This window comes from Coenobita brevimanus, chromosome 33 (genome assembly GCF_032717465.1).
Source record: "Coenobita brevimanus isolate Jiangsu-jjx chromosome 33, ASM3271746v2, whole genome shotgun sequence".
In the NCBI taxonomy this organism is placed as follows: Eukaryota; Metazoa; Arthropoda; class Malacostraca; order Decapoda; family Coenobitidae; genus Coenobita; species Coenobita brevimanus.
Genome location: NC_136986.1, coordinates 44,879,311 through 45,023,489, shown reverse-complemented (window position 1 = coordinate 45,023,489; position 144,179 = coordinate 44,879,311). Strand labels below are relative to the sequence as shown.

Here is a 144,179-nt window from a genome sequence, read left to right as displayed (position 1 = left end):
GCGTATGAGTAAGTAAGGCCTCCCCAACAGGCAGGGCATGGCCGAGGGTCGAGGACTGGCCGAGGTGGTGGCGGTGTCGGCAAGGGCCACTCTGGGGGCGCCAAGATCCACCAGTGCCCCTACTGTCCCTATACCACCATTAGGAGTACCCACCTCACGCGCCACATTTGTACCCACACTGGAGAGAAGCCGTACTCGTGCCCTCACTGCCCCTTCCGCGCGGCTCAGATGGACAGCCTCAAAACCCATATCCGGACTCACACTGGGGAGAAACCCTTTGCTTGCAACTACTGCCCCTATCGCTCCACCCAGAAAGTCCACCTCCAGAGTCACATTAGGAATAGACACAGCTGGCTACTGGAGGCCACAGCCATCACTAAATAGCTTATTTAATAGAAATACCTGGGCTTTTTAGGCACAAATACAGGTTGGTCCATAAATTGCACCCTCCTGTCTTGTGTGTTATGGGGACAGCTCAGTTTGCTGGTGTGAGGAGCTTCATGAAATTACTTAACCATTCAGTCATAGAACAAAGAATCACACACCATAAAAACTGGAAAAGGTTATGGGAAGTAGAAATGCTTCTGGGTAGACACGGGTAACACTGACTGAACTGTGGCCATGAGACACATGGATTGAGATGTGTAAACTATGGACCTGCCTGTATATATGAGCTTTTGGTGTAGTGATGGTCCTTACATCTGACTCCTTAGGGACACATCCTCAGGTTTGCGGTAGATATTAGCCCAGAACAGTGGCAGCTTCTCTCACTCATTCTTTCACCCATCGGACAGATTCATACAGCTTAGACCTGTGTGGAGAGGATGGAGAATGAGAGACTGGCTAGGAGTGATTGTGAGGGAGAGATAGAAGGGGGAGGCCAGTGATGGAGTAGAGAGGTTTATGCAAGAAAGGGGTGAGTTGGAAAGAGGGGAGCCTAATGGTGGCGAACAAGTTAATATGGAGGCGCTTTGTTTGTGGCCACCCTTTCTGGGATTAAAGCGTCTGGCCATAGATAGGTAAATAGACAGATAGATAGGAGAGTCCACTTAATGAATGGTTAAAGGAGGTAATTTCAAAGCCCTGCTGTTTTAAAAATCTCTCATTCTGATAACTTTGTCTGGAGATGGCAAGAACACAAAAGCTGTCATTTTTGTGAAGGGATAAGTATCTAGAGGATAAATTTCCAAATCTGTGTTTAATTTGGTTCTTATTCCCAGTTTAGGTATTGTCCATTTAGCAGAAACTATGGCAGGCTGGTTAGATAAGAGTTGGGGCTGGAATATCAAGATGGCAGAGCAATATAGTACAAGTGTTTTGTTGGTTTTAGGCTTAATACTCACATCCTCAAGGTTGGAATGATGATGATGATGGTGGTGGTGGAGGGTGATGTTAAGGTGGTGATGATGGATGACCCAATGTTAACCCATCCTTTGGTGGTAATGGAGTTGGGATGGTGATGATGATGATGACACAAGTGGTGATGATGTTGGTGGTGGATGGCCAAGTACTCACCCAATCCTGAAGTGTTAAAAGAGTTGGATGGCAATGATGATAATGATACTGGCTCAACGCTCTGATAAAAACAGCCAGCTAAGGAAAGTATGGGTATTAGTGTAGTATGTGAATCAACTGTGACACTTCCAGACTTATTCCCTGAGTCACAAACAGACATGTGTTCTGTTCCCTGTCATACTCAGACTAAAAATAATAATAATAATAATAACTGCCAGATCTTCAAAATATGGGTATTAGTGTAGTGTATTAATCAGCTAAGGACTTCTAGATTTTTTCCATATACAGTATTAGCATATGATCAATTTCTTGTGGCTGTGATGTTGGGAGGGTGAGTGGATATGAGTTGGAGGGAGGGCAGTCTGATTTGGGGGGCAGGGTGACAGGGAGGCGATTTGTTCCTGGCCACCTCCTCCAGAATTAAAACGTCTGGTCATAGATCGATAGAACTGTGATTATTATTCGTAGGAGGGACAGAGAGATTGGTAATGTAGGATTGGCTGTAATTGTTTATACTAGGAAAGGAAAGTGCAAAATCTTCTCATATTCCGTGTTAGGTTCAGAGGGAAAACAATACCAGGAAAGAATAGATAGCAGTTTTTTTCTGTAGGAAGGACAGGGAAGGAAGAAAACAGAATCTTGTCCATATCTCTCGGCAGGTTATAGTAATGTAAGGGAATTAATTGTACTTTGTTTTGATCCCAAGGCTTGTGTTTTCATTGGTAAAGCTCCCTAACACCTGTTCCTTACTGATTTAATTTTGGATGGGGGGGGTTAGTGTCCATTTGTATGCTATTTATGCAGAGTTGGGTGATACTGGCAGGATTTATGTAACACAGAAGAGGACAGTAAGGAGTAAAACGGAAAATAAATCAAGTAAGACATCTGCAACTTCCAAAGCTGTAATAAAATGAATGAACTTTTATACAGGGAGGAGGGTTGGTTTTACTTTCATTTCCTTAGCTTTATAGTTTCAATAAAGTCCTGGTTTTTTCTTTTTATCAAGTCATGAGCTGACTACATAGGACAATTGTAGTACTGTACCTGATGATGGCCTGAGGTGGGCTGAAAATTCAAATTGATTATGTTTACAAGAGTATTTACCACATTCATTTTATTACTGCTTTGGATAATAAATCGCTTAGGAAAAGATGTTAGGGAGCTACCTCTACTGATGAGAATGCAGGTCCAAGTGACTCAGATACAAGGACTCTCGCTGTGCTACATAGATTCTATATAAAGAGAACAAATTATAGCAAATATATAAATATATATATATATATAAATTTTATTATATTATCAAAGGCAGATGGAAGGGAAAATATATACGCTTGGTTCTAATGCAAAATGGGATGTGTGATAGCTAAATATATATATATAATAAAGAGTATATAAAATTTAGATGTACTATCAAGTTAAAGCAAATTCTTAAAATACACTGTGGTATAATGACCTTGTATTTCATTAAACCTCCTGACTCTTGGTGTATAATAACATCTTCTTTGTAATTAATTTGTCGTCAATTTATTTTATACAGCATTGGAAGACCTGTGATAGTGAAAGGGTTAATCAAGGCCGTATCTAAACCCTTCAGTTTGAAAAACCTCGCAAAAGCTGAATAAAATTTTCTGAATAGCAAAAAAAAACTACGTTTAGTACGCTGACTCCTGTATATCATTTTACTCATACTTCGTGATGATTTTACTCAGTTTATGGGACAGTTTTTGCAGCAAACAAGATATAGTGATTGTTTCTATCCCGTTCACTCTGAGGGGCCTATCCTTGAGCGAATAAAATCATCTCATATCCTGAATGTCAGTCACTCTTGAAGTGCAGGGGTTGGGTAGAATATGATAGATTGTAGGCAGTGGCATAATTTCATGGCCTTTAAATTCTTCTCAGCTCATCTTTCTTGCCAGTTTATGTCTATGTATTTTGGGTGTTTATTCTGCTATATGGTATTTGGTAAATTTGGCTGGTAACGGAGGGAAATAAACAGCACACAAGAGACTATTAAGGTGTAAAGTGTAAGGTCTTCACTAGGGCATGGTGTAAGAAAGTTTTTGTAAGTCCATGAGTTGCTTTGTGTTGTCAAGTTGATAAAGGCATTTCTGGAACATACAAATAATAAATGGAAAAATTAGCTTGATATTCCCTCACATACATTATAAAAAAAAAAAATAAAAAAAAAAAAGGAATATTGCACTATCCTTTTTTTTTTTTTTTTTTTTTTTTTCATGCTCTACTTTTTCCAAGGAAATTTTCTATTAAAAAAAAAAAAAAAAAAAAATCATTGGACAAGTTGCGAGAGTGTGTGTGGATTACATTGCTGTTCTTTGATAGTGTTTTATTGATTAATAAATGCCTGCTTTTGGGGTATTGTGCTGTTAATGTGTGCTTGTGTGTGTGTGTTGTGGTGTGAGGCTAAGTGAGATGAGTGATAGTAAGGGTTGGCATCATCATCCCATACAGGTGGGTGTGAACATGGCGTGGCAGGGTTGTGGATCCGAGGGCGGCGGCGTGGATAAGCTCCTATACTGCCCCCACTGCACCTACACCACAGTCCTGCCTTCCCACCTCAGGGACCATGTTGCCACACACACCCCTGACAAGCCATACTCCTGCCCCGTCTGTCCATACCGCGCCAAACTCAAGCACCACCTCAAGAAGCACATTCGTGTCCACACTGGGGAGAAGCCCTACGCCTGCCCCTACTGCACCTATCGAGCCAAGCAGACGGCCCATCTCGCCTCTCACATCAATGTGTGGCACAGGAACGCTGCGGACTCCGCACACCATGACCCCAAAAAACACTGAGTACACACCTGCCCTTCGTTGGTGTAAGTGACCGACACACAGGATACAACGAATATCCTCTTCCACACAGCACAACTCGGCGACACTCACACTGAGGAATTACATCATGTGTCATGGAGGAAAAACATTATGTTGCACTATCACAACTCAGTAGTTTGAACAGAATATCATTGTTATTGACCTGCTGCACTTGTTAGTTGACAGTGAACTGCATTTGGTCATTGGCTGGAGTAAATGTTATTGCTAGTTCAGCACTATGTTATTTTGTGCTCTTTGTAGCAACTGAGTCCTGATTTGCCCCCAAAATCTTGTGTACAAATGAATGAACTCAGCGCATCCTGGTGGTAAACAGTTATATTTAGCTATACAGACCTCTTCATTAATAATAAGTTGTTTTACTGTCCACAGTAATGTAAATTGTATTGTAAGTGTTGAAATATAAGTTGTATTCTAAAAACTGAAAGAGTAATTTACTCCCTTGGAACATTTCCTTCCATATTTATATCAGAGATTTAGATTCAGTGATTCTGTGATTTAGATTTGTATTTTTCATGGCTTTTTTTTATGTGTAGTTTTGTAGATATTTGACAGCAGAGGAAAGTAGTTAATGTCAGGACCAACTTGCTAGCCCTGGGCCCCTACGCTTCTCATGGGGCAACATAGGATTGGATGATGGATGGGCGGATGGATGGAAGGTAGTTCAGTTCCGTGTTAAAGATCTGGTCTGTGAAGAATGATTGGTTAGGGCAGGCACTGCAGTGTATAGATGGTGAAATCTAATACAGCATCTCTGTAATATTGTGGTACCGAATGATGGCTTGCTGGTTTGTGGGGAAGAAAAGACTTTGGTTATTTCTTCTCTGCATTTAGATGGGGGCACTCACCATCCACTCACTTGATGTAGTGCTGCTCAGGTGCATGCCCTTTCCTCTCTTCCTTCTTTCCTTCTTCCTCTTTTGTCTTTCTTTCCTTCATTCTCTCCTCTTCCTTCTGTTTACGGGTGTCTCTACACCGAGTGACAACCCAATTGGTTTCCTGCACACCAGGAAACCATTTACTATGCTGGGTAGTAACCATATAACCAAATTAGGGCACCTGGGGTTTAGTGGGTAATTAAAGCACTCCAGTTGGATTGAGCTGGTGGAGATTTATATCCAAGGGGTGGTTGAGGTTTGTTGCCCATGTAGGCTAATGCCACTCAGGGATGAGTGAGGCTGGTCTCTCTCATCTTAAATGTCAGGACCAACTTGCCTAGCCCCAGGCTCCTACGCTTGTCATGGGGCAACACTGGATTAGATGATGAATGAGTGAAATGCATTAAAAAAAAAAAAAAATGGTTCTTTATGTGTGGCACTGCAACAAATGTCATTTATGTTGATCCTTTGAATGTGAGTCTTGTCCTGGTAACATTAAGACACCAGGTTGTTTGTCATTCTGAATGAAGTCTATTGTTAAATGAAACTTACCTTGGCAACAAGATACTCTGAACAGTAAGACATCCTGTTCATAAATGTTAGAGTACAGTACAGGAAGGGAAGCAAGTATTAATATTAAATGTGGCAGCCTTGAGTAGTCTCTGTGGTGTATGTGAAGGGGTGGAACATGAACATACTTAATATGATGGAAAGTTGTTCTAGGCTTATATTACCAACAATAAAACGCTCTGTTTGTTATTGAAAGTATAAAGCGCAGTAAGGCAAGCGAGTATTTTTCTGATATTAAAAGCAACGTCCATAACAGGTGTTTGTGGTGTTTTGGAATGAGTATAACACCAGTTTAAGTTAATGAGATGGCAAGTTCTAAGCATATCATGGCAACAATAAGATTCCCTGTTTGTTATTTAAGTTAGATACAGTACAGTAAGGCAAGCGGGTATTTCCTGATATTGAATGCGACATCCTCAACAGGTGTTTGTGGTGTATGGGAGTGGTGTTAGTGGTGCGAGTGGTGCCGGTGCCGGTGCTGGTGCTAGGTCGGTCCCTCTTCCCGCCGGAAAGACGCACCGCTGCCCCTACTGCTCCTACACCACCCACGTTGCCACCAGCCTCACCAGACATTTACGAACACACACGGGGGAGAAGCCCTTTGCCTGTCCAATCTGCCCCTACAGTACCATTCAGAAGATTAATTTACAGAGGCACATACGGATTCACACTGGGGAGAAACCCTTCGAATGTCCTCACTGCCATTATCGTACGAACCAGAAAAATCACCTCAAGAGACACATGTGGTCCCATCACAGCTGTTAGCGGCAGTTTAGACCCCGCAGATGATGGTGTAAATATTTTCAAAGACCTGTGTGTAACTGTGCCTCAAGAGGGTATGGCTTGTACAGTTGAAGCAGTAGAGAAGATGTATGAGTCTTCAGATGATTGCACAAACCCAGAGAACCACCTCAAGACATCATCCCATCGCAGCTGTTAGTAGGAATGATAACCATGCAGATGACAGTGTAAATAGTAATAGCAAAGACTGCTTGCTGTCATTATTGCACAAACCAGAGGAATCATCTTGAGACATGTCATTCCATTACAGCTATTAGTGGGAGTGCTGACCTGTTTATGTTTGTGTAAATATTTTCAAAGACCTGTGTGTACCTACTCCTCAAGCAGAGTGGTTATGATACGTATAACTGAAGCAGTAGCGAGGATATTTGTTCCTGAAATTATCACACAAACCAAAAGATACATCTCAAGAGACTTTACATGGTCACATCACAACTGTTAGTGAGAATGTCTACCCGGTGGGAGTGCCAGGCATTGCCTAAGTTTGACCTCCAAGATGTGACTTGAGGTATACCGATTGTGTAATGCCGCCAGGAAAAGAAGGCTGGTTATTTACCATTAAAGTTAGTGCACTGTGGTAGCCTATATTTGGGCCGTGCACCTCAGTGGGGGTAATGCTGTATGGGATTGGCAGCAACCATTACCATGTTTACCTACACCTTAAGCAGTGAACTCATGGCATCTATAGTTCATGGAGTAGAGGTGATGTTTGTTCTTTGGATTTGTTTTAACTAGAATAAATTAATCAACGGTACAACGTGTTCATGTGTAACAAAGGCTGTCTCTGTTGTTGGCACTGCTGTCTTGTCAGGTGTTTATTCTGTATAATGTACATATTTGTGGAGAAAAAGAAAAAGTGAAATATCTATGGACATTACAAGTAAGCAGTGTAGTCATGTGTGCTAGCAGAGATCTTCATGACTTCTTTGCATATTGGTGGTGGTGTGCTGTGGGGAGTGAGGTAGTGTCACTTGGATTTGGCGATGTTTGATGATTCAGTGCTTAAGGAGTTTGATTATGTTGCCTAAGAAAGCTTAAACCATTGTATATCTAAATCGATAAGGCATAACTACAGTGTCATGTTTGCTGTGGGCAGTTGTGTGGCTTTAAGTAAGTGTGAGGGTGGTGAATTATTGATGATATTTGTCAGCTTCTTGAGGACACCTGCTTTTGAAGTTAGAAGACATAGCTGTAGTGTTTGCCCTGGAAAGCTGGGCGTGTTTTCAGGAAATATAATAATAAAAAAACGTGGTTGGGGAAAAAAGTCAAGATGATGAATAAGATTAAGAAGGGGGTGTATATTTTGAGTTGTGTTGGGTATTTTCAGTAATGTGGGCAAAAGAGGCCTGTTTTTATGCTCAGAAATACAAAGAGAAATGTATGTTATGAAGTTTATTGATTGTTGTTTTTGACATTTGCCAACTGAGCTGGATGTTTGTTAAAGAAATCCAATAAGTCTGAAGAAGAAGCTGGCAATTATTGTGTTAGTTTTGTGTTGCACATGATGTTTGTCAAGATCTTCTGGTGTGTTGTAAGGAAATTTTTTAAGACTTAAGAAGGGGAGAGGTGAGTTGCAGGGAGGGGAGCCTGATGTTGTAGACAATTTGTTTGTGGATGCCCTCTCTGGGGTTAAGGTGTCTGGCTGTAGATAGATAATTAGATATTATATTATGACGTGTGTTGGGTGTTTTCTATGACGTTTGCTAAGCTGGCCGGGTGTGCCCACAGGTGGGAGTCAACATTGGGGGTCGTGTCTGCGTGGCCAAGCTGCATCTCTGCCCCCTCTGTACCTACAAAACCTCAAATTATGCCCACCTGACGGACCACATGCGGGCACACACGGGGGAGAAGCCGTTTTCCTGCCCGCACTGCCCCTACCGTGCCGCACAAAAGACGAACCTCAAGACACACATGAGAACTCACACTGGGGAGAAGCCATACTTTTGCTTACACTGCCAGTACCGTGCCACCACAAAGAGCGCCCTCAATAGGCACTTATTTACCCAACACAAACAACTGCCACCATCACCATCACAGATGTTCCATCCACAGACTCACACATAACTTATTCTCTCATAAGATGGGTGCTGGAGAGGGACACCTTTATATGGTGGCACTGGTATTACCAGGTAGTGGTGCTGTCAAGTTACACAAACATCCCTCAGTCCCCTCTTGATCCCTCTCAAAGAGGATGGTCGACCATAGAAGGGCAGCTTCAGTCTGCTATCTACTGGGTTCACATTCACCTGAGCCTGGGGCTACAACTACTGTTATAAAATGTTACATTCATAGACACATTATATACTTAAATTTTTCACACACACACACACACACACACACACACACACACACACACACACACACACACACACACACACACACACACACGGCCTCCTCACTCATGTGGAAACTGGTACTTACTTAGTGCACACATGAAACAAACATCACACATACATAAAAATTATATTTACTTCCTCATATGGACCCATGAAGCTCATTATTATATTCACTCTAGGAAACTACTTAATGGTTACAGTTATAGACTTTGTATACCAAAATTAAGAGAGAGAATGGAACACACACTTTTTACCTCTGTGAATAGTTCAAACTTATTGCCTATGGGCAATCTGTGTATCCAAATGAACACACTCATCTAATGAACTTTCAAAAGAGAACAGAATGCTGCTCTTCAGCTCCATGAACAGTTCTCACATGTTTGTATTGTCTGTGGGTCACCTGTGTATCCAACTGAACATTAATATTAGACTTTAACTTAAACACACACCTCAACTTAAACACACACCTCAGTGCTGTATTGACAGATATCACATCAGTATGATATTCTGTTATTTAATTCTTATACTGTCCAGATAATTTAATTCAGTTTTGGAGAGGATTTTCACACTGGAGGGGTTAGATACAGGCATAGTCTTCATTAATCCCGTCACTCTTTAAGATGCTTTCCAAAGCTTAGTTGAGTCATCTGAAAGCAGACAGAGTAACCTGAATGAAGATGTTAAAAGAGGAGCGTTAGCTTGACTTCCAAAGATATCTGGGAGTTGTAGGTGGATTAAGATATGGATGATGTGCTTTTTAGTTTACAAAAGGCATCTCATTCTGAAGGGGTTAGTAAAGCCATATCTCATACCTACCTCCTCCAGTAAAAAAAATGTATTCTAAGCTGAAAAAAAATGAGATGGCATGAATAAAATGAAAAGGAAATCCCCAGACTCAGAGCATTAATGTTCGTCATATTTATCAACAACAAAAGAAATTTGAAGCATTATATTGAGAAGGCATAGAACGCAACATCACACGCCAGTTGTCCAAAGTGATGTGATGTGAAATTCAAATTCTGATTTTGTAATTGATGAAATGTGGACATACTGGAGCATTTTATTATTTTTTATTTTTATTTATTTTTTAAGTTTACATTGTGGAATACATATAATTGAGCTTTTTAACATTTTTATCACTTGTTTTAAGCTTTAAGTTAATACTCATGTTGTGATCTGTTGGTTTTTACTGGTCAGGGTGAAATGTCGGGCCAGAATTTAGAGAGAGAGAGAGTGTCTCTATGTGAAATACGGGACACCAATTTGGATAATGTGCGAAGTGGTGGAGAATTGAGTGAAAATTTTGTGTAGTTTTGGTTCATGTAATCATTGTTATTGAAGTGTGTGGCAGAAGGACATGTCTGGACTAACATTACTGAAGTGTGATAATGAGATTTAAACTTTATGAGATGTAGTGAAAGTTTGGAGTGTCAGTTAATAGTAGGAGAAATGTGATGTGGAAAAATTATAGCAATTGATGTGTGTTGGCAGTGGTGTGTGGTGCAGGGCATGGTACAGCTGGGTGTGTGTGGTGCAAGGGAGTATAGCAGTTGGTGTGGGGTGCAGCAGAAGGTACAGCATTGGAGTGTAGTTTGATAGTGGTTACAGTAGTTGCTACCATGTTTTTCTCCTCATAAGATGCATTTCATTTCCCTTAAAAACCCCTCATGTGTCTCTTAACAGATGTGATGAGTTATGACAGGGGTTAGTTAAGGCTCAGTTCAAAGCAGCCTTCATTACTCATTTGCCAGTCACAAGTAGTTTCTGTAATATGAAAAATTTGCTTTAGTATGCAGTGTTGATTTATTTTGAAAAATAATGTGCACTTGAGTTGTTACTTAGTAGCTTTAAGAAAAACTTTCCTTTCCATATTAGGAGCAGCATCTTAAAGATGAAAAATATGGTATGTGGTTTGTGGGGTGGGGGAGTACAGTAGTATACATGAGGTGTGTAGAGAAGAACATTATGGTATTGTGGTGTGTGCTGGCTTGTAACGGGTGGTCCGGGCTCCCCCACAGGTAAGCCCGGGATGGGTGGGCGCGGTGAGCCAGCAGGGAGGGGCGGTCCCGTCCTGGCCCGCCCCACTGCACCGCTGCCCGGCTTGCCCCTACCTCACCGACAAACGGGGTAACCTGGTGACACATTTACGCACTCACTCGGGAGAGAAACCGTTCTCGTGTTCCTACTGTGCCTACTCGGCCAGCACCAAGGAGAGTTTGAAGAGGCACGTTCGGACTCACACTGGGGAGAAGCCGTACAGCTGCCCTCACTGCCCGTACCGATGTGCGGTTATTTGTAACCTCAAGAGTCACACCAGAACTCATCATCCCGAGAAATTATAATACCTCATACCACGAGATTTTTATTTATCTAGTTTTCAAAGTGTCAAAATATACTTCAGTACAAATGTGAGCACAGTATGAAGGATTTTCCTTAGACAGTGCTGCAGAATATTGCATTTCTTAACTGTTCTTATTTACCACAATGTTATTTCTGAATTGAAGTGTACCAAAATGTTGCTGTGCATATGTTTAAAAATAAGGTCTTATTTTTTTAGTAATGAGTTTAATTAACACATACATACAGTGTTTTCTGGAAAAAAATGTAATGGAAGGCAAAATGGAAACATTTTATGTATAAAAGAAAAAAAATATTGGTTTATAAATAAAATTGTAATGTTTCTGTGCAGTTTTTTTTTTTTTTTTTACCATAACCTTTCTTATGTGGCTTGACAGTATTTCATAAAGTAGGGAAACTTCTCTTTTATTATATAGTATTGTTCTTCACTGGTTTGTTTGCACCTGATGGAAACATGCCTCTCTCACAACCTAAACACTAAGTCATGGTTGTGTGACATTGGATAAGCCATAGTTATGAGGTATAGGTGGTTCCTTGGTTACTGTTCAGATTTACTCACCACTTGGCTATCACCTGACCTGAAAGGGCTTAGGGATCTACATAAGGTTACAACAAAATTGCAGATACCTTAGTTGTCACAGTTACACAAGTAGCTGAATATTTAGTACAATGAAACAAACTACTGCAACAGCACATGCATCTCACATGGAATGGCGTGCTGGAGTCCTGGGTTGACATTGAAGGTTCTTCAGTTCTTGTGTTGCTGCTTTCTTTTCTTATTCAGCACTCTTCTTTAGGTGTACTTGTTCTTTGGACGGCTGTTTTATCTTTGTTGATTTCCAGTACTGTACTGTGTTGGAAGCATTTCTTGGGTGAACTACCAGGAGCACTGCACTGTGCAAGTATACTTGCTTGTATGTGTGAAGTACAGTACTACATGTGCTGGTAGCCATCAATGTGTAAAAAAAAAAAAAAAGCTGACAGACAGTGAGTGTAGTGAAGATGACAGCCAGTGACTGTAGGGCTGAGCTGTGACAGAGACATGCACTGTTTAGCCATGTGGGAGTGTTGATACTAAGTAGAGCATTGCCAACAGGTGGGGGTGTTGTGCGGCAGCAGCAAGAGTGGTTGGCGTGAGGGCGTGGGAGGCAGAGGCGGGGCTAGAGCCACCACCAAGTTGTACCACTGTCCGTATTGCCCGTACACCACAAACAAGAGCACCAATCTTGCCACCCACATATGTGTTCACACTGGTGAGAGGCCCTACGCCTGCCCTCACTGTCCTCGCCGCTTTGCACAGAAAGGCAACCTGCAGTCGCACGTGTACACTCACACGGGCGAGAAGCCCTTTGCCTGCATGTTCTGTCCCTACCGATCCACACAGAAGAGCAACCTCAAGAGTCACATACTCGCACATCATGCCGTCAATGAGAAGCCATCTTAATGTAACCAGTTCTATGGTATATAGCATTGTCCCAACTTTAGTGCTTCACTAGAGTGCAGTACAGTACAGTACAGTGTACCACTACTCTGTACTGAAAGATAGCGTGACATGTTTTGGCGTTAGTAATGTGAAAGACACGTACGTATACTTTTTTCTCAGGGTTAATAATGGCTTGATATTTACTCATTATGCATTGGTACTAAAGTTTGTTTTGTGCTGATACACAGTCCTGTGGAGAGATTACTGCAACAGTCAAGCAAATCTTCTACTCATTTCTGTTTCCTTGTGGAGAGATGGTGGAGGAGGATGCTATATAAGACTGGGGATTTATATTCAGATATGAAAGAACTTAAATTATTTTTGAGTTTAATGAAATGTCTTACAACTCAGTCTATATGAAGCCTGGAGAACAACAAATACAACATTTTCGTGCACTTGAAACATATGGCATGCTGCATTTCGTATACTGTATTCAGCTTTGTATTCAGATTTTTGGCATGGTAACTAAACTAACTTTGAGAACCATACAAAAAGAGTAACAGCTCCAAAGTACCGTACCCTCTTGGACTGGATTTTGGGTGTGTCTCCAACGTCACATGAGCTACGAGCTGAAAACCATCGCAGATATTTCCAGTGTGACTGTTATTTGTATAGTGAGTGTTATATTGTGAAAATAAAATTGCAAGTATTATACATGTTGTCATTTAGTCCTTTTGCTGCCACTTATAAACTTTTGGTGTCACTATGATTATTCCCAGATGATTTTATTTACCCTAGAAACCCTGCAACAGCCAGAGTAAAACCTACCTATCATGACCCATATGTGTGTATATTACAAGCTGTGCATTTCATTGTGTCCTACTACTGTGCAGAGAGCTTTATTTATCTTAGGAAAACTTACCCCAGCATAAAAGCTAAACAGTGAAATGAAGCAAGGGTTGTATGTATGGCAGTGTTTTAGCTGATGGAAATTTTAAGCAGATGCAGAGGAGTGCCATTAACCTGTTCAGACAAGTGATGTCCTTCATATTTTATTCTTGCTGTCTCCTGCTCAGGAAAGGGAGGGGGGGGGAAACCAAGGATGAGATGGAGGGATGAGGTGGAGAGATTTATGAGTGAGGTTGGTGCGCATTGGGACATCCTGATAGTGGAGGGCAGAATGACGTGGAAGCGATTTATTTGTGGTACACCATTTAAGATTAAGATGTCTAGCTGTTGATAAATATTACCCTCTGAGTATTGTGAAGTCTGACTACGTTCTTGCTTCTACTTGATTTTATTCAGTTAAGGAGACTTCTTGTTGTGAAGGGATTAATGGAGTGTATCTAACCTGTTCAATACTAGCCATTTCACCTGCTGAATAAAATTATCTGATGGTAGAAAGAATAATACATATAAAACATCATTTTACTCTGAATGCTTTTATTCTAGCTTTAATCCTTAGCTGAAATGCACTACAATTGTGTTTCTCCTGAATATATTTAAAAAAAAAATCTTGTCATATTGTATCATCATCATTACCATCATCATCATCATCACCATTGTCATCATCATCATCATCATTGTCATTGTCATCATGTTAGTTTGGGAGTTTAAGCTGCAGCTTGTTCCTGTCATAATATAGATCAGTAGCCAAGTCTGTGATAGTGCTGGGAGAACTGACCAGTGCAAGGTCCATTCTAATCAGCTATAGATCTCTTCCAAATTATTTTACTATATTTTCCCTTCCAACTGGTACAGTATTGTACATTGAGGGAGTGGGGTGAGGGGTTGGGAAATCAAGTTCTTAGGTAGTGGTGGAGTTTTAGTAGGCAGTTATAGGTCATAGTTGTGTGTCAGAATATCATAACTTTTTGCATGCACATCATACAGTAAATTGGGGGGGAACTGACAAGTCAGCTTATCATGCAGCAATGGGTCTTTATTAGGCAGTTATCGGTCAGGGTTGTATTCCAAAATATCACAACGTTTTCCCAACAACTGGTGCTCTACACTGGGGAGACCTGGCAGATAAGCTGTATAGGTTGCATATGAAATTGAATCAGGTAATTTTGCTGTAGCTTACTGTGGACTTCATTAAAAACAAAAAAAAAGGCAACTTATAGCTTTGACTTAGTTTATGTTGAAGTGAGGTGGTTGCCGTGCGTGTGAGTAATGGGCGTCCCCCACAGGTGGGTGTGGGTGTGCGAGAGGCGGCGCAGCCAGTGTGGGGTGGCCTCCTGCCGCAGGAACGTGGCCCCACTCTCAAGATCCACCGCTGCCACTTCTGTTACTACATCGCCTCCACCTCCACCAATTTGATGAATCACATCCGCTCACATACAGGAGAGAAGCCCTTTGCGTGTCCGCACTGCCCATTCAGAGCCACTCAGAAAGAGAACCTAAAGGCACACATTCGGACTCACACTGGGGAGAAGCCATTTGCCTGTCATCTGTGCTCATATCGTTCGGCTCAGAAGAGCAATCTTAATGCACACATATTGACTCACAAGAAGAAAATATAAGGTAAACATGACACAGTTTGATGCATCATGCAAGCAAATTAGTGAATGGATAATTTTATAATGGAAGAGATTTTTCAGCTAAATAGCAACAGTACTGCACTGATGATTTTTTTCCCGGTTAATAAGTGGGTTTCGTTGACTGTGAAATCCATCATAGTGTTTGTTATTTTGTACATAATAGTGAAACAGGTGAAATGTGCCATGAAATGAACTCTTTATTGTATTCATATGAGGGTACATCAGGAACCTTAGACTGTCATGTATACAACATTACACACTTTACCAGAACCAAGAAATGAACTTTCAGGTGTGCAATTGCAGTACTCCCTTCTTTGTTTGATTGGTGAACTGCATTGTTGGTCTTGTCAGTGGAAGTTGGGTTGTCTTTGGAGAGTGTCTTAAATGCAGCTTGGGAAGAGATAAGGGAATTGTCCAGAAGAGTAAGCAGATTAGGTCGTTAAGTGACAAGGGAATCGTGGAGAAAGTATATTTTTCCAATACATGTTGTATTTGTGCTAAGTTGGACTTCTCAGTAAGCTGGCCTCCTCTGCAGGTGGGGATGACCAGCGATAGTCAAGTGACAAACAAGAGAGGAGCCAGGGGTGGCTAGGTCGTTAAGTGTAGAATAAAACTTTTGTATTTGTGCTAAGATGCTTTGCTTGGACTCCTCAGTAAGCTGGCCTCCTCTACAGGTGAAGGTGAACGGTGATGGTCAAGTGACAGACGAGGGAGGAGCCAAAGGGGCGGTGAAGGAAGTCGGCGGAGGAGGAGGAGGAGGATGCTCCAAGACACTCTACTGCCCACACTGTTCTTACGCCAACACCGTCCCCTCCCGTATGATCGACCACGTGCGCGCTCATGTCGGGGAGAGACCTTTCCTCTGTCCGCACTGCACGTACTCAACCTCAAAAAAAGATCACCTGAGGAGACACGTGCTGACTCACACGGGGGAGAAACCCTATGCTTGTAACCTCTGCTCTTACCGTTCTAACCGCAAGGACACGCTCAAGGGTCATATCTGGACACATCATTCCTCCTAGCTCCCTACCTCTTTCACACTCCAGATTGTTCTCACGCGTAGCTCTGCACTAGGTGGTAGCATGTAGCCTTTTTATGTCGCTGTAATATTAGTTGGTACCAGAGTTAACTTACTTTATGGATATACAGTAATTACCTCTACAAGATTAAGTAATTGTTCTTTGTTTCTTGATTCGCAAATTTTCGGATAAAATGCAAGTTCATATTTCCTCATAGATCAGTAAGGTGCACTAGGATATAAGTTAATTTGTGTTTATTTTGAAGTGTGAGTACACAAGTTATGTACTGCAGTTAAGTAATAAAATAAGCATTAATTAAATACTCAGACTTTAATTTAAAAGTCCTGATATCGGTGTAGCTCGGTGCAAAGTTGTTGATGTGCCTGGAAGTGTAGTGCAGGCAGGGACCAAGTTCGCTTACTATTCTACTGCATCAACTTCTCACCTGGGCATGTCCTCAGTTTCCTTCGTACGCACCATATCAGAGAGATTCATCTGTGGACTTAGAAACATACTGTTGATCTCTTAGCTTAGGAATATTAGCCAGCAGAGGAAAATGAGAAGCAGCAGAGGAGAAATATATTAAGCCTCTCTTAGGTTGGAAATATTAGCCAGCGTAGAAAAGAGAGAAGTAGCAGGGGAGAAACACTAGGCCAGAGAAATATACCAAGCCTCTCTCAGCATGAAAATATTAGCCATCAGAGAAAAGTGAAAAGTAGAAGAGGTGATGTGTTAGGCCAGAAAACTATGCCAAGCCTCTCTCAGCATGGAAATATTAGCCTGCAGAGGAAATAAGTAGAAGAGGTGAAATATCAGGCAAACTCATGTCCCCAGCTGCATGGGACACACATGATGGAAGTGGTGGATGCCTTCACTTTTTGATGCTGGTAATTATGCCTACTGTAGCCGGTTTGTTTTCATTTGATTGAACTGGGCCACTACCACAGCTTATATACTAAATTGTCGTGGTTACATGAAATTCAGTGAGTGTTAGCAGCGAGGTAAGAATGAGTCTCCTCGGCTGTTAGTAAAATGAGCCTCCAGTCTGACAAAACTGAATAGATATTTGAGTTCTTTGCTTTTTATTTGTAATGACTGACAGGGAAACACAGGTAACATTGTTTAGTGAAGCAGAAAGTGGATATGCTGTTGTTTAAGTGCTCCAAGCAAATTACTTATTTTGGAAAGTTGCATTCCTTATACATCTGTCACAAAAGGTAACTTGTTTAGCCTTACGAGAAACATGTATTAATCTATCTACTTTTTACATCGCTTTTCACCTTCTATCTTGTACTGTACCTTCTCTCTTCACCTCTGCCTCTAAGTACTTGTGGGAAGAAGCTCGTGGTGATACAGGCAATGTTTCAGTGAGTTCTTTGCTGTTTATTTATATATGAGAAGCATTGTACCCTACATTTGGTCATTATAGTCGTACAGTACCAAGCCTGAAGACATAATGTTGTCACTTTTTTAAGGTTAGAGAACACTAGACTCCAAGGCTGTTGATGATTCATACTATGTATTAAGGAGCAGGTGTTTATTTAAGCTCAGGATTCCTTGCATAACGTTTCTTTTCTAGTGAGTGATGTCGTTACTGATATCTTTTCTGGTAAATTTCTTAAGTATGAAATAGTATTTTATTATCATGTTAAGATGATAAATTTAATCACACTTGGCATGTTATCATAGAATTAGATCCATGTGGTATTAAATTGTTGCATTGGCAATGTATTTGCTGCCAAGCTACTGCTGCCTAGATATAGCTAAATAGTGCAGCTGGCGAGGGCTGGCTGCCTCCCTGAGTAACCCTAGTAAGCCGGGCGTCGTCCACAGGTGGGGGTGGAGTGGGCCTGGCGGAGAGAGGACGGAGGGGGTGTCCACACGGGTGCCACCACCAGTAAGATGCACCAGTGCCCCTACTGCCAATACTCTACACACATTAGCACCAACATTACCAAGCATGTCCGGACTCACACTGGGGAGAAGCCCTATGCTTGTCCGCATTGTTCATACAGGTGTTCCGCTCGGGAGAATCTAAAGACACACATTAGAACTCACACGGGCGAGAAGCCATTTGCCTGCCCCTACTGTCCTTACCGATCTTCCCGGTCTTATTCTCTGCGAAACCACATGTTGACTCACCAGACACAGAAAATGTAGTGGGGATTTGCCAGTGTGTGAAGCCAGGATTCCCAGGGCTGGCGTAAATTAATGTCAGGCCCATTTCACTGGGCATGCTACTGGTAGTTCACTCTCGTTTGTGATTTATCTTTCCCTTCTTCTTGGACCCTACCTCACTTCATCCTTTAGGCGGGAAAGAAAGGTCAAGATGATGATGATGACAGTGATGATTTAAAGCTATAGATCATTATACATGGATGTGAAGCAGTATTTCATAGGGATCAGTAAAGGCATGGAGCATAGAATATCTCATCATCAACCACGATATTTTCTGTGGTATCAAGCACTTGTATATTTTGTATAAAGCAATTTCTCTTGACTGAGTACAGTACCTAATTCTTCAGTACACTGCAGTGTATGATAAAGTTAGTACAGTACTCTAGTGTAAATACTTTAGAGTTTAAATTAGTCATGTTTTACTGTACGTACTTTTAAGCCTTAGAAGATAATGTTCATGTACAGTTATAAACTTCAGCGAGTCTGGTTCATTTCAGTCAAGCATTATTTCTTCATTGCATCCTTCAGTCAACACAAATTTTATGATGTTCGTTGTTTATGTTTAGTGTTTAGCTGAGGTTAACATTACCTTTCTGTATATATCAAGATGAAAATAAAGACTTTAAAATGTTGATTGTTTCTCTTTTTAGTTCTCTTTTTAGTTTTTAGCTGTGATTAGCATTTGCTTTCTTTATACATCAAGATAATAATAAAGTCAGTGCACTTGTGAAGTGAGTTTGCTTTCTTTCCTGCCAGTATGTCCCAGATTGCAATAAAACTAGTAAATTATTGGAATTGTTTTGTGCAGGCAATCTGTTATACAGAAGGAATGTGTTTCAATATATTACAGTTTAATTGGTACTGTAAATCAGGGAAACTTGTAAACCAGCTTAAAGATATCAATGAAACTTTAACAAGCAACTTTATAACTTAGTATGGATATGAAAAAAATGTCAGAAATCCATGAAGGAGGAGAGGAGAGAGTAAAGAGTATTTCCAGTTTATGTATATTATCCTGAATATCTGATTGGGTTGGGAATAGAAGAGAACTGACAAATGTGCTCGTTAGTGATCCAAAGTCATTTACTAGAAGAGCCTGTTATGTGTTCATGCATAGTGTGGAGAAAGGTGTTGTTCAATACTGTAGCTCTCTGTGTTCACCCTGCATGGTTGAACCTCCTAAGAATGAGTAAATAAAGAGATTCAGCTGTGTGGAAAAATGGAGGGTGAGGAACTGACTAGCAGTGTATGAGCGTGTGGTGCCTGAGAAGGGAAGGAGAGAAGGACAAAGCAAGGTAGAGAGTTAAGATGCTAGAGTATGGAGGGGAGGGTGGTGTGTTATAGGATTAAGGGTTGTTGCTGATTAGGAACAAAAATGCCTAGTTGTCTGGTTTTCATGGCCACCCTTCTCTGGATGTCTTGGGCAATCCATTGTTAAATTATTTTCCCTGTACCTGCATTAATATCTGTATGCTCTAGCCTCACTTAGTAAAAATGAGGTATGGGGTTGGGCAGTAGACAGACAAACAGATAGTTAGATGAACTTGCATAAGAAATACAACAAATGCTTTTCAAAAGGTACATTCATAATCTTTGAACTAACTTAACTGCAGCAGGTGTTTTATGATCTCAATGTGAAAATTGGTTGTTCCATTAAATAGCAAAGTAGTTCACTGGAGCAGTGTGTGATACATTGATTTATTGTGGGGGTATGAGTGGGTTTGGTGCTGATAGTATTTGATGTGGTGGTGCATGTGTGTGTGTGTGTGTGTGTGTGTGTGTGTGTGTGTGTGTGTGTGTGTGTCTGTGTCTGTGTGTGTGTCTGTGTGTGTTGGGGGGAAGGCAGTGGTGCTTTGTGCTGTGTATGGTAATGGTGTGGTGTGTGTGTTGTGTGATGATGATGGTATAGTGTGGTGTGTGTTATGTTGTATGTGTCCTTTTTGTTTAATGATGCTGGTGTTGTGTTATGACGTGTGGTGCCCCCGTGTGTCCCTCAGTAAGCTCAGCCTCCCCAACAGGTGAGAGTGGTGGACAGTGGCGGGCAGTGGAGTGGGGAGGCGGGCACGAGGCGGGACATGAAGGCAGCCATCCCGCCCCTAAGGCTGCACCAGTGCCCCTACTGTCAGTACACGACCGGAGTTCTCACGCACATGAAGAGACATGTGCGCACTCACACCGGAGAGAAGCCTTTTGCGTGTACTTTCTGTCCATATACATCTGGCACGAAGGAGAATCTCAAAAAGCATATTCGGACTCACACTGGGGAGAAACCGTACTGCTGCCCTCACTGCCCGTACCGATCCTCTCGTACAGACTCACTCAAAGCTCACCTCTTCCTTCACCAGTCTCAAACTTAAGGCGGTTTACCATGTGGCATAGGAGGCTTCATAACACTCTTCCTTAGCAATGTATTTTGTATATTACACCCTAACTTTCTCTCATATGTTATAAATATTGTTTTGATATTGCCACAGCAACATTGGTTAACATACAAGAGGACAGCAAGATGTAGTAGACAAAATAAATTGCTTAGGAAGAAGTGCTAGAAAGCCTCTGATCCCATTTAGAATATGACAAGTTAACTTCATATTTAGAACCAAACTTTGCTTTTACTTTGACCCAAAATATAAATTCACTTAGTTTAATCACAGTACCAAGCAAATGAGTCTAGCTTTTTACTACAATAATGGCAGATGTTTATGTCCATACTCCAATGGCTCACTGTGAATGCAGTTTGCATATATAAGGCAAAGTGTACATTGTGTATGATCTCATTAAATATATATGATTTTTACTCTCTTCATTCACCTTGTGCAACACTTGATGCCAGTCAGTATGGAATTTAATCACAGTTAAGATTTGTGTTTCATGTGGGATCTAAGGATGATGATACTGATAGTTAAATAGAAACCAGTGCCAGTGAGATTCCACCCTACTGTTTCAAAGACTACACCAGGATGTCTGTTGTGGTGAAATGTTAAACCTGAGTATATAAGAACCAACACATCATTTTGTCAGATGAAATTAAAATATGATTGGAGAGTATAGAGGTGAATGTGTCATATCCTCAGCAAATATTGTTACTATGATGGTGCTTTTTCCTTTCATTCTTGAATTACTGTATCCGTAATTAAAGACTGGAGATCTGTACCTGTGTCTTTACGTACTCCAAGTAAGTATCAAATTATCACCTGAATGTTGGCATCACAAGAAACTGTATATGTAAACTACCTTTGTGTTAAAAGCTGTATGAGTAAAGTACCATTATGTTATACTGTAAACTAGTATTTAGGAGGCAGTGGTGTGAGTGGGTGGAGATCTAAGAGAGTTGGGCCTCCTCTGCAGGTGGGGCCGGACAGTGGGATGCAGTGGCTGGGTGGAGTGGGGGTGAGGAGAGGCCGTAAGCCATCGCTGGTCACGGGCAAGATGCACCAATGTCCCTTCTGTCAATATTCCAGCAGCGTCATAACAAACGTCAATCGCCACATACGGACGCACACGGGGGAAAAGCCTTTTGCGTGCCCCCACTGCTCCTACACGTGCACGCAAAAGGAGAACCTAAAGACACACATTCGGACTCACACTGGCGAGAAGCCATATGCGTGTCCATATTGCCCGTATCGATCGTCTCGCATAGACTCGCTAAAGAATCACATGTATCAACACCAGTCATAAGTTCAGGTATAGTCAGTCTTCAGTATAAACCAGGGGTGTGTTCAAAATCACAACTTTTTTCATACAGGTAGTACCATACAGTCAGCTTGTACTGTTCAGCCATGTTGGTGTCTCATGGATGTGATTCTTTAGCAACCTCAGTATCATCAGGAGCTACGGGATGATGCCATTTTTATTTTTATTTAATGTTTGGTTGTGTTGTGTATCTCTTTTAAGCTGATTGACATCAGTTTTGGTTAATTCTTGCTGCCACCACAGCTGTACTTGATTTAGGAAAGGCTCTCTTAACTGCATGGATTTACTGTGTCTAACCCCCTCTGTTCAAAAAGTCTGTTCCAAGCTGAAAAGAATTGGCAGATGGCTGTGGGAGGAGGATGGAAAATGAGAGATTGCAGAAGAGTGTATGTGCATGAGGTGAAAGGTTGGGGGGGAAAACCGAGAAGAAGTATATGAGAAACGGGAGAGTGAGTTGGAGAGAGAGAGAGAGAGAGCAGCCTGATGCCAGAAGACATGATGACATGGAGGTAATTTTGTGTGTAGTCAGCCTTTCTGGGATTAAAGCGTCTGATGCTAGATAGATAGGTATGTTGATAGATAAAGAGATAGGTAGATGGGGATGGTAAGACTAGGATGAAAAAGGCATGTCCAGGCTGAGTAGATTAATACAGTATTTCATGTGTCAAATGATGTTTTTTTTTGTAAGATGGTTTGTTGTCACTTCATGTATATTGTGTCATCGAGTCATCTGTTCCACTATTGGTTTGAGAGAAAAACTTTAGTACTGCCATTTTTGAGAAGCACTTGTATTTGCAGTGGATATGTAAGCCCTAAAATTCAGTACTTTTTTTTTTTTTTTTTTTACACTACGGCCTTGCTAGTTTCAAATGGTTTATTCAGCTTAGGGGAGACTTTTCAAACTAGAGGAGTTAGGGACAGAGGGTTTGAATGGACATCATCAGCTTGGATTTGCCACCATGTTGAAGGAGATTTATATAAGTACTGAAATCATGAGGAACACAAACTCTGACACAATTTCTGTTTTTATTACGTCATAATTTGATAATATGTTTAAGAGTTGGACCAGAGCTTTAAGCACAAGTTTTATGCCGAACATACAATATTGTTAAATTCGTACATGGATGAATTTCAGCAAGAATTGTTTATCTAATGGCAAATGCTTAAATGGCAATGTGTGTACTTCATACATTTGGGGAACAGTCTATGATGAAAGTAATTGGTTCTCAAGAAATAATTTTGTCATTCATGTGCAGTCCTGTGGTAGCTTTCATTTTGGTTCAGCAGAGCAGGTGATGTGTTGCTCCTCACTCACTGTTTTCTCCCTGATTTCAAATATCTTCGGCAAACTGTAGTTCTCTTAAGTGTTTCTCTCGATCATGCCAATTGCCATGATGAAAGATTTCAGGTTTGATGATGTCTCGTGAAAACCCTCTATTGTCTCCATTATTTTTCACAGCAGGGGCTGACTCCCAGCCTGAATATGTTGTGTGAAGGTGGCAAGAACAAAATACAGACCCTAAGCAAAATGCAAAAGCACACAAAATAAACAGGCAAACACACACACATATAGAAAAATACAGATGCACAAATATACACAAAACAAACACACTCCTACACAAATAGACACATTTATATACATATGCCATTGGATTTAATGGAATAACTGGTCAGCAGATAAAAGAAGAGCATATTCATTGTTATGATTCCGCAGTGCTGTGTTAAGTTGTACAGTCTATCAGTATGTTTTTTTGTCGTCTTATTACAAAGTATTGTATTTTATGACTTTTAATACATCATAAAGATAATTTTGTATTCTTAACCTAAAGCGCATAGCATGTGTAGTTCAATAATTGTAACAACTGAAGTACAATGAGAAAGATAGTCACACGTAATTGGCTACATCTGATTTTTAAATTTGTCATCATCATCACCACCATCATCCGAACCTCCTTTCCCACCCTAAGGCAGGGTAAGGAGTAGCAATGTCCAGACAGTTTAATTTGTATCAAGAATATAATGTAGGTGGTGGGGTGAGGGTACAATGGGCAAACCTCGCTGTACTACTGTTTGATCTATGACTGACGTTTAACTATCAGGCCTGATTTGCACCCATTTTCTCGTAACAGTGAGATACTGTACTTTCTGTTAAAAATCATCGAGGTGTATCTTAATATCCAAGTGTTAAAGCTGTGGCATCACAGTCTTAAAAAGAGGGATACATTATCTGTTACTTTATATACTTTGTCTGTTGTTGGATTTTGAAGGTAGTTGTTGATTATGATGATTTGTCATATCATATTTATGAATACAACACAAATAAAAAATGGTAATTGAATATCAGATTATGTATTGCAGAGCAACTTGCAGTTAAATGAAAGTGTAGGGGATAGATGCCTTAGAAAAACATTACTATACATTACTGTAATTTCTTATGCATTTTAAATTGGCTAGAGCCATGTTTTGTTGCAAGTGTTATTGTGTATTAGAATTGTTAATGCTGATGTAATGGAGAGAGTGCAAGATGTCAGCTAAAGTGAGCTGGGCCTCCCACAGGTGGGTGCGACGGTCAGTCTTGAGTGGCCTGGCGGCAGAGGTCACCGCTCGGCCTGGCCTTCTACCACCAGCCCCGGCACCACCCACCAGTGCCCCTACTGCCTTTACGCCACCACCGCGCTAAATAACCTCAAGAGACACATGAGCGTTCATACAGGAGAAAAGCCGTTCGCTTGTCCTCACTGCTCATACCGTTGCTCCAGGAAGGGCAATCTCGAGACGCACATTCGGACCCACACGGGAGAGAAGCCGTACTCGTGCCCTCACTGCTCGTACCGCTCCTCTCGGATGTTCTCTCTCAAGAGCCACATGGCCTTCCATCACCCTGATCGCAGGAATACAACCTCACACACCCTCTCCTAGTCCAACACAGCACATAGCAAGACTACTAATAGCTGGGGTTATACTTGTTTAGGGTACACATTAACCAGCTTGATAGTAGATTGCATATAGCACATGAAGACTGTATAGTTATGTACTGGAGGGCTCTTTATATATTCTGTGCAATAGTAAATGGTATAAAAGATGTGAAAGATTAATTAAAATATTTTACCATGTGTAAATGAATATGACAAAAAATTTTGGTTCCCTGCAGCAAAAGATAAGTAAATAACAAGAACTGTAAGATAGTATGATAAGGAAGATGATACTGTTTTTATATTAAAGAATTTACTGAAAGAATTATCTTATATGCATTTGATTTTGTACAGAATAAGCAAACAAGTTTTATGAACGTGATACAGTATTGTTAAACATGTTATTTGTGGCAGCAAGCATGGTTACTGTAGTGGTGCGGGACTGGAGTGGGTGTTGTTATAACCGTGAGTAAGCCAGACGTCCTCAACAGGTGTGGGGTGGCAGAAGAGGAGAGGCAGGAGGAGGTGTGTTGGGGTCTAGCTGGTACCGTGCACCCGCCACCTCCACCGCCACTGCATCACACGGCACCAGCAGTGGCGGAGGGAAGCTCCATTATTGCCCGTACTGCGATTACTTCTCCAATGTCACCACCAACCTGCGCAACCACCTACTGACTCACACTGGGGAGAAGCCATACTCCTGCCCACTGTGTTCGTTTTCCTTCTCCACTAAAGATCGTCTCAAGAGCCACATTCGGACTCACACTGGGGAGAAACCCTTTGCGTGTACCGTGTGTTCTTACCGCTCATCACGGAAGGACTGCCTCAAAAATCACATGTTGACTCACCAGGTCCACAACAACTCATAGTTTGGGTCATTTTCATTAGTATCACTTATTGTTTCCTACTGTGATATGGTTGACTTTTTTGTGATGAAGAATAACATGTATGCTTCCTATATGTTGAACAGTACCATTTTCATACATCAAACTGTATGGTATTATTGCATTATGAGCACTACACCTCCCATCACTTCCGTGTTGCTGAATATTTCCTACCAGTAACTTGAAGTGTAATTCATCTTGCTTCAGAACAAGAGACATCCTGTAAACCAGCCAGTATTGCAGGTAATAATATGAAGTCATCCTCTGAACAACGGTTACAACAGGTACAGGCAGCCTCCTAGTTGTATATATCATGGATGTGTTACAAAATATCACGACTTTTTTCATACAACTAGTACTGTAAATCAAGGAAACTGGCAGATCAGCTCATGACAGAGAGTGGAGATTTATTTGACACCATTTCTGTAAATTGCTAAGGACTTGCCATGGTTGGTTGGTTTCGCCTGATGAAACTGGGCCACTGTCTTGAATACTAAGTCGTGTGGTTGCATGAAATTCAGTGAGCCATAGTTGTCATGCAGGAATGAGTCCCCTTATTGACCAGTGAGAAACAGTCCACTCTGGTATCATTTGGCCATCATCCAAGCTGTAAAGGGTTAGGGATCTTTTTTGTGAGGTTAGAGTAAGTGTATTATAGCAAAAAAGGGACATAAAGATCCAGTGTATAATGAGGACTTCATGTATCTTATTCAGAACCATAATTCCTCTTAACTGTCAGTAATAAGAGGTTTGATCACTACTGTATTATTCAGTTTAATAAATGTTTGTGAAGATGGTGATGTGTTTATTCTTCTGCAGTAATGTAGGTGGGATTATGGTAACTGCCATGACGATGATGATGATGGTGAACTAAAACATATGGAAGTTAACCAGAAACAAGGATCAGAGTTCAATGGAGTTTGGAAAATAATTTCTAGTCCTATCATACTTTCGTCCTTGTGAGAACTAGTCAGCTGAATTGTTGGCTTATTTTGTGAAGCATTCTTCCTGGAAAAACTTATACAACCGTTTTTGGCTCTGAGAAAAGTTTTTAGAGGCATGTGTTTGTGTATGTCACTTGCTATGGTAGTAAATCTATGCATAACCTGATGGAAGTTGCACTTGTCATACATTCATTTGTTTATACAGTAGTGGTTTTGCAGTGACAGATGTAAGCCATGCATTCCCGACAGATGCTGGAGGACGGATCTCTGGGAGGGCAGAGGACAGACCTGTTTCAGCCCCATAAGTGCCCCTTCTGCTCATACACTACCTACGTGGCCACCTCCCTCAGGGTCCATGTCTGCACCCACCACCGTGAGAAGCGTTTCAAGTGCGACGTGTGCTCATTTTTGCTCACCACCAAAGCCAGTCTCCAAAAGCACATTCGGACTCACACTGGGGAGAAGCCATTCCCGTGTACCATGTGCTCGTACCGCGCGGCCAGGAAGGACACGTTGAACACCCACATGTTAACGCACCGATAGTAGCGCAGATTACGTTATGCTTGAGGTAAAAGATGAGGTGGCATCTGTTCATTGTTGACTTAACAGCTGTTTGTAGACAGTATAACAGAACTGTTATGTTAAATTTGCAAGGTATTGGGAGTTGTTTGGTTGCACATTGGTGTAAGTGAATTAATTTATAGTTTATGGAATGCAGTAATCCTCAGTGGCCTGTTTTTGTTTATGGTACTTTGATAGTTTTTTGTAAAGGGTGAAAATGCAGATTGTTATATTTACAAGATGAACAACTGGATAATGCTGAATATGGGCAAGAATTTGTAAAAAAAGAGAGATGTGCCTCTATCCTGAACTGTCTTGTTTAATACAACATCTGACAGTTTAAGAGACTGGACAGGATTGTTGCAGGAAGAGGTACTGTTGTGTAGCTTTGAAAGAATCCAAGGTAATATTCTTGTATTTGATTGAGCTATTTGGATTTCAGCGTGTGCTGGTCTAAAAATCCGGTTGATGGCGAAATTAGTTTATTCTTCCTGCTACTTGATGATCTTGTTTGGATTGGGAAAAAGCTTCTGGTACTGAAGGGCTTCATTAAGGCTATTTTTAACTGCTCCAGTTGGAAAAGTTCCATCCTATGTTGAATAGAATAATCAGGAGACAACATAGAATAAAATGAAAAAGACGTCCATGGGCTGAAAGGGTAAATGTCTGACATGGCTGTATTGTAGGGTTTGTTGAGAATGTTGTGCGTGTGAGTAAGCTGGGCATTCCCAACAGATGGGGCTGGACAGTGCTGGCCTGAGGATTGACCCGAGGTTCGACCCAAGACCGGTTTTCCCCGACATGAGAGTGACTTCCATCTACAAGCTGCACCAGTGTAAATATTGCTCGTACAGCACCAAGTTCACCACCAGTCTCAAGAAACACATGCGGACTCACACGGGGGAGAAACCATTCTCCTGCCTCTACTGCTCGTTTTCCTCCGCCACCAAAGATCGACTCACAACTCATATAAGGACTCACACAGGGGAAAAGCCGTATGCGTGCTCGCTCTGTCCCCATCGCTCGTCTCGCAAAGATGCTCTCAAAACGCACATGTTGACTCATCAGCCTTAAGATTACATTGATGAAACAGTCTTGGTGTTCACTTACCTTTAAGTGGGTCAGTTCTAGGCATGTGAGGCAATTATACAGACAGTTTTCTTAATTTTTCATAAAATACCTAATTTTTCCTTTTCAACATTTTCATTATGGCAGTGTTTTGTACACTCACATTTTTGTCTGGGATATTCATTAAGGCAGTTACTCATGCACCATTAATTCATAATCAGTTTCCATGCAGTCGTCTGCCACCGCCTCACATGTGTGGAATTACCTGATACTCTGATGTAAGCTGAAATTATTGAAAATGTACTTTGTGAACAGCACTTTGGGCAATAAAGGGATATAAGCAAAAGCTTATTTCAGTATCATCCTGACTGGGTGTAGGGTAAGTGAAATGTCAGTGACGAATTGTGTTTGCTACTCGTATTAGTCAGTCTGGTATTGAATGTCTTGTAAGGAAACAGCATAAGCACACCACAGCTGACACATAATTATTAGGCAACAGCACATTATAGTTAATTAGTTTAGTTTAGGCAGTGATGTGCTGGCTAACCATAATCAAAAGGTACAGACTGATGGGGGCAAGCGAACAGTGGTGCAGGATACAGACGCACAACATAGGTAGGCAGCTGCTGCACAGGGAAAGTTCTTTACTATATTGAACGTTTTAGGAGTCAGTATGAATGACTTATTTGACTTTCAACAGTTCAGAGTGACAAAATATTCTAGCTCCTGATTCTTCAGATACAGTAGTGTTATGAGCATGTTGATGAAAGTTTAGTTATATGGTTTGCTGTGTTATGAAAAGCCGATAAAACTAAAACAGTTTTATGATGCTGCGTGTTTGTGTATCCGTTCCCTAACTTTTGATTAAGATGGGACATCCTCTACAGGTGAGAGTGAACACAGACGATCTCAGGACCTGGCGGAGAGGGGCAGCGGGGGCGGGAAAGACCTTCTCTCCGTCTGGCAAGGTGTTGAGGTGTCCCTACTGTACTTACACCACCTCTGTAAACACGAACATGAAAAAGCATGCACGGACTCACACGGGGGAGAAACCGTTTGCTTGCCCTTACTGCCCCTTCCGAGCCTCACAGACAGAAAATCTGAAGAGGCACATTCGGACTCACACTGGGGAGAAACCCTATGCGTGCAGCTATTGTTCATACCGATCCACAGAGAAGAGCAGCCTAAAGCACCACATATGGGTTCACCACACGCAAAATAACCCAGGCACTGGTTCAAACATCAGGTTCTCACAGTTCTGAAGGAAGCGCAGAATGCAAAAGTAAGGTGAACAGTAACAGGAAGAGAAGGAGGAGGAGGAGGAGGAGGAGAAGGAGATGGGAGAGGAGGGGGAGGAGGAGAAGCGAGAGGAAGAGCAGGAGGAACAGGAATGTAAGGAGGAGCAGGGGAAAGAAGTACTATGGAAATGGTGCATAGTAAAAGCTAAGGCAGGTTCTGACAGTTCTAAGGAAGGCAGTGAATGAAGAAATAAAGTGATCAGCAAGAGAAGGAGGAGGAGGAAAAGGAGAAAAAAAAGTATTGTGGATAAGGTGCAAAGAAAAAGCTTTGGTAATATGTCTGTGCTGGATGGCAGAATGGGATAGAATGACGAACTGATGAGCTGCTGTTGTGTTTGAATAAGTCTGCGTAATGCTTGTGTTGTTGTCATTGTGGAAGAGTTACTGGCACTCCTTTAAATAAGGGATGTGTGCCTGAATATCACAGCTTTTTCCATTGAAGGGATGCAGTACAGTTGACAGACCACCTGTGCCGGCAGACCTGGAACTTAGATGAGCTCTTTGTAATTTACCATTTACTTAGCAAAAGTGGCTGGATTTTGCTCTCAGAACAAAAACACATGCATAGTACCTGTCTAAAGTGCTATACAGTACAGTACTTTAGAATATCCAGTACAGGGAACTTTCTTGAGGATGAGCAGCACTGTACTGAATATGACAGTATACATAATTTGAAATACTGTACGTGATCATTGCTGTAGTTATGGCACACCAGATTACTGAGGATTGAGTTGCATTCTTTGAACCAGAAATGTATTGCTTACACCTACTTACTTGAGTGTGCTGAGTTATAGTGATGGTGGTATGGGTTATGTTATGAACTGAACACCATGTGATGTCTTCCATACACCAGCATATGAGTGTTGTGTATCACCTGTTTTGTGGAAGTCATTAAATCACACTATTCACACAAAAGGTTTTATATTTATTGACCTACAGAGTGTGCAGTTATGCCAGTAAGCTGTGGCTGACCAGCTGCTGAGTGTGATGAACTTTGGAATTGAATTTTTGTCAGCTTAGGATATTCTTTAGCACCTTTTCCTTACCATTTTGCTTCTGAATGTGTTACACTATTGTTCTCATTTGTGATATCAGTGTAAACTGTTTCCAAAAGCATCAGTCACATACAAGAGAATAAAGTAGTAGCACTAGTAATAGTAATAGCCCGGGGTTCATCTGAAATGTGAACCTGGTGGACTGCACACTGTAGTTGCACTCATTCCGCAGTCTTTCATCCCTCCTTGGAGGATAAGGAGGGAGTTGGGGGACAATTGTAAACCAGGCAGTGGAGCCACCCAGGTATATTAGTGCTGCCATGTGAACGCATTGTAATACTGAAAATAAAACACTGAGGAAAAGGTGCCAGAAAGCCTTCCAACCTCACCTGAATATAATGCATGATATGTCAGATTTGTATTCTCGTTGGTAAGAGGCTCCTCAGCACTTTCTTCCTTTGTTATTTATTTTGTGTATTATGCCAAAATATTCTTGTGTGTGCTATTTATATCACTTTAGTTTTGGCATGAGTTGCATAAATAATATGAACAAGAATAGATAATTAATGTATCATATGGTGAAATAAGCTGGTAGGGAAGAAATGCTAGAAGCTGCCTAAGTTCACATGACTATGGCCTTTAATGTTAGAGGATGTCTACATGGCGGACCTTCCCTACAGGTGGGGTCGGACACTGAGACCCCCGTGTTGTGGCGCGGCACCGTGGCGGGGGAGCGGGACCCCACCCCACGTCCCAAGACCCACCAGTGCCCCTACTGTCCCTACTCCACCTCATTCACCACACACCTTCAGAACCACGTCAGGACTCACACTGGGGAGAAGCCATTCCAGTGTCCATACTGTGCTGTCCGATTCACGCAAAAGGGCAGCCTGCGTTCTCACCTCTGGACTCACACGGGCGAGAAACCACATGCTTGCCCTCACTGCCCAGAAAGCTTTACCAGAAAATGCTTTCTTAATGCACATATTCAGTCTTATCACATGTAAACAGTGTTCCAGTAAATTTTGTAAACTATGTACAGATTGCTTTCAAGTTTCATGCATATCATACCTTATCCACAAGCATAATAAAATAATTAACATCATGCTTTTTTTATGCGTAAATCACTTATAAAATCTGTCACTACTGCTTTTGCAGATTAAAAAAAGCTTTAATCCTTTCTGTACATTGATGTCTTTATTGTTTTACTCTTGCCGTCTTCTGACAGATTTATTCTGACCAGGAGAGACTTTTCATACAGGAAGGTCAGATACAGCCTTCTTTAAGCCCCTCACTGTGAGAAGTCTCTCTTGGGTCGAATTAAATTGTCCATCAATGGCAAGAATAAATCACAAGATGTCATTGTCGTGAAAGAGAGTGACATCTTGTGTATATTTCACTCGACTTTGTATTCACAAATGTACAAACATTTACTTGTACCTTTACATGAAATAAAGAGTTACAAAGCTAAGCATGATACATAATAGCACTTATATTGTGACACAGTTGTGATGGGAACAGCGCAGGATCATTCTATGGTGGGTAGTTGGGATAAAAACTTCATCTTTATTTTATTTTTTTTATTATACACATACTAACATCATTACAGTATTTCTTAATATGGAAAATATTAATTTACCTTGTGTTGTATCCATAATTATCATTTACAAATATAACTTCCTCAGTTAACACAGTGAATGTTAATTACACAATGAACATTGATTTTGTGCTTATTCTTAATGAGGTCAAGGTCATCTATGGATAATCCTTTATATGATGAGACCTTATTATTGTTTACTCTTGTTGCCTCCAGATGACTTAATTCAACTTATGAAGGTCCTGTACAAGTGCAGGGTTACATATGGCTAAATCTAACCCCTTCAGTATCAAGCTTCTCCTTTGTTAAGATAACATATTTGAAGTATTGAAACTGTAACCATTGTGCACAGGTTGGGAGACAGGTGGATCACAAGTAATTATAGTTGCATATGGTTAGGAAAATGTCATGTAATCTTATGACTTTGTTTTAATACTCACATCTTAACTATTTCATCAGTTTACCAGTCCAGTTATGGATGAAATAAAGGCTTCTTACTGTATAAGAAATAAAGGATGATAATAATAATAGTTTGTATGGATGTGACCACAAGATGCAGTAAAAGTAAGCCGGGCACTTCTCTACAGGGTGATGTGGAGGCTGGTGGCTGGAGCGGTGGTGGTGTAGTGGGGGTGGGGGTGGGGGCTGCTTCCCGTGCTGCACCCACCCGACACAAGAGTCATCAGTGCCAATACTGTCCCTACTCCACCAATTTTACCACTAACCTCCTAAACCACGAGCGGACTCACACTGGGGAGAAGCCGTTCAGCTGCCCACACTGCTCCCTCAGCTTTGCCCAGAGAGGGAGTCTTCGTTCCCACATCTTGACTCACACGGGCGAGAGACCATTTGCCTGCGAGTATTGTGCTTATCGGGCCTCTAGGAGATCTACATTAAGAGCTCATGTGTATGCCCAACACTATTCATCATGAAGGTTTTATTTATTGATTCGGAAAAAATACATTAACATTCAGATGGAAGATTTATACTCGTATTGAAATCATGATTGCTGTTTTTTTCCCCTGTCTGAGCAAATTCAAGGCACTCTGAAATTAAGTCATATTAACACTCAGTTTTGTGCAGTACAGAATCTTTCCAATATGATTTTTATTTATTTGTTTATTTTTTAAATATTAAATTGAGGTGGGCAGGTGTGTTACATAAATATAAACCTGTCTTTCAGAACAAAATGATAAAAGACACCCCTTAAAATTCTGTAAGCTAGGACACCCAGTAATTTTATACACTATGTGCAGCTTGTGCAGTGATGCCATAATGGATGTTGTAAGCAAGGCAACACACATATCCTGCAGACTGGCAGTGCAGGACTCCTACTCGGTACAGAGTGAAGTTAAAATGTCAGCCAAACTATGAACTGAAGTGTAGTGATTGAGGTGCTGTATTATTGCTCTGTACTGCAAGGGAACGTCATGAAAAGCATAGAATCTGGCTTGTGCCTCCATATTTACACCTTCAGTTACCGGTACTCCGAGAAATATTATCTTGTTTGTTTCTGTATGTAACACTCACAGGAACATTCTGTCTGGAGTGTGACGGTGCTCTTACACTATTTAGTGTATGTTATGCAATGTTTTATAAACAATAAAATTCATAAACTATTTGCACTTTTTAAATTCAATATGTTTATGTTCCTAAAAATGATATAGTGATACAATATGTGCTGTGTCTTAACATGTACAGTACTCGAGAAGTACTTTATCGTAGTTCTCTCTGTGCATCTTTTATCTAATAGTAAATTGAGAATATTTAGATCTCTTTGTGAGTATAGTATCAGATCTTAGCTTCATTTCAATCACTTTCTGATTTTATCATTACCATCATCATCTGTGCTTCATCTTGGCCACACTGTAATTGAGCTAAACTGATACCCACTTACACACACAACATGGAACTTACCTTTTGTACGTCAGAGGGGCACGGTCGGGAACTTAAGATAAAGCGTTGAGTTGGATATTATTTGACAGATGCTTTGTTTAATTCCCTTCATGCTGTTTTACATAATGGTTTAGTTGTCAACAAATGCTGATTGATGTGATGCTTGTGTTTCATGCTGATTTAAATTATGAAGAGGGTACTGGAGGTTTTCATGCATGTAATAGCACCAAGGACAGAGGTTGATTATCTATTTTATAATGTTCAGAATTGTGGTAACCCAGCCTTGAGCCCTCAGATGGGTTAATATGGTTCTTATAGTTCCTGTTACCACTTTATTACGCACTTGGAAACCTGTGTAAATCCTTACATCTGTTATACTGTATTTAAGTAGTGCAGTAAGTTATGTACATGAGCACAGTACAGTAATAGTCTATTAGCAAGGCACAGTTCTTCGTTGAAACACATTTGAACAATCACCAGTATAAGTCCTGAAACACATCATTTAAATATCCTGGAACTGTCATCACTTTCAGCGAAACTATACTTCACTGTTCATCTGGACAAGTAGGTCATCAGGTGTTTATTTGTGATTTTATTTATGTCTCTTAAGTTCACTGATGTTTTCTACTTTAAACACTGATTTTATTGGAAGTCTTTAGTTATTGTTAATTTATGTTGAGGTAATATATAAGAGAAAGGGTCTTTAGTAATTGTTAAGTTGTGGTAAGATGGGCATTCTTTATGGGAAATTGAAGTGCAATAGTGTTTCCTCCTTTAGTCATTGATTTGTTGTTAGTCATTTAGTTACTGTTAATTTAATATCAGTAAGGTGGGTGTCCATGACAAGCAGTGTGCCTCTTTTAATAATTAATTTATTAGCATAATATTTTAGTTGTTGTTAATTTAAGTTGTAATGTGACTCTTATTAAGGTGGGCATTAAATACAGTAGTGCTTCCTTTAGTCTTTTAGTTACTGTTAATTTAAGTTTTGGTAATGTGCCTCTTAGTAAGGTGGGCGTCCTCTACAGATGGGGCAGGATAAGAGAGTCGGTGGAAGCGGCCCGGGGGCATCATTGGGGGGGAAGCTGGTCAACCCCAACAAGCCTCACCACTGTCCCTACTGTACCTACGTCACTTCCAATTATGCCCACCTCATGCGCCACGTACGCACTCACACTGGCGAGAAGCCCTATGCCTGCCCTTACTGCCCTTTCCGAGCAGCCCAGAAGGATAACCTAAAGAGACACATTCGCACCCACACGGGTGAGAAGCCGTATACGTGCGAATATTGCCACTACACCTTCGCCGAGAAGAGCGGCTTGAAGAGTCACTTGCGGAGTCATCATAGCTAAGGTATTTTTTTTTACACATTATGGTTTCATTAGATAAGTTGCTGTTTGTTTATTTCAGTACCACAGTATTTTTTTCTTAATAAAAAAGGATTACTGTACTGAATCATGTTTTCATATTGTAAAGCATTCTTCATATACCTGAGCAAAGAAATTTGACATTATTGTACCATAAATATACTGAACATTTGTATAAATGCAAAATGACCTTCCAGTTGTAATACAGATCTATAAATATTACTGCAAGTCTGTGTGTATGACACAACACAAAACCTACTTCAGTAATAGCTTAGTATGATCCAGATTTTTCAGCAAATGCTTCCACTTGAATGACAACTTACAATTTGTAGGCAAAGGTGCACTACAGCATTTGATGTACCTGTATATAAACTCATGAATTAAAGGATGATACTGTGTTGAGTCACATTAGGATGATAGCTTATATTTTTCTTTGGTCTTGGGGTCAGATTTAACAAATACTTTAGCTTCTCCTTGTGGGGATACAGTATAAAGCAATTTGTCTCAGTTTAAAACCATAACATTGCATCATTACAAGAACAAGCTGAAGGATGAGCTAGTGATAAGCTTGTGAGGTTATGAGATGTATATGATATGAAGTGTGAGATATGTAGTATGCTAGATATGGCAAGGTGTGGTGAGGTTGTGGTTCATAAGAATGTGAAGTGAGATAAAGATGTAATATGTGAAGATGTGAAGTACTGTAAGGTAGTGGTAAGGGAGGATGGGCAGTTAAAACAAGTACATGGTTATGTGTATGGATGCAAAGAATGTTAGTGTGTTGTGCAGCACAGTGAAGAGATGATAATTATGTATTAGGATGTGAAATATACTAGTGATATATAAGGATGTGATGTATGTTAGTGTATAGTGAAATGCAGTAAGGTAAGATACTTTACTTATGTGTAAGAAGGTGAAATACGGTATTGATATGTAAGGCTGTCAAGTACATTAGTGTGTTGTGAAATGCAGTGAAGTAGAACCCCTGAGTAAGCTCGACGTCGTCCACAGATGAGCCTGGAGGGTGACGGTCGGAGGGGGTTGGCGGGGGGTGAGCGGAGCCACGGCGGCCGAGTCCACCGCTGCTCCTGCTGCTCCTACTCCACCGTCGTCAAATCCAACCTGATCCGCCACGCTCGGATTCACACCGGGGAGAGGCCGTTCGCTTGCTCCCACTGTGCCTACACCACCACCATCAAGGACAACCTCAAGCGGCACGTCCTGACTCACACTGGGGAGAAACCCTTCGCCTGTCCCTACTGTCCGTATCGCTCGATTCAGAAGGTCCACCTCACCTCCCACCTGCGGACACACTACAACCATGCCAGCGACGCCCAGCCTAGCCTCAGACACTGATATAACCCCCTCTAGTTTGGTTTAGTCTAGACGAGCTTCATGATAGCCTTAGGAATAATTTGATTATTTATGTTAATGTTAGCTAGAGTCATTACTTTCTGACTCTTCTGCCAGAAAAGAGTTAATGGTATAAACAGTTTAGTTATCTGTATATAAAGTGGGTTGAAAGGATATCTTTCTATGTAAGGCATTAAGTTATTATTTACATAGTACTTTACATAGTCATTAACTATACTGAAGTTTATTGATTACTGGCCTAGTTCAAAGGGTCATGTTCTGAGTGGCTTTAGAGATTTTGTAGCATCTCCTCCTCACTGATTTAGTTTGTCTATTGAACCTAAATATTCACTTTTATGTCTCTAATACAAACTGTCATTACAGGGATATAACATATGAGGGAATATTCAGACATAGTAGACAAAATATATCACTTGGGAAGAGGTGCTTTAAGGCCTCCTATGGCACTTAAAACAATGGCCCAAAATGACCTGCATGCATCACACTCCTTCAGTCCGCCAAATGCTTCACCACACGTAACTCTCAGACCGGGAAGAAAACAAACAACCCCTTCAATCCAATGATGTATATTGATCTATTCTTGCTCCCACCAGGTGATTATATTCAACTTAGGGGAGACCTCTAGTAGTGAAGAAGTAAAATGAAGCCTATGTATAACCTCTCCAGTTTCAAAAGTCTCTCCTAATTTGACGAGAATTGCCAGGAAGTAGCAAAAATACACTGATAAACATGACACAGGATTCATGGGGTCAATTCCAAACATAGAATATCCAGAACTCACCAGTGTTGGCTCGAGGGAAGGAAAGGCACTGTTTTGACCGCCTGCACAGTAGTCGTGATGATGGTGTCAACTTTGGGACCACAAATAGATCTGTAAAATCACAATTCACTCACAGTCACTCCCATCGTACAATCACTCACTAAATTCATTCAGCCATTGTACCCCAAAATGACCAGACTTTATGCTGGTAGTGGTTCAGATGTATTTTTTGGTTGGTTTTGGAACTTTTACATCCCATTCATTGATATTTTGAAGGCAGTGCTTTTTGTTCTTATGTTGGTACACAAAAGACCATGTTTTCAGTTAGTTTGTTTTTTAAGTTGTTGTCTGATATTTCATGAAGTTATATCAGGGAAAATCCTAACATGTATGCAAATATAATATGAGTGTTTTAATCCACTGCATTGAGTTTTGCAGAATTGTCGTACATAAATGACCCGTTTCTTTTCAGTTCATCTTTGTTTAATGTATACATTTAGGACATCTGTTGATTGGTTATGTTAAAGGTGTTCATCCAGTATAGCAGATTTGTCATATATGAATGGTCCTTCATACTTTCATATTTCATTGTATTTTTGCATTATTTAGTTGTTTACTTTGGGAATTCTGATGAGTGGTGATGTCAAAAGTTCCTCATCCAACATAGCAATCACAACACCACAGTATTGGTCAGCCTCACAGCCATACTCACATCCCAACCTGCCACACACACAAGTCTGCTCCTTGAACGATAATAAAACCTTGAGCAACAAAATATTCGGGGTCTCTTTAGCCTTGTCCTCAGTGCTTGTCGTGCAATCATGACTCATACAGTGCTTGAAGGTTGAACTGCTTTAGTATGATGACACGTTATTGTTACTACTACAGTGTGATATAAGTAATGCTATCTTATTAGGTATTAGTAAGAGTACCAAGGAAAGATTGGGTTATACTGTACTACTTAACTCAAAAGCAAGAGAATGGTAAGATCACATTTGTTTTTGGTAATGCACTGCAGTGATATGTTCGTCATTGTACCATTAGGGGCAAAGGTTTGTCTAATATTTCACCTTATTTTCTTGTCACCACGTCTGTTGGCTAATATTCCTAAGCTGAGAGAGAGAGACACTTAGTATGTTTCTCTGCCTTCTTAGTTATCCTCTTTGCTATGATGCATCAGGGAAGAATGTGATGGACATGTTCTAAGTGTGCAGTAGGTGCAGTGGAATTGTTGGCAAAATTTTGTCCCTGACTGTACATCCATATAGTTTCCAGTTTGAGATATGGTGATGATAATGATGTTTTGTGTATGATTTATGTTAATGGTGGATGTGTGATTGTTTGTGTGTGCTGCGGTCCTGCTACAGCCTGGGTATCCCTCTACAGGTGTCGTCGATGTGCGGGCGTTTGGTTGCGGCGGGCGGTGGCGCCGTGAGGGTATCAATGGGTCGTTCCACCAGCAACAGGCAGACCAAAACCTATCAGTGTCCCCATTGTGACCGCACCACCCACAAAATCAATGCCATGACGCACCACATCCGCTCCCACACTGGCGAACGCCCTTTCGCCTGTCCCTACTGCCCCTTCCGCTCCGCCCAGAAGGCCAACCTTAACACCCACATCCGCATCCACACGGGAGAGCGACCCTTTGCGTGCAACCACTGCTCGTTTCGGGCCGTGCAAAAGATCCACTTGAAGAATCATATTGCCAAGCATCACGCTCACGTTAATACATTAACATAACATGTGTTGCCTGATGTTTTCATGTGACAAAGAAACAGTTCATTCATACTGTATGTTGTGATGAAAAAGAATTTTTTTTTTCATGAATATGAAGTTTTTTTGTGTGTGTGTGATAAAAAACATTGCCATTGCTTTTCTTTCTGTGCATATGAAACAGTTTCTTGTTTCCTAGAAGAGAACACTACTCTCGCATAAATATATTGAGTTGCCTGCTTTTAACATACAAAAAATATTGCTCCAAGACATTATTGTAGCAGAGATTAAGAGTAACAGAATGAACAGGTTGCTCTTACTTGTTTAACTGGTAGTTTGTTAACTATCAATTATTCAGCAGTTATAAAAAGGGGAGAGGAGTGTGTAGGTAACAGATGCACTCGTGGTGTGTGTGAGGCTGTGAGGACCTGAGGCAGTGAGACATATTTGATGCTTTTCACTGCCTTGGGTCAGTAGGCTACCTTATACTGATTTCAGCTGTTGGTGAGGGATGCCTTCAAGTGGTTGCACTGATGTGACCAGTTGCTGGAGCTGCCCAGTTACCCAAATGTCTCTCAGTCCCCTTCCTATCATCTGACAGGAGGATGGTGGACAGAAGAGCAGCATTGGCCAGCAGTCGACTGGGTTCATGTTCAGAGCAGCTTGGGGTTGCAACTACTACTACAACTACCACTACTCCTACTGCTACTACTACTACTACTACTGCTACTATTACTACTACTACAGTACCACTAAATTGCCTTAACACTTTCACCAGTCACATATCACACTTCACCACTTTTCATACATGTTGCCAATTTTGATGCCATATTTAATTGCTGATTTTGTGACTATGACTCTGCGTAACTTACACTGTTGAGCTGCACAGCTTCCTCGTGTTATCCATTAAAAATGGTAATATTTGCCTCCTTATTGCTCCTATTGAATTGCTTGAGGCTTTGTTTTCACATGCAGTCTTGTTGTCATGTTATACAGGTACTTCTCATATAATAAATAATGATTGCAGTTTTGCCTTTTTATTTCATATGTTCAACAGTGGTTAATGGTTTAAAGAAGCACATATGTATAATTTAAAAAAAAATCTTGTTTTAAGTCTGAATATTTATGGAGTAACTTATACATACAACCATCTACCCATCCATCATCCAGTCTTATGTTGTCCTGTCCAAAGTGTAGGAATCCACACTGTAAATAATATTGCCATTCTCATCATTATTTGGTCGTAGGTAAGAAGTTAAGTTGAGGTTTGAGTTGAATAGTTCACATTTACTTGTACAAGGTTTATGGAGCAAATGGATGAATATATAGTAATAACTCTTGGTGGTCCTTGTGTTGTGCATGATATATATGAGTGATTGTGCCTGAGATAACTTGAGACAAACCCTGTGCCTGCATGCTGTAATGGAGAGGCTAAGAGCGGCTGGCGTGTCCACAGATGCTGGTCGGAGGTGTGTCTATGTCCGGGCGGCCGAGCTCCCTCCAGCGGCAGAGGCAGCTGACAGAGGTTGAGGCCGGGTGTGTGAGTGTGTCGGGGGGCTACAAGCTTCACCAGTGCCCTCTATGTCCCTACTCCACGCCCAACGGTAACCATATGCAGTATCATATGCGCTCGCACACAGGAGAAAAGCCGTACTCCTGCTGCTACTGTTCCTACCGAGCCGCACAGAAGACCCACCTCAAGACCCACATGAGGACTCACACTGGGGAGAAGCCTTATGCCTGTGATAAGTGTGATTTCCGGGCTGCACAGACGGGCAACCTGCGAAAACATTTGGCAAAGCATCACTCCTCACAATAGCAGTGATAATTCAAAGGTATAGGGAAGAGCAGTGTCGTTACTTAGATGATCCAACTGTAAAGTAGTGTAATGCTGTACAAAAATCTAGCTGAAAATTGATAGTCTGTGGCTGAGACATTTCCTGGTATTTTTTCCATGTTAAAAAAAAAAAAAGGCTAGTATAATTAGGCCTATGGCAGATGTGCATCATATTCTTGGTGACTGTGAAAGAACTTTGTCGGGTACCTAAGCAAGAGAGTTTAAGCTTTAACTCAGAGACTCAAGATGACTCCTGTTGCTAAATCATCTCAACTTTCTTGCAGGTGGACCCACGATATGCATCAGTGATTCAGAGTGGGTCGGGTCTGGGTTCGTGGGTGACGGCTGGCGGTGCATCACTGCAGCTCCCCACACGCCTGCCCCGCCATCTGGTCTGCCACTTCTGCCCGTACTCCACTGTATTCAGAACTAACTTCCAGAACCACCTCAGGAAGCACACAGGGGAGAAGCCGTTCGTGTGTCCGCACTGCCGCTACTCCTCCGCACAGAAGAGCAACCTCAGGCGACATGTCAGGGGATGTTCAGCCAGGCTACAGGCACACTCGTGAATGCTTGATATGTTTGGTTGGCTGAGGGATCATTGGAAGAAATATGCCCACAAAATGAAATTGTGTTTATTTCAATATTTGGGTGTAATTCTTTCATTTGAGTCCTTCATGGCACTCAGGTGATGTTCAGCCAAACTTCAGGGGTACTCATGAATGTTTGATGTTTTTGGTTAGCTGAGGGAGCATTGGAAGAATCAGGTGTATGTAGTGCATTTGTGTTTATTTCAGTATTTTGGTTACCTGTCAACTTTTGAAGTGTTTGGTTAGCTGATGGGGCATTGGTAATATTCCACCTACATGACAGAATTATTTTTTTTCCTGGTGTGGAACATTCATGAATGCTGGAAGTGTGGTCATCTGAGATGACATTGGAAGAATTATATGTAAAGCATTTATTAAGACTGTGTTTATGTAATAGTGTGGGACACTCCTGGATGTTTGAAATGTTTTACTTGAGAGGGCATTGGAAGAATTGCATATTAAAATTTTGTGTTTATTTCAAGATTTATAGCACTCCTGAATGCTTAAAATGTTTTGTTTGCTGAGAGGACATTGAAAGACTTATACCTACCTACTGAAATTTGCTTATCACTTGAACTAGGCTTGGCACTGTGAAACAAGGACAGGTTGAGGGAACATTACAGCCAACATTTTGACATGGATTTAATTTTGAGGGAATACTGAAGCAAACTGGGTACAAGTCCACTCAGAGGAGAGGACTGGTCACTTTTATATGAAATGTATGGAAAGAAGAGCCAAGGTCCCTATGCTCCTGCTAATACAATAAAGGACTGGATGGTGGATTGATTGGAACGTTGTTAGGGTATGATTTACTGTGCCATCAAACTAGTCTGGTTTTCTTTGTTCTTGTTTTAATGAACGGGGCATCAATGGGCATCAGTGCTAAGCCTGAAATATATATACAGTATATTTTAGTAGAGTTTGTGATATGTACAGGTTATAATAATGGTGTGTTTCAGTATACAAATCATGATACAGTATTGAAAGCTGGTCAGATGAGATACTGTACTGCACTGATACAGTTAATGCTGACATCAGGGACAATGTTAATCTTACAGTAATGCCAGTAGAGTGATTTTTTTTTTTTTTTTTTACTGTTCATTATTCAGGAAATTAAGTTGAGTATACCACAGTACCGTCAAGTTTTTAACCCCTTCTGTTCAATGATGTATTTTTTCCCTTGCTGCTGCCAAAGGATTTTACTTAGCGTAGGAGAGCATGTGGAGTTACACAGAGAGACAGACAAGTGAGGGAGTGTTGTGGTGTTTTTGTGTGATTGTACTGGAAAGCATTAGAAGTACTCTGAGATAGCTTGACCATGTAGACAGAATGGAAATTGAGAGATTGAATAGAAGAGTGTATGCAAGTAAGGTGAAAGAGGGAGACTTGTAGGGAGAGACCAGTAATGAGATGGAGGGATGGGGTGAATGCATGTGAGAGAGGAGGGAGTTGAGGTGGAGAAAGTGCAACCAGATGGTGAAGGACAGGGTGGTATGGAGGCAATTTATTTGCATCCAGCCCTTCCAGGATTAAGGTGTCTGACTATGGACAGAAAATGGAGTTGTCTTCTGACAATAAAGGTGATAAAGAAGACAATACTGTACCCCTCCATTTTAAAGAGTCTTTTCTAAGCTGAATAAAAGCCTCTGGTAGTAACAAGAATGAAGAAAAAAATATGTCATCAGGGTGCAGGAGTTAATTATTATTACTTGAGAATGTATATCTTTAATGATCATGTTTATTTAGTTCTTTTTTTTTTTACAAGTTCTTGTAATTCTGGGTTTTGTTTTTTGTATACAGAGAAGTGAAAAATACAAACTTCTAAAATATTTAAAGCCACTAGCATTCTCACTGTCATAACTGATGAGAATTCATATTAATATTAGTTAATTGTTTCATTGTTAGAAATGCACATTATGATTAAACATTATTATTATGTTATGTTATTATTTTTATGGCTATTCCATACAAAATAAAGGCTTTTCAGGTATTGTGTGTATTTTGTATTTGAGCTTCAGAGCGGCAGAACCACAGCTTTTCATTGAATGGCTGGCTGTTGTAATGTAAATGGACCCAAGAATGATATGAAGGACTCATTAGGTTGGACTGTGGATGCATTTATGAAAGCTCTGTTCTAGGTAGGTTGGTGTTATGCTACATGTATATAAGAAGTTGCAGTTCTTGAGGTGGTTATTCCTTACCCATTAAGATGTGAAGTATAACATATGGAGGAGTGTGTGACATGGGTCTGGCAGTCCTTTTTTAATATGACAGGTGTAGGATTGACTCTGGTAATTATGAAGCTACATGTGGAAGATGTGTCTATGAGATGGAGTCAGGATTCCAGGGGCTTGAATGGTGAGTGATAGTGTGTGGCCTGTTTCACTGGGCATGCTGTGAATTTGTTTTCCCACAGTCATTTTTTTTCTTTGCTTTCCATTACCCTGCTGCTGCCTTGAATATGGTACTTATATACAGTACTGTTAGGTTTAATAGTAGGTTCTGTGCTACATTTTTTTCCATAGACTTGAACTAAGACTGCAATAAATATGGAATATAATTCAATAAGTAATTTAGATTTTTCTTTCCACAGTTTTGCTTGAGGCCATCATGGATTAAGACTGACGACGACACGCTGGGTGAGGGGGTGCGGCCATTCACATGTAACTACTGCAGCTACACCTCCCTCAAAAAGTACAACATCAGCCGCCACCTCCTGACTCACACTGGGGAGAAACCGTTCCACTGTCCCCACTGCCCCTTCAGGGCTGCTCGTAAAATTAACATAGACAAACACATACTGAGGGCACACCCACCAAAAAAGATTGTGATTAATAGGTGACATAAATATAACTACAGTGATTTGCTCTTGACTCTCTAGTGCCGTTACATATACACTGGTTCATCAGAGCAAGCAATCTACCCACCTCAGTGCTTATAAAGGCATAAACAAATGTACTGGAGGCTTACATGTAAAAAAAAATGTGATTAGCTGGTGCACTTAATATAATGGATTGATCTTGAGCAGCTACATATACAGTACATAGGTTCATCAGAACAGCCAATCTACTCTCCTCACTGCTCCTTTACGACTGCTTGCAAAATTAATGTACAGATACCCTTGCTGGAGATTCACACATTGTAAAAGGTTGTGATCAGTAGGTGACATCAAGACCGTGATTTATTCTTGACCTCACACTATAGAGCAGCAATGTACAGACTTCCTTTTTTAACCTCTTCAGTCCAATGGCATGTTATATAAAGTTTTTTATTTTTGTTACTGTTATAGTCAGTCTATTTTCATTTGAGGGAATATGGCTGCTTCCAAAACCTGAATACTGAGATGTGGTTGCATGGAGTTATGAGGTAGGAATGAGTCTTCTTGGTTACTGATCAAATTAGCCCTCCAGTGTGCTAGAACGTGCCATCAGATGAGTGGAAAGGAGTCAGGGATCTTTGTCAGATTAAAACAAACCAGCTGTAGATAAGTTTACTCAGCCTATGACGGATCTCTAGTTGTCAATCTATCTCTATTTGTTGCCAGATGCTTTAATCCCATAAGAGGTGGCCACAAACAAATCACCTCCATGTCACTCAGTCCTTTCCCTTTTGGCTGCCCTCTTCCTCCAACTCACACACCCCCTCCCTCATATCTTTCCATGCCATCCCTCCATCTCATCTATGGTCTCCTCCTTCTCATCCCTCTGGTAGTGAAAAGATTAATTCTGGCTACTGTATTTCAAACTTCTCCCATCTGAAAACCCAATCACGCTGAATAAAAGCCTCCCCCAAAAGAAAAACAGTAATAAAGCTGCCATTGGAGTTAAGAGGTTAAATATTCATTCATTCATTCATTGCCAGACGCCACGTATCCCAAATGGGGTGGCCAAGAGCTAAGAGTTAATTGTTTTACAGGGAGGGGCGCTAATCCTCCACCAACCCCACTTGACACATAGGGAGAAGAACACTATGTAATGTTCCATCTGTCCTTATTACTGTACTTTATCCTCAGTGATGGACAAGGAACACAGGGATGTTAATAAACAGCACTCCATTACAACCCTGCCTGATGTTATCTTTTGTGTTGTGGGGATGGCCTGGTCTGCTGGTGTGGGCATGGATGTGGCAGTGGGAGTAAGATGTAAATAAATGATACAAGATAGACATTGGGAAACCTAACCAAACCATCCCCATATCACTGGAGAATGCACCTAGCAGAGTGGAAGAAGAATGTTGTCACCCTATCATTTATATTTTTTGTTATTAAGGAATTACACTGGTTAAGCTGATGGAAGTTATATTAAGATTTATAGCCACATACAGTTACAATTTCCTGATTCTATTTTCTACTCTCATTACAGTACAGGTATTTTGTTTATATGGCATGAATGAACACAAAAATAAAGGAACTTCCCAAGTAATTTTTATTTTTTTGTTTAATCCTCCTGGCATGGACATAAACAAACAGGTTGGTGGGGGATGTGGTGGGAATAAATGACTGTGAGGAAATTCAGAATATTGTCTTTTTTGTTTTATGTTCTCCACCAGCTACAATATTATTCTGAATGGGGAAGGGGAGACTTGTTAAAATGGAGGACAGCCTTTATTAACTCCACAACGACCAAGTGGATCCTCTAATGTGGAAAAATTAGTCTAGCAGCAGTAAGGGTAAACTGCAAAAGATGGCATTGTATTGAAATGTTAAGATGGCTTGAAAATCAGAACCGCAGCCTTCATTCTTTCGTTATAAAGAGGAAAGTAACACCGCGATACATCTACACACCAAACTGAATTGGTTGGCATTGCACTGGTACCGTTTTCAATAAGACTTGGCACTGAAAACGCAAAATTTAAAGCGTTAGGTATCGTTCTTCATTTATACCTAAGGAATCGGAAACTATATTTCACTATGCTATAATTAATAAGGAAGCTTCTCATAGTGATCTAACATTACTCTTGTCACAAGCCCATGAAGTAAATTGAAGGCATTCCCCTCAATCCCCTCTACCATTACTTTTTTCCATATGCTTCATCACAACCAAGAAATTTATTTAAGCTTAGTACAAGCCAGTGATAAAGCAGCCTTGGGATCATAAGCAAATACTACTTCAGCGAAGACAAAATGAAACTGAAAGTGAAGAGGTGAGAGGAAGCCACTCAACCATGTTTGCGAATTCGCTTAACAGGATGTGTAGTAACAACGTTCTTGCTTGATATTTGATGAACTTGCTGGTTTAGCATGTCTTTTCAAGCATGAATTAGGCTATTTATCATGTTTTATTGCTTATTGTCAAACTATTTGGTGAGTTTTTAGTGAATTTTGGCTTATAATTGGGATATATTAAGAAGTACGAGCAATCGGACAATAAGAAGCAGAGACGCCATGTTTGCTTTGTGGTGTGATGGGAGGGGGATGCTGGCTCCCACAGTTTTGTAGCTAAACCAACCACAAATGTAAGTGAAATCACCGCTTATTTATTTTCAGACGTACCTAGTCACCCAGTGGTAGTTTTGAGGGCAGGTAGAATATTAGGGAAGGGGAAATAAAGGTGTAAGTGAGGTGAAAACTTAGGGTGGCAGTGGCGTCGGGTGTGACTGCGACTGCGCGGAATTGCTCAGTTCCCGCGTCATAAGCCATTTTGACGTTATTGACACTTGTGATGCCCTCTTGCTGCCCCTGTGGTGGGCGTGGGGGTGTGTGGTGGGTGTGGGCGTAGGGACGGGGGTGTGGTGGATGTAGGGGGTGACAAGGCGGGGTGGGGTGGGGATGAAGGGATGGGTGGCGTGGGGTGGCTTGGGTTGGTGGAGTGTCTTTGTTGTCGCCGCTCCTTCTCATCCCGCCTCACATTGACACTCCATCATCCCCTCTCACTCTGCCCTCTTGTTTATTATACCTTATTTTATTATGTCGTTCTTCAACCCAGTATTTACCCAGGGAAGGGGGGAAAAATGAGGGGGGAAGAATTAGGGCAGGGTGACAAAGACCCACCCGTTTCCCTGTTTAGCCCATCACCTTCATTGGAAAGCAGTCCATTTTTAAGTATGATAATTTTAACATATCCCAGAATAATCAACTATTATAAAAATTGGGCAGTGTTGGTAAGATCATTGGCTGTAACAGGGAAACCATAACCATAAGTAGAACTGTATGTTGTAGTGGAGGCCCTGATGCAGGCCCAGAAGATGATCAGAGAGAGAGAGTACAGGGCCAAGGAGAAGGTTTTGGGGTTGACCTTCCAACTGACCCAGCTGACCCTCAACAATGGCAAGCTGACCAAGAAGCTGGTGAGAGGGAGGGAGAGAATGAGAGGTGAATGGATTTGTGCCTTTATCCAGCCATATCCAATCCATCCTTAGTGAATCCAACTTAGTCTCTCATAAATTAAATGATTGGTAGTCCAGTCTAACCAATGCAGTGATGATGATGTTGAATAGTATCATTTAAATGAATTTGTTGAATTGCTGAGGTGGGAAAAACAGTGGTATGCTAATATTGTGAACAGCTTAAGTATCTTTGACCATTTGCATTTCAGACAGCACCATGGCGAGTGGTTTGCTATCACTCAAGTGGAACAACCACCGCAGTACCTTCTTCCACGTCCTCTCCACTATACGGAGCAAGGTCAGTACTGTATATATTTTGTAGCGTGCTTAATATAATAATTAATTCAGGCTCCAGTCACACACACACTGGCATTAGGTGGAACAGCACACTACTGCTGGTTTGACCCTGAGGGGGATAACAGTGACAGCTGGTGATGGTATAATGATATAGGTTAGGTCAATTTTGTTTTACTAATAATGAAACTACACAATTTTTTATATTAGCATGGTGAAAAAACAGACAGGTGTGGTATAGGCCAGGTCAATTTTGTTTTATTAATAATGAAGCCACACAGTTTTTTATATTCGTGTATGAAATAAACAATGTGTATGTAGCGCTCCAGTAAGGGAACACACCAAGAAAACCCCACTCAGTAACAGTGCCACAAACAATTCATGTGTTGTACTGTATATAAAGTAGTATAACTGATAGTGTGTTAGGACGGTACTAATAATAGGTTTTATTTTCAGGAATCCTATTGTGATGTGACTATAGCCTGTGATGGAAAGTTCTACCCAGTCCACAAACTGGTGTTATCAACATGTAGTGATTACTTTGAACAAATGTTTGAAAGGACAAACTGTAAGCATCCTATTATAGTGTTAAAAGACATTAGAAGTCAAGAACTGGAAGCTTTATTGAATTATATGTATGTAGGTGAAGTTAATGTTCTTCAGAACGAATTGGCCGGTCTTATTAAGGCGGCCGAATGCCTTATGATCAAAGGCCTAGCAGTACCTGATGAAGCTCCTTCAAAAGATGTTAAAGAAAATAAAAGAAGTCATATTAGTAGAGAAGATAGTCCCGTGTCCAAGAGGAGAAAAACCCGCGAGGAGGATGCGCGTCACCACTCGCCGCAGAACCAGCACATCCACCGCGAGCCCCGAGAGCACCCGGCGGCCCCCCAGCCCTCCCAAAGACAGTCCACCAGTGCCTCATTACCCACCCCCTCGGCGGCGGCCAGAGTCGCGCCACCCGCCATCTCCCCGGCACCCTCCGGCGGCAGTGCATCTGAGTCCGTGTCGGAGGAGTGTAGTCAACCCCAGACGGAGGGCAGCGAGCCCCCCGGCGTACCCAATGCACAAGAGTCATTACACCGTACTAGTGAGCAGACATCTAGTCAGTCCCAGCAGCAGCCAGTACCTGAGGTGAGTCATCCACACCACACTGTAGCCATGTGCTTTGAGTATTTTACTCTAGGTAGTCCCATGAGGTCTTGTATTTTATTCTATCTTCAGACATTTGTATTTAGCTTCAAAGACATGTTTTCCAGTTAGAGGTGTTAGGTATTTCCCCCATTTGCCTCCTCACTAAAAGAAGTAGCCAGTGTTCGTGAAAATTGTGTGGAGGTAATGACACTGAATCATTTAATCTTGTCATCAGGTGCAAAGAGTTACCAGCGGCACAGCAGGCTTCACAGTACCTCTCCCTTAGCAGTTTATTTTCATTTTACACCTTCACATTCTCTTTCATACAGTTCATATTGTTTTATTATCAGCATTCTTTGCATTAATGAAAAGAATAGGATTTTTAAGGTGTAATGTGAATGAATTACTAAGAAGTTTTATCAAATCTCCAGTGCCACATAGAATACCACTGCAAATCCTGAAAGCTAATCATTAGGCTGCCATCTCTCCAGCTCACACCACCCCCCATTCAAGACAAGCAGAACCACTAATAAACACTTCTACACAGTATCGTGATGAAAATTACGATGTACAGTAGTTTTCTAAGTGCACTTCTGATTGATAATATAAAGTGTGTAAGTGTGGATGGTAAAGCCAGTAAGGTTAATTCAGGTTTGTGGGGTTTGAATGGTGAGTGAGTGAGTGTGTAGCTCCTTTAATTTGGCAGACTTCTGCTAAAGTCAAACCAGAATATGAAGAGCTCTGGGGTGGAGAGGGGGATTAAGTACAGCTCTGCCACATCTTTACCAAAACAAAACCACCCGGTTTCCAACGTTTTCTATAATATTTTGAATGGGATAACTCCACCAAAAATATGCTACCGTACTTTTGTTACTTTTAGTCTTTTTGCTTCCATTAAGGCTATTATCGACCATTATAGTATAAAAATACAAGCTATGGCGGATGGTAGGTGAGTGGCCGTGACTGACCCAATCACGTGGATCACCGGAAATGTGGCGGTGTGGTCTAAACAACGCTGTCACATGTTGTATAGAGTCATTGTTTATATTCTTATAAAGAAAATAAATTACTATGAATTTTTTTTTATAATATATGTAGGGTATTTCAAGCTAATATGAAGTTGTTAATATCTTTACATTCGACAATATAAAGTTGAAGGTTTAAATGTTTGGCATATGTGCTTTTCTTACCTGCCCCACCTCAGAGCTCATCATTTTCTGGTTTTACTATAGTTCTCCATTTATCAGTTTTTCTTACTGTTTGGAACCTGCCTCACCCTGTCCTTCAATGGGAAAAGAGGTCTGGATGATGATTGATATAGTACCAATGATTTACGATTGAACACTGTCATCTCTCTGTTACAGGTTATTTTAGATGAGCCTGGAGTCAAAGCAGAACCCCAAGAACTGGAGGAGGAGGTGACGGAGACAAAAGAAATCTTTGAGCAGCAACATTTTGAGGGCATGGGCGAGGGTGACTCCCAGAGTAATCAGGGAGGAGGACCCGGCTTTGACCCGCAGTTGCTCAGCTCACAACCCCAGTCCATGGAAGATCTGGTTGCGCAGGCCATACCAGGGTCATCAGGGCTACAAGGGGTACGTTGCTCTCGTTATATTGTGGCGAGAGGGACTAGAGGGTGGGGGAATGTCAAAACTTAGGGTCATGTTTTGGATAAGAGGCTTTGTTATGTTTCTTTAGTAGTTTGTTTTGCATGACAACATTCACTTTTGTAATTATTTTAATGTTAGCAGTATCAGTAGCATAAAAGAGAATATTGAGATTTAATGCACAGAATAATTTGCCAAGGAAGAGGTCTCCAAAGCTGCTTGTAGTATTACATAGGGAGGCAGTAATGAATTGAGCCTTGGAATGTCATGTTTTATTCATGGCATCTAGTGATTCTGGTCAGCTTAGGATAAACTTTCTGGTTAATGCTATTGATTGATGTATATATCCATTGGTAGGGACAGATATGCAGATATATATACCAGAACTCATAAAAATTGTTGTCAGAGGTTTGAGTGGCTGTACAGGATTGCTGTTTCAGTGGAGAAGGTGGATTGTAATAATAGTTTTGTGTCCGGCAGAACTCTGTTTCCTTGTGGGAGGGTGATGGGAGCTTTCCTATGGAAGGCTTCACCAGCGACAGCTCCCGCCAGCCACAGATGGTGAGTGTTCCCTACACATTCAGTTCTGAGGCATCAGGTGGCTTGGCACTATCATGGCACAGTGTCCTGATATCATATCTTTACAATAACATTAAGTATTGATATATTTCCCAGCAACACATTCATGTATTGAACTAGGGTGTGATGGATAGTAGAGAAAGGGTTTCTAATTATCATTGGATGAATAGTAGGTAGTAGATGGATGGCCACCATGGACCCTGGAATGTACTTTCATGAGTGAAGTGTGGCAGAAAGCTTGGGAACCACCTACAGTCATCACTCATAGGCAGGAAACATTCAGCCACAAGTACAGTCACTCAGTAATCCTTCTTCTAGATGACTACAGGATATAGTCCAAGCAGAGACTTACATGTTACAAATCTTAATTGCATATCTCAAATTTCAATTTTTCCAACAGCTTCCATCAACTGTCATGAAGGTAATTAGCTAGTTTGGGCACTTAGTTTAGCTTCCAGTCCGGAGAAAACAGTTGTGTCATGGCCAGTCCCAGTGAAAGGATTCCTGAACAAAAAGCATGACATTGTTAGATTAGAATACAAGACAGCCATTTTTGAATCTGAATAAGACTCAGTCATGAAAGAATAGCATACCTAAAACTGGTTGAATTAGTTCTGGAAGCAGCTAATCATATATTACCATTAGAAATGTAGAGTGCTGAGGCTAGAATACCAATCAGGAGCACATACCAGCAAGGTTAATTAACTGACCTACACACCTGATGGCTTTACATGATAGGAAAACTTTTAGCCACCCTTTGAGGGATTGGAACCTGCACTTAACACATGACCATTGTTGCCACTGTCACTTTTACGTCCCCAGTAGTTTATGTTCGTTTGTGATTAAAGGTAAATTTTTCATTTAGAAAGGATTGAAGTTGAGATTAGGTGATGAATTATGTTGAAGTAGTAGCCTCAATGAAGTTATCATTGCCTGGACTGCTCAGCTCTAAGCTGATTTCAGCCTGTGTAGAGGATGTAATTCCATCCCAAGCAGCAGTGCAGCTATTCAGGGTAGTGTAATTCCATCCATAACAGGAGCATAGGTATTTAAGATTGGGTTTTACATGGCAGAATGAAATTTCTCTTGGCTGAGTAAAAGTTTCATGCTGTTGTGAATAGATGACTTAGGTTATGGACTGCAGTCAGTGTTAAGACTCAGAGGAAACTCAGGGAGTATGTCTGCTCTTAATTATATCTTTCACCTTTTGCTTCTCCCTAGCCTTCCTCCCTGCCGTAGTGTCCTCCTCCTACTTGTAACTGTGATCCTTTCTCTACCTTCCTCTTTTCTAACAGTGTCCTTCATATTATTTTGCTTCTCATTATCCTTCCACTCAGCCTTATTCTCCTCCCTGTTTTTGCAACCAAAAACTTTTCTGCACCTGCCTTTCTCATTGTCTTCCATACATTCCACTACCTTTTTTTACCTCATCCTCCATTTAAAGATTGAGCAGACATAATGGCAGAAGGGAAGTTCTAGTATTAGCTAAAACATAAAGGAAATGGCTTGGAGGTGTTTAGAATATACAGTAGTATCTAGGTGAGGCCTTTCCACTTAAATATTAAGGCTAGGAGAGTTAGGAGCCATTATACAGTAGGCCTAAATGGTTTGTTTTCACCTGGTGGAACTAGGCCACTCCCACAGCTTGAATACTTAGTCATGGTTGCTTGTAATTTAGTGAACCTTGGGTATGAGTTACTAATGAGTTTTCCTTTGTTACTAATCAAATTAACCCTCGAGTGTGATAACACTTGGCCATCAACTGAACCGAAAGAGGGGGTTAGAGATCTCAGTATCAGAGTAGGACCACTGTGCTGCGGTTTATCATGTCACCGTCACCAGCCAGGGTGGTTAAAGCAATGCAGGAATGTGTTGTGGACTTATAATTTACATACATCTGTGCCTCAACCCTGTGACGATGATGTGGCTCGCCTGATGCACACCCCACACTTTCACTGTGGCCACCAGAAATAACCCTGATATGTTTTTCAGTGCTAAACAAGTTATTTTGATTGTGAATTGTGCCCAGATACTCTTGTGTCACTGCTTCATTGTGTAATTTAATAAAGTGAGGGAAGGTGTGAGTAAAGTATCATCACAGGGTAAAAGTGCCATAATGAAGCCATTTGTTGCCTCAGGTTAATGTTTCCATGTGCAGGACAAGATAACATGCCATGCTTTGTTATTTATTAGGTTGACATGTGAGAACTCTTGCTGTGGTTCATGTTGCATTTTGTGGGTTTTAAAGGAAATCTGGTTCTTAGTGTGAAGCTCTGTTGACTGAGGTTAGTTTGATTTGATTCACTTGAAGCTGTTGAATATTGTCTTGGAGTTTTGCCTCCATCGCAGGACACCAGACTGATGAGAGCAACACCAGCTTGTCTGGTCAAGAGTGTATACTGTGTTCATTTTGGGCTTTTATAATTTATTCTTGCCTTTTTTTAACAATTTGAATGAACTTTGAGGACCCGCTTGCAGTGAAAGGATGAGAAATGATCTCTTTCCAACTTCACTGTAAAGATCTCACTGGCTGTAAATGTAAAAATGAAATACGTCACGGTCTTGTCCTGGAGGGGTTAATGCCTTGCCTGGGAGATCCTTCATAAGCAGACTGTAAATACGCTGGCAACTAGAGTGAAGTAAATACTGTATGATGCCTGTCTTGGGCGAGAGATTGATATTTATGTGATGGCAGCCAGACCCTGTAAATATGACACCTGTCTTAGTGGAGGGAATGGTGTATTGAAACAGCTTCAGAAAATTTCATGTTTAATTTGTTGCACAGCCTAAAAAATTATTCTTAGTTCTGCAACAATTGTGAGTTTGTCTACTGCAAATATTTAGTTTTATATATTGTCTTGCTCTGCCAGAAAATGCTACAATTGAGAACAGGCACAGCTGTGAAGTTGAGGAGGTTGAGTTCAGTAACTGAATGATTATAGAACTAAGAAGATGAAGTTTGCAGGGGGATTTGCAAGTGACTGAGCTGCATTGGTGCTTGTGAAATAACTTGTGGGGTGAAATCAGGAATCTAAGGCTGTACTGTTCATTGTTACTGATTTATGAAGTCGAAAATGGTGAGGTGAAAAAGAACTTTATCCTTTCTCTGTGTACAATATATCCCCTCACATTTTATCCACTGTGTTGAGTGAATAAATATTTGGCCCAGTTCGCCAGCCACTTGTTTATAACTTCTGTTTCTTGGGTTCCTTTTCTGGCTCATGCTTAGCTCTTTGAAATAATGGAAAATTGGGTTACTAGTAGTGGTGTGGTAGTGGTAGTTGCAACCCCAGGCTCATCTGGATGTGAACATGGTTGACTTCAGGCTGAAGTTGCAGTTTTCACAGAGTCCACTGCCTCCTTTTTGGGGAATAGGGAGGTGATTGAAGGTCGTTTGTGTAACCAGGCAGCTCCAGTGCCGAATTTGGGTCAGAATGATGGTGATGGCTTTGTGCTGTTTTGATTGTCTGTCTGGTGTATGTGAAGAACTATCACTTAAAACAGTATCCTTACTGTGACCTGACTTGTTTTGACACAATGGACGATGAAATATGGAATACTGACACTGTTGGAGTTGCTCTGCTTGTTGTTGAATCCTGCGTTCACGGAAGGATATTTTTTTGAACGATAGTACATCAGTAATGGAGACTTTAAAAAAAAAAAAAAAAATCTGATGGCTTTGCCTGTAAGGTGGAGCCAGTATTTCAAGGGTTAGGTGAAAAATTATGTGGCTGTATCACTGTGCTTTCACCTTCATTGTGTCTGGATCCTGTCTCACTCAGTCTCTTAGGCAGGAATTAGAGTTGGAATCTGTCCATCTATCTATTGCCTGATGCCATACTCCCGTTAGGGGTGGCCATTTGACTCTTGAGTTATTTGTTTTACAGGAAGGGGCACTAACCCTCCACCAACCCACTTGATGACACGTAGGGGGAATAATGTTGATAATTAACCTTTTCAATCCAGTGATGTATTTTTTCTTGTTCCTGCTGCCACCAGACAGTTTTATTCAGCTTAAAGATAGACTTACAATAGTTAAAGGGTTAATGAAGGCTCTATCTGACTTCCATTTCTGAATTACAATAGTTAAAGGGTTAATGAAGGCTCTATCTGACTTCCATTTCTGAAATTTTATCCTGTGGTTTATGAAGGCATCTTGAGATAGCAAGAATGAAATAAATTATCATTGGATTGAGTGAGTTGGTGATTATGATGATGGTGATGGTGGGCATGATGTTGGTGAGATGGTGATGATAGATGGTGGTGGTGGTGATGATGATGATGGTAGTGGTGGTGGTTATGATGATTGATGGTGGTGGTTAAGATGATGATGGTGATTAGGATGGATAATCGATGATGGAGGTGGTTATGATGATGTGTTTGTTGTCATTGCTGTTTATCAGTGAACTAAAGCAAGAGAGATTCCAAGGTAGACCAAGATAAGTAAATATATATATACCTGCACATGGAAGCACCAAATATTATGTAGCTGTAAGGATTTTGTCAGCAGTGTGCATACGTTAACATTAATAATTGCCTAATAGTTTGCATAGATGAAAAGTCAGTAAGTTAAAATTGGGACAGATATACAAACAAGTGTGTACATTCCTGACAATTGTGTTTAAAAGTGAGCCAGCTAAATGTAGTGATGTAATTGTTAGTCAAAATGTATGTTAGTTTTGTGTTGAAGAACTTAGTGGAATTTGTGTCAACTCACTGATTGGATTGGTTTAGTTGTAATTTGGATGTGGATTCTCTTCAGATGGAAAAAAGGAATTTGAGATTAGTGAGAATTAAATTAAAGGTTAATTCAAAGCCGCATTATCAAAACTGTAATTTTTTTTCATAGTCATGTGGTACTAAGATAAGCTTTAATGTATGTCATAGAGTGAAGGAGTTGAAAGAGCTAAAGTAACATACAGTAGTTGATGTGAAATTAGAGAGGCTGTGGCAATTAACATACAACCTTACTGACATTACTGGAACCACAGCATTTTATTTATCATGTAACTCAAAGTTTTGCCATTTAAAGGCATTTACGTGTCAGAAATACCCTACATTGGTTCACCTTCACTTGCAAAATATCTTGCTTTCAGTACAGTGGCCCTGTTACTGTAGTGTGCATCACCAAGAATTGATTGAAAATTGAAAAACACTAAATTCAGTTAAATTTAAAGTAGGATCTGTTGATTTAAACTGAGTAGCACTGATTTTTCTGCATCCTTTAAAGTGCCAAGTACTATTAAGAGTGCTAAGTTTTCATGAAGATTTAAGTAGAGCCACGATTTGTTGGTTCGTAAACTGAAAAGTATTAGAGTTTCATTAATTTGCGCATCAAATTTGTTTTCTGCAATTCGCGAAGCATTAATTCGTGTTAAGTACGGTTTAGGATAAGCCAGGGAACAGGACATGACAAAGTACCATACAGTCAGACTTTGTAGGTGTTACTATTGGTATGTGCATTAATCCAGTCCAATCAGTGAGTGTGAGTGTGCATGTGTCCAGCTGGAGAGTCCCCATCAAAGGTAAGTCGTTGGCCACAGACACACTCCGTCCCCTAGCTGGCTCGCTTTGCCCTACACCAGTCATCAGAAGTGTCCTGAAATAATTAAGTCACTTATTGAACTTGGCTCATAATTAAGCGGCTCTGGAGAATTCATAACAGCTCTTACTTAAGCATTTATTTTGAGCATTATACAGTAAAAGTCCTGTAATTTGAATGGCAGGGAACTGAGGGCCTTTCGGACTATTTAACAGCTCTTACTTAAGCATTTATTTTGAGCATTAGACAGTAAAAGTCCTGTAATTTGAATCGCAGGGAACCGAGGGCCTTTCGGACTATTGGTTAAAGACTATTGGGAGGGCCCTGTGAAGACATTAGAAATATGTACATGATCATTAAATAAACACTTAAAATGATATGGGTTATTGTTTTACTCACCAGAGATGCATAGAAGCGTAGATGAATAGGTGCAGGCAGGTACATCCAAATCCAAGGGCAAATCCAACCCAGATAAATCCTTAGAAAAAAAAACAATATTAGAAAAATTTTGCCTTGACAAATATGGGTGATTTTCGGATTATTGGTGGCCGGATTGGAGGACTTTTACTGTATCTCTGAATCTTCGTGGTATTGATGCAGACCATATCAGTATTTAAACTACATAATTATCCTAGAAGGGTATTTTAAGATGTAATATACGAAATAGATTGCTAAGAGGTGCTTGGAAGGTTTTTATACCACCTTGAAGAAAACCCACATACCCAAGGCCCTTTCATAACTAGGTGGCATAGGAAGCTTTGGAGCACATTTTTTTGGCATTTATTTAGCATATTACACCTTGACAGTTTCTCCTGTGATATTATTTAGTTTCAGCATTGACATACTTTGCATTAATAACATACAAGAGGATATAGAGGCATAATGTATGAAATAAACCACTGAGGAACAGATGTAAGGCAATTTCCAGAGCCACTTAGCACATGAGCCATATTTTCCACTTCATGAGAATTATAATATTGGGTGATTTGTAATTTCTTAAAAGGGGTTTTGAATTCCGAGTCTTAGTCCTAAAAGGGGACTGATTCGTTGTCATATTAATAGTAGTAATAATTCAGTACACTTCTGTATTTTATGTTTTTTTATTTTGAGATACTGTATGTATTTTATGGCAAGTTTTAAGGAAAATGCTACATTTTTTTAAAGGCAATATGCAAATTTTTTTTTTAAAGGAAACATTAATACTCTAACAGTATGAAACTAACTGAAGGAAACTGTTGAATTGTATAAACTGTATAATATTATATGCTTAACACTGGAAAAAAAATTAGGTTTGTTCTGTACAGTATTATTTATTAAGGATAGCAAGGTTACATTACATATACGTTACTCGATATTGTTTGTAACAAAAGGATTTTATTACACTTGGAATGGATTCTTCAACTTGGATACAAAGAAGTGTAATTATATATAACATGAATATGAAGTGAAAAGGTTGTGATCGTAAGCCCAGACAAGTTATACAATAGTGCACATGATTCTGCCAAGTTGATGTTAAGTTGATGCTCAGTGTTGTGGGTCAGGAAGCCAGGGTGGAGGTATAGTGAAGTGGTGAGGTGGAAGGTGCGGAGGTGAGCTATGATGCTGAGAGGCTTCTTCTCTTCTAGGGGCGTGGCCGAGAGTCAGAGGAAGTCGGAGCCACGCCCCCTTGGCCTGAGTGGCCTGGGCCAGGGCCGGGGCTGGGTCATGTGTGCCCTTTCTGTGGCAAGGCCTTCATCAAGAAATTCAATCTGGTGACACATGTGCGCATCCACACTGGCGAGAGGCCCTTTCACTGCCCCTACTGTCCGTACCGGGCCAACCATTGCTCCCATCTCAAGTCCCATATCAAACGGCACCATGTAGAGAAAGGACAGCAGGCATAACACCTCAGCAAGATAGACTTTTGGCCACTGAAGAAGATATATAAATATTAGGTCTAACTACTCAGCTGAACAGAAACTTGTCTACTGAAGAAGAAAATCAAATATAAGGTCTACCAACTCTATGACAGAAAAGCTCCTAAAGAAGAAACATAAATATTAAGCCTAAAGGTAGAAACTCAGCAAGATAGAACCGTGGCTGAAGAAGAAATTTTATCTTGAAAAGTATGATTAGGCAAGAACTAATGACACTAGAGAAACATATAAAAGTAAAGTTGGGGACGTGACTAATGCAAGAGGGTGGTGGTGTATTGTACTGGCAAAGAAAATTACTGGTAACTGGGAAGCATAATTAGGCATGTAGCTAATGAAAGGGCAGTACTGTAATACGCTCTGCAGTACTTGAGAGGAATCTTAAATATTGGAAAGTAACCGGTGCTTGGCTGTTGGAAGAGAGAAGTAACGTGCTCTGCTAGAGAAGAAAAATCTTGGAGATTAAAACTGGGAGTATGGCAAATGGTGGAGAAATTTGTATCCTGGAAGTGTATTTGGGTGTGGGGTTATTGGAAGAGGGTGGCAATATAGTCTACTAGGGAAGAAAAACCAAGAAATGTAGTCTTGGAAGGAGTAATTAGGTGCGCTGCTTATGGTCGAGAGTGGTAACATGCTCTACTGAAGAAGAAATTTAGTCTTGAAAATTATAACTTGGTGCGTGGCTGGTGGAGGAGAAATTTATATGTTGGAAAATATAGTTGGGGTGCGTGGATGTTGGAAGGTGGTGGTAACGTGCCTTGTCTCATTCTAGGCGTACCACGATGGCGGTGTGGGTGGCAGTAGGGTACCACCACCAGCCCCAAGTGATGGTGGCAAGTTCCTGAGGCTCACATGTCCTTATTGTGGCCACGTCAGTCGAGACAGCTACGACCTCAAGAAACACATTCGGACTCACACTGGGGAGAAACCGTACAGCTGCCCTCACTGTGACTACCGAGCCACCACCAGTAGTAGCATCAAATCCCACCTCGACCGACACCATTGGAACCGACGTTAGCTTGTCTTAACCACGCCTTAATACACCATTAACACCTCCAATCTGCGGATGTATTTTTAGTTCTATGCGTGTCACCTCCAGGTCACATTATATAACTTGGGGCAGATCTCTTGTTTTCTCTGGGTTAATGAAGGCTTTATCTAACCCTCCAGTTTTAAGGCTGTCCAAGTGTAGTAAAGGTGTCAGGAGGTGGCAAAACTAAAATAAAGATATGTTTGGGGATTGAGGGGGTTATGCTACAGTGATGATCTTTATTTCGTGCCACCACCGGGCAGTTTTATTTGGCTTTGGAGAGATGTCTAGTGGTGGAGGAGTGAAAAGAGAAGCCATTAAGTCCTTCACTGCAGGTCTACCCCAGCCTGTTTGAACTTACCTGGTGGTGGCAAGTACAGAATGAGTAAGCTGTGTTGGGTGGGAGGGAGATGCAGAAGGAAGCTTGTATCACAGACTAATGAGGTATGTTGGGTGGAAAAGAGACACAGGAGAAAGCTTGTACCCCTGATTAAGGTATGTCGGGTGGGAGGGAGACACAGAAGAAAGCTTGTATCTCAGACTAAAGTACAGTACGTTGGGTGGAAAGGAGACTCGGGAGAAAGCTTGTATCCCAGAGTAAGATATATTGGGTGGAAAGGAGATGCAGGAAAAAGCTTGTATCACAGACTGAGATATGTTGGGTGGGAGGGAGACTTGGGAGAAAGCTTGTATCACAGACTGAGATGTGTTGGATGGGAGGGAGACTCTGGAGAATGCTTGAAGTCTTTAATTTCCCTAACATTTCCGGCTACACAAAACCTGTAATGTTAAAGAGATGAGAAGAATCCCAGCTCTGTCCTTCATCTCCCTCCCACTTAACTTATCCATTCATCACAGTGAATGAGAAGGTCCCCCTGGTAAAGCAGAGTTATTCCCATAAATGTAATGAGGTCTGTTATGTCATTCTCAGGATCTCCATTGGGTTTATTCGGCATAGGAGGTACCTGCTGAACTGATAAGGGTGTAATAATGGCCTTCATTAACCCTCTAAGTTTGATGAAATTTTTCACTTTATTCTAGCTGTCATCAGATAATTTTATTCTGTTTAATGTTTCTTATGACATATCTAAATAATTATCAGAGCAATTTCTGTCTTTGTTATGTATAAAAAAAAAACCGTAGTCCCCGAAAAGGGACCGTGGGAGCTAATGAGTCAACCCATGAATGCCCAGATTAAAAAAAAATGAAATAAAATATCCTCGTTAACAAGTTATTTTTATTGCATCTAATACATTCTGACATTTAAAGCTAAAAAATTATCATTATTAGTCAATTTATGATGCAACAAAAAAAATTGGTCCTTTTTTTAGGACCACGGGCACCTGAAAGAGTATACATGGAGGCATAAAACAGTAGAATTTTTCATCCAAAATAGAATACCTTTCTTTTATAACATTTTCAGTCCTCAAGGGAAACTAATTTATCCCTTTCTCATAATAATAGTATGAATGAATTTATACAAATCAAAACCTACATGCTTTTATTGACATTGTTATGCAGAATATTTCACATTATCACCCATCTAGAATGTCCTTCCTGTCATTAATTTGATATGCCATACTCGCCTACATTCTCCCGTATGAAGTCCAACGTTGCATTTTACACACTGCTTGCTCGCTTTTTTCTTACATTGTGCACATTTTCTTTGCTTTCCCTCACTTGCTCTCTCTCAAGGTGGTGTCCTTCAGTATCATAGCTTACATCAGGAAGTACTCTCCCGCGCACCTTCTTCATTCGTCCTGCATGCTTTGGCGTTGATGATGAGGAAATGTGTAGGTAATACCTGGCAATGGAATGCTTGAACTCCAAAAGTGGTGTTTGAGTAGCTGGCAGGAGAGTGCTGATTATCCAGGTATTCACTGCAGCAGTGTCAATGCAGTTTGTGAACAAGTTGAAGCACCACTTTTTGCCTCTGACACCAGTGTGGTACATGTGGATCAACCAGTCAAGGTGGTCAACCTCTCCCATGTAGTTGTTATATTTGGCAATGAGATTTGGCTGCTGTGATATATAGTACCTTTTTCTCCTTGTTGCACCAGCATTTAGCAGAACAAATTAGAGTTATGGACTGATGATTACTACCAATCGTAAACATGCTGTTGTCATGCCAGTTTACAAATAGAACCTCATTTCTCTCATCAAATCTGTAATCATACACATCACGTAATCTTTCATATATCTGTCCTTGTGTAGTGGGCACTTAGCAGTACTATTGGCATGTGTTGTTCCAGTGTCTCGGATACCTAGATCTTTCATGTAAGCTAGCAGCTTTTAACTGGTGAAGAAGTTATCCATGTAAACTTCATGATCACTGTGAATATCCAAGTGCTGAATCATATCCAGAACAACCTTACCCCCAAGGGTTTCCTCGAATGTGCATTCTCTCTTCTTGTTCTCCATGCCTTGGTAACGATTCATTTGATAGCAGTATCTGTACTTCCACAGCACAAAATCCACTGTTTGAAACCAAAACGAATTGGGTTACCTCGTAGAAATTGCTTCAGGCCATGCTTTCCATAATACCTCACAATTTGCTTGTCAGTTCTGTTGAAAATATTCCAAATGCTTTGAATTTCTCATTTAGGTACTCTATTACTGGCCCCAGTTTGAATGCTTTGTCTTTCTTGTTCTGTGAGGCATTCTCATTACTGTAATTGCAAAATCTCTTGATTTCTGTAAACCTGTTTCTTGGCTTGGTATACCCTACAATAGCTGTATCTACATCTTCATCCATACACCAGTAATGCTGTTCACTTGGTAACTTGTGATAGCCAGAAAATAGTAATATTCCCAAGTTCCTCAGGCAGTAAGATGTAAGGCTAAATCTGTGTTCATTTTTTTTTTAGCTGAATATAGCTCTGGCTTATCAGCTGTCATTTCCAGTAATTCTTCAGCAACAAAAAGTTCAAACAGCTGTACATTACCATTACTCTTCTCAGTTTCAGCTTCAGTTCCCCCCTTCTCTCTGCTGCTTGCTCCATTTGTAGGATTTTTGAGTTGATGGCAAGTTGGATCTTGTTTCTTCCCTGTAACGCTATGATTTTTTTATGTTTTGACTTTTTTGGAGGTGTTGCTCGCTCAGTATCTGAAGCTTCTCCATTAGTGTTTTCCTCATACTTATGCAGTTCAACTGTACCACTAACATCTGGTGGTAAGAAGGAAGGATCTGTGTAATCGTCGTCTATGGTGTCATCTATGCCTTCTTCATCAGTTAGTTCATCAACACTTGGAGGAACTTGTGTTGTTTCAGTTGTATCTGTTTTATCAGGTACTGGCTGTTCTTCAGTATGATTTATTGCACCTCAAGGAGTGGAATGATTTAACAGAAAAGCCCAGTGTTGTGTCCCCCGATGATCTGCAAAGAAATGAGCAATCCTTGATTTGCTTGAATTCATGATAGTAAACCCACTGATATTGTCAAAACACACCTTGTTTCGAAATAAGAAATAAAATACAACTTTCTGTGGCACGGGAAATAGAGACTGCTATAACAATATTTCTCCATCATGTTGTCGTCGTAGAAAATGGATGTATGAGAGGTCAGGTGCCTATTGTCCATTTCCTTAGCCAAAGTTTGTGCTTAAAATGCATATTGCAGTTACACTTACGTTAAGCAACACACACTAAAGAAAAAGGTGTGTATGTTTCAAACTGATCAAGTTGCAATTTCTATGACTGTGTGAACTTCAAACTTGAGTTAAATATTTTTTCTGTTTACCTCCCAGACATAGTTTTTTGTGTTTATATTTCTGAAAGAAGAGGTGCAGGGCTTTTTTATATATATATATATATATATATATATATATATATATATATATATATATATAAGGGCTGTGGAAGATAATGGGTTAAGTTGAATAAATTTGTGTGATGTTAGCAAGAGCTCTTGTAAATTGGATATAATTGCTTAACAAAAATAATAAGCGAAGTTATTGTTAAAATGAAGTGAGGAACTTAAGTTCAGTTTTTTACACTTCTCTGTCATGTTTGGAAAATAAGTATGCATGTAGATGGTGTAGATGTTGGGACACTGGTAGTAGCCACCCAGCCCCACTGACTGGGTTTACAGACATCCCTGAACATTCTCCCTGTCCCCTGGAAGGAGGACAGTGGTTAGGGCAACTTCAGCTCACAGGCCACTTGCTTCACATTCAAGTGAACTAGGGATTACAGTTAATATAGTATTTTTAGCAGTCCCTCCAGAGCCAGAACACACTTTATCTTACTAAAATGTGTGGATGTTATAAGAAAATTCGGATGAGATGTAATAAGAAAATTCGGAGGAGATGGCTCGTTCATAGTCTTTCTCATGTTCTTATGTCTGTTTTTTACTTTCTGTAAAGTACATTTTATATATAGATAGATAGATATAGATTTATTTATTTATATTTCTTTTACTGTACTGTAACTATACTTTGAACACACTTTTATTTATGACAATAAAAAGTGGAAAGTTACAGTAGGGCAGCTGGCTCCATGTAAGCATTGCCTGCAGTTCTTAAATCACATTGGTTGATAGCCTCATTTGTTGTGATCATTTTATTCTTGCTGCTATGGTTTACTATTTGTTAGTGTGGATGTGCCGGAAGGAGTTAGAAGTACCATGAGATGCTTTGGCCAAGTGGAGAGTATGGAGAGTGAGAGAGTGATTAAGAGGGTGTATGTGAGTTAGTGGAGGGGGAAGAGGAGACTGAGGATGGGATGGAGAGGTACCATGTGTAAATGAGGATGATGTGAATTTGAGGAAGGACAGCATGATGGAGGAGAATGGTCACATGGAGGCCATTTTTTGCATGTCACCCCCTCATGGAGTAATTTCTTGGCTGTATAGATAGATGTTTGGACTCACTAAATATATCAACCCTTCATCCATCAGAGATTCACCGTGATGGAATAAAATTGCCTGATGGTTCCTAGAAGAAAGCCTTTTTGTCTAGAAATGTTGATTTTATTAAGTTATGGCAACTGCTGGCAAAATTGAGAGACATAGTTGGCAGAAAACTCTCACATAGGCTGGTTATCCCTCTCACCAGGGAATCTGAGTTGAACTGTTGTGTGATAGCAGGAACAGTTTTGAAATACCGTATTCCAGATGAATCTCAGGGAGTGAAAGAGTTGTATCTTGGTGTGTGTATTCAGTGAGTATAGAATTTCTCAGTAATATATTACCTGTACCAATATACGTTTTGCTTTATGTTTGTGACTAGAAGAGTGTGTGTGAGTTATGTGGTGGGGGGAGAGGGGAAGGGAAGACAGAATATGAGATACAGGGACAGGGTGAGAGTGTATGAAATGAGGGTAATGAGTTGGGGGAATGGCAGGCTGATAGCTGTGGACCGGGCAGTGTGGTGATTTGCAGATTGCCACTGCATCCATGATTTTGTCTTGTGGTTATTAATTGATAGGTGGATATTGTTGGTGTTAAGTTGTGATGGTATGAATATCTTGAGTCATGTTTGCATACTGTTTACCTGCTGTGGTTTAGTAGGTTCAGTTGTATGCTGTTAGTTGAAGGATCCAAAAGTTGATCCCACACAGGGACCACTAATTAACATCAGGAAGGAAATGAAGTTAAAGAGTGCTGAGTTTCAATAAAGCCTTAAACATGTCAGCAAAAGCCGTCAGAAAAGGGACAGTGCTTTAGCCACTTACCAAGAGAAACTACATAAGAAATATATCTTGATGTGCAAACACCATCTTTGTTCATTTTATCGTGGTTGTTTCTTGTCGGCAAGCATGGAGAGATGAAAACTGTTGAAAGGGAAAAACTAATTTTCACTTACTTATATATATAAGATATGCAGAGGGGAGGAAAAGAATAAGGGATAGATGAGACAAGAAAGGAAGGAAGAAGAGACTGGAGGAGGGAAAGAAGGGGGGGGGGGGATTAGGAAAGACATTCCTCTTCCTTCTATGGTGACTTCCCTGTCATGAACTGACCCCAAACCTGCACTACAAAAGTATTTAACTGATGACATCTTTTAACTTTTAGCATTTTAAAGAATTTTACTGCGGCTCATTTTGAGTTTCTTGTAAACTAGACAGCACTGAACATTTTTTGGCAGTTACCGAGCTTTCCAGATACCTTAATTTGGGGAAGCGTAATGTAATATTTGTTCGTGATGAGTGGTGTGCTGTTGCTGATGCTATGAATTGGCAGATAACTTTTGCTCTAGACAGGTATTATTGGTATTAGCCAGTGCGCTTGTTATTCTTCAGAATGGTTTCCGCAAATGTAAGGATGCATCTTTTCAAAATTGAGAAGCCGGCTTATCGGAGCAGCTCTTTGTAACCTGGAGCCATAACTGGAATATGGTGTTGAGATAGAAATGATGATGCTTTGGTTATAGATTCAGACTAGACAGTAACCACAAGTTCAGATATTTCAGTACTGAGTGAGTGAGACTTGAAAGTTTGGTGGGTTGTTGAGGCAATTGTGATGCTTTGGTGGTTACATCAGGTGGTACAGTACAGGTCTAGAATTTTCATTGTCGAGTGATGTGAGTGGGCCGAAGGTTAGGTGGGTTGTTTAGGATGTAGTGTTTGGGTAACCTAGTTTGTCTTGTTCTAGGTGGTCCATGAGAGTGACATCAGAGTCAACCCCAGACGGCCACTCCCTTCGGTGGTTAGGACAGTCAGCAAGAGTCCCAAGCATTCATGTCCTCATTGTGGACGCATCAGTCGCGACTTGTATGACTTAAAAAAGCACATACGCACTCACACTGGTGAAAGGCCCTATGCTTGTCCTTATTGCCCGTACCGAACCAAGGACAATAGTTCCCTATGGGAGCACCGTCGTATGCATACACGAAAGCAGCGATATGCTTGCCCTCACTGACCATACCAGTTGTACAGACGGTCATCCTATATAACTCGGAAGCCAAGCATAATGTTTATGAAAATACTTTAGGCCTAACATAATGATCAACAATAATTAATTTTGAATGAAAATATTGTTATGAGAAATCACAGCAAGTGCTTGCGGTGTCTGTTGGGTAACATTTGCTTTGGAAATTTGCCCTGTTCTTTTGGCATTACCTTAAATGTTTCCAAGTTGCGTGCTATTAAGCCTGAATATTGAAATGTTTCGTTTGAACCTTTTTTAGCTATTTCTTTGTGTCTGTGGTGCTCTGCTCTAACTTGGCCAAGAAACCAAGTCTTAATGGAACAGTGTACAAACGTGCATAATAAAGATTGTTAAACTTTAAGTGAATTTTTACTTACCTTGCTGTGTGTGCACTAATATTCTTCCAGTTGTTATCACTTATCACCAGGGACTTTGCAGATCTTTTTGTGGATTGAGTGTTAGTCAGTCTTGCACTTTGATATATGATTTATGGGGAAATATTATTCTGATCCCCAACTGTACTGCCTTAAATAGGTTATCGTCATTCGTTTTGGTATATGAGAGAGGGGAGTGTGAATTGGGAGCGGGGCAGTGAAATGGCGGGTTGGGGGGGGGTGACGTGGAGGTGATTTGTTTGTGGCCACCCTGTATAAGGGATTAAGGCATCTGGCAATAGATAGATAGATAGATCCTTTGTTTTTTACATGACTGGGCGTGGTTACGTTTGCCGTTATGGGGGAAGTGTGTTGGGTTTCGTACCACAGGAATAATTGCTTTTACAGTATATTTTACTGACAAATGTTGACCAGTACTGAAGGAGCCTTGCATAGGGAAAACATTGTGTGTGTGTGTGTGTGTGTGTGTGTGTCTGCTGTATAGTTATGATGGAGTATATTATTTGTATGTATAAAGTACCAGGCTTGATAATTTTTCTCTGTCTCTTATCTAGGGTAATTACTGAACAGGTAACGATGAATTTTAATTTGTTTTTGTGTGCCATGTCTAAGCATTTGGTTGAACTACACCAGAGCCTGATAGAACTGCACCTGAATGAATTTCTTAGGGGTAGGTTGATGTCTGATCTGTTGGTTGTAGTCGGTGTAAATATACCATTCAGCAAGGTGTCAGACTATAGATTATTTGATAGGTATGAAAAGGGAGAAAAAATGACTTTCTTAGGCATACGGATGAATTTCATACTGTAATTTAAAAACAGAAAGAATGGTCTAGGAAGAAACAATACTCGACAGCATATATTAATAGCCGCTGCTGTGAATATTAGTCCCTTCAAGTCCCCATCCAATAACCATCCACATCACATTTTGAACATAGTCACTGAAGGCTGTATAGAAGGGCTTGTGATATGGCAGAGGACATGCTATTAAGAGGATTCAGAGGAGAAGGGATTGGAGAGGAGTGATGGAATAGACAGGAAAAATATGATGTCGTTTGTAACCTTAGCGACATCAGTGAGGGAGGTGGGATAGGAAGAGGAGTGACTGGAAGGGCAGGAGAAGTAGGTTAACATTTATAATTACACTAACATATGTGTAGGTGGGATAGGAAGAAGAGGAGTGAGTGAGAGGGCAAGAGAAAAAGGATGTGATATTTATAACCGTAGGAACATAAGTGACTGAAATGGGATAGGAACAGAAGGGACTGAAAGGACGAGGAATAGGATGTGACAGTCGTAACTGGTGTAACATTAGTGAAGGAAATGGGGTAGTAAAAGGAACGACTGAAGAGCAAAACATATACATACAGGCTTTTTATGTCTTTAGTCAGTGGATAAGAGAGTAGATTGTATATTTCTTTACCTGGAAAGTTAACCTTTGTGGTATATGAGTACACATTGGCAACTATTAGCCAAAGAAGTATTGCCTGAGGGCCTCCCAACCCAGAGCATGAATATCGCTTCTAAGGGGGGACCTACATGCCTTTTCGTAGGAAGTGGATGGGTTATGGGGATAAGATTGGGATCCACCTGATGAACCAATGAAGTCTGAATTGAAATTGCTGTGAAAGGAGAAATGGAGACACTGTGTTCCATTTAACACATACAGTTGTTACTGAATTATGGATAATGTGTTCCATGTTACATATATGATAGAGCACTTATATATGAGCAGTGTATATGTAGTCAGATTCCAAGGAAGGCTATAGCCAGAGAGTGAAGAATACAGATGTAGTCTGTGGATACAATAACAGGTGGGATAGTTTTGTATATTAACAGGGCCGCATGGCAAACAGGGTTTTGGGGATGAGATGAATCCTAGATGTTCCATTGAGGTGAAATTAGAGGGAACTTCACAGATTATGACAGAAGTCCTCTGTAACGCTTAGGTGCTGTCACAAAATCTTGTCCCATGTGATAATTGCTTTGCTCAGAGGGGTTCTACCGTTTGCTTACACGCACCTGTGTGTCCAGACAGCTTGTGCCTGGTTTGATGAATCACCTCACAAGCACACATGGAATGCAAGTTGTCCTCCCTGTTGTACAGACATTGCACTCTCTCTCACTGTGGCATTATATATCCATTGCTGTTCTCAGATTTATGTTTCACTATCATAGAGCAATGCATTTCTCACATGGAGTTAATTTCCCTTCCATGTAGAGAGAGTCCATTGTCAGTTGAGGCAACTGCTCTGTAACCCTTGCATTTGAGCGCATTTCTACACCACCCCTTCATTAATTCCCAAAGTATCAAACCTTCAACACACTTAAAGAACCACATTCTCCTGACAGTCACCAATTTTTGGCAGGATCACACAGTCTTCCTTCCATATGGCACACTCCTAACTGGGTTTTGTCTTGCTGACTAACTTTCATTCCACTGTATCTCTTATGCATAGACCACGATTCCATTGTGTCTACTTCCCGGGCACGTCCATCAGTTTCCTCCCAGATGAACCTATGTGCTCAAGAACCGTCTGTCAGCAGGGAAGCACAAGGCTCTCTCAGTTTAGGAATAGATTTAGCCAGGAAAGGAAAGTTAAAAGCAGGAGAGGTGAAATATAAACACTCCACCTGGTGGAGCTGTTGCCTACTTCTTGACTGCAAATGACAGATGCAGACCCAGCATGTTTCCTCCTATCCATTTGTAGAAGCATTTGTGCATACTGTAATTATCTGTACTTTCCCCCTATTTCTGAATTAATTATCCTATAAATTATATGTTTTGTCAGAATGGAAACTTAATCATAAACACCGACAGCAGGATCGGTTGAAGTATGGATGGGGCTTTTGTGCATGGTGTGGTGTGTGTTTATTCAGCAGTCAGGAAGTTTGTGTATATGAAAGAGAGAGCGAGGCATGGGTAATAATATTAACCAGTGGAGGCAGTATAGTGTTAGAGTGGCTAAAAGCGTTGTCTCTCTCCCTGGTAGGCTGGTTCAAACCTGTATGGCGTGGGGGAGAGGCTGTGCGCGGTGAGACGCCCGTACCAGTGTTCCTACTGCCTCTACATGGCACGTGACAAGACCGACCTGCGTAAGCACATGTACACACACACGGGCGAGAAACCCTATGCCTGTCCCTATTGTGTTTATCGGGCACGCCAGAACAGCTGCATCAGGGCACACATACGCAGGCATCACCCAGAATCACAGTTGTAGAGCGGTCAGGGTGATCTACAGTGTTGTGAACCTCGTGAACTGTAGGCTGAAATTGCCAGTATCCTGGGGGATAGGGAGGGAGTTGGAGAACATTTGTGTAAAGTTTCGTGGGTCCCAGCAGTGTAAATATAATCTTAAACAAACTAGACAGACTGATGATCATATCTCTTGTCAGTAATGTCACTATTGTTGGCTTGTTTTCACTTTTCAGAACTGGGCCAGTCCCACAACTTGAGCACTTGATTTTATTTTTTAAATGTTATCGCTGCAGACTCAGGCTAATGTTGCCCTTTTTGTACAGTCCACCATCCTCCTTTTGTAGGGAATAGAGAGGGAGTTGAAGGACATTTCTATAAGTTATATTGGTCCCTCTGATATACCATATATGAGCCAGTCAGAATGGTAGTGTCACATACCGTGTTAATGAGAAACATGTCACTGTAGTTGGTTCGTTTTCACCTGACGGAAGTGGACCACTCCCATGACATGAACACCAAGTTGTGGTTGCCTGAAATTCCATGAGTCTTAGAGAGCTAAAAGATTGGAATTATTCTCCTTTACTTCTAGTCAAATCAGCCTTCCAGTCAGACTGCATTGGGCCATCAACCAAGCTGAAAGAGGTTAGAACAGATGCACCGTAGTGTCTCTTCAGTTGTGTGTCTGTTTTCCAGTTCCTAGTCGTGGTACAGTTGTAGTGATTTTGTATGTTGATCTGGGTCCTGTATATTATGGTACATTAAACATACAAGTTATTGATACTGTACTTTTATTCTCCTTTAAAATGCATAATGCACTTGGATATGTGAAGCTGTAATGGAAACTTTTAAAATCTGAAGCCAAGTAAGCAGTGTTTTGGAAAGCATCTGTGTACTGTGAAAGGTGTTGTGTGTGGGTGTGGTGGAAGGTGATTGTGGGTGTGCCAGTGTGGAGGTGGGGAGGGTTGAGTATGTAGTGTTGTGGATGAGGATAAGTGTGTGTGCTGCACTGTGAAGAAATTCACTTGGCCGTGCCATTTCTCTCCGTAGGTGGGGGGAGTGGGAGGGCCGCGTGGCTGCAGGACGGTGCCCTTGTGCCCAGTATGTGGACATCCTGCCAGAGACAACGTGGACCTCAGGCGCCATCTCAGGGTTCACACTGGGGAAAAACCCTTCGCCTGTCATCTCTGTCCGTATAGAGCCACACAGAACAACAACCTAAAGAGGCATCTTGTTTTCAAACATCATTTGAACTCTGCAACTCAGAAAACAACTTCGTTGTTGCAGGATCAGTGAAAAACTGGATAATTTTTCATCAGATGATGAAATGTTTACTCACAGTTTGTGGTGGAGACCCATCAAGATGGTATTAAGTCTACAAAAGAATGAAATGAAACTAGGATATACATTGGTATCTTGGAGCCCTTGAGCACAGTTTGTGCATTAGGCAACACTAAGGAAAATTACTGTACAGTACTTGAAGTAACTGACCATTAGCATAAGGAAGTTAAGGCCCAACACTAGGCTCACCCCAGTGAACTGTTTCTCTCCCGTAGGTGTGGTCATCCACCAGAGGCAAGTCATCCCGAGGCAGGAACATGTTCGTTTGTGGATTTTGTGGCTACAGTGCCCGCGACAATGACAACTTGAACCGACACATCAGGACTCATACTGGGGAGAAGCCCTTCGCCTGCCCTTTCTGCCCGCACCGTACAACTCAAAAGAGCCACCTTAAGAATCATATTGCCTTAAGACATGAGAGGCAGATTGCCGAGTCCCAGAAGATGACAGAGTCCCAGAAAGTGTATGAAACAAAGTTTGCATGAGCTGGCCAGAGTGAGTGAGGAGCTACATTTGACTTGACCTGATATGGTAGCTGACACCTTCCCTTCTTACCACAACAAGGGGAGTTACAGCTTCTCCTCCTTTTTTGTAGGGAATGGAGTTGTCATTGCAGCCATTTCCATTCTTGTCACTTCTACAGTATTACAACTCAAGAGGAGTAAAACTGCTTTTCCTCTTATGGTCTAGGGAGTGGAGTGTCTAATGCAGCTACAATATTGAAACACAGCAAGAGGAGTAAAAGCCCTTACCCTCTTCTCTTGTAGGCAGTGAGTTGTCTATATGCAGCTACAGTAATACAGCAAAACAAGAGGAGTAACAGCTTATCCTCTTATGGTCTAGGCAGTGGAGTTTAATGCAACTACAGTAATTGCAACAAAAACAAGAGGAGTAACAAGCTTTTCCTCTTCTCTTCTAGGGCGTGGAGTTGCCAAATGCGGCCAGTCACAAGCAGCATGAAGGGATGAGGCGGGTCACTTTACCGGGCGTGGTTCTGCCCCCACACTCGCCTCCGTTCCCGGTTCGGAGGACAGTAGTTGGTTCGGGCTCGGAGGGCGGGAGGCGGGAGTACTGGTGCCGTGTGTGTGGGTATCAGGCCATCAGTGAGTCCAAGCTCACCATACACTTCCGAAAACACACAGGAGAGAAACCCTTCCATTGCTCGTACTGCTCCTACAGGTGTGCCCACAAGAGTAACCTCATCACGCACGTCAAGACCCGACATGCTAACCAGGAGTTGCAGAAAGGGCTGGAGTTCCATAAGCAATAATGTTATACTCCTCCTTCTTTATCTTGACATCTCTTTATCTTTGTAGCTGCAACAAGAGATGAAAACAAGAACATAGCACTATTTTTTTATTTATTTATCTAACTCCGACTAAAATTTACTTCTTTCCATCGTGAATGCACAGCAGCAAAAGGAATTAATTCAAGAACATATAACTTTACTCTTCACTTCATCTTGGCCTAAAATTGACATCTCTTATCCTGAATGCTCAGCTTCAACAAGAGATTAAGACAAGAACATAGCACAGGTCAAAAAGTGCTGTGGAAAGAGTGGAAAGCTGTATTGTCTCCTTCTTCTTCCATTAAGCCAGGAGAAATAAGCTGCAGCAAGACAAAACTCCACCAAGTCAAGGTGAAAAAAATATAATCAGGGTGTCAGCTTACAGTATGGGAGGCTCAGAAATATTTCAGGAATGGTGTTAGCTTACTGTAAAGAGGCATGGATAAAAACGTTCCAATAAAGATGTTAGCTTCCGTACAAAAGGCACAAAGAAATGTTCCAACACTATAAAGGTGTTATTTTACCGTTGAAAGGACTGAGAATTGTTCCACTACTGTAAAGGTGTTAGCTTGCTGTACGAGAGTTACTGAGAAATGTTCCAGTAGAGACGTTAGCTTGCCTAATGAGAGCCACAGAGAAATGTTCCAGGAAGGTGTTAGCTTACTGTACGAGAGACATGGAAAAACATTCCAGTTACTTGTTATGTTGGTGGTGTGGGTGGCCCAAGATTTGGGTGGCATAGGCTAGGCATTTACCTATGACTGCTCTGCTCCCTCCACTTTAACCTGGCCTATTACTGCCATCTCACCTTCATGAATGCTCAACTGTACTGAGAGAGTGATATTAGAATATGGGTCAGTCTTGAAGGATTCGTATGGAAAGAACGTAGAGCCATAGTATAGTGTTATTCTTCCATTCAGCAATGGGAAATAAGCCACAAAATGAGGAAAGTCTCTGCCAAGCTAAGGTCAATGAACTATACAATTAGTATTGAAGGTACAGTTTTGGTTACCACAGTTACTAGAAGAGTAACTCACAAGATTTTCTTCTCTTCTAGGGGATGGCCTTGACAAAACCAGCCAGGCACCCTTATTGGCCAGTGACACCTGCGCTGCCCTCTGGTCCCCTACTCCCCTCTGCCAGGCCCCCTGGTAGGAAGGTAGCGGCTAATCTGTCGGGAAAGCCACCCGACCACAAATGCCAGATCTGTGGTTACCAGGCCATAAGTCAGTCCAAGCTCACAATGCATATCAGACGACACACGGGAGAAAAACCCTTTAAATGTCCACACTGTCCCTACAAAACCGCCCAGAAGAGTAACCTAACCACACACCTGAGGACGGTTCACTTTGGCAAGACTGGAGGAGAGACAAACGGAAAAGAGAAATTTCACCTCTTGTGAGATGCTTGTGACATACAATGGCTCTGTGGTAGAGTCAGCATGAAGGAATGGTGCAGAGAATATCCTAACCACACACGAGGACGGGTACGCATTGGTAGAACCAGACAAGAGAATGTTGGAAGATAAATTTTTCCTCTTGTGAGGTGGACATGGCACACGATGTTGTCATGTCGAGTCAGTATGTAGGAGTTAATGGTACAGAGAGTCCTGCTTTACTAACATTCGAAACTGATCATGCATTTAAGCAGGGTTCATTTTGGCAAGATCAGAGGAGAGACCGACAGTAAAGTCAAATTCTGTCTTATGTGCTGCAGTGAGTGTGGATGTGTGGTAGTGTCAGCATGTAGGAAGTAGGGTTACGTTGTAAATGGCTTTGGAGATCCCATTATACATCATCTAGGGTTTATGGTGCACATTGTCGCAATATTCTCATGTATGTTATTGATGGAAATTGTGTTGATAATAAAGCGATACAGATAACATGCAGGAGAATGTTAAGATGTAATTTGCAGAATAAGTTGATGAGGAAAAGATGGTACGAAGCCTCTTGCGAACCGTAGAATCCAGCGTAAATGTTCCAGTGAGCCCCTCTTTTCCAGTATTTTTTCCTACTCCTACATGAGTTTGTGGCTATGAAAAAACAGGTCGTTTCACCTGTGCGAGTCTCACAGCTAGATAAAGTGGGTGTGTTGTAGTGTCAGCATGTAGGAATGAATGGCACAGAGAGCCCCTATTTACCGGCATTTTTCTCCTGTTCCATAGGTGGGTCCATGGCTAGGGAAGAGCAGGTCGTTCTACCAGTGCGAGTCATGCAGCTACAGTACTCGAAACATCAAGGATATGAGACGACACATTCGCGTACACACAGGAGAGAAGCCTTTCGCCTGTCCATTTTGTACTCACCATTCTGCCCGCAAATCTAATCTAATGAGCCACATCAGAATGAGGCATAATGTGCCTATGAAATAATAAAAGCAGGATGTCAATGAAATATAGTGAATTACGGTACTGGACATTCTTTAGTTTGGCAAGATCAGCAGAAGAGCTACAGTAGCAGGTATGAGTGTACCCGTTGCCTTTGAAAACTGTCCATAGGTTCAGGAAAGAAAAACTATCCATAGGTTCAGGAAAGACGATGTTTTAATCAGAAAAACTTGAATGGAGAATTTGAGCCCCTGTGATGGCGTTCTTGCAAGAACAAGCTTATGTATTGAAAGTGTGAGATCAGGTTAAGGAGGTAGAGCATGGTTTACAAGTGTGAGGCTTGAATCCTGGAAGGTAGAGTTGGAGGTGGAGGAGGGGAGCAAGTGGAGGTACGACTTAGTTCTCCTATCCTCCCGTAGGTGGAGCGGTGGCAGGGCAAGTCGGGCGGAAATCTTCATGGCTGCAGCTATTGTCATTTCCAGGCCAGGGACAAGTTTGACCTCCAGCGCCATATTCGGATTCACACTGGGGAGAAACCTTTTGCCTGTCCTTACTGTCCACATCGTTCAGCATTGAAGGGAAATCTCAAGCATCATATCTTACGGAAACACGCAAAGAGTTAGACTGCATCCTGTCTTGGGGAGACACACAGAGTTACAAGTTAAGTGTGTATGGAGAGGAAACGAACTGAGATATAAAGAATTTATTGAAAAGAGCAAGAGGGGAAATAGCTGAAGCATCATATTTTAAGGGAACATGCAAAGAGTTTTAATATAGGTGGTTAGGTGAAGGAAACTGAATGGATCCCACAGACATGCACAGGAACTGGAATAGTGCTATGGAGAGGTTACTGAAAAGAGCAAATTTATCTTGTAAGTAGGGAGAAACAAATGACGCTGTAATATAGAAGGTCACTGGAAAGAGTAATGTAAAAATGTATCTAGTAGGTTAGGAGAGGAAGCTGAAGTAAATGAAGGTTATTGAAAGAGTCAGTGTATAAGTTGTCTAGTAAGTAGGAAAAGGAGAATTAAAATGTAGAAGGTTACTGAAAAGAACAGTATAAAAATGTATGCAGTAATTAGGGATGGAGAAGGAATGTAAAGGTTTATATAGTAAGTAAGGAGAGGAAACCGAGACACTGAAAGTAGAGCAGTGTAAAGGTACCGGTATACTTAGTAAGTAAGGAGGGTAAGCCGAAACATGGAGAAGGTATTAAAAAGAGCAGGATAAAAGTGTTTATGATAACTAAACACCTAGGAGACACAGAATAGCTGTAATTTAAGTGGGCAAATGAAAAGAGGACTTAGGATAATGAGCCCAAACTAAAGTTTGAAAATGTGTTATGAGGAAAAAATCCTTGGAGACGTAAAATAGCTGTGAATTTTATGGAGTTAATAGAAAAGGGGACTTACGGTAAATATGATTAAATGAAAGTTTTAAGAATAGTAGTCAGATGAGAGTATTAAAAATCATAGCAGCTTTCTGTACAGTATAATGTAAGAAACCCAATAAGCATGGCTCTGTCTCCCATCTGAGTAGAACTGTGCTATATTTTTTCATAATTGGACTAGAGCAGTTGTTACCAGTTTAATATTAGAGAGAGATTAAAGCAGCATGTTCTAAGTGGCAAGAGTTTTCATAACACCTCTTCCTAAGTGGTATGTTCTTCACCCACCACTTCAGTATCGTCTCATAAATTACTGAGGCAAAGAAGGTTGATATGAAGATTGTATAAGTAACATTCAAGATTGTGTTTAGGTGATGGTGTAAAGGTGTAATGTGCAAAATAATAATTAAAAAAAAAGCACTAAACTTTTCCGTCTTGAAGGTTATTGAAGAAAAGGATGTTGATATCGACCCCTTCACTCCCTTGATGTGTTTTTTCATGTCATCTTTCTTCATCTGTCTACTCAACATGATGGTCGCTTTTCTAACCAAAGGGGATAGATACAATCTTCAATAAGCCCTTCATGACTAGAGAACATTCCAAAGTTGAAGAAATTAATTCAGAAGTAGAAGGAATAGAATTAAAAGTACATAAACAATCAAGGTGATAAGATATAATTAGCATACAAGTCTGTGTTAAAGTGTAATAAACAAAATATAGGACCTGTAAGTAGCACCGCACTAGAAGCTGTCAAGGCAGTATCTTGTGTGTTGTGGGGATGGCACAGTTGGCTAGTGTTGGTGTACTTGTGGCGGAGGGAATAGGAATTGAATAGCTGATGCAGGTGGAGACATTGATTACACTGACTAAGCCGTCCCCACAACTCACGGGAAAACATCTGGCGGAGTAAAAGAGGAATATGTATCGCAAGGGAAGAGGTACTGTGAAACATCCTATGCCAGTTAAATTATGCTGCTTAGTTTTATGGTGTGGGGTGTGTGAGGAAGCCTTTGAGAGTTGATGGCAGTTTTTAATCGTATTTAAGTACTAGAGAAACTGTTACCATTTGAATATTGAAGAGAGTTAAGGCAGTGTAGAAGTGATGGCAGTTTTAAATCCTGTTCTGATACCAGAGCGACTTGTTACCATTTGCATATTGGAGGGGGTTGAGGCAGTGTAGATTTGTGAGAGTTAGTGTCAGTTTTGAATCATTAAACACCATTTGGGTGTTGGTTACAGCGAGCTGAGGTGATATTTGTAACTCCCTTGGCAATCATGGTTTTAATGCTGCGGTAGAACTTCACTAATTTGGCAGTGTTGGGACTCACTTTGCTGAATGGTCAGATATGCAGAGTCCTCAATAAATCAGCATGATCACCAAAAATGCAGGATACTTGAAGGTGGTAACATTCTCATTATTCTCTTTGTTTTATTATTTTCAAATTTTTTACTGGCATGATGCCCTCTTAAAAGCTCTTTTCCTCCCCTCCCTTTTATATTTTGGCTTAACCACTTTCATTTAACTGAAGCTGATGCCATTTTATATCAGTAAATGATGGTTACAGTTGTGAATATTGGATACCAAATCAGTGAAGTTCTGCTGTATTTATGTAAGAATAGGATCCTGTGTGTTATGGTCTGGGAAGGTTTGGGAAAGTTGGGCATAAAGTTGTGATGGGCCAGGTGCACAAGACTCAATATACACCCATGAAATCTTGGTGGTGTCCTCTTTACCATAATCTTGCTGCAATCACAGTTTTATTACATAGGAAAGGCCTCACATATGGAAGGGGTTTATCAAGGCTATATTTCACCCTTCCTGTTTGAAGTGGGGAGGGGGTGGGGACCAAGGATGGGGTAGCGATGCGGTGGGGAGGTACACGTATTGGAGAATGACAGCTGGATGGAGGAGATTTGTTTGTGGCGACCCTTTCCGGGATTAAGGCATTTGACCGTGACAGAGTTCAAATTTATCCTAAGCTGAATAAAATTGTCTGGTAGTAGCAAGAATAGGCTAAAAATGACCACCCGAATATGAGGGGCGTCCCAGAGTTGGAGTTGGTGTGACACAAACTCGTAGTAAAAGTTAAGTTCCTGCTTAGAATGCCCTCCTTATAAAGAGTAATGTGTTCTCCCATTCCTGCAGTGTACAGCCAGTCCTCATTATAAGCCAGAGGTGTTAAAATATGCTGCAAGTCCATATGTTTTCCAAAATATGAGTTTCTCTGTGATTTTTTTTTTTATACCAAAAATACCACTTTTTTTTCTCTATACATGTAAACTGGTGGAAAGTTGCAATTCAGCTTTAAAAGTTGTGAGGGAAAATTATTATTATTATTTTTTTTTTATTTATTTAGTTTATTTAATTTTTTACTTTTCCGTGGACTTCACCATTTAACTATGGTTATGAACTGTTATTGTTTATTTTTGTTACCTTCAGATTACATTATTAGGATTGGGAAAGCCTTTGAGCTGGGGAGATGAAATAAAGCTTTCATTTATCCCCTTCAATATTTATGATCTTTCCAAAGCTGAATAACGTCTGCTGGAGGTAGCTTGAATAAAACTAATAAATCCATCATGAAATTGAAGGACTTATGGCAGAAAATAAATGGGTAGGTAAAGATGTCATACAGTGGGACTTATAAAGAGGATATACTGTATTGCTTTGAACTGGTATTTGGGGAGAAGCTCTGTGATTATTCTTTTACCAGTAACCTGTGTCAAGGTAATGAAGAAATCCTTATAAAGTGAGCTCAGTATCTAATGTTAGACCATAGAGTTAATAAATTTTATATATTAGTCTGGCCATTATTTTTCCTACTTTAATATGGAAGTTGGCAAGATCTTTATACGATGCGTGATGTTTCCCATGTTGTATAATTTATAAAGGCTCCAAAATGCTTGCATGCGTTGGCCTTGGTCGCCTATTGGTGGCTCTCCATCCTGCTTGATCTCTGGCAACTTCCCTAGTCAGTCCCTTATCCCTGAGGTCATGTTATATGATGTCGTCCCAGGTCATTTTTTGGTCTGCCTCTCACAGCCGTTCCCCAGCATTCACACTTCTCACCTCGCTACAGTTTATTATTCCTGAGTTTTCTATACAGTAATCTCTTGACCGATTTTCTGACCTAATAGAGCCAAAGGCATGTCAAGAAAGTGGATCTGTCCGGATAATGGACTTCTCCCCTGCCCCTCCTTCATACATAACTTTGAAAGCCAATGTAAAAGGCCACTACAGTACATCGTACAACCTTTGTTCCTGTTTTTAGCACTGTTCTGTGTGGTCAAGCAGACTTACAAACCACAGCTAAGCAATTTCCATGGTCAAGTGTACCTATCAACCACAGACAAGCAATCACCATAGTAGGGCCATACCCTGCAGTGACATGAAAAAAATCGTGAAAAAAAATGGCCGGGCGGGAAAAAAATGTTCGCATGGTTATAATTTCCACTCACTTTTGTCCAGATAAAATGGAAAAATGTATGAATAATTTTTTTGAACAGCTAGGTCACGGCATCTGGATAATGGACGTCCAGATAATCATGGGATTACTTGCACTGTCACTTGCCATCCTTTTAGTATGGGAGTTCACAGTAAGATCTTCATAGAGTGTGTGCTGTTTTTGTACAGTTTATTACAGTATTCCACACAGGGGAGTGATGGGGACCTGGGTTATTGGTACTGTTCAGAATGGGGTGGACAGGGGATTATATACTGTAGAAGAAATCTTACTTTGCCAGTATAATACCAGAGTGCCATTGTACTGCCCCAATAAAGTAATGTGTTGGTGAGATGGTGAAGGTTCTCAAAAGGATATGAGTAAAGATTCAAAACAGCAGTAGGGTGGGTGAGGGGGAATAATATGTTGAAGTCATTTTACTGGCAAGAGGAGACTTGGAGAGAATGGGAAGGTGTAAGGATCTTGTGCAGGGAAAAAAGAAATAATACAGAGAAGGAGGAAGTTTAAGTTAGTTCCACATATTACTCCTCAAGAACAAATCTTTTATACGTGACTGTTGTTGGAAATTGGTTAAGGTTTGTTGATATTAATCAGCACAGATTACTAAGAACTCAGTCATGGATTGTTGCAAAGGTGGAACTGTTCAACCATCCACCCTTCATTGCCTCATCAGGAGAATAGAGGTTTAGCGTAAGATATTTGTTTATCGTTGGAAAGTTTAGCACTCGGTTCATCAAAACTTTCTCTGTTGATGAACATTATATACAGTGAGGGGAAATATTTGCTTCATTTTGTCAGCATCAGCACCATTACAAATCATAATTTGTCTTGTTAAAAGGCAGTAGTTCAAATAAAGACTCATCAGACTGGAGCAGTTTTGTATGCTTGCAAGTTTATGGCTGTGTATGTGTGTGTTGTGAATAATGTATGTGTTGCGTTGACATGTTGTGCAGGGAGCTTGTGTGTGTGTCTGTGTGTGGTGACAAGGCTGCCGCTGCTGCCTGCCCCGCCTGGATGGACACTAAGCAGCCATTTCTTTTGTAGGGCGAGGGTGGTGGCGCGGCGGCAGTGCGGGTGTGCTCAGTCTGCGGCAAGATGGGTTTCCGTCGCACGTACGACCTGCAGCGTCACATGCTGTCCCACACCGCTGTGCGACCATTTCCCTGCCCTCACTGTCCTTATAGGGCTGCACTCAAATACAATCTTGACAGTCATATTCGTCTAAAACACAGTCCCAAACCCTTACCAAGCTCAGTGGCTCTCAGTGGCCATGCTCAACTGCAGGAACAGGACGGCCACACAACACAGAACACGACCCCAAGTTTTGTCAGCATTGATTAGACAGTGATGTGGAACTGTACAGGACATTAAGACAATTACCTTGAAGATAATTCCTGACTGGTTTTGAGTACCATCATCTGTGATGCAGAAAAGAAAGAATATAAGGTTTACAGCCTGCAGTGTGTGTTCTTTCCTAATAAATATGAACAAGCAAGTGTTTCTGTCGTCATTGTATTTGTAGACTTTATGCTTGAGTGAGAAAATAAATAGCCCGATGCACAAATGCCTGTAGAGTATTATATCCTCAAAAGTGTCTGGTCCCTTTTGGTGGTGGTGTGTGTGTGCCTCTGTCATGGTTAGAGTTACTGTCTTCCACAGAAGCTTACTTAGTATTCAGAGTTGTGCTTCTTTTAAAAATTGGCTGGTAAAAACTGCCCTCAGTGTTGACTCATAGGCAATTTGATTTTGAAATTGTGAATGGAGACAAGATCGTAAGAGAACCTAACTGTGGTTGGCCTGGTGGCCCATACTAGTCAGCTCCTATAAAAGTTTGACTAAACTACTAGAGTAAGAGATAACAAACACATTAATGCAGTTCATTTTGTAGCTGGGGGAATGACAAAATACTGGATGATTTCAGCAAACTGTCCTCTAATCTGTTAGAATCATTCTTACGAAACCTTGCTTTGATCTTTCAGACTGTTAAAAGTGGCTTTGGAACCTTGTCTGGCTTGACTCGAACTGTTAAACTCAGTATGGTATATTTAATGAAAGCTAAGCACATTGATGCTGATGTGTTATTACCATATACTTTTTGTTTTTATTTAGAAATGAAATGAAAGCTGAAAATGCATGTGCATATTAACCTCTGGAATATTATACCTTAAACAGTAACTCATTAACCTTTTGGTAATGAGCTGATGAAACAGTTACTGGTTGTGGGAGTGGTGTGATGTGGTGTGGTGAGGTGTGTGTTGTGTGGAGGCTGAGGGGTCAATGTTAGACTTGGTGTTCTTGCCATAGGAAAGTGGAGAATTAAGCAGTGTGGTTTTCTCCGTAGGGGGCGGAGGTGGGGGAGCGAGCGGCCATGATAACAGGCGGCGGAGTGTCCAGCCCTCACAAGGCCTTACCGGTATTCATCTGTAATGTTTGTCAAAAGCCGTTCAACCACAAAGGCAACTACCTGAAGCATTACCGCACCCACACCGGGGAAAAGCCCTTTCATTGCCCCAAGTGTCCCTACAAGGCCACTCAGAAAGCCCACCTGGCATCGCACATGCTTGGCCGCCACGGGGAGACACTGCCAGGCCGCAACACTCAGTCTGCTGGCATGGTGGTGGCACCATTAAGTAACCAGCACCAGCGCCCCTCATGGACCAACTTCCAGCACTAATTGTTGGCACCAGCATGACCTTAGATCATTGGAGAGGCCAAGTAAAATGCCGTGGCTTCAATTTGTGTTGCTTCATCCTTTGTTGTCGTATCAGGAGCGCAGCAGTCTTTGAGTGTTAGATTGAGTGTAATGGTGGTAGAGGCAAACCTTGTGTGGTATGGAGTAGTGTATTGGTGAGAGATGAATGAAAAATAGGGAGTTTTTGAGAGAGTGAGGGAGATATGTGAATTTTAAGTAGTCTGGAGGGTATTATGCATCCCCTGTCTGGGGGTTTCCAAGGGGGTAGGAAGGTGGTGGTGATGAGGAGGAGGCTAAGGGCCTTGTGGTAAAGATACTCAGTCCAGAGATTTAAAGCAAGAGTGACCAGTATAGTACAAACCTAACTTGGGCATCATACTCCCAACATGTTTTCCTTCATATTATTTTTAAATAACTCCTTCACAGTAAATAAGTTAACGAAGGTTGTATCTAACCCCTTGAATTTGAAAAGTCTTTCCTGAGCTGAGTAAAGTAGGCTGTAGATAACAAGGAACTGAAAAAGATAGTATATTTCTATCTATCTATCTATTGCCTGACGCCTCAATCCCGTTTGGGGTGGCCACAAACAAATCGCCTCCAAGTCGCCCTGTCCCCCGCCATTTCACTGCCCTGCTCCCAACTCACACCCCCCTCTCTCATATACCTCTCCACCCCATCCCTCCATCTCATCCTCGGTCTCCCCCTCCCTCTTCCACCCTCCACCTCACTCACATACACTCTCTTTGTCAGTCTTTCACCCTCCATCCTCTCCACATGGCCAAACCACCTCAGTGTGTTCCTCACAACGCTTCCTATCACATCCACATCCACACCACAACGTTCCTTTATATCCTCATTCGTCAGCCTGTCTCTCCACGTGACTCCACAGGCTCCTCTTAAATAACTCATTTCCACTGCTCTCACTCTTGACTTGTGTCCTTCCAACAATGTCCAAGCTTCACTTCCGTACGTTAGAGTTGGTATCACAATACTGTCATGTAGTAACTTTTTTACTTCCATGCTCACTTCCCTGTTTCCTATTACTGCTTTCAAGGAACCAGCAACCTTTCTTCCCTGCTGTACCCTTTCAAGCACTTCACCCTCCAAACCTCCATCCTTACTCATCACACTACCCAAATACTTAAACGTACTCACATTTTCCAATTCCTCACCATCCAACCTCGCTGTACATTCACTGACTTCACCTCTCTCAAAGACCATCACTTTACTCTTCCCTACATTCACCTTTAGGTTCCGTTTCTTACACACTCTCTCAAACTCATCCACCAAGCCTTGCAGAATTAATAAGTTGGCATTTCATCACTCCGTCCATAACTACTTGAATGTTTCCACTTATTGTTGTAATGTAGATATAGTTGATCAAGAAATTCAGTCATATTGAGGATTAATAGAAGGGTGAGTTAAGAAGGTGTTAGTTTCACTTTGATCACTAGCCTGTTTTATTGTTTTCACTTGTTCCAGTATTCTGTTCTTCCCATTGTTTCCTTGGCTTGTCAGCTCAGTTGAGGACAAAATGAGAATTTTTGTATGTAATATTAAGTAACAGTTTCAACACTTCCCCCTGCCTTTTTGTGTGTGTGTGTGTGTGTGTGTGTGTGTGTGTAATATTCAGTGATAGAACAGTTAGGGACGAGTAAAAGTTTTTCTCACTAGTTCTAACTGAAGGTTCCAATATTGTTTTTTTGTTTTCTTGGCTTACCATTTCATTGGTGGGCAAAATATCAGGGTTTATACCAGGAACTTTAAATCCTGGAGTGAGGTACCATACAGACCCCTTCAGACTACATAGGAGTTTGTATCAGTCTTATGTCCTTGAACAAAATTTCCTCTCTTCATACTGTTTTCATTGCAGCAAGTAGGCCTGTTGCTTCCACTTTTTTCACCACGGGCATTTAATACCAGTTGCATGATTCTGCTGCAACTGACATATAATGGCCATAGGCTAGGGTCATCAGTGTCATTTTGCTTCAGATTCAAGAGACTAATTTTCACAAACTGTAGACAGAAAACCAGGAGAGATGACAAGACATAAGTTGGTTATAGGAAATGGCAAAGGAATAGTATTTATGCCATTATTTGCTCCTGTAAGAAACCTTAGCCTGTCTTGCGACCACTTAACCAGTCCTGTGTCGATTAGAGAATTGTCTGTAATCCTTCTGCAGGTAGCCTTAACGCAAGTCATCTTATTGTACTATACGTTCTGTTGGAAGGTTGAATGGTTTTGGCAGTAGAGAGAAGATGGTTATAGTGGTAGTGGTGGTAGTGATGGTGATAATACTGATAGTCATAGAATTACTGTGGATAAAACTTTTTTCTTGTAAGGTTCCTTGAGAGACGTGTGTTTCAGCATAGCAGGTGAATGTTGGACCAAACAGGCCATCTGTAGCACAATATTTTCCATTCCATTGCTACTGTAAATTGGGCAGTCTGGAAAACCTCTTGTAATAGTGGAGCCTTTGTAGGCAGTTTTTCTGTAATTTATTTGGATTTAGAAAAGAGGAAAAGTCAACAATATTGAGGGAATACTCTGCATCATTGGACTTACAGATCAATGGACTGACAGACTACTCTCTTCATGTTTTTATTTTGGAAAATTTATCATACTGAGGTTGCGGAAACTTGCTTTCATAGGTATGGTATTTTGAGCCTTTGAATATGCCTTCCCTGTTGTCTGAAAATATTTTATACCTGAAAGAAGCAGCTTATTGTACTGTAAAAACCTCAAGGCAAGATGTCATGCGTATAGACCTGGCGTCCTAATGATCTTACATGCACCGGGAAATTATGTACAACACAGTGTTGTTGGTGTGCTGGAATTTGTTACAAGACTTTGATTTGAGAGTTACTGAGGAGTTAAATAAAGAATTAAGATATGTGAATGTCCTACTTGAGGCTAATAATAAATGTATTGGTAGATGGTAATGAAAATATGACCTGAAAAGCGTCTTGAAGGTGACAGTTCTCTTCTCCTGTAGGGGCGGCTGGTGGTCAGTGGGCAGCCGGGGTTTGCGGGGAGCGGCAGGGCGGGAGTTGCGTCTGTGTCAACCGGGGTGGGTTTGTCAACCCCACAGCTGTGCCAGGACCCCGATGCCCCACCCCACACACCCCTCTCCCCCACCAACCATGACCCTCAGCAGAAGGCCTTTGTGAATCAGGCTCTACCGGCCCCGAATCAAGCTCTACCAGCCCTGAACCAGGTCCTGCCGCCCCCAGTCTACCGGTGTCCAGTGTGCAATAAACCCTTCTCGCACAAAGGCAACCTCAAAAAGCATATCAGGATTCACACTGGGGAGAAACCCTTTGCTTGTGAATATTGCCCGTATCGAGCCAATCAAAAAATTCTGTTACAACTTCATGTACAGAGGAGGCATCCTTTAGCACAGATGGCCTTTAAACAGGAGGCAGCAACTAAAATGGAGGTCCACCACCAGTTTTAGCCAGAAATCAAGGTGTAGTGCTTTCGGAATTGAATTAACTCTTTGATTATGGTATCTTTTTGATGTATAGGCGATTTATTCAGCTTAAGTAGTGGAAGGATTGCTACTTTGAATGTGGGTGACATTCTTCTTAGTTTTATTCTTGTTGTTACCATATCCTTTTATTCAAATCAAGAAATATCTCTCATACTGGAAGGGTTTATTTAAAATCTTCACTCCTCCACTTTAGACTATCCCAAACTGAATAGACAGGTCAGAAAATTGCTAGAATAAAGTGAAAAAGGCATCCCAGGGCTCAGGAGGTTAAAGAAGGCTGTAGCTAACCTCTTCAGTTGGAAAAAGAGTCTCCTGACTTGAATGTTTCTGACAGGGGATAGTAAGAATAAAAATGACATCCTAGGAGTGAAAGGGTTAATGTGTAGGTCACATACCGAATAAATCATGTACAGGTACTTTGGAGTTTTATGTTCTGTGATAGTGTGGGGAACGGTACTTGGTTGAGAGCGTAGGAGTGCCAGGTACCTGCCTGTCTTTAATATTAGCTGTGCTGTTTCCTGTTGATTTTGTTCAATGTAAGATAGTCATTTCATACTGGAGGAGGTAAATACAAGCTGAGGGTACAGGAGAGATGAGAATATGGGTAAAAGTTTGAAAGACTTTTGGGTTCTCTGGAGGTAGTAGTATTGAAAAGGGTATAGAAGAGAGACTAATCATACAAGAGGAACACTGAGGGTGTGGGAGAAGGAATAGAGATACAGGGGTGAGACTAATGATAGAAGAGAGACTGAGGATACAATAGAGAGAGTATGGGACTATCCTAAGTTGAGTAAAACTGCCTGGTGATAGTAGCAGCAGTACAGGAGTGAGACTAAGGTGCTGGTTTTCCTGTTTCTAGGGTGTGGCGGTTGATAGTGGAGGCAGTAAAGGTTACGTCTCGTCTCTTATCACCCTTCAACCCAAGCATGTTTGCCTCTACTGCAACAAACGTTTCTACACTAAAGCTCACTTCGTACGCCACCTGAGGATACACACTGGGGAGAAACCTTTTAAGTGTCTACACTGTTCGTACTGCTCCACTCAGAAGGGAAATCTCAAAGCACACATTGCCAAGCATCATCCCGATACGATGATGAACTGAAAGGATATTGACAGGAAGCATTCTGATTTGTCGATAAACCAAGAAGAAAATTAACATCAGCAGACATTCTGAAATTTTAATGAACTGAAATGAAAATTGATGCTTTGATGATACAGTTAGAAAAGATAAAGAAATATAAAATTTGTGTTCATGGATACAGCATTATACTGAACTATATTACAATGTGTTACAATATAAACTGGCGAAAACTAGAATTTTCATTTATTACTCAGCATAATTGTATTCCATTACTTTTATTTCCAGAGAGTGAGAGAGATTTCTTTTTTCTAACCATTATTTAAACAAAAGAACGTATTCCTGAGTCAGTAGCTTGTTTCTTGTACTTCAAAGTGTTTTGCTGTATTTAGTATATTTTAATTCTGATTTAAAGGCAAAGGTTCTGTATTCAGTTTTATGTCAGTGAAAAAGGTGTATATATTTTTTACATACGCTGAAGATTATGGCATCTGATTGAAAGAAGTCATATTACAAGTACAGTATTATGTATTCTAAGTGGTGTCAGAAATTGTGACAAGTGGTTTCTTCTGCACTTTTTAAAAATTATTATTGTTATATTATTTGTTTGTTTAATGCAAGGAAGTAGGAACGAAAGGCCAGAAGCTCAGTTTTGTTCAAGAAAAAATAATAACAAATAGCCAAATGTTATTGTCACAAATTGTTTCCATAAAAGTAACTTAAACAGTATACAAGAGAATGTTAAATTGTAATATGCAAAAATAAAGATAATGTACAAGCAAATATGAAGGTATAAAATGTAAACTGAATAACTGTGGAAAAGGTTATGTGGAGGTAGTGATGTATATGGAGGAAGGGACTGTAGAAAGATAGGGGAGAGGGATGGAGAATGTTGAGAAGAGGAGGAGATGAAGGAGTGTTGGGAGTTAGGTATAAACATTACCAGAAGGTTATGTGATAGAGGTTACTAGAGATTGAGCAGTGTGGAGAGATTGAGGAAGTTAAGAGACAGAAGAGAGAGTTATATGCAGAGAGGGTTAGGGGATCAAGACTGACATATTCAAGCATGCTGAAGCCTTTATAAACAAACGTATGATGAATGAAAGCAGTATGAAGCACACAGCAGAAGAGCATGAGATGGAAGGATACTCTGTTGTTTAGGGAGGAATGAAAAATATGGAAGGCAAGACACGATGCTGGCAAAAGATTGTTGACAAACTTCTACACGTGGCAGTGACACAGAGTATTGTGTTGGTGGTAGAGAGGAGAAACCACAGTGTTGCTAATTAAGAAGTCAGTAAATTACATTGTTTAGTTTTTGATATACACTCTGTACAATATAAATATAACCAGCCAATATTTGAACTGTTGTCTTTGTGTTTACCCTATTACAACTTATTCATATCAGTCAAGCCATCTGTCTTTCCATATGGTCTATCTTTCTATCTGTCTGTCTGTCTATATCTATCATCATCTGTTCATGAATTCGGTGGTGTAATGTGTATGCAGTGAAATAGAAGACAAAGAATGTTATAGATTGACCAAGCAGTGAATTAAAATCTTTTACAAGGGGGGCAAAAAGTTACACTGTTTCCTGTCTTCTGGATTAAAATTGACGTTGTGAGTGATGTGAGTTTTGGAGCGATGTTCCATTATGTTATGGACGTGTCACTTAATTTCCACTACACTAGCGTCATACCAGTTTAGAAGTTGCATGTCTGTGAGGGAGTTTTGTTTGTTTCTTGGTATTGGTGACTAATTTGTTATCAGTGCCTAGGGGGAAGTGATGGGTGGTCTGGAGAAGAGAAACTGACTAGGAGAACTATGTGAGTGAAGTGGAGGAGGGAGAGGGGGAGACCAAGGATGAGGTGTAGAGAATGAAAGCATGAGTGAAGTGGAGGGGAAGAGAGGGAGAGACTGAAGATGAGATACAGGGATGGGATAGAGAGGTATATCAGAGAGGGAAGTGTGAGAATGAGGGCAGTCTGATGGCAGAGAGCAGGGTGAAATGGAGACAATTAGTTTATGGCCACCCTTTCTGGGATTAAAATGCCGATATTTAGTTTAAGTTCCTTTCTCAGCAGCGTGACTTATGTGAGGCCAGACTGAATTCCCAGAGAAGCAAATCTGGTATACTTAACAAGGACTTGCAACATTACACACCTGATTTACTTAACGAGAAAATTGCTACCTTTCCTTATCAAATGCTGAGCTGTCATAGAGGTTGGGTAGTTAAATATTCTGTTAGCTGTGAAGGCATGTTAAGGAAATTATGTATGAATGTAGTATCTTATTTTGCCAATAAATAACGGACAATTGGCTAAAAGGGGGGCGCATATCTCTGCCAAGTTCGACCAAACTGAATACTGTATGGTGGTGTGGTGTGAGGGAGGTGTTGTTGGACCAGCAAGGTGACTAAGCAATGGTCTCTCTTGTAGGTGGACGCCAGAGGTGGTGTAGCGGTGTTGGGTGGCGTGTCGCAGCCTCTGCCGGGGCCAGGGGCGGGGCAGGGAGCGGGGCCACAACAGCAGCCTGGGCCCCGCTTCCCCCTCAACTCATGTCCGTACTGTGGTCGGGAATTCATTAAGTCTGGGGACCTCACCCGACACATCCGGACTCACACTGGGGAGAAGCCGTACCACTGCATCCATTGCCCTTACCGCTCCAGCAGAAAGTCCACACTGAGGAACCATGTCCTCGCACACCACAATGACTGAGATTCCATTGTACCATTTCCTCAGTGATTTACATTGCCAGTTGCACATTTTCATCCACCCTTGCTCTACTGACGCAGGTTGTTGATTTTAGATATACAGTATATAAACAACATAAAGGAAAATGAAGGTGTAATATAAATAAGAGATAACTAAGAAAAGTTGATGTGAAGTCTCCTACTTCACCTAGAATTCAGCCATATGTCTCAGCCTAACAGACTAAGACATGTGGACGTGTGGTGCCATGACAAACATTGCTGATGCTTGCCTGCAGTCTGTTGTGATGGAAACTGTTGCATGAAAATGTTTTATGTGATAAGAAAGGATACGCTGACAATGTGGAAGGAATGTGAAAAATGGAAGGCAAGACAAAATGTTGGTAGGATTATGGCATTATAAGATGCTGCATGGAAATTTTTTGTTATTTGATAGCATTGTAAAGCACACAGCAAAAGAGTATGAGAAGGAAGGATACTCTGACGTTTAGGGAGAAATGTGAAATGTGGAAGGCAGGATACAAATCTGACAGGGGATTACTGATAAATTCTTCCATGTGATGATAACTGATTTACTTGATACATGATTCTTCCATTTCCACTTCCTTCAGCCTGTGGGTGACTCTACACTGAGTGACAACCCAAATGGTTTCCTGTGCACCAGGAGACCATTTACTATGCTGGGTGGTAACCATATAACCAAATTTTGGCGCCTGGTGGTTTGGTGGGTAATTATTGCGCTCCAATCGGATTGAGCCGGTGAAGGTTTACATCCAAGGGATGGTTGGGGTTGATTGCTCGTGTAATGCCACTCAGGGATGAGTGAGGCTGGTCACTCTCATCTTAAATGTTGGGACTAACTGCCTAGCCCTGGGCTCCTACGCTCCACATGGAGCAGTGTAGGATTGGATGATAGATAGATAGATAGAGAGATAGATGATTCTTCCAGCAGTGATGTGCCTGTGTTATTGTGAAGCAGTTTGTATCAGAAGGGATATGCTTTCTGTTCAAGGGACATGCTCTCTGATATAAGTTAGCCCTGCACCAGCAAAATCGTTAGGAGTCTTTGCTGTGAATGGAAGTTTTGCTTATCTTGAAGGTTGCCTATAATCTGAATGTAGTCAGAATGCTTCCTTTCTAGTATTCAGTTGAAAATGATGATATACATGTATAGGAAAGTTTCAGGTATCTCAATGTAAATTCCGTACACCAGACTACAGATGTCTTCTGCCCGTTAAAAAACTTGTAACTGGATATGAACTGCTGTAAGTTGAAGTTTGGGGAAAACTAATCTGTGTTGAGTGGCATAAAGACTGTAAAGTTTTAAGTCTGTTCCTTGTTGTTATAGCTGTGCTTTTACCAAGCTGATGAAAGTGTGGCAGCTCTTGTATTACTGCTTGGTTGAGGAGATGCTGGCTTATGGAAAATGTTGATGTTATGTTTTTTGAATCGTAAGCACTCAAATAAAGTTCACTGTTCACACATCCTTTCAGTTTGACCTGTTAATTGAGAAAAACACTTATTCATTTTGTACTTGCTTGAGTTGCCGGAGGGGGATGCTTTCATATGATGACATCGATATGATAGAATAGTAAAGTTGCCTGGTTATATGAAAATCCCTTAATCCTCTCACTATCCACTAGGTGAATGATGGTGAGTGCAGAGAAGGGCAGCTTTAGCCTTCAATCTACCTGGTTCACATTCAGATAAGCCTGGGATTGCAGCTACTGGTACTGCTGTTATGAATCTGTCTGATGTAGAAAGATCCTATTTGTGGTTTTGGGCTAAATGAGAGATAGCAAGGAGGACCTTTCATTATGAAGGGGGTTCTAAAGCAGACCTAGATTATTTAGTAGTAAAATGACAAACTAAAGCATTTGTCATACGGAAAGGGTTAGTAACTATATGTTTATCTGTTTATCTGTCTGTCTGTCTGTGTCTCTGCCTTACAAATCTCTTCCATGTCACCTTGTCCTCCACCACCAGGCTTCCCTTTCTTCAGCCAAGTCTACTATACCTCTCCAATCCATCCCTCCATCTCATTCTTGGTGTTCCCAGCCTCACTCACATGGACTCTCTTATTCTCAATCTCACTTTTCTCTGCCAACTTCTCCTTTGTTAATATATTAAATGACAGAAAACCAGGTTTGACCCTCATGCTGACTTAGAAGCATATGTGTCTTCCGTCATTTATGATGTTGAAGTGTTTGCTACGGTTTTAACTTTTTCATGAACACCCTTAAACATATGGAAATATTCTTTGTAGTAGCATACAGCACTTTTAAATAATGAAACATTGATGTATTCAGTGTATTATTATTACTTGGTACTTAGTTATTTACTCATAGCAGTTTACTGTATTTCTTCAAGTATCATTTCAAATCATGCTTACACTAACAACCTTCTTATACACAGTCACACATACACTTTAATTCCATCCATCTCGTATGAAAAGAGTACAATTAACCCCATTCTATGTTTCTCTCAGTGAAGGTAAACCCTCAGTGAACACAAACTTTTTAGTGTGTGTGTGTGTTTTGGTGTAATTGTGTAGAGTAGTGAGGGTGTGTGTGATACAGTGGTAGAGGTGTGCCGGGCTCTAAGGGGACGCATCTCTTGTTGTAGGTGGAGGTGGAGGCGGAGGATCGCAGGAGCTTGGACACATTTTTGCTGGGGGCTGTGGTTAATGAACATGGCAGTACCAGTAACCTCCCCACCTGCCCCTACTGTGGCCGCATGTTCCGACAGTCGGGGGTCCTCACCAGACACATCCGGACTCACACGGGCGAGAAACCGTACACATGTCCTCACTGTCCGTATCGCGCCAGCAGGAAGGCTCATGTGGAGGAGCACTGCAAGCGGAGGCATCAGCAGCAACTTGAATCAGACAACCAGTTCAACTTCCAAGTGCAACAAGCATCATCCTGGCAACAGCAGTCACATCACCCTTAATGTAACTCCACCAAGGAACCCCTAACCTCAATTTGCCAGCCAGTCTACAAGTGACCTGTTCAGGCTTCATAGTGCAGTGGTTTTGTTGGGAAATTTGTTTTGATGCAGGAACAGTGCTTAAAATTTTTTGAAGACCATCACATTGGCTCCAGAAATTTACTCCCTTAATAGAATTTGAAGTGGGAGTAAGTGCAGGAATTGAATTTGAAGTTTGTGTGTGGACATTTACATTGAGTTAATTATTCCAAAAGTTTACTTCAAGTCATCAGACAATAGAACTATCCCTGTATGAAGAAAAGAAAATGTCTTCATGCACCTTTTTCAAGGAGATAAAAGTGAAGCACTATTGTGGTCAGGATATTGCAGACTTTGGTGGTTGTGGTTGATTCCATTGGGCATTGAAGTTCCTAAGTTTTCATAGATTTTACTGAGACGGGGCAGATATAGTGTTGGCACCAAGCTGACACTCTGCCCTCCTGATGTCACTCACATGGTCTGCCTTGGAGTTGTAAAGGCAGAGTTTGGAATGCAGTTCATAGAAGGACAGGTTCTTTACGTTTCTTCTTCAGGTGGGCAACTTCTATCCCCTTCCGTTTTTGTCCCAGTCATGTGCTCAAGATTTTTTTTTTTTCCTCCTTTAAAGAAGTAGTAAATGCCTTTTGCACATAGAGTATGGAATTGTCACAGTTTGTATTGGTTCCTTATATTGCAGTAAGGAGTAAAGTACAGCACATACTGTACTGTACAAGCACTCTTATACTTGGGTAACATCTGAAGTCTTAATGCTGCCAGTCTGTTCGTTTTTCTTTTGGGTGGTGGATATCATAGTAGCGTGGACCAGATTGTGTTTTTTGTTTTGTGGACCAGATTTTTGTTTTATGATGATGACATTCTGCAGTGTCAGCAAACTGATTTAAAGCCATGAAGGAGACATGTGAATAAGAAGCACTGGATTTATATATCACAGTGTTGTAAGTCAAGTTTCCCCAAGTAATAACAGGCAAGAATTCTGGGGCACCATGACATGCAGTGTTCAGAGTACAGTACAAGTAGTTTATTGCATGTACCTGGAAGTACATGCACAGGAACAAGGTTAGTGATCACCGTTTATCAGTGTTAGTCAGGGGCATGAAAGTCAGTTGTCGAGGTGACCAGACTGTTGTTGAAATCTCATGTTCTGAGCTTGGTTTGATTGTAATTGATGACTTCCCAAAGTTGTTTTGGGAAATAGTATCGTTGACCACGTTTTGTGTAGGCGTAGGAGTCAGTCTTACTCCTGATATTGCATTGTCTTTTCAGTATTTCCTTACTACAGTACTTAATAATCATGGTTGGTAAAATGGCATTGATGGCAAGTTAGTTACAGACTCTCTCATTGTTTGGATCACAGTGTCATTGTGATGTGCAATATGATGGCTTGTGCTTATCGGGCAGTGCACAGCAGATCTGACCACAGGCATATATCACTGAACCTTTTCAAATTTGGCAGTTATGGTATACATGATGTGGTGGAGAGGTGTGGTGGTGGTGTGGTGTAGTGTGAGGTGCAGTGGAGGTGTGGTGTGATGTGTGTGAGGTGCGGTGGAGGTGCGGTGAGGATACCAAAGTAACAGCTGGGTCTGGTTCTCTTTGTAGGGGTGCGAGATGAGCCGGGTGCGCGAGGGGGCCCCGTACTTGTGCCCGTACTGCCGGGCTGTCTCCTTCACCAGCATGAGTGACCTGCGCCGCCATGTGCGGATCCACACGGGGGAAAAGCCGTACGCGTGTCCCTACTGCCCGTACCGTGCCAAGAGGACCACACACTTGCAGGACCACGTGCGGCGCCGACACCCCCCGGACTCCATCCGCTCCGACCGCCACACCCTCACCCACCCAGACCCCTCCACCTCACTAGGGCAGTCCATGCCATAACCTGACTGTGGTCGGTTTGTGTTCACCTGGTGGAAGTGGGCCATTCCCACAACTTAATTCTTGCCCAAGCCTCACTGTAGGTGGTTTGTTTTCACCTGATGGAACTGAGCCACTCCCTCAGCTGGAATGCTGAGTCTTGGCTGTTGTAAGTTCTTTGTGTTTTGTTGTGTGGGAGGAATGAATCTCCTTGGTTACCATAGCTGGCTTGTTTTCACCCAAAAAACTGGGTCATTCCTACAATGAGAATACCAGGTCACAGTTGCTTGGATGCTCTGAGTCTTAGTTATGAGGTAGGGATGAGTCTCCATGGTTAATTGTCAGATTGACCCTGTAGTTTGATTACACCTGGCATTTGGTTGAGCTGAAGTGGGTCAGGGATCATCATCAGGTTAGATCAAACACATACATCTGTGAACCTGTGTCTGCATAACATATGCACACACTGTTCATGTAAATATCTGTATATCTCATTTATACAAATCCTAAGAGAAAATGGTGCTAAAAAGGTGAATTTTCTTTGTAAAAGAAAAAATCTTCTACAATGGATTAAAATTTATGAAGAGAATGTCATATACTTATGTAATAAATTTCATTATAATAAATAGCTTTATTATTATAATACTGTACTGTCTTTTATTTCCTTTTCCTAATCATACTATTTCTTACTCTTATAATGCCGAGGATGAGAAGGAGAGCTAGATGAGTGAGAGGGTTGTAGCTGGAGAGAAAACAGCCTGATGATGTAGGGCAGGGTGACATGGAAGCAATTTATTCGTGGCCACATCTAGGGATTAGGGCAGCTGACTATATAGATAGAGAGAGAGAGAATTTGTGTTTATAGACCTGGAGATGTTGAGCAAGGTATCAGGAGAAATATTGTTGTGTTTTTTGAGAAAGTTGATGTATGAAGTGTGGTTGGTCTGGTGTATGGATTTTTAAAAATTTTCATGTGGATTCAAACTGCATGGAAGAGGAATGATGTATGAAGTAAAGATTATGATATGGGAAGGAAATGTGCATCAGGAGTTTGTTTTGAGTTCAATTTTTTAAAATGTGATCCATGCAGATGTGTAATAGTTGTAAAATAAATCCTTTGTCATCCATACACGTTCCTTGCACACACACACACGGCTGTCACCTCTCGTTTCTCTTTCATTTCATTTGATTTACAGTTTGGGGAGATTTGAAGAAACTCTTGTGTGTCTAAGTCAGATTTGTTCTGGTTAGTAATGCAATATGTCCACACTAATCTTAGAAAGACTGCATAACTTCTGTATTTTTCCTTGAAAATCAGAAATATTGTGTGTGCACATTCTCCAGTTGTATTGTACTGTATGGTACAATGCTTTACATTGATGCCAGACAATATTAACTGCATCTGAAGTATAGCAGTGAGATGAAAGCACACCTCTGATATAATAAGAAATCTACTGAATGTTAAAGGAGAGCAAAAATACTGTGGGTACTGGGAAGCTTACCTGGTTGAGCTTAATGCAAGTGTGTCGTGAAGTGAAGGTAACTCGTGGCTTGTTCTGTTCTAGGCCGTCGAGCGGCTGGTGTGTCCGTACTGCCACAGGTCTACCTTCAAGCAGAAGAGCGACCTAAAGCGTCACATACGGCGCCACACGGGTGAGAAGCCATACCGCTGCCCGCTGTGTAGTTATAGAGCCGGACGCAGCGACTATGTTCACGACCATCTGGCTAGACGTCATGCTGAGGCTGCCAGGCTCCCACGTCGGCACCCGTCACCCCTCGCCAGTTCCGTTCCACCACATCTGACACCACACCCACCCCAGCCACAGCTGCCAACTCACCAATCGCCACATCCCCCACCACCACCCCATCTACCATCTCATTCATTGTCGCAGCATCCTCAGTCAGTGGCGCCTGCTGTACCACCAAGCCACATCCCACCACAACCAAACCCTGAGGCCCTCCTTCAACCATTGCCACAGCCACAGCTGCCACCAGCCCAAGAGCAGCTGCCTCAACAACCGTCCTTGGAGCTTGAGAAAGAGAGAGGGGAAACGACCAGTCCTAGATAGTGTTGCCCTCTGACCACATGTTGCCACAACCCTATGGGGAGTGGCGTATGTGACCCCTGCAATACAGTGACATATTTACAAATTATTCATGCAATTACCAGACTGTGCTGGAGAGGGACACCTTCATTTGGTGGCACTGACATGACCAAGCTGCTCTACTGCAGTTATACAAACATTCCACATCTCCCTCCCTGTCCCCCGAAAGGATGATGGTGGACTGCAGGTGGAGGGCAGCTTTAGCTTGCATTCCACCGTATTCTTATTCAGTAGAGCTTGGGGATGCAGCTGCTAAATTGGTGATTGAGGGTAAAAAATCACCTAGTATTATTCACCACATTAATATGTACTGTCTCTGCAATATTATTCACAAACACTAACTTTTCCTAACCCCAACAAATCACTTTCCACGTAGAATGGCTTTTACTCTGTCACCATTCATGCAGTGTTTTTAAGTTTAATGTGGTGATGTTATGACATTGATTTACCTTGAAGAACAGAATATACAATGTTCACCATTAACATTTCATGTGGCAGGTGTAATGGGAGTTGTAAGGTTTCATACAAATGAAATGGTACTGTTTAAGTCACAAACACTTAACAATGATGGTATTTGTGTGTGTGTGTGTGTGTGTGTGTGTGTGTGTGTGTGTGTGTGTGTGTGTGTGTGTGTGTGTGTGTGTGTGTGTGTGTGTGTAGTCAGGCTATTACCAGATTATTTTATTCAGCTTTGGAAGGACCTCTGGCAGTGAAGGTGTATCTAACTACTTTATCTAACCCATTTTCCCATAGCTGAATAAAACTGTCAGAGGATAAGATGATTGAATGAAGAAGTACGTCATCTGTGTAAGAAGATTAAAATATCTCTGAAAAGAATTTGCCTCAATGGTATTTCTTCATCAGCTATTGTACATTCTTAGTGTACTGTGAGGTGATGGAGAGGAATACCTTCATGTGGTGGCACTGATATGACCGAGCTGTTACATTGTCTGGTTATACTAATATCCATCAACTCCCTCCCTCTACCCCAAACGAAAGATGGTGGCCTGCAGGAGGAAGGTAGCTTCAGCCCACAGTTCACTGAATTTAGTTTCACATGAGCCTGGGGTTGCAATGTCTGTTACTACTACTGGTGCACTGTGATGGTGTTTTGAGGCTGTGTGTGGACCAGTAACTCATTTGTATGTGCTGTATAACTGTAACAGGCCCACATGCCCTGTGAACCTGAATTGTATTTGCACAATAAAGTTATACCATGTATCTTGGTTTCTGTTTATTTATTTCTTAAGAGAATCCAAGCATTTGTTTTTGAGTGCCAGAGATTGCTGTTACTCATTTCATGAAAATGTATAATATCATGTGTCTGCTAAGCCATTCATCAAGTAAAGCAGATGTAGTTATGCTGAAAGGTGGTGAAGCTTCAAACTATTTTGGTCCAAAGTATCCCTCATAAGCTTAGCAGAATTGCCTCATAATCCCAAGTAGGAAATGCACCCTTTTTTAGGTGGAAAAAGAGGTGTGTACAATGATGACAAAGTTGATGATGATACTATATTTTATGGATTGTTGTATCCATGCTGATGAAGGACAGTATTGTACTAAAATTTCTATCGTCATATTAAACAGAAACATGAAACACAGTCAAACCATTAACAACATTACAAATATGAATTAGTTGTGAGTGTAAGTATATACTGAATGAGAGGGTGTATGTGGTACTGTATATAAAAACTGTATTATATGTGGCAGTGTGTGTGATATAAAATTTGAAATATATGACTGTGTGTTTGTATTTTTTTTTTTACAATCTTTCAGGCTTTAAGCCTTTGCTTTTATCATCCTTGCATTAAAAAAAAAAGAAAAGAAAAGAAAAAAATTGGGATGGGTTGAGGTAGAGAGGCTGACGCGGGTTGTTCTGTTCTAGGCGTGTGGTGACGGGTCGACGCTGACCTGCCCGTACTGCCACAGGTCAACCTTCAAGCAGACCAGCGACCTCCGAAGACACATCCGGATTCACACTGGGGAGAGACCGTTCAGTTGTACCATGTGCGGGTACAGTGCAGTGCGGCGGGAGCATCTTAACGATCACCTCTGGCGCAAACACAAAGTTCTGGCCGCCAAGCGTACACATTCGTTTGCCAGCCTTCCTCTTGACCCACCACATGCTCGCTATGACCCCCAGACTAACATGCATGCTGCCAAGTCACCCTCGGATTCCTCACAAGGCCACTATGATTACCAGACCAGCGCACAATGATGACGCTTGCAAATTGTTGAAGGTAGTAAAGCTTAGAATGGTGATCGTGTAGACTGTTTCAAGTGAGCTTGCAATTGGATGGGTTTCCTACTCATTTTTTGTGTCTTTCTCTCTCTCTCTGGATACTGTCTCACCCCATCTCAAAAATGGGAATATGTGGTGGATTGAGGAGGGGGGGGGGGAATGTGGTGAATGTGATGATAATGATGTTGACGGTTTGTAATGTAACCATCAGGAACCCTTAATACCACATCATTTATCATATTGTACCATCATCGGACCTTTGTTTATTAGTGGAATGGATCAGACTTATAAAAAAGACATCGTTATTCCTGTAATGTGCAAAATTGTGGCTTATAGCTTTTGTTAAGGTGGTTTGCTAGTTGGCAAAAAATTTAATTTGCAGTTTTATTGATTCAAAAAACTTCTTTGTAATCAAGAGACTGAGAGCGAAATGGTAATGTTAATGGTGGTGGAGGGGAAAGGTTAACTTGCTGACATGTAGTGAGGGTGGTGACAGGAGGAGTTTTTTTTTGCTGGAGTAGTGTATAGTGAAGGTGATATGGTGAGCATTTTTCCATGATAATCTTAGAGAAGATGGTGAATGACTTAATATTGACATGTTACTCACAGTGAGGATGGTGGTGGGAGGAACATGTCACTTATACTCTAGTGAGGGTGGGGTGGTGTTGGTGGTGGTGTGAGAAGCGTGTTGTCATAGTTACCGACCTTGCCGCTGTGTTCTGTTGCAGACATACCAAGTCACTCCTGCCCGCCCTCTCCTCATGTGCCCTCAGTGCCCAAACTTGACCTTCAGCTACAAGAGGAACTACCACCGCCACCTGCGCTTACACTCGGGACAGCGCCCATTCCAGTGCCCCCGGTGTTCCTATGCTGCCTCTCGAAAGGAGCACCTCATCTCACACCTCCTCCGCCGCCACCCAAACACACCCCTGCCTGTTTCGCACCCCTCTGCCATACAACAACACACTGCCACACCACACTTCTCCAGTGCAGCACAACCCTCCACCACACCACACCCTTCCACTGCACCACACTCCACAACACCACACCTTTCCACCTCATCACATTACCCTGTTGCATCACATTCCTCTACTTCATCACTCCCCTCCACTACACCACACCCTTCTGTTGCATCACATTCCACACTTTCGGAGTCAACCCACTGAGCCATCTCACTGGCGTTGGAGACTTCACAGCACTTCTTCCCTGGTGATTTGTAGTTTACAGTACACCTTAATATTGTCATCTGTGTTATTTATGCCTTTTTTAATACAGTACTTATGCAGTTTACATCAGTATCATGGTGGTAGATGATGGTGATCATCATCACTCACCTAATGTAATGCTGCCTATTTCTTCTTTCACCATTATCATTCCTTTTTTTTGGTATGTCTGCCCTCCTCTTTCTATTTCTCCTATCCTCCTGTCACTTTCTTGTTAATCTGCTTTTTGCTTTGAGTGGCACTACATTAAGGGACAAGCCTAAGTATCATGCAACAGGATATTATGGTGTGACAGGTAAATTGCTGAAGAAGACATCATGAAATCACAGAAGATAGTAAAAATAAGGCCCTCATAGCTTGCTCCTATTCTCCTCTGTCTCATTAACCTCTTGAGTGCAGGTGATGTCTCTTATAATTCATTGTTCATGCAACCAGATTTTAAGATCAATTAAGAAAAGGCCTCAGGTATAGAAGGGATATCTTAATGCTGTATCTAGTCCCTTGGGTTAGATACAGGATTAAGTTGTCAGGAGATGGCATGAATAAAACAAAAGACATCCCCATAGTCAGTAGGTTAATGCTTCGTACACACCTCTCCCCATTCATCTCTCACTGCCCAGTTCCAGTCAGCAGCTTCTTACGTAGATATATCCCCTCCTCTCCCCACTTTGTTTCCTCTTATTCCCCTCTCACCCTATCTGTCTTCCTCATCCTTCTTGACCAAGTCTCCTTCTTTCTCCTTTTCCCCTTTTATCTCCTCTTCCATACATTTTCTCCCCTTTCCTTCCCTCCTTCTCATCCTTTCCTCTACATTCCATCCCCTCTTCTACCCAACATCTCACCCGTTCATTCGTTTACATTCCCTCCTCTTCTCTTACTTTCTCATTTATCTACCCCTCCCCCTCACATCCCACTCCCTGTTTTCACTATTTTCCTGCTTCTTCTGCTGCTTGTGCAAAATATATTCTTTTTGTACATTTTATCCACATTATGTCTTCTGCACGTTTAATTTTCATATCATAAACAAGCTGTACACTTTGATGATTTTCTGTACTGGTTTGATAAGTGTGAGAGTAACTATGGAAATAAAGCTCGTTTGATTTCTCTGTCTTTCATTCCTTTCCCACGAGAGGTTCAGGAGTATGGGTTCAAATGGGGGGGGGGGAAGTCGTATGGCTAGATGTATCACCGATGCAGATTGAGTTTTGGAAGGTTTTTATAGTCGTACGTTTAGCCTTTCAACTTACTGTACCTTCTTGTTGTTGGTGGTGGTGGTGGTGGTGTAATGGCCGCCCCAGGCTCATTCAAAGTAAACCCAGTGGACTGCAAGCTGAAATTTCCCTTCTTCAGCAGTATATCATCTCTCTTTTGAGGGATAGGGAGAGGGTTGAAGGATGTCTGTAAAACAGCTGTTTGATTGTCGGTGCCATCATGTTTGGGTGTCCCTCTGCAACACCTCCAGGAACGTTCAGTAGTTATTATTATTTAGGTCATTGCATTCATTTGCTACATCCAAAATACATACCAGTTCTCATGTCAGGGATCACAGTTTGACATTATCATCATCATCCAGACCACTTTCCCCACATATGGATGAGGTCAGATAAGGTCTTGAGAACAAGGAAAAAAAAATCTGGTAGAAGGAAAGCTAGCAAAAGTCTCCCCAGTTGCGTGGGTCAGATTCATCCACTAACCATTCAGGCCGGCAGAGTCCTGTCTCCACTATAAATATCTTAAAAATAATGGTTAAATTTGATTTAGATAGTGCTGGTATTGTGTTTTATAAAATTGTCTTGGTACTAATAAGCTTTTGGTAGTGGATTATTGTAGACTTTGTTGACTGGTATGTGACACATTTTGTGATCTCACCTGTTGCCACCTGTTGTAGCATGTTTTGACTATTTATAAAAGCAGTCCCTTTTATTTATTTTTTATTTATGTGTGTATATTTAAATCAAGATGCAACTTTTATTTTTAAAACCGAAATTGATGAAAGTGGTGTACAGTACAGTATACTACAGCATAGTTTTTTGTGTTAAGATGTAAGAGTACATAACATGACAATAGTACAGTACAGTTGTTAAGGTGTAGGTGATTGGAGAGTGAGACCTACGGTGACGTGACGTGCTCTTTCTTCATCAGGTGCGGGGGGGAGGCCTTCTATCCCGCCTGGCAGCCTCCACTGGGGCGGGGCGGCTCCCCCCATTGCCCCCGGCCCCCCACCTCCCCGGCCCTGGCCTCTCAGACCTGCCTAACCCCGCCCGCTCACACGTGTGCCCATTTTGTTCCAAGAACTTTTATGGCTCTGTCGACCTGGAGAGACACAAGCGGACTCACACGGGGGAAAAGCCATTTGCTTGCACATTCTGCATGTATCGGGCCACACAGCTGGGCAATCTCCAGCGCCACATGAAGAGCAAGCACCAAGTGGAGCCGCCAAAAAAGAAGTTTGAATTGTAGTGACGGTGATATTGCAGCTCAACCGTGGCGGTGGAAGGTATTGGCACTCTGCAGATATTGTTTACAAAAATTAAGTTTCTTAGTCTGCCCACAATACAGTACCCTGTCCACTTTAACTTGCCCTCTAATTATCATTCCTCCTCCTTGAATACTGAAGAGATTAACCCTAGAATATGGTGCTAGTCATGAAGAAGTGCTATAGAAATGATGTAGAGACTAGTATTGTCTTATGCTGCCAACACTGAGCTTCAAGAAATACGGTACAAAAAGACGAAAGTCTCCGCCACATTAAAGTGGACAAACTTCAGTCTTGTTGTCAGGCGTGAGTGAACAGCATGAGTATTTAGTGAGGGGTGAAGTCATTTCTGACATCAAAGGGTCATATTTGAATAAAAAATTAAAATTGAGTCATAGCTGACCTTATTCAAGAAAAATATCAGAAATTCAGTTGAAGATGGGCGAGCAGTTAGTATACAGAGTTTGTGTGTGTGTGTGTGTGTGTGTGTGTGTGTGTGACATAGTGTTGTGTCCATGTTCTGTGGTCATCCTAGTAGCCCAGACTCACCGCCCTCATCTCTCTCCACCCAGATGTCGGCCAGTCTGGTTCCTCCGCCCCATGCCTCACCCCACACCAACAAATTCTACCAGTGTCCTCTCTGCCCGAAGTCGTACGATTACCGGGGTTCTCTCGATATCCATATGAGGACGCACACTGGGGTCTCTCCCTTTGCCTGCCCTCACTGCCCTCTTCGCACCAAGGACAAAAGTAACCTGCGTCGACACATTCGTCGCAGACACATCTTGCCGATGCCTTGAGTGTCGGCTGATACTCTCGGGCCGTGGGGTTGTACAGCAGTCTAGGTGGCTTTGGAGATATTTCAACACCTCTTTCTTAGTGGTTTATTCTCCACATTGCTCTCGGTATCTTCTTGTGTGGTGATAATGCAGACTGTGTATTTATTAAAGCAAAATAAATAACATGCATGAGAATGTTAAGTTGAGATAATACAAAATAAGTCACTAGAGAAACAGTGCTACAAGTCTCCTGTACCACCTAGATTACCGGCCATTTTGTACTGGGGTGACGATCTAGTTTATTCATTCTCTCTGCCACCCTGATATTTATGTTCAGCTTGGGAAAGACGTCTGATATTGAAAATGTGTGCAAAGTCTATATTTTAGTTTATTTTTACCGTCAGGTGAATTTAGGAATGGTCTTAAGGGGTTTATTTATTATTATTATTATTATCAGTTCATTCTCGGTACCAGATGATTTTATTAAACTTAGGAAAGACGTCTAATGGTGAGTGGGCTTATGAAGGCTGTACCTCATTCATGAAGTTCAAAAGCACTGTTGTAAGCTGAAATAAATCATCGGAGAATGGCCAGAATAGAGTGAAAAAAACATCCTTGTGCTCAGTGGGAAGTTGAGGGTCTTATTTCTTCTGTCATATTGCATTTTTACAAGGCCAAGTACAGTGTGAGTGTTGCTGAGTGTGTGTGCAGTTGTGAATGGTGGATGGAAGACAGTATTTGCTCTCACCAAGTTCAGGTAATAGTATTGGAGTAAGCTGTGTCAAGGAATAAGCTCATCTTTGTTATAATACGTCATGAGAATCACCTACAGTATTTTAATTTATTTAAAGCTGTGTCAAGATTGAATCTCACCTTTTTATGTTCTAATACATCTTGAGGATCACCTGTATTAATCTGGTAAAGTATTACATGTATAATTTCTCACTGTATATGAGTTTCAGACATATTGTTAAGTGGTAAACACTGATTTTTCTGTTTGGCATTTGTTAGCACAGTAATTGACAAAATTAATCAAGCAACAGTGAAATAAAATTATTTAAGATCTTAGCTGTATTTTTTCTATTCCAGAATGGGAATTGGCTTAATTTTTTTTTTTTTATGTTATTGCTCAAAACTTCTGCGTGTGGGTAACTCAGGAATGTAGCAGATATGTACGAGTATAACATATAAAATGGCAGTCTTCAGATGCAAGGGATGTGTTCAAAATATCAACTCTTTATACACTTGGCTATGTAATTTGGCAGGGAATTGGCAAATTAGTTTTACAAGCAGAAATGGAACATTGGTAGTTAATTTTTCTGTAATTTAATGTGGATCTTTGCTGGACTTAAATATCAGGCAGGCTACTGAATGAGACCTAATTATTCATATACAAATCATGACTATAACTCGACTTGCTGTATCTCCAGATGCCTCAAAGTTTCATTCTCTAGGCTCATTGTCATGTCTGTCACTGACCATGTCCAATACATCCAGGACTGTTGATGCTTAGCTTCAGTTTACACTTGAAGCCTGAAAGCAAGTCGATACTGTTTGTGTTCTGAGTCGAGAAGTGAGATAGTATACTGTATGTTGCGACTGGAAGGGAGATAGTTTGCTGTATTATGTACCTGGAAGCAAGTTTATAAGCAAGCTGGTATACATTGTGCATATAAAGAAGCTGGTATGTATTGTGCCTATAACCAGATTTTTATATTTAGTGCCTGTAGGCAAGATGGTATATAGTGTGCTTAAAAAGAAGTTGGTATATTATGTGGCTGTAAGCATGGTATGTAAGAGCAGGTAGATGCTGAACACCGCACCATCAAAGGTTTCTTCTATTTATAGGCTGGGTGGCCAAGAGGTTTTGTGGGCAGCGAAAGTTTGGCCTCAGTTAACCGGAGTCAGAGTCATCCGTCGGCCGGCAAGCACCTGGCCTGCCCTCAGTGCCACAGGCAGTTTTCTCAAAAGGGGGACCTGGAACGCCATTACCGGATCCACACTGGTGAAAAACCTTATGCATGTCCCCTCTGTCCCTATCGTGCCGCCGTCAAGACCAGCCTGCAAAAGCACCTTCGTATTCACAGTGGGGAGAAGCCCTACGCCTGCCCCTTCTGCCCCCAGCGCTCTAGTGATAAAAGCAACCTCCTGCGGCACATCAGAAGCCGCCATCGACAGCCAGTATAGGTCATGTTTTCTAGGTACAGTTGGGGACATAAGTAAGCCCAGTCATTCACTACTTTGCTTCTCAGTTCTCTCTGCTGGATAGTATTTCAAGGCTGGGAGGTAATTGGTTATTTTTCTGCCCATATATACAATGCATCTAGGAGGAAGGTAACATTATGCCCTAAGTGTGAAGTTGATGCAGCTGAAAGGCAGAGAAGCATTTGTCAGCAGCAATGTAACCACACTTGAGATCTCAGCAAGTGTTTGTTCATTGCAGGAAAACATTGCATTGTAGTATAAATGAGAAGAATGTAAAACTACACATACTATGTGAAGTTTAGTCAGTTGGTCAAGGTGTTGTTCTGTTGTGGATCTATTTGCATTCATTGTAGTGTAGGACATGATGATGTAATGTAGTTTGTAAAGGTTATTAAGATATACACAGATGCAGAATATTCTGGATCAGTGTTGTGGTGGGTACCCTGACACAGTCACAAATCCAGTTATATCTCAGTTCATTCTTAGTGCAAGGATTTCTGTCAGCTGAAGAAAATCATTGTGTTTGAGTAAAATGCCAGGGTGAACCAGCAGTATTGACAGGGTTACTCAAGCTAGTTCTGAACCCTTGACTCCCTCAACTGAATGAGATCATGTGATGTTATTCAAATAAATTAGCCAAGTGAATCAACAGCAGCAATATGGTTAAAGTGAACAGAGTTTAGTGACCAGAGCTCTTTATCATTTTTGTAATTATGTATGGAGGAGAAAGACGGGGTGATGTGGTGTAAAGTCTTTCTTTAGAACAATCCATGATACTGATACAAAGACACAAGAGTCAGTGAGTTCTCAGATCATGCTTAAGTGAACTCGATTGGTGACCCGAGCTTTTTCTTGTCTTTGTAGGTCATGTACGGAAGAGAGGAGGGAGGTGGAGGTGGGGGCAGTGGCTTGTGGGGTGGGCCCGCAACACCAGCTGGGCAGGACGAGACAAAGTGTGCCAGAGTGGAAGACAGGTTGATGGTAGATCCTGCGGGTAGTCAGAAATGGGTGAGTCAGTTGTTGAGCGACACAGAGGCAGACGGTCCCGGGGAGACGACAACAGACACAAGAGTGCACTGCTGCCCTCACTGTCCATACCGAGCCAGGCAGCGCGGCAACCTGCGTCGGCACTTTCGGATCCACACGGGCGACATGCCATTTGCCTGCACTCACTGCCCCTACCGCTCCAGGGATCAGAGTAACATGCTGAGGCACATGCGACGCAAACATAAACTACAGTAGCGTGTGTTCTTACCCTCACTTAGCCACTTCAGTATGGGATTGTTTTTATGTTTATTGTTACTTCCAGATCATTTTATTTAGCTTGGAAGTCTTTTCAAACTGGAAGGGTTAGGTCTAGCCCACAGAGATTTATTCTAAATTAAATAAAATCATGTAGCAGCAGTGGGAATAAAATAAAAAAGATGTCAACAAATGTTGCCATATTAACTCCTTAATAATTCCTTTAGAAGACTCCCATGATAGTGAAGGGGATAATGAAGGCAATACAGTATCTAACTTCTACTCTTTGAAAAATCTCTCTATCATCATCGTCATCAGCATCATTGTCTTCATTAACTTGCTCCCCTTTTGTAAGCTTCTAACAGGTAATGGCTGTGACAGAAATTCCTCCAGGCTATGTAATCCTCATACACCTCTCGCACTTTCTCAAACACTCTTCTTTTTCCTTTTCCCTTCTTACACAAATATATTGCTTCTCTATCCTCTTCCAAAGCAGAATAAAAGCATGTGGAAGTGGCAAAAATAAAAACACATGCCTTCCTTGGGCTGAGGGAGTTAAGAATGAACAATTATATCCTTATATCATCAAAGTTACCAGCTCAGTTATAATGTGCCATTCAGTATATATCCATATTATGTAGAATTTATATTAGTCTGTCATTTGGTATATTCAGTATTGTTTAGAATTTGTATTAAGTCTGCCATTCAGTATATATATCTGCATTTTACATATAAATCTGTAATCTCACTCATGATTACTCTTTCATCGTATTTAGCGTGACTTTTTCATCAGTTTATTGAGTTGACTTATTACTTAACCATCATGGCCTTAAGCTGACATTACCTGCCCCTGATATATACTTTATTATCATCATCATCGTCATTGTCATCATCATCATCATCATCATATCCCACTTCCAGTCCCCACATGAGAGATCAGATAAAGTATGATCCAAAAACAGGGAAAGCACAAAGGTTGAACCAGCATCATTCTTATCATCAGCAGCAGCATTATCAACAGCTTCCCAAACATTATTCCTACCAAAGACAGTGGATGAGGTAGGATCTGGATATAAACAAAGAGGAAACCATCACCTTTACCCCACACTGTATACTTATTAACCCTGTACATATGCTGAGACGTAAAGGAAATAAAATATACCAATACGTTTTGTGTGTTTCATTGGTTGTGTTTCGTTTCTTATGTTGGGGTATTGATTGCTATGTTATACTCTCCACACCTCAACATGGCCTAAAATTCTCTCTCCATCTTGAATGCTGAGCTATAGCAAGAGAGTAACAGTGGATTGTTGTACTAATCATGAAGTGTTATGAAAATGATGTAGAGTCATAGTATTGTCTTATTTTACCATGATGATGTGGAATAAGCTTCACAGTTTCACATTAAAGTTTTGTTGTATGTGGAGTCCAGAGCAAGGGTGGTAGTGGAGATGTGGAGGTGGAAGAGTGGTAGTGAGAGAGAGGGAGCATTGTGTGTGTGTGTGTGTGTGTGTGTGTGAGAGAGAGAGAGAGACAGAGTGTGTGTATGTGTGTGTGTGTATGAGAGAGAGAGAGAGAGATCAGTAACTGGATATATGGGTAAAGTTTGGGAGGGGAGGATGCTGTTGTACTATCCTGCACACTTTTTAATACCAGATTCTAGAGTTCATGCAAAGTCGTCATGGCAGTAACACCTTCGGGTACTTTAATCATTATTTGCCATCTCATTTTTTTTTTTTTTTTTTTTTTTTTTTTTTTTTTAAGGGGGGAGGGGGGCAGTTTACTCATAGCATAGGTCAGACATGTTCACCTAATAACACTTCTCTGCCTTGCTTTGCACCAACTCTAGTTTTGAGGTCAGCACACACCACCTCGTCCCATGTCTTCCTTGTTCAACCTCTCCATCAACTGCCTGGTTCCTCTGTCCTACACCTCGTCACTCAACCCCCTTGGTCTATCCTTGTGGAATGTCCATACTGCCACACCTGACACTGTCCCTTCCTGCACCACGGGCCACCCTCCCTTGCAGACTTTACTGCTCAACTTTCAGGAAAGCTGGAGATACCTAAAATTAGTAGAGCTTGACATCTCAGTGAAATTCTTGTGGAAGCATGGATATTATTGGCATATCTGTGAGTTAATCATACCTACGTTGTTGCCCATCAGCTTGTATTTGTTGTTGAGTGTGGTAGACTTAGTGGTAGCTAGCATAGTGAGTCCTGCAGTTCCCTCAGTAGCTGCAACACCAACATGGCCACTTTTTCTCTTATAGGGCGGGTGGGGCGGGCAGTGGGTGGGGTGCGTGCCCGGGGCATCCGAGGACGGAGGGGGCGCCACCAACCAGCTGCCCGCCAACTCTAAGTACTTCAAATGTGGTGACTGTGACAAGGCATTCGCCACCAAGTGGGAGTACGAGCGTCATCGTCGGACTCACACTGGGGAGAAGCCCTTTGCTTGCATGTTGTGTCCATATCGAGCCACTCAGAAAACTAGCCTCCAGAAGCACCTGCGAACCCACAGTGGAGAGAAGCCGTACTCGTGTCACCTGTGCTCATACAAGGCCTCACAGAAGGTCCACCTACAGAACCACATCCGCACCCACAGTAATGAAGCGGCCTTCACCTGCCCTCACTGCCCATACCGCTGCTCCAGGCCGGATGTGCTGAAGCAGCACTTGCAGACACACGCAGACAATAAATAGAGCTCTTTGTAATTATTTGGTTGGGTATTATAACTTTTTCTACTTCAGTGTTGGTGTAATGAATTATGTATTCCACCACTCAGTATATAAGGCATAAGTCCAGCATGTATTTTGATTTCACCATCTGTTTTGGTGATACAGTATGCACTACCTGTGAAGGGAAAGTAATCTGTTGTAACTGACTTTGATATCCTGGATAGCAAAGTGTGTGCTTGGTTGTGTCATTTTTGATGATTGTATATTTTAAGCAGTCATGGTACCATTGCCTAACAACCTTGATGAAATGCAGTGAGAATTTATCGGCCGAATCAGTGTGAGAACAACCTAGAGTGACACGGGAATGTCTTGTCTTTTTTAGGTGTTGGGTGATGAAGAGCGTGGCGATGACACTCAGGCCGCTGAAGCCGGGGAATATAAAGAGCGAGAGTTCTCCTGTCCCTTCTGTCCGTACACATCCAGCCAGAAAGGAAAGCTACAGAGACATGTCCGGACTCACACAGGCGAGAAACCCTTTGCCTGTTCATTCTGTCCATATCGTGCAGCGCAGGATAGCGTCCTCAAAAACCACATTCGGATTCACACCGGCGAGAAACCCTTCAAGTGTTCCGAGTGCTCATACTGTACTGCCAAAGGAGCCAACTTGAAGCGCCATCTATTGACTCACAGCCGACCTAAGCAGTACCTGTGTCCACACTGCTGCAGCTGCTATGACGATGGTCCCTCCTTCAGGCAGCACCTCCTCTCACATGCTGATGTCGATGTTTGATGGCCACTTAACCCATTGAGTGCAAAGATGTCTCTTTCATTTTACTCTTGCCATCTCCTGATGATTTTATTTAACTTAGGATACACTTTTTTGAACCAGTGGGTTACTATACAGCCCTAACATACCCCTTAGAATTCGAGAGGCTTTTCCCAAGTTGAATAAGTCATCTGGCAGCAGCAGGATTGAACTAAAAAGAGCATAACCCAAATTCAAGGGGTTAATTTTGACAGACTTGTGCCATTCATGACTACACATTATTTTCATTTTAGTTTCTTAGTGTTGCTGTAGAAATTCAGTACTCTAGATGCCTTTTGTATGGGATTCAAATGTGCAGATGACTAAACAGTGATTAGTTCATTGTATATTGTTAGCTTATACTGCATTCTATAAGTAGATTGTGCTACATTTTAATTTATTTGATAAACATTTACCGTATAAGTTGGTTTTAATTGTTTTTCACTACATTCTTTGCAAAAGGAGGAGATTTTCTTAAAAAGTAGAAAATGGTTAAAAGAGATTTATCAGGCTATCTAGAAATCAGACAGTCCAAAAACCTCATAAGCTGCATTGTTTGCATAACAGAATAGCTTGTTTTTAGATTCATTGCATTGACATGCAACTGAGATCCCAGAACTTATCTCAGTGACATATAAATATTATTCATGATGTTCTACCAGCTGTGAGGTAGAGGAATCATTTGTCCATGTTGCTGTGAAATATACTGAGTCCTTCTTTTATAGACATCTGGTGGTAGAGCTTTTAGGTTGGGACACAGTGTGGCCAGTGCACAGTGGTTTGAGTTCCAGAGATGGCCAGAGGTTTTTGTATCAGGTAGATGCTGCCAGGGCATAGGTCGGTCTCATACTCTTAAATGTTGTGGACTATGGTAAAAAAAATGGGAGAAATGGAGTTCCCCCGAGCTAAGCCCTATATTGGACTATATAGCCCCGCTAGGGTTACAGGAGCGAGCTACCACTCCCAGCACGGCAGCCCGGGTGTGGACTATGGTAGCCTTGCCTTGATCCCCTATGCTGTGAAAAGGCAGCACAGGCTTGGCTGTTTTTACCTTCTGTGTACAGCTTCTTTTCTTCAACTTTTAATTCCTGTAAATCAGAATGTTTTAGCTGACTTGTTCTGTGTTGTGTCACTGGCTAAGGATCTCTGATGTAATTGCTGTGTTAACTTTTAGTCAGTGTTGTATCTGTGTATGTTGAGTTGTTTGTTTAGTGCAGTTTGAGCCCTTCAGTCTGATGACAAAACTTTTTTTTTTATTCCTCCTACCTCAAGATGATTTTGTTCAGCATAGGAAGAGACCAGATTATCTACCTGTGTATAGCTAGACACCTTAATTCTGGAAGGGGTGCCATAAACATATTGCCACCGTGTCACCTTGTCTTCCACCGTCAGGCTACTTGCTCCCAAACTCATACACCCCCTCCCTCATGTACCTCTCCACCTCTTTCCTCCATCTCTTTCTCAGTCTCCCTTTTCAGCTTTCTCACATTCACTCTCCCAGTCAGTCTCTTTGTTTTCCAGTGCCTCCACATCACCAAATCATCTCAAGGTACTTCTGTTAACAGAGAATGCTTCTAATCCCAACACTACAGAGGGTCTTTCCAAAGTTTAACAAAATCACCTGAAGTTAAAAAGACTGAACCAAAAAATTTGTCACCAGATTGCAGGACTTAATGACCCCTAGGACTGGTCAGCCTCCAGTTATAGTCAGTCAGTACAGTAAGTCCTTGGTATATGTTGCCCTTTTTTATGTCCATTTTATCTGATCTAATTTGAAAATGATGCTGTGTTTCCTCTCAAGAAATCCCCATATTGAGATTGGCCACAGTACAGCTGTTGTGTTTTGTGTACTTGAAAAACCAATTGCCGAAACTCGGTGATTACATCTCAACAGTTGCAGTTAAGTCTACTGTAAATTACAAAGAGATTGCGCATTAAAATTCCATTGCAACACCAGTTTCCCCCAGTGCTGGAGAGGGATGCCTCCATGGGATGGCACTGTCACAGCTGGATGGCTCCACTGGCCGGTTTTACAAATGTTCATCAGCTCTCTCCTCCCTGTTTTGGAGGACATGGGTGACATATAACAGGGGCTTAATGTGTTGTTTGAATCATAAGACAAGCCCAGTTTTGTTGGTGGAGTGTAGTGATTATTCTAGTAATAAAAGAAATGCCATTAGTTGTTTTGATTTAACTTGATTTTTGCCAAAATATAGCATGGTACATGCATACCTTGCTATTCAAATGATGTGTTGGAGGCGACTCGGAATGCGGTATTGCACCCATGTGATACCCTCGTATTGGCATCACCACTTGTGTCGCAGAAGAATACGGTGACGTCATGATATGCCGTGGTTAAGAAGGGGTTAAGCATACCAAGAAGTGTGAAAGATAATCTATTAACAGTGGTCAACTTTCGGTAAGAGAAAAAAAGTTTAGATTTTGTGCACGGAATAAATGGTACAGGATCTTATGCAGTATATGAGTGAAATTAACTCATTATGTGTAGTGTACAGTATGTCTGATATAGTAACACCAGTAGCTGTGTTGAAATTCCAACTGTATTTCTTGCCCATTAACTTGGCCATAATTTTCATCCCATTGCAACGTATTTCACATGGATTCATAACAGAAGAATGCATTACTCTGGCTTTACATCCATTTCATAGCACTTCATCATGACTAGCACTACTCAAGTGTAAATCTTGCTACATCTCAGCATTCAGGATGGAGAGATGACAATTTTAGGCCAAGTTAAAGTGCAAACTGTAATAAGAAGAGTTGCTCAGATATTCGCGTTTGAAATAGTCTGATATAGACTGACCTTTTCAATCCAGTATTGTATTTTCTATTACCTTGCTAGCTCCAGATGACCATATTCACCTGGAATAGACTTTTAGATGTGGAGTGGGTGGATGCAGCCTTCATTGGCCCCTGTACTACTAGAGTGCTCTCCCAAGCTAAATAAAATTGTCTAAGGGCTGGAAGAATATTTTGAACATTATATCTACAGGTTGAAGGGGGTTAACCTATTGAGTACTGGGAGGTATTTTCCATTTTCTTGCCATATCCTGAGGATTCATTCAGCTTAGGATAAACTTTTTGAACTGGAGGGATTAGATAAGGCATTAGTAAACCCCATTAGTATAAAAGACCTTTCCTAAGTTGAATGAAATTGTTGGGTTTTAGCAAGAATGAGCTGTCTGATTGTCACATAGATTCAAGGGGTTAAACTTCTCCATGCCATGATATGCACACATAGACTGGTGTGAGTGTGATATCGGGGGAGGCATAATGCTGAGACTGGTATCTTTCTGTCCGTAGGTGGCGTGGGGCGGTGTGCAGGGAGAGGTGGAGTTGGGGCCAGCCTCTCTTGCCACTGGCACCGACCACCACCAACTGGGAATGCAAACATTCAGGGAGCCTGTGGGCTCAGACAGTGTCGCAGGTGTTGTAGAGGCGACTGTGGCCACAGCTGTGCAGCCAAACCAGCCGGCCACACGCCATGGCCTGGAGGAACTGGGGCCAGCCACTGGCAGGGAGAGAGAGGGGTTCCATTGTCCTGATTGCTCTAAAGTTTTTCCCAGTCGATGGAAGTTTGAGCGACACAGGAGAGTTCACACTGGGGAAAAACCTTTTGCCTGTGAACACTGTCCTTATCGTGCTACACAGAAGCCGGTGTTACAGGCACACATGCGGACTCACACTGGGGAGAAGTTCACCTGTCCTCAGTGTTCCTTCCGCTGTGCTCAAAGAACCACACTGCAAAGGCACATGGCCAATTACAACCATGGGGGACACTTTCCAAAGTTATCATGAGCTTTATGCCATTGTTGACAGTTAAACTGCCATGTGACATGGCACTTGTGCAATACTGTATTGGACACCATTTATTCTGTTGGATCTCATATTGTATACATAGTTGTATATAGTAGATAAAAGAAGTTGTAAATGTTTATTTACCTTATTTATGCAAAGAAGTACTTGTTTAGTTATTGATGAAATCATGAAAGCCCACATGTGCCAGATGTCAGAGAATTAGGTCAACATGTGGCTTGTGTGGCAGCATCCCCAAGTGCTTTGAATGTGTTGTTATGAGTGTGATACACCACACGTTAATACAGTTTCATTGTATGTCCGGCCTGGATATCATTATCCTACTACAGGTCTCTGGATGTTGATGATTTTGTGAACCAGATGCTGTATGAAAATATATTGAGTCAAGTTGAAAGAGGAGTTGTGTCCCTTGTTTCTGCTGATGGCCACACAACAGGGTGGGAAAGGGTGAGGTCAGTGTTTGAGTTGTCTCAGTATTGCCTGAAATCTGACCACTGAGCTGTGCTGGATAGCAACTCTGGCAAGTGGAAGTTGAATGTGTGTTTTGGGAGTGTCCCATGCAATAGGATGTGATTTTTTTAAAGTTTATTTTTAATCCTTTCCTTTGAGGAGGAGGGGAAAACTAAGTAAAGACCAATTTATGAGTCCTTACTTACAGTTTCTCTTTAGTCAGCTACTACTCTCAGCACAAGATTTAAGAATTTGTTGTTCTGGTTTATCAGATTACATTGGTAGAGAATTTGGTGCTGTTTCATCAGGTGTTGTGGCTTGTAAGTATGCGTTCAACCAGTGAAGAGGGAGATAAGAAATAACTTTAGCTGCATTAATTTTATGAATGAATGAGTTGTACTGTTGAACTTACAGACACTGGTGTAATATCTGTACCCTGTACCATTATTATATGGTCTATTAAATAGTCATTTCTGCACACCTTTGTGCACTGAATATGTCTTTTGTATAAAAGAATTAATTAGTATCACAGGAACATAATTTCATTAATAAAATTCATACATGAATGCTTCACTGCATAATACATTTATGTCTCATCCTGATATGACAGACACATTGTGTCACACTCGCCAGTTGAATTCAGTGATCCACCTTAGAGCAGTCATGCTGCTCACATCACACTGTCATAATTACCTTCTAATCACAAAGGAGAAGCATTTTGATATTACAGCCATGATATGCTGTCCCCTGACTGCTTTGAAGAGCTTGTTGACTTGACGGCATGCTGGAATATACTGTACAGTAATGCTTAAGTAGACTAGTAACAGTACAGTAGTGTAGTTATGAGAGCCTGTTAAAGATAAGAATGACTTAGTAAGTAGCGTCACCTGCTGACCACTGACACGCTACCATTTTACAGAGAAAAGGCAACGTGGACAAGGACGTAGGCAGCTCCGACATGGACTTCCACCAGGGGTTACACCTGCAAGTAACTCCGGACATCCACATTGCCGATGGCTCCTACCAGAGCCGAGATGGCCAGGCAGGGTCAGTGCGGCGGCTGTGTAAGGCCGAGGACCCATCCATGAGATCGCTGGCGCCTCTCAACCTGCAGATGTACTCTGTGTCCGCCCCTGGCCAGGGCCATGCCTGCTTCCTGTGTGGCAAGGTGTTTGGTCTGAAGCACAACTTGTACCGCCACCTGAGGACTCACACTGGTGAGAGACCACACCAGTGCCCCCACTGCGTGTATCGAGGCACCCGCCGCTCCCACGTACTCACGCACATCAACAGAGTGCACCCTGGCCTGGAGCCCCCCGACGCCCTGGCCCCCCAACCAGACGTCCTCCAGAAATCCCCACCCGTGTCAGGAGCATCTTAAGACTCCAGCGTCTGCCCTCCACGCTACTTTTAGTTATTTTTAACAGTATTATATTGTATTGAACATTTTAAATATAAGATTCCTCTGCATGTGTAGCTTGAATATTGTTGCCCTTTTCCCTTCATAGTGAAATTTGGTATTTATATTACAGTATATACAGTACAGTACTTCAAAAAGAAAATCATGTATTACACCCACCACAAGAAACACCATCGTGCTGTCCTACAAATACAGTGTATGGCACATAATGTTAGGTAAGTTTGTGCTCTGCTGTGAATTAGTACAGTACTAGTCTAGAGCATGTAATATATATATATATACATTATTTTGTTTATAAATTTGAGGAATATTGGAGCTTAAGTTCTTACAAGCTTTTTTTAGTAAGAGTTACCTTCATGGTCTTGGACCTCCTCTTCTCTAGTTTTTTCCTGCATGTCAAGTATGGTAATGAGAGCAATTATGTCAAAAACACTGATTATAGTCACCCTGTGTTTACTTTCATTAACTAGTGAAGGCTCCAGTACATACAATGCAAATTATGTTCTATATACATGAGTTTTCCTTAATTGTGTATGGTATGTCTGGCCATGTTCATCAAGGATGTACTGTATCAAGTCAATTTAACATTTAGCTTTTTACAACTTCATGCTGTTTTTTATATGATCTTTTTTCAGTAGTGTATGGTAACACTGACCATGTTTGTGAAGGCAAGATCAGGGTGATGTGACATATAGCTTTATTTGTGTATGCTTGTGAAGGTAATATGAGGATGATGGGACATGTAGTTTGGTGTGTGTATGTTTATGTGTGTTGGCGGTGCTGTGTGCTGACGTCTGGCTCTCCCACAGGTGGGGTCGCCGTTCCGCTTCACCTGCCATCATTGCTCCAAGAACTTCTACCACAAGAATGACTTCCGCAAACACGTGAGGGTTCACACAGGAGAGAAGCCATATGCGTGTCCGTACTGCCCATATCGTGCAGCAGTCAGAGCTCGCCTGCGCAGCCATGCACGCACACGCCATGATAAAGACCTGTATGTTACTGGTAGAACCTTGTATCTTACCACTGTAACTCATGTAGTAGTAGTAGTAGTAGTTGTTCCCCAGGCAATCTGGCCAAACAGTCCTGAGTCCCTAAGGAAGGCCACATGTAACTCATGTAGGTTAGCTTTGTTACTGCACAAGAACACTGGTAGACTCATGTATCTTATACGCATTGATGTTGCTGTTGTTACCCCAGGCTCATCTGGACATGAACCCAACAGACATAACTTATTTAGAGTAGCTTTTAAGCTTGTATTAATATTTCTGTTGTTGTTATCCAAAGCTCAGTAGCCCCTGCACTCAGTGGTCAGTAACTCAGATTAGGCCAGCTTTATAACTAACCATAATAAGTATGGCTATAAATCATTTTGGGTGTACAGGTAGTCCTTGTCTCAGAATGAGGACTTCCTGTAATTAAGACTTTTGTAGTGCTTCATGTTAAGTGTTACATCCTGAAAATCAAGGATATGTTCTAATGATAAAAAAGTGTTGGTTTTGCCTGAGGCAGTGTCCTAACTCTTTCTTGTCAGTCCTCCATATACAACCAGCCTTACACTTCCATTTATAACAAGTCCTGCCAAACCACCAACAACCCATTTCTATCTCTGTCTCTCTGAAATTGTGTTTACTGTGAAGATGCAACAGTTTCAGCCTGACTTGGACCCTGCTTAGGTGTACCTACATATTTTCCATCTCTGTTCCTGACTGAAGAGAATGCAAGTATCTTCACAATTAACAGTTTCAGTTTGTGGGTAAATTTCTTCTAGTTAAACAGTTTATAGCACAAACAAAAGTACGGAGAAATGGAAAGCATCATGCAGTTTTTTCCCTTGTGTGCGTGTGTGCGTGCGTGTGTGTGTGTTTAGATTAATGGGAGTATGAGAGAAAGAACTACTGGGTATCACAGTGGTGTTATAGTGGAAAGGTTATTTGATCAAATGGAATTGATTTCATATTATACAATACTATCGTCAGATCAGTGACATATTTTATCTTGAATTTGTTTTTGAATGAATGAAAAGGAAAGGAGAATGCTGTACTAGAAACTTTCCTTTTTCTGTTCTTCCTTCAAAATGAATCTGAGTTATGGCAGAGAACCAATCGTAATTATGTTTAAGAACACTACCCAAACTCTATAGTAATTCCTCAAGATCTATGCTGGCTTTAGATCTAGAGAGGTTACTAGAGGGTTGATGCAGAACAGAGCACGATGGAATGCTACCAAGTTAACTTCCCTCACTCATTTATCAATCTTTTTCTTTAGCTAGACACCTCAGTTCCAAAAATGAGGCCATGTGAGAAGCAAATATAATACTGAAAATGATGATGATGACAGTGATGATAAGGAGGAAGATTAATTTGCACTGCTGTTGTTTAGGATAAAGGTTGCATGAGAGTAGCGTAGTATTGTATGCGAGTGTAAAGGGTATATGACTAATGGTACTTGTGTCTCAACAGCTGATTCAAACGTGGAGTGGAAGCAGCGCTTCTTCCTCAACTGGGACCCTCCGTCGCCGAGACCACACCTGCTTCATTTGCAGCAAAGCCTTTGAGACCCGATACAAGCTGGAGAGGCACCAACGGACCCACACTGGGGAAAAACCATATGCTTGCCCGCACTGCCCCCACCGGTGCAACCAGCGCGACAACCTCAAGGCCCACATTGCTAGCCGGCACAGGGAGTTCTATGACCCCAATAAGTTTGACTTCTAAAATAATTGTTTTTATTAATTTTGGATGTTGTTTCACATTTCAGTTTCTTTTTTATAACTCAAATTTCCCACATCATGCAACCACATGATCACCCCAAGGCTAACAAACAGAATTCTATGGCCCTAATAAGTTCAATTTCTAATACTTTGTAATTATTTTTTATATACGCAGAATTTATGTCTGTTATGTTTCATGCTTTAATATCTTTGTTAATGCATACATTGGCTCCAACATGACAGCCTCAAGGTTCACATTGCTGAAAGATTTTGAGAGTTCTGCAACCCCAATATGGTTTATTCGTAATATTTTGTGTACAGGTATGTTTTCCTGTTTGGTTATTGTCTTTCACATTTTATTTTATTTTATTGTAATAACTCAAATTGCCTGCACAGCCACAACCAATGCAACAACCTCAAGGCTCACAGTGCCAACAGGTACAGGAGTTTGATTTCAAATATTTTTAACTGCTTGGTGGTTTGACGGTAGATTACTTGGGTCAAAATGGGCTGTGGGTTACATGCTGCAGTTTCAGTCCTAGAGGTGACCAGAGGCTTTTCTCTCCTCTAAAATGCCATCAGGGGAGCAGGTTGGTCTTCTGTCCCAGTGTGTTCAAGGCTACCATGACCTAACCTCAGCCCCCTGCACTTCAAAGAGGGGGGAAATGGACTTGGCAGTTACTGTTAATTTTTGTATCTGTTACTATTTCCACATGTTCCATTGTAGCAACCTCAAGGCTCACAGTGCTGGCAGACATAGGAGTTCTGTTACTCCAGCAAGTTTAATATATTGTATTTATTTTTATCTGTTGTTCTTTTTCACATTTTAATTTCTTTTCAGTGATAAGCAAACCAAATTTATTTAGCACACATATGTTTTATGAGTGTCTTGGATAATAAACTGATTGTACCCTTACAAGTTACATGTCTCTAATTTTCATTGTTAAACATGAATCTGTAATAAAGTTTACAGTCTGTCTTCTTTCTTTTCCTGGATATATTGTTTGGAATAAGTGATATATGTTTTGGAGCTGGTAAGAGCAGAATTTCATTTAGGCTTAGGTAAATCAGCAGAAAAGGGCCAAAGTTTGATTGCATTATTTGAATATGTAAGTGCATTGACTGCTGAGTATGAAGAGTGCATAAAATGCCTTATCTAAGAAAAATGTCGAGTTGCACAACATTTGTACAAGAAACTGTGATGTGGATGAAGTTTTATAATTCATTGTTTGTGGTGTCACCAAAAAGAGGCACCAGGCACCATTTTCTTTGTTTTTGCTTGCAATAAAACTCTCAGCATTTTGTGTTAACTTAGGTGTCATGCTTATTTTACCATGTCATTTACTTTTTTTGTATTCCAAAATATCTACTGTATAAACTGTAAAGGAGTGAACCTGAAAAATTAATTGTTGTAAACATTGTAGTACCTGTTAATTTAGAACACAGTAAACTCTTTCGGAAGAGTTTTGTCACTCTCATCTTAAAGTCATTCCCATCTAAATGTCAGGACCAACTTGCTTAGCCCAGGGCTCCTACTCTCCTCATGGGGCAACACAGGATTTGATGATGATGATGATTTTTGTATGAGTGATGGAGTACTGTGATGTAGATGATGACTTCAGACAGAAAATACTACATGAAAATCAAGCATCAGATACATACAGTGCTTATACTGAAGTCACACTGACAATCAGCTTTGTTGGAAATAATTTAGGAGATTTTGTCACACCCCTTCCTCACAGATTTATTTGGCCTGTGACATGTTTTATCTCGTGTGTTACTGATGCAAACTGTGTTAATATGAAAAGGATATAACTACATACAAGAGAATACATTATTTAGGTGTAATATAAAAAGTTAATCTCTAAATAAGCAGTTCTACAAAGCCTTTCATGGCCAGGTATATATCAGGGGTGGCCAGTGCTCCATTTCTGGCTGTATCACTGAGTGTAATTCATTAGACCCCATTGACAGTTCCCCTACTTTTGCTCTATCGTGCTCCTGTTTCCGTGTCCTGCCCACATTTAGTAGTAGGAAACAGGGTAACGATGGCAAGTAGTGTAGTGTGTGGTAGTAGTTGGGGGCAGTGTAGTGGTTGTGTGGTAATAAGGAGACAGAGTTGTAGTTTGGTAGTTGTGATTCAGTGTGGGTGTGGCAGTAGTTTGGGAGTGGGTGTAGCAGAGTGTGGGTGTGTTTGTGCAAGGCTGCCATAGTGTTGAGGTGGTGGTGATGGTGCTGGCAATGGTGAGGGTGGGGATGGGGAGGGTGAGGGTGGAGACTGCACCCTCATCAGCTTTTGTGACAGTGGTTGTTTTGACGAAGCCACTTGCCGTCACCACCTCAATCACGTCCACAGTCACTACATCACTCTCTGGGTGGTAAGATGAGGTGACTGGTGTGTGGTACAGTGCAAAGTAGTCGTTTCTGCCCTGTCTCCCTGCTCCATCCACTTCCATGACTGCTGAAGAAACACAGAAGGTAAGAACTTGATTCATTTTATCCCAGTTTGTTCATCACATGGAAGGAGTCTCAAAGATTCGGTAAGTTATTTGATATTTGTAGAGTCATTCATGTTTTATGTCCTCTAGACTGCGTGGTTGTTCAGATGTTTAACCATGAACCCCATTTATCATCATCATCATTATCCCAACCTATATTCCCATTTAAAGATAGGCTAACACCACTAATATCTAGAAAGGGTAGCTTCTTCAGTTAGATTATGAATAGAAAGCATAGGTATTATTTGCCTTACATCATTGGTGGGGAAAAGAGGTCATGATGATGATGATGATGATAAATGCTTCAAAAACACATATATCCATTGCAATAAAACATTGCTAACACTTTTGTGAGGGTATTCATATGTATGGTTGTGTGTGGGGATTAGTATAGGTGTGGATGTGGGTGTGGGTGGTGGTATGGATATGGGTGTGGGTGAAGGTGTGACTGTGGATGCAGGTGAGGGTTTGGGGAAGGGTGAGGGTAAGATGAGGTTGCCATACCTTGAGAATTAAGGATGTATGGCAAAATGTCACTCTGCCATTCTGTCACTTCTACCATCATTGCAGTTGCCAACAAAACTGCCACCATCATCATCATTTCCCTCTGAAACATATAAAAACTTCATAGCACATTTTCTCTTTCTGTTTCAGTACTCATTTTTCTTTGTATATTCAATGGCCCATTTGCCTGTGTATATTCTATTCATTTTCCTCTCATCTAACATTTGTTTCAATATTTTACAATTGTTTAAATTGAAGTTATATTATTTTTTTTACATAATTTGTTGGTATTTATCAACTTTAAAGATTTCCAATTAGTTTTGCTTTTGTTTTAATGAATGGATAGACATTACTGAGAGATTAGCAGCCATTCTCCACCAGGCACAGACCTAGACTGACCTCGCATGACCTGCCTAACCCTTCCTCCTCCTCTCCCTCCTGCCTCCCCCCACCTTTCCATCCTGCCTCCCCCACCTCCATTCTTTCTTCCCCTTCCTCCTCCTCTCCCTCTTGGCTCACCCTCTTCCTGCCTACCCACCCTCCAGCATCCCCATCATTCCCTCCTCTCTCCATCTCCCCCACCCTTAATTGTTTCACCTCACATCCTGCCTAACCCCACCTTCCTATCTCCTCGCTTCTACCTCCCTTCCTCCTGCCTTCCTTATCCTCCCTGCTCCCTCAACCCCGCCTGTCCAGCCCGACCTCCTACCTCACCCTACCACCCTTTTCATTCACCCCTGCCTCAACCGCTCCCTTCTGGCTCGCCCTACCTCCCTCCTCTCCTGCCCACATCCCCTTCCCTTTTCCCCGTGACCCATATCGGATTTAAGTATATAATCAGGAAAGCGCGGATTAAGTTGGTATTTTTAACCCTTATCTAGCATAGGAAATCTTTTTAGCCGCCTGTTATTGTTTTTTGGCATTCTTGCTTTTTTACCCTATTCATGTTTTGTCCCCAGTTTATTTTTTTACAAAAAGCTGCAGTCATATACATGATTGACACAACATCCGAGGAGTGTTAGGGTTTCCTCATAGTCGAGGCTGAGTAGCCTAGCCCCGGGCTCCTACGTTACTAATGGCAAAAAAGGACAATGATATAGCCCCGGAGATTATACCTGTTAATTTATCAGTATTAAATAGCAACGCATTGAAAAAACCGTCAAAGGAGTGATGTGTTATCTGTGTAGAATGATACCTCCCTGGTCTTTGATTTGTATGAAGTAAAGTGTAATAGTTTATTGATGGAATAACAAATACTGTGATCATTGAGGCCAAGCTCGAACTGGGCGTCTTGAGTTATTGATCACTTGGTCCGTGTTATGTACTGTACTCTTTAATAATACACTCATCCACGATTTCCAGAGTAAATTTCCACCCTTCTCCCTTATCATCAGAGAACCATTAATATTTTACGGGTTTAATGAAGACTATAAAAATGTACGATATATACATTTGAAATGAAAATATCCGTAACAATGGGGGTATCAAAGGAGGCCATAAACAAAATGAAGGTTGGGTCGCCGAGCCTCTGACGCTGTTCAACAAGGGATAGTGCAGGTATGAGCTCTTAAAACCCCTTATACATCCACTCAATTTAAAATCCATACCTTGCTTACAATTATAAGGTGACAGACAGTGAGTTAGGTGTTGTAGGTGTCGCAAAAAAATGATGTGAACTCGAGGAGGCTGGGTTGTCATAATGGCTGAGGCAGATGATGGCTGGTGTTATCCCAATTTTGTTACCCTGGGAGGTAGACTGGGTTATATTTAGTTGTTATGTGACTTTCAAGCCCATTTATGAGGCTATCACACGTTATCGTATAGGGAGGTATGGATTATTATAAGTGTACGTCATACTGGGGGCAGAATAAGCTGGTTATTGTTATGGAGAGTATTAAGCATCTTTTAGCACTTCTTTTGCGCCAATAACGCTTAAGTTTTGGCATGATTGTAATTTTGAACACATGAGTCTCTAGGTTAGGTTAGGTGTTGGTTAGTAATCATGAAGATGGTAAGTTAGGTTAAATAGATTGGGTTAATTTGATAAAAGTAATCTTGACTCCAGAATTAAGGTTTCCCTTGTGTTTACGAAGCTACACAATATTGGAAGCTGGCATGGTATAGTGATATTACATGGTTTATAATCATGAAATAAGCTGTTGAATTCTGGACTTTAGTCACAGATATTTACCCCCAACGGGCCTAATAAACCATTAAAATTGTGTTCTTGCTGCCAGATGAATTTATTCAGCTTGGGAAAGTTCTTATTCACAGTTGTTGAAAACACTGTGGAAGGGATTATGTTTCATCAGATTTAGCCACTGTGTAATATGTTTGTGATACCCAGATTCTTTGGAAATAAGTGGTATGATGCCAGGGTTAGGGTCAATGAATGTTTCCATTTTGATCAGGCTTGGTTTGTGGATAAGAATGATCAAGTTTTATAATTAATGATGTCAGTACACCATATTTCTGTAACTAAGTGTGTTACTTTGATGATTGAGTTATGTATGATCTGTGCGGGGAAAAAATTACAGTACTGATTATGGTAATAGGAGTGGGAGCTGCCCCTTGATTTTCACAGACAAATGCTGTACTGTATTGTGTAGTGTCTCCAGGGTAGGATTTCTGCTTTTGTCATGGTGTTTGGTGAACATATAGAACCTGTGTTTATTGAACCCCTAATATATAGAAAGAGTCTGCCTTTATTTGCCCCCTAACATATACAAATAGATTCTACCTTCATTTAACCCCTAGCGGTACAAAAGGTAAGGGCTGCACATCACACTATGACAAAAATTTACCGTCATGTACCATGGTAAGATTTACTTGCGAGTCCATGTAATGTGTGTGTATTTTATGCGAGATATTCGTTGTTCACAGGCAGTTGTGTGAGTGTGGTGCCATGGAGGGTGGGTTGCTGTCCCTCAAGTGGAACAACCACCGCTCCACCTTCCTTCAGGTTCTCTCCACCGTCAGGCACAAGGTAAACAGCCATTACTGACTATTTTGTGTCATGCATGTGTTTTATTTATTTATTTTTATGCTGGGAGAAGGAACCAAGTGTCTGACATTGATAATGATGAGTACATGCGATATGGTTAGGCTTTAAGTGCAGCATGGTGGCATTCTCTCTATTTCTGAATATTACCTCAAAATTGCAATAATACTTCATCTGTCTTGGATGGTTGGTATGTCATTTCTCTCTCTCTCTCTCTCTCTCTCTCTCTCTCTCTCTCTCTCTCTCTCTCTCTCTCTCTCTCTCGACCCAATCTTACCTCACTATAGGATGAGAATGGAGGTCTGGACAATGATGATCTATCTATCTATCTATCTATAGCCCAACGCCCTAATCCCACAAAGGGTGGCCGCGCAATGATGATGATGATAATTATGCTTGACTCTACCCAACCCCTTTGTTAAAAATTCCACTAATGGTTTGTTTTTCCCGGTCAGGAGTCGTACAGTGATGTGACGATAGCGTGTGATGGCAAGTTCTACCCGGTGCACAAGCTAGTGTTGTCAACATGTAGTGAATACTTTGAGCAAATGTTTGAGCGGACCAATTGCAAACACCCAATCATAGTGTTAAAAGACATCAAGAAAGATGACCTGGAGGCTTTATTGAACTATATGTATGTTGGTGAAGTGAATGTGCTTCAGAATAATTTATCAGGACTAATAAAAGCTGCCGAGGGACTGAGAATCAAGGGTCTAGCTGTGCCTGATGAGTCTCCGAGTGAACCAGAGACGCAGGATAGTAAACGTAGTGTGGCGTGGGGGGGAGACGAGCCTGATGCAAAAAGAAGACGGCAGGATGAGACGCCAGCCACATCACCTCGACCCCCTGTGGAAAAGAGCGTGAGGGAGCGATCGCCGGCCTCGTACCGGGACGCATACAGAACCACCTTCAGAAACAGAGACCCCATCAGCCCAGTACCCATCACTCCTAGTCCAGAGACCCACCCACCACCCGCTGCTCCAGACCCACCTCCAGACCTCCCGCCTCCCCCCACACCATCCCTGGTCCCACCTAATGCTGATGTTGGGGGCACAGAACCAGTCAGGCCGCCCGAACATGAGGTAAGAAGAAAGGAGATCTGTTTTGCCTTATACCAGAGTACTGTACTGTTTGTTGTTGGTGTGTAAGGTTTACTGAGAGGTGTGTGAATATGTTTGTATATCAGAGCATATTTGTTCATGCGTGTTTTTGTCTTCATTGAAGTTTAGTACCAGTAAGGCTTCCTCTGACAAAATATTCCATATTTTTCCACCATACCTTAAAATTATAGTCACACAGTATTGTTGTCATGCAAAGAATAATGCAGTTGTTGATTTAGTAAGAGAAAGTGACAAAGAAAGAAAGAGAGAGAACGTCCAAGTTACCAATCCTTATCCCCTTATCCGTACCCCAGGTGAAGGTAGATGACGCATTAGTTAAGGAGGAGCCTCATGAGAATTACGCAGAGGCTGAGGAGAGCAAGGAGGGTCTGGGTGGTGATGCGGAGGGGCTCAATTACACCCACACCACAACAGCGGGTGGCCTAGAAGCAACGACGGGGCCGGGCAGGTTCTCACCGGGGCTAAGACCGGCGGCGCAGCCACAGACGTTAGAGGACCTTGTGGCGTTACCTGGAGCCTCAGGATTACAGGGGGTATGTTATTACCTTATATCTGTGAATCTTTTGTATTTTTGCCATTGTTTAACCTTTGAACTATGATACTCTTTTAAGATGGCTTTTGTTCTCACTAAATTTTGTTCACCTTTGCTTTTAAATCCACAGTACAGGCAACTTAGCTACCTAATAGAGTTCCATTGCTGTCTAAGAACCTGATTTGCTAGTTTCCCTCGATTTACGGTGCTTGTTGTTTGGAAAGAGTTGTGATATTTTAAAACATACCGATATCCCCATCTCCCACTGAGGATTGCCTGTGTATAAAGGTGGCACATTCTGGTTTTCTCCTGTCATTACCAAGAGATGCAGTCAATACAAACTTAATAACTTTCAAGGAAGGTCAATTCTTTCACTACCTTGTATGATTTAGGAGAGGTTTTTATATCTGGAGCTTTTTCCTGCTTTGATTTATGGTCCCAAGGAGGTTAGAGAGCCATATTGTAGATATCTGCAGCACGGGTGACCATTAGCAGTTTTGTTAGGAAACAGAGATTGGTGATATGGATATAAAATTTTTCATGGTATATTTTTGCTGATGGTTAGGGCCAAAGTGGAGAGTAAATTGTGTGGTTCGTTTCATTGGTTATACTGTTCAGTTGTTCTTTAATCCCTATAATTGTAGTTTGTCTTGTTTCATGAATTTTGGCTCACCCTTTTCCTGTGTGGTACCAGTAGGAATTAAGTTTTGAATAATGATGCTAGTTCTCCTGTTTTTGTGCTTTCTTTGTCTCTGTTTTTGGATCCTACATCACCCTATGTCTTAGTTAGGAATTATGTTAGGTCTGATGATGATGTTATTTGTTAATAATTTGTATTGATGATATTGTATGGAATTATTCAGTGCTGATAATAATGATGCTATAATTCATTTCTCCTTGTCGTCAGAAACCGTTATGGGAAGGTGACCGAGCGTTATTGGGCATCCCGTTTGAGAGCTACACCAGCAACCAGCCTCCCAGAGCCTCCCAGATGGTGAGTGTACCTCCATACCTTACTGCCATCCCCTCCACACAGCCTCTTTCTTGATGACTAGCTTTGCATTGGGGAAGTGTCATTGGTTTGCCTTCTCCATCTGAAGTTCCAGTAGTCATGGAGGAATAACTCAGTACTGGTAACATTAGTCCTTTCAGGCTTGCCACTGATGATATTAAAAGATTTTGAATTTTTATTTGATTAACCATACAAATTCGTTTATACATTGGCTCCTGCTCTTAGTGATTTTAGACAAAAATTGAATACCATTGAAGTCAGAGTGTATTGTTCTTAATTAAAGTATTCCTTTAGAAGTGCCTTGGTTTATTACAGTGATGTTCATGCTTACATACATGGTGAAAGGCAGAAAGACAGTACTTCATGCATTTATTGATTTCAAATGTACAAGAAAGAGGTTGGATGCAGCGGATGAAAGTTTCTGTGCCAAGCACCTTTGAATTACAATATTTGAAAAAAAGGAAGAAAGAAATAGAAAATGATTAGGTTCTAAATTAATGATGGATGGCCTAATTTATTGTCGGAATTTCAAGGACAAAAAATCATAGTAATAAAAGGTATATTAAAAAGGAACTTGGCATCTAGACACTGAATAAGTTAGATGTAAGAATTTGCACTTTCTTACATTCTTTTTTGTGTTACATCAGCCATCAGTGAGATATGAAAAAGATCCCCCCCCTCCCCTTCTGTCTTCAGTGCTTGTATTGTTGGGTAAAAGCACTTGAATACACAGAGTTACTGACAGAAAAATGGTCCAGTTATCTAGAAACTTAATATCCAAAAGACATAGTCTGAACTCAGGTAGGTTCCATTTAGCCCCCCAACACATCGTAGGGGTTGAGATGGGCTAACCGTTACTGTATTAATGTTTAAGTTCCGCACAAATGGCCTTTTACCAAGAGCAGTAGAACCCAAAGCCAAGCTGTGTGCTATCAGGTTTGCAACACATATCTCCTTCTCCCCCCTTGCAGTTGGTTGGCTGATATAACTGTAGAAATGGTAGTTTCTCCCTATTTCATGTACTTTTGTATATTTAGCCTTCATTGAACCATGTCATCCTTTAGAGGAAATATGTACTCTACTGTTGGCAACAAAATCATGTTGCCTCTAATGCTTTTCTCTCTTTGGACTTTGAAAATCATTGTGGTGGATCTGCAACAACCATTACTAATAACCCTGTGGCTTGACAAACTTATGAGTGTTGGTTCCTGAAGAGTCACTTGATAGATTCTCAGTGTCCATGGAGAGAGAGAGAGAGAGAGAGAGAAGGGAAGCAACAGACCAATTGCTTCTGATAGGACAATATAAAGGAATTGAGGACTATGTTGATGGTGAAAATAACATGTTGAAATATAAGTGCTGTAAACTAGTCTCCCTTTTCCTATCATGAATCACTGTTTCTTGGGGCATGACCCACTGTCGCCAAGTTATGATGAACAAAGTACCGGCAGTTTTTTTACCATTAGTGTAGTTAATAGGCATGATCTCAGGTCGTAATGATGGCTTGATGCCTTTTTATAATAAGCACCGGTACTACACGTAAACATTTTATAAGGTAGTTTTTTTTTTTTTTTTTGGCTGCTGTTGTAGCTATTGATACCGTAGTAAGTCATTCTCAGACACTATTGTAATGCCTTCATATGAAACGTTCTTTTTTAGATTCATGTAATATATGATAATAATTGTATGAAGAAAGTTGTGATATTCAGGAATCCTTCTTTGACCCATTATTGAAGAGTTACATGTTACCTTACATTACTCTACATAGCAAAAGGTAGGATAGAGTACAGGACTTCGTAAAACATGGAGGAAAGTTTGTTGAGAGGGAGTTTGGTCATAGTAACACCTACAGATATTTACATTGTACTGACAGAAAGGAAAGTGTGTTTATTGATGTGGAGAAAGAGGGAGTGGAAGGAACAGTGCAGGACATCCAGTGAATAAGAGCAGTGTCTTCTACATGCTGTTATTTTTATATTTAAACTGATACAGCTTGCAACAGAATTAGAATAATCAGTAGTGCGTTTGTGAAATTATCCACTATGAGCAAGGTTGAGCATATCGGACGTGAATTTGGAAAACAGTGACAGGTGTTGAAGCATAAGGAAACTGGTGTGCAGTTAGAGAAATGGAAGGAAAATTACATTCAAATAATGCCCTTAATCATGAAGTGCTGGGAGCTGCGGTCTCTCACAAATGAATTGATACTTGGTGTACTATTATGTATGGGAGGTACTTTTTTCATCGCTATTACAGTGTATTGTAGTACAGTTTGCAGTCATGTTTCTTGTGATATGTCTTTAGAACATATTGAAATGATTTGTAAGCGTACAGTACAAGTGTATCATAACTGCATTGTAAGATTACGATTGTCACTTCGAGCCACAAGACTCAGATGCATGGTGGTCCAGTGGTAATGGATATGCCGGTTAGAGTGAAGGCTGACCTCTGCATGTAAGGTTTTGAATGCTCTAAAGGCAGCTGAAGGTTTTTCAATCATGTAAATGGTACCAGGGGCATAAATCTGTCTTGTACCCTTAGATTTACACACCACTAATAAACATCGTAAAGTCTGAGGGTTAGGGATTGATACCATTGCTTATGTGGCAGAATTGTGACCCAGCAAAAAATGTCACATGTAATGCCTGTGAACAGCATGAGTTTATGGATGATCTTTGCATGCGAGGTGGAGCCAAGAATTCAGAGGCTTGATGAGTGAATGCTTATGTGGTCCTTTTTACTGGGCATGTAGTTTCACAGGTCACTTTGTGCTTCATGTTCTTTGTTCTGGATCATGTCTTACTCCCATCTCGTAAGTGGGTATTAAGGTTAGGATGATGATGGTACGGAGCAAATTTTGGTTTAGTCAGGAGTAAAATTGAAAAATCCATTTAGTACTGTAATTATACAGATTGTATTGTGAAAAAATTTTGTCTATTGAACCTATGCTGCTTTGATAAGAACTTGTAGTTAATTTTGTGAAAGGCCGAGGATGAGATGGAGGGATGGGGTGGAGAGGTATATGAGAGAGGGGGGTGTGAGTTGGGAGCAGGGCAGTGAAATGGCGGAGGACAGGGCGACGTGGAGGTGATTTGTTTGTGGCCACCCTGAATGAGATTGAGGTGTCTGGCAATAGATAGATAGATAGAACTCTTTTGCTAAATATGGCTTTAGGTGGGTGATGGAATTTGGAGGGCCAAAAGAGGAGAGAGAAAATAGTACATGTGTGTGTGCGTGCGTGTGTGTGTGTGCGCGTGCGTGCATGCGTGCGTGCATGTCAGTATTCCAGCTATTACACACACCTCAAGGAAAAGGTCTGGTCATGAAGTGAACCTAAAATTGACTAATACAGACACAGATGCCGTTATTACTGTAGGTCTCGTTATGTCTCATTTCTGGATTTTTTTTTTTTTTCTGTTGTGGGGGTGGGGGGGAGGGGTTGTTATGTCTGTGGTAGATTACAGAAAAATTGCCTTACACATCCATTGCTCTCTATAAAACTTAACTGCCATTGTCCCTAGTATACAGTACCGTACCAGTGCTCAGAAAAAGCTGTAATATTTTAGAACTGCTTCAGTGGATTCTCTTTTTGTCATTATTATCACATAGGTTTCATACCGTAACTTTTCCTTTATTGCTTCTCAGGCACATTGAAAATTAACCTCCTTTACCACCTGCGTTGCGAAGCGAGTGGAGTGGTAATGTTTTCAGTTGTGAGGTTGGCTGGCTGGCTTTGTTTGTGTGTGTTATACATCCTGAATTTGCATTAAATCAGAAATGGAGGTGCAAAATAATGTGCCGAGGAAAAACTTTGCTGCCACGCCGGTGGTGAGATCCCATCGTGAGATGGCTTCTACTTTTATATTCATTCATTCATTCATTGCCAGACGCCATGTATCCCAGACGGGGTGGCCAATGGCTTAGAGTTAATTGTTTTACTGGGAGGGGCACTAATCCTCCACCAACCCCACTTGACAAGTAGGGATGCCAACAGCATCTGGTGTTCCCAGGCGGTCACCCATCCAAGTACTAACCAGACCCAACGTTTACTTTTATATAATGATGGTTAATCCCAGGTAATTTATTAAGCTTAGACTGTGTGAATTAACAACGGTTTTTAGCTATAGAGATATTAGGGGCATAAACATGAAATCTACAGTATATATCAAGAGTAAAGAGATATGTTTGAAATATGCCAAGACTAGAATAGTGATAAGCTGGCATATTTAAAAGAGCGAGAGAAGGAGACGCAGAAGACCAATGAGAACACACTTACTCTCCTCTTGGCATGCATATTTGTACCTGTTTTCTAGTTCTGATGATCACGGTTTTCACTCATGTGGTTTATAGTGGCTAATATCTAGTACATTTGACCCAGTCTTTTAGTGGAAGATTGGTTTAGGTCAACGTGGTTTAGGTTGTTGTTGATGATGATGATGATTTTTGAACTGAACAAATTGAAGTCTTACGTTGTAAGGCGCTATTATATTTTAAGTTCACATACAGAGGAAACAGCTTTCACAGTATTTGTTGCACAGTTGTGAATGCTGTTATGAGGGAGGTGGTTTTAATTGTTGGTGGTTAGGTTTCTAGTTTTGTGGTGTGTGTGTGTTAAAAATTTGTGTTGGTGATATGATTTATTCAGGAATGTGTTGTAAAGACATTTTTAGGTGTTATTTTACAAGTGTTGTGGTATACCAGTACTGTACAGGTTTTCAAGACTTTAATGTTGGTGTTCTGGAAAACAGGGTTTTGGTGTAGATTCATTAGTAAGTGCCCAGGTTTGTTGTGGTTTAGGGTGTACAGTATGTGTAGGTTTAATGTAAGGGAGTTGTGTTGGCCGGGATTGAAGAACAGGAGGAGCCTGGACTGAACTGCCCATTTTCTCTTATAGGGGCCACGCAGCAGTAACCCGAGTGAGCTGCTGGGACAGACTCTGGCCCGCGCAATCCAAAGTGCCCATGTGTGCCCCGTCTGTGGCCACCTTGCCCGCCAGAGGAAAGATCTGAAGAAGCACTTACGCGTCCACACCGGTGAGAAGCCCTACGCGTGTCCCATATGCCCATACCGCTCCACTCAGAACAGCAACCTCAAGACGCACATGCGTCGCTTACATACCCAGGCTGTGCTGCCTGAGTCATCCCGGCCCACCTCCACACAATCCCAGACCACCACTACCCCAGTTGCATGCCCTCCTTTATATGTAGACTGAGCCCACGTTAGGAGGAGGAAGATATGAGGAATAGAAGGTGGAGTCATCCCAGCTTGCCTCTACACAAGCCCAAGCCACCACTACCACCCCAGCTACTTGTCTCCCACTATATGTAGAATGGACCATTACCCATTAGAAGGAGGAGGATTTGAGGAATCAGAGGAGGAGGAAGACAGGGAAAGAAAATAGAAAGTAGAAGAGGTCCTCCCTTTTAATCCTTCAATCCTTTATTGCCTCATCAGAAGAACAGGGGCCTGGGACTAGTCTACTCAGTCCCAGCATTAGCAGCAAGAATATCCGATCATTTGTCCCAGCAAGGCATTATGTGAGCTTTAAACCCCGGCTGTCTCACAGATGTAAACCCCCTTCGTGTGCCACCTAATTTAAATAATAATGTGAGAATGATATATGGAATCTGTTGTCACTGTCATGGGGTTTGTATAACTGAATCAGCAGTGTGCTCAGAGTAGAGGGACCATTGTTTGCAAAGTTGTGGCAGTATAGCACCAAACTTGCCTTGATACATAGACAAAGCCAACTCAAAGATGGGCCATTTTGAACCTCTTATAAACTGAATTAAATATTGGAAGGTGGTGATGATGTGTGTTATTGGGTGTGGTGTTACCCATGCTGTACTAGTCTCATTGAGGTCAGATATTGGGCATGTAGTCCTACCCACTGGCAAGTTTATGCCACTGACAAGTGATAAGTGATGCATGTTTTTCGCCCCCCTTTGTTTGGATAGTGTTGTTCCTGGTCTGGGTGATGTTGCCGATAATACATCATCAGTAGGTGTACAAGATGAGCCTTACCTAGCAGCAAGTTGATGCTAGCGAATTGAGATGTATGTTTTCCGTAAGGGGTAGTGTCATGCATAATTTTGATGTTAGTCCATGAGTTCCTATCCAGCAACAAGTTGATGCTACTGATCAGTGATGCGTGTTTTTCTCTCCTTAGGGCTGGATAGTGTCGTGAACAATGCACCCGTCACGTCATTAAGTTTGGTCAGATAATGTCGCAAACAGTGCACGATCAAGTCAGTGTGTTAGGTGTAAGGCCTTGAGTCGTACCCAGTGATGAGTGATGCGTATTTCTCTCCCCTCTAGGGCCAGATAGTGTCGCGAACAATGCCCATGTCGAGTCAGTTTGTTACGGTGATGAGCGAGCCCAATGAGCCGAGCCTGCAGCCTTGTGACGACAGCCTGAGGATGTTCTGTGATCAGTGCAACTACAAGGCTCGTGATAGTGCCAACCTCAGACGACACAAAAGGATTCACACGGGTGAAAAGCCATATGCGTGTGCATTGTGTGATTACCGGTCCACACAGAGCAACAACCTCAAGGCGCACATGAAGAGAAAACATTCAGAATTTGCGTATGAGACCAACTTTGACCAAATACCCACAGAAACCTTATAATGGATTAAACTTTATGTAATTTCAATCCAGCGAGTGAAAGCCAGTCTGCATAGTGCATCAGTGCCAGTGCCTATGGAGAGAGCATTTTGAATTTGCATCTGAGGGTGACTTTGAACAAATACCCACAGAAACTATACAATAAACTGAAACTTTTATGCAACATCATCCCAGTGAGTGTATAGTTGTTTCCATCGAGTGTTTCTTGGTCAGTTTTCTTAATACCATAATTCTTGGTATGTGTATAGTTTGGGATTCACCATTCCATTAATAATGTTATTGTAATTAAAGGAAAGATATACTTGGGTTTGCAGATTATTGTATTAAATATCACTTACCTTCAGTGTAAAAAAAAAATGAATGTTTATTTTTATTTGTGAATAAAATTTTTAAATCAGTCTGCTACTTGTCTCTCATACCTATTAATTTTTTAAGTGGAGTGAGGTAGGCCTGATCTGTTAAATATTCAAATATGGGTTACGCTGATGATGATTCAGTGGTGGAAATTAAAAGTTGTGGTGTGTTTTCCCGAACTGTAATGCATTAATAATTCTGAGTGTGAGAGTGAGACTGGCTAATAGTGTGTGTGTTGATAAGGTGAATGGATTGTGAGGAAGAGGATGACTTAAGTGAGGTGGAGGGATAGACTGGGGAGGGTGGCGTGTTGTAGGGGAAGGGATCTTTACTGAGTAGCGATAGAACTTTTTTTTGGCGGGGTGGGAGTTTCCTTATTGAAGGTAATCTTCACAGCTGTGGCATCAAATAGTCAAAGACAGAGGGTGTAATTTATTCAGGCAATATTAATAGAAGGAGGCATCAAAAAAATACAGTACATTATATTTAGCTCACCCGCTTTATCTAGGCAGAGTATTTTATGCTTTTGCTGCTTATTTCACATAAATTAATGGCAAAATAAAGCAATACTGACTCTAAACTCTTGCCATACCACTTCTGCCTGAAATAACATCATAATCTAATGTTAGTCATGTTATACCTCAGCATTCAAGATGGAGAGACGGCAATTTTACACCTAAAGTGAACAGAGTATGATGAATGTCCACTGTGTAGTTAACAGGGAGCAGCTTAACCACCACCAGTTATATTATTAGGATGGAGTGGGGTATTAGAAGACACACACAAGTATACAGTCTGTTTTTACCTTCACACTCATGATCATTCAGTGGCAAGGAAAATTGTTTGATGTTAGCCAGAGTACGGTAGATGGTGTCTCCCTCAGAGTTGAATAGTTAAGCCAATGTCTGTCTAGTCATTCATCCCTCATAAGGTTTATATTCTTCTTGCCACTACCAAATGGTTTTATCCAGCTTCCAAGAAACCCTAAATAGTGAAGTGGTTAATATAGGCTGTCTCAAACCTCCATCAGTTTAAAATTTTTCTCCTGAACTGAGTTAAATCATCTGGTAGCAGTAAGAACAACACCTTTAGCCTGTGGATGTCACTTTTGCTTTAGTCTTGCTACAGACAGATGATTTTGTTCAGTTTTGTTATTGAATGACTGGCACCTTCATGAGGTGGCACTTATGTGACCAGGCAGTGGCACTGGCTGATTATACAAATGTTTCTCATAATAAAAAGGGATTGGTAGACCTTAATAGAAAGGGAGCTTCAGCCTGCAGTCCACTAGATTCACATTCAGGTGAACCAGGGGCCACAACAACTGGAGATAACCTTCAGTAACCCTTTCAGTAAAAGAGGCCTTTCCTAAATGTAATACCATCATCTGATTTGTTTGTAGTAAATATAAAATAGTTGTTTTGTCCTCTGGTTGAAGGGGTTGACATAAGTCGTCAGTATATGCTGCTTTTTTTTTTTTTAAATCTTTTTTTCTATTAAATCCACAATTAGGTAGAGAAGAGCTTTAAGTTTCATTACTGTCTATACTGCTGGTATACCAGCTTCCCCAGTATACATTGCCAGTAAAGTTGAAAACTTGAGGAAGTCATCCCTGACTTATACCAAGGAGTGCCTGTAATTGCCTTGCCTTAGCCACTTGTGTTCTGGCCCTTCATTCCGCCCTTTGGTAAACACTGCCTTCTCTCTCTCTTGTAGGCCTCGGAGGTTCTGGATGCGCAGGGTGTGACTAGGAAGTTGAGCCACTACATTTGCCAGCACTGCGGCTATGTGGCGCGGGACAAGACCAATCTGCGCAAGCACTTGTACACTCACACTGGCGAAAAGCCCTACGCGTGTATGTACTGTTTCTATAAGACCACGCAGAACAGTAACTTGCGGACGCACATAAAGCGCCACCACCAGCAATACTTGGCACAGGAGGATAAGGTGGTGGGGGGTCCTGTAGGATAGATCCAGGGTAGATTGGTTTACCACTTCAAGTAAGGGACATATATACAATACACTGTTTGTAGACCATGCAGAACAGTAACTTACAAATGCACATAGAACACCACCACCACCAGTATCTGGCACAAGAAAATATGGTGGTGCTGTGGGTCCTGTAGCCTGGATAGGGTTACCCAATTTAAATAAAGGATGTCATTCATATCTTGTTCTTGCTGCTGCCTGACAGTTTCAGTTAGGAAAATTATTTAAACATGGATGAGGTTTGAGAGCCTGCTTCAGCTACATTATTGTGAGAGGTTTGTCATAAGCTGAATGAAACCATATGATGGTGACAAGAAGAAAGCGCAGTACAAAATACCGGTACATCCTGGTGAAAGGGTTAATGAAGGAGGCAGGAGATGGGTAGTACAGGCAGTCTCTGTTACAAGTCAGAGATGTGTTACAATGTATCAAAACTGTATCTACACAAATGGTTCTGTAAAGTGAGAGAAACTGGCAATTATATTTGGAAAGTGGCAGTGGGAATTCAGTAGGTACTTTTCATAAAGAGAAAATGTTTTATTTTTGTTGCTTCATCTTACCAACACTCATTACCGTGGCCTCATACCATTATTTCTGGGCTGATTGGCCCAAAAATTTTTATGTGTGTGTGTACCAAGGTCTGATATTTTAAAATACTTTTCTTAGATTCCAATTTAGCTATGTCAGATGGTTATGCAGTATAACCCCAGAATGCAAAGAGGCTTAAAAGAAAATGGAGAGACCAGTATAAGGCATGCCAGGATTACTGCCGTATTTTTTGAGGCATGTCATGCATTTACTCACAATGCCTCTTTATTTTTTATTTATTTATTTATTTTTTTTTTTAATAAAGGCTCCAACATGCATGCATGCGTCAGCCATGGTCATCTAATAGCGGCTGTCCTTACTACTCAGTCTCTAGAGCCTCTCTGTTCAGTCCCGTATCCCTGAGGTCACACTGTTTGACCTCATCCCAAGTCCTTTTTGGTCTGCCTCCAGCAACTCTTCCCTCAACATTCATACTTCTTACCCTTCACACTCTCTGCGTTATTATTCGTAGATTATCCCTAAATTTTCCCAAGTATTAAAAGCAGAAAAAAACATTGGAAAAAGGCAGCATGTAATGAGGATTTACTTTACAGCTTTCTTGTGATTGGATGAGACAGTACTGTATTGAGGGAGTTAGTCCTATTGCACCAAGACCTTGCCCTTTAGTCAGTCAGAAAAAAATACTTGGACCCAGTGGGAAAGCTTTAATAATTTAAGGAAGGAAAATAGGCACAATATTGGTCTGTATTATAGGTAGTATAGAAGGCTTTGTAGCACCTCTGTTCACCAGTATATTTGGTATACAGTGTTAGATGTTTTTATCCTTATACGTTACTAAGACAAACCATGCTGGTACTGAAAATGTGTAAGTAATGTAAAGGAGACTATTAAAGTGTACTGTCATAGGCGTAATAAATTGCCAAGGAGGAGGGGCTGCAAAGCCTGCTATGCCACGTTGAATACAGCTGATATATTTGCATCAGTGACACACTTATGATCAGATGCATGAGGCTGTGGAGTATGTGTACAGTTTAGGCAATTGATGGGGTGGTTGTACAGTAATCTTAGTGGTGACCAAACATGTGATAGGCATTAGTGAGATCTTCATGATGATGCCAGTGCTTCGTGAGATGTGGAGGCGCGTTAGTGAATGGTTAGGAGGTGCGTCGGTACGTTGGTGCATGGTGTGGAGGTGTTATGATCTCTTAGTGCATGGTTTGGGGGTGCAGAAGTGTGAAGGTTTGTTGTCAAGTTGTGATATTTAGAAGTATACTGGGATGCAAAGTATGGAGGTGTGTTGGTGTGTGATGTGTGGAGGTGCATTGGTGTTTGGGGAGGGGTGGTGTGATGGCGTGAGGTATGGATGTTTATCAGTGTGATGTCTGCAGATGTATTGGTGTGATGTGTGGAGATATGTTGTTTTAGTTTGTGAGATTTGGTTGTGTGTGTGTGTGTGTGTGTGTGTGTGTCAGATTCCAGTCAGCTTACATGACTTTCTTGCACCTCATCCTTACCATTGTATTTATACTTATCGTACGTAAACAAGTTCTTTAGTTCTTTCAAATAACTTGTAATAGGGGTAAATCATTGAGGAAGAGATGCAAGAGAGCCTCATAAGGTGACAACAATTCAAGCCTGGAAATTAAACCAGTGATCAAGTAGGATATAAACGTGTTGATGAGAAGGGGTGAATGTTCAGTAATTCTTCAGTCTGATTTCTCATTTCATTCTTGCTATCTCCAGTCAGTTTTATTCAGCTTATAGGAGACTGTTTGAGCTGTAAGAGTAAGATATATCCTTCATTGACTCCCTCCTGAACTTGAGGAAAATTGTTTGAAGGTAGTGAGAATAAAATGAAAATTACTGTATATCATTGGAGTGAAAGGGTTGACTTCGTATTCTAAGATTTACCATTCTAGTGGACTGTTTTATTGTACATATTTCCCAGATCCTGTATTTGAAAGTCACTCAGCTTTAATGTAAGGAAAGTAGTGTTATAGATAAGTGGCTACATTGAATTCTTTTATTTTAGGTCTCTTAGCATATCAGCCGTGCTTACAAGGACATACTGTATTGTGTAGTTCATCACCAATACATTTTCATTGCTAAGAGTTGTTGTTTTACTCACCTTGTTATTGAAGAGTATCATATAATACTGTTTTAACCCTGACATGTCCAAAAATTGCCATCTCTGCAACTTAAATGCTGAGGTGTAACATTAGATTAGCATTAGTGAATGTTATTAGTCATGAGAGAGTGCAGTGGAAAGGATTAAAGGCCAAAGTATTGCCTTTTTCTGCCATTGAGTTATGCGAAACATGCTGCAAGAGGACAAAATGTAAGCCAAGTAAAGGTAAAAGAAGTATAGTTGTTTATCCTTTAACAACTCTTATTTCCCGTGACTATTTGGAACTGTCTGGTGTGACCAAGTAGAATGTTTGAGTGTACAAGCAACAGAGATTATTACTGTACTCGATTACTTGAGGTAGCTTGAGAAGCCCTTGACTGCTACCGTGTCACGCGGTCGAACAAATCGGTTGGTGTTAGGTTAAATATACATACTTAAGTGTACCAGTAGCTGAGAAATGATTACTGTACTTGTGATGACTTGAGATTTTTCTGCCAACAGCAAGAAAAAATCCTGCTTGAGTGGTATGCTTCCTTCACTAAAGCAGTATTACATACGTTAGGTGAAGTGGTATATCTACACTATTTATTATGAGGATGCAGCAGGATTAATCTGACTAGGACCTTCATCAAGTATACACAGGGCCCAGACTGTTGTATTCTAATAATTTACAACACTGTGGAATCAAGACACATAGTTGAGTTGTTGTGTGGAATGTTGATGTTGTGAGCCGTGAGTGACTGATACAGCAAGCCCTCATTATAAGATGCCTTTTTTGACATTCTTTTATACAATTCAGCACACAGTAAATTAGCAAAGATTCTTTACTGAACTTACATTGCTATAGCACATTTGTTTTAACCTGACAAAAATCTTAGCCCCCTTCCATCTCAATTTGATGGCCAAGTATAGCCAGATTGGAGGATTGATTGAACTAGTAACCAAGGAGACTCATTCCTGTCATGTAATTATGGGTCATTAAATGTCATGCAGCCACAACTTAGTATGCATGTAGTGGCAGTGGCCCAGTTCTGTCAGGTGAATGCAGACTGACTACCTATAAAGCTGGTTTGTCAGTTTAGCCAGTTAACAATACCATCATTGTAAAGAAAAAGCTATTGTTGTTGTAAGACCTGCGTGACTTATAATGGGGACTGATTGTAAGGCCTGGTGTTTGTCTGTTGTAGGAAGCATCGCTCGTGTGGCAGCAGGCGACGCTACAAATGCCCGGTCAAGGGGTGGCGTGTCCGTTTTGCAGCAAAGTCTTTACCCACAAGAACAACTTTCGTAAACACTACAACAGCCACACGGGAGAGAAGCCCTACTCTTGTCACCTCTGCACCTTTCGCACCGTTCAGAAAGGCAACCTCAAGGCTCACGTGCGCCGCGTCCACAACCAGGAGATCCCATAGTACTTGTTGTTATGTGTTTACTAGATGCCACATGCCATGGAGGGGCTTGGCAGAGTTTACAGTAAGGTTGTGAAGTGTTCAGATGGAAGAGTTATGCTGTACCTGGTTTCCACAACACCTTCCATTCCTCATGTCCCTCCTTGATTGTCTCCCCTTTTCCTTCACTTTATTTCTGGTGTTTCTCTTCCTCCCTTCCACTTCTTCTTCCCTTCTCTCTCATCTATCTTCCTTCATCTTAACCTTTATGCTTCCTTCTCTCCTTTTCCCCTCCCCTACCTCTTTCTCCCCTTCCCCATGCTATACAGTACACATTTCATCTCTGTAAATACCAGAAGAGGTTCCAAAGTCAGGCCAGAACAGTTCTGCCTTCACGGTAAACACAGTTTCAGTGTATATACTTCTTCCACTACAGTAAGGACCGACCTTTTTCTCATCTCTGTGTGATGGAAGCTCAGAGAAATTTTATGGTATGTAAACCATTTTAAAATATTATTGATCATAGGGAGCCAGTTTGCAGTTTACTGTACCCAGATCATTAAAATCCCTGAGTTCAGGGTGTATCTTTTTTCGTGTACAGTATTGTATAGTACATAAATATTTATGTGAAAAAAACATATATTTAATATTATGGGCTGTAGTTTTGGAACCTTGGAATAGTATGAGGATAGAACAAAGAATATTTTCATGATATACCTGCTTTGTACAAGTTGTGGGTGTACACAGTGATGTTGGATAATGTTTGTGGGTTTGCATTAGGAGTACACTGGATTTCAGTGTCTGGAGTTGGATTCTTGAACATATTTATAATCAATTTCCTGTTGTAACTGTGATTAGTTTCCCCAGGAGGGATAAGGCAAGGAGAGTACAGAATCTTCCAATACCTCTAGTTCCCCCTGCAAAAACAGTACAAAGGTACAACAAGGAATTAACTGTAAATATTATGTCCGAGAATCCCAACCCAGTGTCTGGTACAGTGGCAGTGTTTTGGATGATCAGGTTTTCAGTACATGCTTTGACCCATCCAGTATATTGACAACTTTGATTTAATACTTGTTTATGCCAGATTATTTCATTTAGCTCAGGAGACACTCTGATGAAGGCAGTGTTTATGGTGGGTTTGTTGAGTGTTTCTTCGCGATTGTTTTGGTTTCAGTTGTGGTCATTGTTTGTGGTTTGAAGGGTAGTGTTGGAACTGTGGATTTATCATGATTGTAGCGATGATGGAAGGGGTGTTTATAGTCTTGATGGTCAGGAGTTGTAGTGGTGGTTGTGGTTATGATGATGAGACGATTGTTATTTGATGACAAGGAGAAACTAAGCCTTACAAATTTTCTCTTAATAAGGAAAACTCAGGACTCATATTTATAAGTATTGTACATATAGAGCCATCCTATTTAGTGATGTATGATATTGGAATGTACTCTGATAAACAGGAGTGAACTGTCAAATTATTTTATACATAGGCTATTAAGAAAAAAAGTAAAATTGTTCCATACATATACCATTGTTCATAACTTCATAAATATACTTTCATGCCATATGTAAGTTTCATACCCATATATTTTCAGTTAAGAAGAGTGTAGTTTATGTCTTCCTAACACATTATACTTATTTACTTAACCACACTCTTCTTTTCCATTGCATTTTCTCATGAGATAGTTCCCATATCATTCCTTTCCTCCTTCCATCTTTCTGTCCTTCCTTCCTTCCTTCCATCCTTCCCTTCTTCCTTCCTTCCTTCCTTTCTTCTGTCCTTCCCTCATCCTGCTTTTCTTCCTTCCTTCCTTCCTTCATCCCTTCTGTCATTCCTTCTTCCCCTGATTCTTTCTTATGTTCATTTTTGAGGGGAAGATACAGTCAGTCAGTATAAGATAGGGATAGGTTCCAAAATACCACACCATTTTCCATATGCCTGCTATTGCAAAACGGGGAAAATGGCATATCAGAAGGTGACAATGGAATTTAATAGCTTTTTATTTTATTTTATTTACTGGGAACATACAGCAAAATAGGACATAAGAATGGGGACTGAAAACACGGACTTACTTTGTGGTTTCTCTTGATTGTTAGCATTAGAGGAAAAGTGACATTTGGACCAGTGGTGATGAGTGCTTTATACTACCTCTCTCAATGTAATGTTCTTCATCCAGTTACAGTTTCTATTTGTTAAGCCATTTACTATGCTATTTACAGTGTGGGTATAAAATTCAAGGTGTAGAGGAGCAATATTTATCAAGGCCTATGGCTAAATATTTTAAAATGTTTTTAGGGTACAATGTGATTGTTCATATCAGTTTCCCACTGCTACTTTTGCTGCATGAGATCAGCAGTCATTGTTTTTATAAAATGTGTTTTATATTTTAAAATACAAGAGGAGGAGGAGTGTCTCATGATCTAATTCCAAAAATTCTAGTACTTCCAGTGAATCGAGTGTTATGTTTGTGTGGGAAATGGTAGTGATACAGGCACTGCTAAATGAATGTGCTGACAGTGTACCATGATGTTTTGTAACTTTGGATATGATCATAAATCCATATGAGTGTGGGCGTTGATCAGCCACTGCACTGTGAAGTTGAGTTTACAGAAGACTTCCTATTATCCAGTAATCTTTGTTCTGAAGATAAATAAGGCCATTTTAGGTATATTGTTAACTTACTGTGTCTGCATATTGATGTTGCTTTGTAGATGTTTGTTTACGTTGTGGTATTTGATCATTTTGCTTTAAATTCAAAACAATTGAGATTTAGCTTAACCTGTTAACTAGGTGCAGTAAAGCTCAGAGAACATTAATTACTTGACAACAGTGATGTTTTAT

At 41.2% G+C, this 144,179-nt stretch overlaps 6 protein-coding genes across 11 annotated transcripts; all 6 read left to right on the top strand.

The window, feature by feature from the left end:
* Positions 1 to 28,027: 28,027 nt before the first annotated feature.
* Positions 28,028 to 28,837, top strand: LOC145395926 (uncharacterized). The gene has a single exon (XM_080269463.1). The coding sequence runs from the start codon at positions 28,201 to 28,203 to the stop codon at positions 28,537 to 28,539; it is 339 nt and encodes a 112-aa protein (XP_080125589.1). The 5' UTR covers positions 28,028 to 28,200; the 3' UTR covers positions 28,540 to 28,837.
* A 6,806-nt stretch (positions 28,838 to 35,643) lies between these two features.
* On the top strand, positions 35,644 to 38,095 carry LOC145395925 (uncharacterized). Its single transcript, XM_080269462.1, has 2 exons — positions 35,644 to 35,672; positions 36,698 to 38,095. Exon 2 carries the CDS (start codon positions 36,698 to 36,700, stop codon positions 37,040 to 37,042), a length of 345 nt encoding a protein of 114 aa, XP_080125588.1. The 5' UTR covers positions 35,644 to 35,672; the 3' UTR covers positions 37,043 to 38,095.
* Positions 38,096 to 47,348: 9,253 nt separating this feature from the next.
* Positions 47,349 to 119,873, top strand: LOC145395920 (uncharacterized). Of its 5 annotated transcripts, none has more exons than XM_080269451.1 (6): positions 47,349 to 47,417; positions 48,497 to 48,585; positions 49,038 to 49,715; positions 51,080 to 51,310; positions 51,803 to 51,883; positions 119,387 to 119,873. In XM_080269451.1, exons 2-6 carry the CDS (start codon positions 48,505 to 48,507, stop codon positions 119,639 to 119,641), a joined length of 1,326 nt encoding a protein of 441 aa, XP_080125577.1. In that variant the 5' UTR covers positions 47,349 to 47,417; positions 48,497 to 48,504; the 3' UTR covers positions 119,642 to 119,873. The 5 variants fall into 5 exon arrangements, with proteins under 5 accessions (XP_080125577.1, XP_080125576.1, XP_080125575.1 ...); XM_080269450.1 differs by lacking the exon at positions 119,387 to 119,873 and adding an exon at positions 95,212 to 95,980; XM_080269449.1 differs by lacking the exon at positions 119,387 to 119,873 and adding an exon at positions 90,353 to 90,659.
* LOC145395924 (zinc finger and BTB domain-containing protein 8B-like) lies at positions 106,423 to 107,891 on the top strand. Its single transcript, XM_080269461.1, has 2 exons — positions 106,423 to 106,489; positions 107,358 to 107,891. The coding sequence occupies exon 2, from the start codon at positions 107,361 to 107,363 to the stop codon at positions 107,733 to 107,735; it is 375 nt and encodes a 124-aa protein (XP_080125587.1). The 5' UTR covers positions 106,423 to 106,489; positions 107,358 to 107,360; the 3' UTR covers positions 107,736 to 107,891.
* LOC145395701 (putative transcription factor Ken) lies at positions 116,463 to 116,965 on the top strand. Its single transcript, XM_080269243.1, has one exon. The coding sequence runs from the start codon at positions 116,463 to 116,465 to the stop codon at positions 116,883 to 116,885; it is 423 nt and encodes a 140-aa protein (XP_080125369.1). The 3' UTR covers positions 116,886 to 116,965.
* Positions 119,874 to 124,133: 4,260 nt separating the features above from the next.
* Positions 124,134 to 135,239, top strand: LOC145395922 (uncharacterized). Of its 2 annotated transcripts, none has more exons than XM_080269454.1 (6): positions 124,134 to 124,196; positions 125,523 to 125,625; positions 126,096 to 126,722; positions 127,055 to 127,294; positions 128,201 to 128,287; positions 134,624 to 135,239. In XM_080269454.1, the coding sequence occupies exons 2-6, from the start codon at positions 125,545 to 125,547 to the stop codon at positions 134,933 to 134,935; spliced, it is 1,347 nt and encodes a 448-aa protein (XP_080125580.1). In that variant the 5' UTR covers positions 124,134 to 124,196; positions 125,523 to 125,544; the 3' UTR covers positions 134,936 to 135,239. The 2 variants fall into 2 exon arrangements, with proteins under 2 accessions (XP_080125580.1, XP_080125579.1); XM_080269453.1 differs by lacking the exon at positions 134,624 to 135,239 and adding an exon at positions 133,200 to 134,113.
* Positions 135,240 to 144,179: the final 8,940 nt, after the last annotated feature.

Excerpts from the sequence above, each read along its gene's own strand:
- LOC145395925 (XM_080269462.1), top strand. The coding sequence starts at position 36,698 with ATGAGCCTGGAGGGTGACGGTCGGAGGGGGTTGGCGGGGGGTGAGCGG.
- LOC145395920 (XM_080269448.1), top strand. The coding sequence starts at position 48,505 with ATGGCGAGTGGTTTGCTATCACTCAAGTGGAACAACCACCGCAGTACC. Across the intron at positions 48,586-49,037 it reads TCTCCACTATACGGAGCAAG|GAATCCTATTGTGATGTGAC; the intron begins GTCAGTACTGTA and ends TTTTATTTTCAG. Across the intron at positions 51,884-81,694 it reads GCTCCCGCCAGCCACAGATG|GGCGAGGGTGGTGGCGCGGC; the intron begins GTGAGTGTTCCC and ends TTTCTTTTGTAG.
- LOC145395922 (XM_080269453.1), top strand. The coding sequence starts at position 125,545 with ATGGAGGGTGGGTTGCTGTCCCTCAAGTGGAACAACCACCGCTCCACC. Across the intron at positions 127,295-128,200 it reads GAGCCTCAGGATTACAGGGG|AAACCGTTATGGGAAGGTGA; the intron begins GTATGTTATTAC and ends CCTTGTCGTCAG. Across the intron at positions 128,288-133,199 it reads CTCCCAGAGCCTCCCAGATG|GGGCCACGCAGCAGTAACCC; the intron begins GTGAGTGTACCT and ends TTTCTCTTATAG.
- LOC145395701 (XM_080269243.1), top strand. The coding sequence starts at position 116,463 with ATGGACTTCCACCAGGGGTTACACCTGCAAGTAACTCCGGACATCCAC.
- LOC145395924 (XM_080269461.1), top strand. The coding sequence starts at position 107,361 with ATGTACGGAAGAGAGGAGGGAGGTGGAGGTGGGGGCAGTGGCTTGTGG.
- LOC145395926 (XM_080269463.1), top strand. The coding sequence starts at position 28,201 with ATGGGGCTGGACAGTGCTGGCCTGAGGATTGACCCGAGGTTCGACCCA.